At 45.4% G+C, this 144,179-nt stretch overlaps 1 protein-coding gene, 1 long non-coding RNA gene and 1 pseudogene across 7 annotated transcripts; 2 read left to right on the forward strand and 1 right to left on the reverse strand.

Annotated features, from left to right (window-relative positions):
- Positions 1–9,025: 9,025 nt before the first annotated feature.
- On the reverse strand, positions 9,026–118,799 carry ATP2B4 (ATPase plasma membrane Ca2+ transporting 4). Of its 6 annotated transcripts, none has more exons than XM_033093490.1 (22): positions 118,390–118,799; positions 76,835–77,471; positions 63,945–64,142; positions 62,440–62,697; positions 61,828–61,953; positions 61,242–61,367; positions 60,051–60,086; positions 58,344–58,505; positions 49,316–49,530; positions 48,377–48,619; positions 47,552–47,793; positions 46,377–46,608; positions 45,271–45,450; positions 44,472–44,559; positions 43,710–43,816; positions 24,294–24,485; positions 23,624–23,837; positions 22,851–23,062; positions 21,761–21,868; positions 19,636–19,812; positions 16,179–16,286; positions 9,026–11,178 (listed from the first exon to the last, which is right to left on the reverse strand). In XM_033093490.1, the coding sequence occupies exons 2-22, from the start codon at positions 77,025–77,027 to the stop codon at positions 10,864–10,866; spliced, it is 3,732 nt and encodes a 1,243-aa protein (XP_032949381.1). In that variant the 5' UTR covers positions 77,028–77,471; positions 118,390–118,799; the 3' UTR covers positions 9,026–10,863. The 6 variants fall into 6 exon arrangements, with proteins under 6 accessions (XP_032949381.1, XP_032949379.1, XP_032949376.1 ...); XM_033093488.1 differs by having other exon boundaries at positions 16,106–16,286; XM_033093485.1 differs by lacking the exon at positions 16,179–16,286.
- LOC117015111 (40S ribosomal protein SA-like) lies at positions 64,544–65,412 on the forward strand (annotated as a pseudogene).
- LOC117015112 (uncharacterized) lies at positions 78,349–93,240 on the forward strand. The gene is made up of 3 exons (XR_004421671.1): positions 78,349–78,408; positions 88,854–88,942; positions 91,356–93,240. It is a non-coding gene; the product is annotated as an uncharacterized LOC117015112 (long non-coding RNA).
- Positions 118,800–144,179: the final 25,380 nt, after the last annotated feature.

Consider the following 144,179-nt stretch of genomic DNA (forward strand, 5'->3'; position numbering starts at 1 on the left):
CCACGGCATGGGGCTAGCCACGGGCTGTGTCCATAAAATAGACTAGGTCCCTGCCCTCCCCTCATGCAGTGGTCAGTCTTGGCTGGCCACCGCTTGGAAGGCACTCTGCATTCCAAGCAGACCCAGCTTTTTGTCACTTTTCTACTTGGGGCCTTTGCATGACAAGTTTCTTCATTTTAATAACAGTTTCTTATTTTCTTGTAAACTTCCAATGAAGTCGCATTTTAAGAGTTTATTTTAATTATTTCTTGCTTTGGTGCTTGAGGTAGTTTGTTACTTTATCTGGACACTTATTGTTTGAATTATTAGAAAGATCAAGTGTCATTTTTATTTTTAAAAATTATTTTAATACAAAGTGACCTAAGTGTCACCACCTCTGTGAAGCCTTCCTCTCCCAAGAACCAGATTCTTTTTTGTCTGTGTCCCCACGGCACCATGCATGATACTGCCTCTCAGTTGTTGGGATTAGTTGTTGAAATGTCTGTCTCCCCAAGTAGTCTTTGAACCCCTTCCGGGCAGGAACTGTTGTATTTACTGAATCTCTGGCATTTGGCACAGTGCGAGTAAACTGGGCTCTCGGAGTTCCCTTAGGTGCTATTGCTGCTGTGAATTTATGACCTAAGTGTATAATGGGTGAGACATTGAGGAAGAAATCAGCGGCTAGTCTTTCTTCCTGTGTGCACTCATCAGCCAAAGGAAGAAGTCCTGCTCTCCCTGTTCTCTGCAGGAAGAGAACCCTGAACTCTTGGGTTGGGTCTCCTTTGCCCAAGGAAAGGGTTAACAGCGGCTTTTGTATTTCTGGGTCAAAACACCCAAATTACCCCATGTGAAAGACAATTTCAGCCAGGCTTTGTTTTTGAAGGTTTATTTGCTGAGACAACCAGGCAGAATTACAGTGGGGGGCCTTAATGGTGGCAATCCCCACCCTCCCTGTTCATTTGCTGGTATCCTGGATGCCTTCTCCAGTCCAGACAAGTCTGAAACAGAGAACAAAGGCAGCAAATACCTTCCTTTCAAGTTAAAGTTGTGAGACAGCAGGGTTAGGATAAAGAGATTTAGAAACTGTAGAAATGTTTCTCTAACTTGTCTGCTCCTTGTCCCCACTCCACCCAAGGCCCTTGGGAAGGAGGAGAATTTGAAAGCAAGAAGTGTGACCAGACAAGGGGATAGTTTCTGTTCCCCACTCAAGTTAAGCCTTAGTAGAGGAGGTGGGTTGGCACTGCTGACAAGGTAAGAGAGCCCTTTCTTTAAGCCTGAAAGGAGGGCAGACCTTGCCTACTTGGTCCTTCTGGAGTTCACCATTTATGAGCCTCACCTTGATTCTCTGTAGCTGCAGAGCCAGAGCAGAGATGGCTGTGAGGCATGTCTGACGAGCAAATGTCTGCTGACAGCCCAAGGCATCCCTTAGCCCACAGGTGCCCCTCCACCAGCCCACACATGCAGAGAGTTTCTGACCCCCGGGCCCTGACTGGAAGGAGGTGAACCCTCAGCAGAGGGAGCAGGGTGGGTAGTCATGTTAGGAATGTAATGAGGGCATAACGCATCTCAGAGGAGGCGGCAGGACAGAGGACCTGGGAACCAGACAGCCATATGACAGCAGGACTGAGAGGCTAGAGCAGGGAAGGCCTATAGAGCAGGTCAAGATGGTTTTCTGTTTCCTTCTTGTGGAGTGAATAGAATATAATTTCAATCATTTCATTAACCAGGGCATTGTGAACAAGCTAAGGTGGCAAGCAATATATCTTAATTTTTTTTACAAGCATTTTATTTTCATGATTTTTGCATCATAGGACAAGAGCATGATAGTAGGGCTTGGATTTACCTGTATCCTAAAGGATACCTGTATCCTAAAGGTATGAGGCTAGGCCCACATGTGGCATGTGTGGTAGCTAAAGCTGCATTGTTCTTTCATTTTTCCCTACATTGAGGTCACACAACAGCCAGCATGATTCCCTTAAACTGTGAGGTAGATCATCATTTCAGTCCTCAGTTCAAACCCTCCAATGAATTCCCATTTCATCAAGCCAACCTTATAATGGCTTGCAGGTTCTGCCCCCACTTCCAACCCTCCATCTCTGAATTTATCTCCTATGCTTTTCCACTTAGTCAGTCAGTTCCAACCCCTGGCTTCCTTGTATGTCCTCAAACAAATCAAGACCTCCTGCCTCAGGGCTTTTGAAGTTGCTGTGCCCTATGTTGGGAATCTTTTTCCTCCACATATTGATATAGCTCACTCTCTTACTCCCTTCACACGTCTTCACAAATGTCTCTGTCAGAGAGGACTTCCCTGACCACTCTACAAAAGAGCAACTCTCGTGCCCTGTGCTTCCTATTTCACTTGTACACTTTACCTTTCTCCTGGTCCTTGTTGACATTCGACATGCTATATATTTACTTGTGTATTTTTCTCTCTCTTCCACAAGACTGAGTTCAAAGAGGGCAGGACTTTGTTTTGTTCCCTGTTGTATCCCCAGTGCATACAACAGTGCATGGACAATAAACCCTTATTAAATGAATCAATGAAGCAACATCCAAGGGGAGGAGACAAGAACATAAAACATGACTAAGAGAGACCTCGCACAGATCTTGGCAAGTGCTAGCTAGTTCAGCACTACATTAGATTTGATTTAGGAAAGAAATAAAACAGATTTATTATACTTGCAGGGCTGTGGAGCAATTTGTCTTTGTTGCATGTGTAAGTGGCTGAGCCTAAGTGAAGCCTGCCTACACATGTCATGCTATGCCTGTGATAATGCTGCATTCCAGGGGAGTTAAAGCAATGAAAGAGAAATGCCATTTAGACAGTCTCCAATGGTTATAGACAGCAATTTTAGACACTAGATCAAGATTGGGGAATGTTAGAGCTGGAGAAACCTTAGGTCACACAGTAAATTAGTGGCAGATTCAGGATTATAACACAGGTCTTCTAATTCGCAGGCCAGCTCTTTTCACCAAAGCTCAAATGAGCCATCTTGCTTCTCTTCTCCAATTTTATGCCATTCCAGTGGGTTAGATCTCTGGATTCCACATCCAATTCCAAAGCAGAATCAGCAAGATAATAATCTCAGCCGGCTGGACTATAATCGCTGAATTGTACACTGTATTATTTGTACATACATTGAGAATTATAATGGGAGACAATGGAGATAGGATCCAAGTTAGGCTTCTTTGTTTATTTAATCACACAACTTGTTACATTGTCACCCAAGCTTAGATCATTTCAGCACTGATTATTTGGTTTCTTAATTAGAATCAGCATTTCAGAGATGGCTAGTTCACAGTGATTTCAAGTTATTATTATTTTTTAAAACTATAGTAAACCTGGAAGCCAAATACTTTTTTGTGAAGCCACTTTTGTTGAACACCTGTGGGCTCTGAATCACCTCTGAGGAACTACCTTTCAGACCTTCAAAGTGTAATCTGAAAAACGTCAATGTAGTTCAACTGTCTCCTTGTAGAGATAGACAGTCAAGCTGGCCAAGGAGCAGAGTTGGGCTCAGAACACGTCTCCTGCCTCCTGGGTTGCCACACATCACGATCTTTCTCTCTAAATTTTCATTTTTAAATCCTCCACCAAAAAATGAGAAAATCCTTCAAACCCTTCTCTCTTACTTGATTAGCACCAGTTATAGTTCAAAGGTTTGGTAGGGAAGATGCAGGAATTCTTGACCCAGAAGGGTTCTGGATCACCATGGGGGTGTTTGTTCTCCCTCTTACATGTGACTGAGGGCAATCACTGGTTCCTACCGTGTTTCCCCGAAAATAAGACCTAGCTGGACAATCAGCTGTAATGCGTCTTTTGGAGCAAACACTAATATAAGACCCAGTCTTAATGTTTGCTCCAAAAGACGCATGAGAGCTGAGTATTTGGCTAGGTCTTGTTTTTGGGGAAACACAGTAGCTTTTCCCTCCCCAGTCTCACTGTCTCTTTCAAGTAAGTTTTCATGTATATTTGCTTTAAATAAGGCCAACACAGGAAGATCTGGAGCTATAAAACACAAATCAGTCTTTAATGTAGTATTCCTGGGTCCAGCACAACAGGAAAACCTAATCAACATTGCTTTGTTTGGAGGATGGTCTGCGTGGCCTCTATTATAGGAGAGAAACCAAGTGGTGCCTGAGCCTGAACGCAGCGACTGGGTCTATCTGAGCAGAGATGGATGCAGCTGGCTGAGTGTGACGGCACCACCCTCTCAGACAGTTCTATTTCCCCGTTTAGATTTCATGAGCAGAAGTCAAACTTCTAATTGTTACGTGGTTTCCCAAGTATGTGGATCATTTAAATTCTCATTATAAGTAAGTGTGATGTGGCATTCTGGTTTCCTCAGAAGACAGCAGTTGGAGGCCACTTCAAAGACACTGCTCCCTTCTACGATGTGTGTGTTTTCTGAGGACAGTGAGGTGTCTCTGAAACAAGTTTCAAGAGAAGTAAAGACTTGTGATTAGTTCCACATCCGGAGATGGACAAGTCCAGAATCCAGATGCCACTACCTTTCAAGGCCCAAAGTATTACAGTCTATGAATCTAGCAGGTTATTACCTCTTGTGGCTTAGGTTCATGTTGGGGACAGCTGGATGTTAATGACACCACACAGAAAGACAGTGACATGTTTGCATGTTTTATTTACAAGGTTTCAAAATTATGTGCTGGTAAAGGACATGCTATTTTCATCCTTCTTCCTTCTCACAGTGACATGAAGACCATGCCCTAACAGACTCCGGTCAAAGGCTGGGAACCAGCTACTGGTACCCAGTCTTTGGATTTGCAACAGAGTAAGTCAGGGAGTTGCCTGGTTGTGTGTGTACTCGGGAGGGAACTAGCCATCTTGGAGAGTTTCCAACAAACCCAGTGACTGCAGGGAGACGATGTGGTGGCTGAAAAGGGGGAGACTCACAAACCATTATTAAATATGGAGGGCAAATAAATTATTTTTTTCAAGAACTGAGGGTAGGGGGCAGCCGGATGGCTCAGTTGGTTAGAGTGCGAGCTCTGAACAACAGGGTTGCCGGTTCGATTCCCGCATGGGCCGGTGAGCTGCACTCTTCACAACTAGATTGAAGACAACAAGCTGCCACTGAGCTTCTAGTGGGGCGGCCACATGGCTCGGTTGGAGCGTGAGCTCTCAACAAGGTTGCTGGTTCAATTCCCGCATAGGATGGTGGGCTACGCCCCTTGCAACTAAAGATTGAAAACGGCGACTGGACTTGGAGCTGAGCTGCGCCCTCCACAACTAGACTGAAGGACAAAGACTTGGAGCTGATGGACCCTGGAGAAACACACTCTTCCCCAATTGAAAAAAAAAAAAAAAAGAATTGAGGGCAGGGAAAAAGATGGAAGAGCTCTTTTTCTATATGGAAACTCAGGCCCAAGGAGCTGAGCTAGCTTTATACTCTGTTAAACTGATATCTCAGGATACATTGGTCTCTGCCAGAAAGCTACTTTGGAGCTCATTGTTCTCCATGCCTTACTGCACACTAGGGCTAGGAGGTGTGGCTCCTTAAGATGCTGTTTGGCATAGCAGAGAGGCACAGATCTGGAGTGCAACAAAGACAAGGTGAGAGTAAGAAAAGGGAAGCATAGGGCCAAGCTTTAGAAAGGATTCTAGGGGTGTGTGTGTGCATATGTGTGTGTGTGTGTGTGTGTGTGTGTGTGTGTGTGTGTGTGTGTTGCATCCCTTTTTAGCAAGGTAACTGGGAGGGAACATACAATGGAAAAAAAAAGACTTGTTTTGTGAATGACTTCTGTTAGCAAATAAGACCCAGGTCTTATTATTCATTTATTTCTTACTTACTTTTTCTCTGCAGCGTTTTAAAGAAATGAAGTGGGCAATGCGGCTGCATATGGAGAGCAGCCTGGGACAGAGGCAAGAGAAGTGGGGATAAGACCTCTCACTACAGAAGTCTTGTACAACTTGAGCTTCTCCCCCTTCCCAACCAGCCTACTCAAACAGCCAGGAGAGTGGGGCTGTCCTTCAGCATTGCACTGTTCCTGTAGGACCCTGGGGAGCCAACAAGGTCCTTCCCTTCTATGGAAGACAGCAGGGAACTTGATTGTACTCCTAGATGAGAGTTTCAGGAGAGTTCTGAGTTCTGAGATACGAAAACTCAACCTAAATTACCTGTTAGGAAGCTGTTTTGACCTGAAATTGGGGCCTAATATCAGTCATGCTAGAGACTCAATGAATGGAACAATTAAAAAAAAACTAAAAAAAAAAAAAAACAACTAGGAAAGCAGAGGCTGGAGAACCCCAGATGGAAGGTAGGGGAAAGTGCTAATATAAGGGAAACAAATTTTCCCAAAAGGCATTTCATTAAAAATAAATAAATAAAAGGAAAAAAGAAAAGATTGTCAATCCCACCCCTCTTTCTTATCCTTCCAAATTCATCCTTGTTTAAAAGCTTCAGCTTCATAGTTCCCTGATTGTACATTCTAACAAAAGCAGGCAGAGCAAAGCTTGTACTACAAGAGAACGAAACTGGCAACCGGGGCCACGAGTCACTGAGGGAAGCATTGGCAGAGAAGTATGACAGGAGCCAGTAACAAGCCGAGTTTTGGGCTCGCACAGATGGGGTTCTCAACATGGCTCTGACAGATCCTTTCTCAACTTCAACCAGTGACATTACCCAAAAGTGGAGACACATTGAGGACAGCACAGTTATAAGTGGGCATGGGTTTTTATTCTCAGTGCACAGCAGTATTGGTTTCTGCTCATCAGCAACAAGCTTTACTGGTTCCAAAAAAATTATCCTTTTTTTCTGCCTTTAAGAACTATTCTTCCTGTCTCAGAGGACAACATATTTGAATCTCAGATTTGCCGGTTTATAGCATTTTTTCCCTAAGAACCATAAATACATGCAAAACATTGTACAGAGAACTTAAATAATATCAAAATGCAAATACAGATTGGGTGCACTGTTAAGCCGAACTGCAATATGGCAAAACACACTGGGGTATGCATTGCTTGGATATCAACATCGGCTTATTTGTCATGCAGACCACAATGGTCAATCTTTTGTTTTGTTTTTCTTTTTTATACAAAAATACCAGTGCTTGCTATACTAGCTACTGAAAAAAAAGAAGAAACTCAAAATTCCTATCTGCATGCTGATTTGAAAAGAACAATGTAGATAGATTTGTTGGCACAATATATATGGCATATTCACATATGGCATATATACATATGGCAGAAAAAACGTGAACCAAAGGCCAGTTCAGTCATGGGAAGATCACCTCCCTCCATCTCTTCAAATTAAGAGGAAGGGGAACAGCAGGTCTAACAGCAGGGCTCGGAAGGCAAAGGACTGGCACTGAGCTCAACGGAAGGGTGTCTGATCTATTCTGAGGAAGGGGCTGGAACAGCTTCAGAATAGCAGGCATTTACAAATGCCTCACCCCTACCATTGCAGTGAAGTGGTCCCTTGTTATGAAGTAAGGAAGTGTGTATACTTTGTGATAGTATCATCGGCTGCTTCAATCACTAGGCAAGGAAAGCAGAAAAGAAAGGAAGCTCTGCATTTGGGGGTTTTAGGGCACATGTGAGCTTGCCAGCCCCTCTGGGTTTCCAGCAGTGAGGTAATCACTCAGATTTGTTCCTCTCTGATGCTCAAGGGGAACAAGAAACCCAAGCCTTAAAGAACTCACAAGTGCCAGAGGGATTTATAGGTGGTCTCTCTAACATCTTTAGGGATATGATTCATTTCAGAGGGCAGAGGGTACCTACGGGAAGAACCTAGCCCCAAGACTGTCAGCCAGGGCCAGAACCAGCCTCTGTTTTTTCCACTTAGAGCTCTATCCCCCATCTTATATGCTGCATGAAACCTTTCTAGGGGAGGGGAAGAAGTCCCAAATTAAATCTGTGCACAAAAACTCACTAATGGAAAACTCTAGGGGTGACAGGAGGTAAAAGAATCATAAAGAATGCAAATCCCAAATCAGCGTATCCTTGCAGCCCAAGAGATGATCATGTCTTGGATATCACTCTGCCAGCTATTCATCAAGAAATAAAATCCAACCAAGACCCCTGGCCTTCATGACTAGTTACTAGAGAACCTGGCACATATCTCCCTGGGGGCGCACACTCATTTTCTGCTGCCATCCCTTCTGCTGGACGCTTTTCTTCCCATCCACAGTCTACTGCCTGCTTTTCTAGATTTATCAAGATAGGAATCTAGAATCATATTTTCCCTTTCTCCCCATCAGACCTTTTTCGAATCCAAAGCACCATTTTGGGGGTAAGCTTTATTAACTTATGCCATATTCATTCACTGCCAGTTGGATCATTGAAACCAAATAGAAAAAAACCTATATAAAAAATATGCACATAAACACTTAAACTTACTCAATTCCCTAACAACAAAATTTATATTAAAAAAGTCTAGAACCCAGCAAATTCCGCCCCCCACCCCCCAAGTATAAAGATGGCTGTTTGGAGAAAGGAATTACGGTGCATTGGTTTGAAAACCAATTACAAATACTAAGTCATCTGTCATGTCAAATAGCTGGTTAGTGCTCCCTCTACACAATTTCATGATAGCACTTTATTTTAAATCTTTTAAACAAAATACATATGGCTGACTCAAAAAATACCAGTTTCTGATCTAAAGAAAACTATGTTTTTTTGCATAATATTCTATATTTTCTCTCCTACTATGGAAACTAGAATACATAAAAAACCATGGACTTTAAACAAGTAGACACAATCTCTCAGGAGTAACCTGTTAGGCCCCATGAGAGTCTTTTGGGAGAAGGAATGGTAAAATAGCCTCCGAAGTTTGTTATTGGCTTGTTTTTTTTAACTGATCTGAGGTAATAAAAGACTTGACAGCGCTAAATCTTCTAATGTACTTAACAAATATACATGTGAACACCTAACACCTCACGTGAGCTGTTTTTCCTCTATGAGTGTTTAAGACAGAGAAAAGATCACTGACGCATACAACCTTTACAAAACCAAAATCAAATTTGGTAGATTCTGTAGTAATGGGGATGTGTAGGGGGTATTTTCTTTACTCTTCCTACCATGGACAGCTCAGGTGAAAGGGTGAGGGAGGAGGCATCTAGAAGAAAAGGCTGGAGAGGATAGGTCCGGGTCTCCTCACTCTCACAAATAGACATTTGGCAGTTCATAAGAGCCTCAAGCCCCATCTCCCTACTCCCATCGCTCTGCAGAGAGGGTGGCAGGCTTCATTTATCCAATGGGAGCAGGGAATTGGCAGACATGAGTGAACCCCTGCACAGAAGAGTTTAAGTCAACATCAGCAGGGATAAAGATGGAGCTGCTGAAAACGTGGCTCCACCTTGTCCCATTAAAGAACACTTAAAAAAATCTCCTATTGAAGTTCCCAGCTCCTAAGAGGCAGGTAAAATGGAATGCTTTGGGCAGTGTTCAGGGAAAGAAGGCACAGGGTTTTACTGTGCAGCGGGCGAACATGTTCTGGAGAAGGACTTGAGTGAGGCATGTGAGAGAGAGGAAGAGAGGGAGGAAAGCTTTTCAGGGGAGGTCTTTTGTTACTTTCAGTCAGCAAAATGTCACTGGAGGCTCCCACTTTGGAAACATATTTTCAAAATCAGAATATCTGAGAAAGGTTCAGACCTTTTCAGAGACTGGACAAGTCAGGGGACACAGCGAAAAGTAGAATTACACAACTGAAGGGAATGTCAAAGCTTGAGCCACCGAAGCTCAAGGTTTCTGGTTTTTCAGATTCTGCTAGAATGGCCCTTTGGCCTCTCCCAAGGCTTCTCAACACTCACTCCTCCTACACTCAGGTTCTGCCCTGGGAGAGCCTTGGCAGATGGCTTTGAAAACAGTAGTGGTCACCCCAAAGGGGACTTCACAAGAGTCGGCTTCGATGGTCTGTCTTGTCCTTGACCTGGCAGCTTCTGGTCCTCAATATCCAAGTCCATTTAGGAGGCAGGGTCATTCTCAATTCATTCTTTTGTCACCACTTTAGGATTAGGAGAAAGTTCAGGCTTATGGTAAACACTACACACCACACATATGCAAGCTTCATGGTCAAGGTTGATCTTCCTGGCACTTAGAAACCACACAAATGTGACAAGATGGCAGTTTAGAAGTAGATAACCTGACAACAGCAGGAACACATTCTTACCTGCTTTCAGTTACTTCAAAAGGACCCTGTTATCAAAAAAAGCCTATCTGCCTCTAGAACTAAGTCAAGGATTCCACTGGGGCCAGAAGGGAGAATGGTCAAAGTTGACTCAGGTCATCCAGGTCCTTTTCACTTTCTTAATCATCGCAACTTTAAGACAAAAAAAAAAAAGAATGAAGGTAAGGAAGACAATGGTCAGAGGACCTTAGGGAGGTTGGACTGGGAGGGTAGGAAGAGCTAGAGGGCTACGTTTTCAAAATGGGAAACTGCTTTAAAAACAATCACTCTGCAGGCTAATTCCCTACATTCCATTCCTGCCTCCACACATTTCACTTGAAAACATTTGTTTCTCTGAACCCTCAACTGGGCTTATAAATGGCATAGACTCATAGGGTAAAATAAAAAAAATAGTCAAGAGATGGCAACATATGTATGAATACTGGGGAAGAATTTGAGTTGGGGTGGATGCCAAGAGGATCATATCATTTCTTTAAAAATGACAACTGTTACATCCAAGAAGTAGATTCTACCATTCGCTACCTGCCTGGGGTTTGACTGGGTCTTGCTACAAATCCCAACTCAAGTTTAAGTCAAAATCCTTGTAAGTCTATTCTCCTACTTCCTCTTGTTCAGGTAGGGCTCACACATATTTGGGAGCAACTGACATGACAGTGAAAAACCCCATCATCATCTTATAGATGGGAGAGATGAACAGGAAATAGGGAAAGCAGGAATGGGAGTCAAAGAATGAAGTTCAAACTGATGTCTCCAGGCTGTGTAGAGGGCTGTCCAGGTGGGAGGCAACAATTTGCACCTGGCTGGAATCCACTGCATTGTTGTTTTTGTTGGCGTACGGAGTGACCTCGCCATCCAACAGGAGCACCCTAGTCCCACACTTAGAAAACTTTTCAAGATTTTCCTCCTCTTGCTCATCCAGGAGTGGTGTACGTGGCAGCTCCTCATCTATGGCGAATTCAGGGTGGGTCATGAAGTTGTGGATGGAGTTTTGGTTCTTGGGTTTCTGGATGCTTTCATGGAGGGAACTATGGAATGCTTTGACCACTTTGATCTATACCAGGGGAAGGAAAAGAAGGATGAGAAAATACGGAGATGAGAATTGGCCAGTAAAACAAGAAATTGGTGGTTTGAGGAGAGAAACAAAACCTAAGCTACAAGACATTACTGATCAATAACAAAAAGCATACATATAAGAAGAGATCATGGAACACTAAAAACATTTATGTGGCTCAAATTTCAAGCATTGGGGTGGGGTGGGGTGAGTAATGGCAAACATCTAGGATGTTTCAAAAGCTGCATTAAAAAAAGTAGAAAACCCAAAGCAAAGTTAGCATTCCCAAACAATCCACTCTTAAAATGAAATGGAAAACAAAAAGATTCATTAGTTCTTTTGAATGGAGGGCAAGAACATTGGAACTAGGTGCAAATTAACAGCCAAATTTAAAAGATGATTCAGACATGTGGATTTCTGTGTTGAGACCAAACATCTTGTGAATTTGGAATGGATAAATTACACATTGTAGTTATCTGTTTAAAACCCTCAAAGAGCCAAACACATACCAATCTGCACACAATACGCTTTCGGTGATAAGTGACCATGAATACAGTGCAGCAAGGCAGACAAACCAGTCTTCATAGGTGTCAGCAGCATGCAAGAAATTAACCCATAAACTCCAATTAAATAATTACTCTTTTATCAAGAAACATGTATGTATATATTTATATCCCACAACTTCCATACTGTTCCTTCCTTCTGTCCTTTCCTTGGAAGATGTGGATGAAATACAGGTATCAAAGGTATCAAAAGGCGCCTTCCTCCTGACTACTGAGAGAAGACGTGGCTCTCACAACTCAGATGTATGTCCGTGTCTCTCATACTTGGCAACTATGCCCAGTCATTCAGTTTTCTCCAGCTGTTTCTAAATTGTGATGAAAAGCATGATCTTATGTGGAGAAAGGAAGGAGGGGACCAGGAGAGAAACCATCCAATCCAGGGGGCAGTGCTACAAATAAGTGACTTTTCTGATGGGGTGGATGAAAAAGATGGAGGAAAGGAAACAATTTGTAGTTTTACTGGGCAAAATCTTTGTTCTACTACTGTACAGAAAGGGAGGGATTCAGTCAATTTAGAGAAAGAGAAAAAAATTGATCTTAATTGATCCCTGTGACCAGCCTTTGTCTTATCCAGAGGCACCCACCCTTTGGCAACCTGCTTTTCTGAATTGCAGATCTATTTGAGGGATGGTTTAGAACCTGCATTAGTAGGATTGGGGTAGGGGGAGAAGGCTGGATCCCAAGGTTGGAGAGGCCAGAGGAAGAGAAAGCATTCATAGGATTTTTTGTTGCTGGGAGGAGGCTCATCCTAGTCTTATCCAAAAATTCTTCCTTTGGAAAAAGAATGGGAGAAACACAGAAGAAACTGTTGACATAGGGAAGGAGATGAGATAGGGAGGAATGACGAACGTTGGGGTAGGGTACCTCTTTCATTCTTCTGCTGTTTAAGCGAAGAATATGTTCCTGGAGAAGAGGCAAGAGTGTGGGGACAGCAGAGTGCACAGAGTCAGCCAAAGCAATTGGTTGGCGCCTGTCCCGGTGCTTCCTATCACTGCAGAGAACCTTCAAAACTAATGCGCAAAGAAGTTTCACTAAAATTGTGTCTCTGCTGGCTAAGGCTTTCCTTGCCTCACTCTACGACAGCCTGGCAGACCCACCCAGAACTGAGGGTGCTCAGAGCTTAGAAGGCAAAGGATTCTTTGCCACTCAATAGAATCAGCTCAACAAGAAGAATCAAGGAACGTGGGCACACATTCACCAGGCTTAACAGAAAGTAAGGACCTACTTGTCCATCCTTCTATTATTTTCATTTACCATCTAATGGGTGAATTTTAACTGTTATGTATGTATGTTTAACTCTTTGCTCCAGATCTAAGTGATATGAGATGGAATAGAGGCTCCATCTGATCTTTAGGAGGTCCAAAGTTTTTACTGATCTACGTCAAAGTGAGAGCAAGGCAATTTGGTTTAAATAAACCCAAACCCAATGCCTTCTCCCTTGGCCCTGGTGAAGAAATGGGTTCAAAGCTATACCACCCTCTGTAGGAGTGATAACATAGCCCATAGTTTTCACCTGCGATTGAGATCTCAAAATTTCTAACAGGTGCTGCAGGAGAACAGGTACCTTTATACCACCAGTTGATCATTGTTAACATCAGTGATTTTCAAACTTCCTGTTCCTTTTTTTTTTTTTAAGCAATTGAATACTTTATTAAAATAATTATATGTGAAGTCTAATGTAGAAAACAGATTTTAAAAAACTGGGGTTGGAGTGAGCATCTAGAGCCCTGTTTGCTGGCTTTTGCTCTCACCTGTTGGGGTGGTCATAACACTGTTGCAGGTAAACAATAAGGGAGACAAAAGTAAATTGGGGATGGGTAGATAGAAAATTTCTTTGGGGGCGCAAGGAAGAGTCATCCGGCTAGACTGCGGGACTTCTGGAATCTAAAGGGAAACCAGTCACCTGCAAGGGAAGCTCAAGTGAAGAGGAATCAGAGAGCTAAGGAGTACCATCTAGTGGCCTAGTGGGTGGAGAGAAGGATGAGTGGGTAGAGGGCACAAGGCTGTGCCAGAACGCTCCCAACACTGACCTCAGAGAAGGTATACCACATGCTGATGAACAACCGCACAGATACACCATGATCAATGCACCCCAATTGGCGGCCTCTTCCATTCCTGATGCATGCTGTCTTGTGCGTGAGCAGCAGATGGGGAACAAGACATAGCTAGTGAAGAGGGTGCTGTGCAAGCTTTAGGCACTCTCCACTCAGCCAATCAACCCTTCCTTCCCTGGTCATCATCTCTCTCAAAACCCCTGGGAAATGTCTCTTCTGTGGCCCCTGTCCTACAGGTGAAGTGGCTGATTGAAGCGCGACTCTTTCTCATAACTCAGGAGCCCCAACCAGGCTAGACCTTAGGTTAGGTGTGAGTGCTAAGAGCCACTACACACTCTCCAGAACTTAATGAATGGGCAGATGAAGACTCCATTTCCTCAGCTGGTAGTTTTCTGCTCCATTTTCAGACACTAGGGGAAGAAAAGAGATTCAGGCTTTCCTATAGAGGGAAATCTTAGGGATGTGTCTACAGAAGGTTAGATAAGTAACTGAATTCATTTGGAGATCTGGAATGGGACAGGAGGTTTTAAAATGCATGCCTATAACTTCTAGGATCTCCAAGGAAAAAGTCACAGCTGGAGAAAGAGCAGATGTGGCCTGCCTCTCCTGACTTTTTCCCTAGTCTTTGATGGTTTGCAGCATACCCTCCACCAGCAACTCTACAAGAGCTTAATAGGCTCTGTCTTCTGTTTAGTCTCCTTCTACCTTCAAATTGTTGTGATAGCTGACACTAATCCTACCTAACAGAGAGGCATGATTTAAAAAGAACAGAAACTAGTTAGAGGACATGGCAAAGCCAGAAGAAAATGGAAATAAGAAAGGAATATGGAAGGAACAGAGCGAGAGTCTCTTGGATATTTGCAAGGTAAGACTTGTTTAGAGTTGTGACTACCTTTAGGCTTAAAGAAATATGTATCTATATAACACTTCACTCCACCCCACCCCCATATCTCATTTGAGAACATTTATAGTTGGTTAAAAAGACAATAAATAATCTAAGTCTGGTCAACCTCACAGCTCACAATCATGTGAACCAGACAGTGCAACTGTTCTTTCTTCATACCCCATCCCAGGGTTGGGGCGGGGGGGGCGGTTGGGAGGAAGGGAGAAACAAATAGATGTTTGAAGCCCACAATATACTTAATACAGAGAGACTCCTTTCCCATTAAATACTAAAATAGCAGTATCAGCAAAGAGACTTTTCTGTCCTCTCTGTGTCCCATTTGCGGAAGGTAAATTGACCAGGAATATGAAGGCATAAGCATGAGCAAGAATCCAATAATCTATCAAAGGGAACACCAGATCTTAGGTTGAATGTAAACAACATTCCAGTGGACAGGCGGGCTGAAAAAGGGGTTCCTAAAACTCTATGCACAAAATAAGATATGATGGGTTTGCTATAGGTAAGACAATGATTTTCAAACTTCCTGCTTCTATTTTTCTATTCTATTCCTAGAGGAAAGGAGAAGAAAAAAAAAGTTGCTCTTCAGAAATTCCTAAAAAAAAAATAAATAAAGTTTAACAGGTGAAGAAAAATAAGTTATTTTGAACTTTTCATCTATTTCTCCCAACCAGATGTGAATTAATTGATTCTTAAACCAGAGTTTGGTTTAAAGTCCCTGAAAAGTAAAACAATGCAGCTGCTCAGCCCGGAACTGAACACCTTTGTTTCTTCACATTCAGCTATAACTTTTATGCCAATACTGCCAGCTAACAATAGAGTGGTCGCCAAAAGAACTATTATTAGCAGCCAAGTTCAATAATGGCTCAATTATGACAGAGCTACTCGTAAAAAAACCCATAGGAGCAATAGCTCCCCTCATACCTTTTCTCAGGAGATCTCAAACTTGCCCCCAAATGAAGAGTTCCTGTATTTTCATTTGGCCTAACCTTACACCTAAACTTAGGCGATAGAGTTTAGACTCAAAGGAGCAGAAGGAGAGGAGAGAAACAACACAACATATCCAAACAAAGCAAAAAACAAAAACAAAACAAAGCAGGACAAAAAAACTCAAGGAAGAAGCAAGAAATGCAGAGGAACAATCAGAAAACAGGACTGTTGTCTTTAAAATGGTTATATTTAATAACTTTTCAGTATTTAAAATAAATAAGTAAATAAAAAAAAGAAATAAAATAAAATAAAAGAGCACACAGCCTGGTTTGGGAGTGGGATTTTGGTCCCACTTTTCTTCCCTTAAGTCAAAGATCAAAGGGAAAAACAAAAAGGAAGATAACCATGGTTGGTTAAAGTGGATGCCACGTGCTCTCTTGTGGTCATAAAATCATGCATCATAATAGACTATCACTCACTGCCCAGAGTAGGAGATGAAACAGCAGCAGCAACAGAAGTGGTGGGGGAAGATTTGACTGGTGCAACTGTTACATAGGATGAGCTAGGAACATGTTTTACATCAAGGTGTTGACCCATGGTCTGTCGCTTTAGGACTCCCTTAAAAGAGGCTCCCGTCTGGAATGTGTTAATTACGTCGATCTGCAAAGAATCAGAGAGTGAAACAGCTTTGCTCCACAGTCAGAGAGGTGAAGAAAAAGGAAGGGAGGGTCTTGGAGGGTTAGGGAAGGGGGATGGAAGGAGCTGGGCAAAGGGGACAGGAGACAGAAAGCTAGAGAGAGAGATGCCCTCACACACAAAGCAATGGTCACACTTCACTTAAGGAACAATTTGCCATGGAGTCCAAATACCCAGCCAGAATCCAGTCTGCTCTTCCCTTTTAGCTGATGAAGGACATTTTAGGTATACTGGTGACCAAAAGTATCTAAAATTTAAAGGGACTTCTACACCCCATGACTGCTCACAGATAGTGGCAGCTTATTCTTTGTTTTGACCTATACTGTTAAAAAATAAAGCATATAATTTAAGATAGAAGGCAAAGTATATATTACTGAATTTTGAGGCTCAGGAACCTCTAACCCAATTAAACTGACTACTTATTTTTACAGATTTTCCAGGAAAATAACTCATGTATTTAAAGAAAAAATAGAGGCATGTAGTAGGTGACATACATAGGTGGCCATAGTGGAAAGGCTCCTGACCATGAGTTGCTGGGCTCACCCTGTTCTGGGTTTCTTCTCTGAGACACCCTTTCCTTGGGCTGAAGTGGACAGGGCTTGAGAATGGAGCTCAGGAATCTAATGGCCAGGCTCTTCAGGAAGAATGCCACTAACTGCATTAATGTATTGGAGATCCGGAAAAGTCTGGCAGAAATGCTGACAATAATTCAGCATTTAGAATGAGGGAGGGGCAGAAAGAGTTGTTGGTAGTTGGTGGGTGGTGAGCAGCTGCAAGTCTATCCCTACACAGTGGTCTCTGGTCTCCAGGGTGCCACTCCTCTGAGACAGAGGAAATTCATGCTATTTGTTTTCCAACAGTGGTCTGAGTCTGGGGCCTCGGTCAAACCCACCATCCTTGTCCCTGACCCCAAAGGAACAAGGAACAAATCAAAAGGAATTCCTTTACCCTTTAGCATCTGGCAGAACTGTCTTAAAAATGCCCACATGCTTAGAACCAAGGGCTAATCTCCCAGGAATGCAGGAAAGGTGCTGATTCCACTCATCTGACTTCATTTCCCCAGGAGAGAAGGTGGAAAAACAGGCACCTTGTGAGTCAGACAGTTATTCTTATTGTAAAGCTTCCTGAGAAGCCATGACCTGTTTAGGACTAGTTTCTGGATTCTGAGCTAAAACACCCCCCCCTTCATCACATTATACAGTTTTCAGTTCCAGGGGACAGAGGTGCCTGATCCAGTAGGAGGAAAGGGTTTCCACGTGGGGAGCGTTCAGCTTCATGGAAGAAGGGGCTATAGAGACATCTTTGCTCGTATTTATTAGGGTTACAAGATATCTCAACCTCCATAATGAAGTTGGATCCCAGGTTTACCTTCCCAAGATTCTAGCCCTTGTTTCTGAAACTTATGCTTTCTAATGCTTTTTAGCTCTCCCCAAACTAAAGAGACCAAGATGGGACAATAGCTTGGCAACACCTCCCACCCCTAAGTGTTGCAGTGAGAATAACAACAAAGATCAACACAGATGGCAGGAGATTTTGTTAGAGTCCTGCTGAGGCTGAAGAGTTGTGCCAGGAGAGAGCGTCAAGTGTCCGGATGAAGGCTGGCATAGCCAGCCTCATTTGCTTCTAGTTAGGTGCACATTACCATGGCATGAATTTGGTCCTTGTGGCATCTTTAACAGGTTGCCTTTGCTGCCTAAGTTCAGGATTTAATGCTATTCTGGCCTAACTGCCTCATACTCCAATAGGGAAAGGTAGTATTCCTAAAGGTATGTAGGCAGTGAAACTAAACAGAGAGGTATACAGTCGAGAGTAGAAATTGGTAGTGGAGGGCGGAAGGAAGATCCATAAATCTCAAGCCCCCAGGAGAGAAGACGGACCAGGAACCAGGAGACACTGGAATGGGGGAATCCTGGCTAGGAAAGAAATCACATAGTAGGAGAGGAGGCAGAGGATCCTGAAGGGAAGAAAAGCAGACAGGTCATTTTGAAAAGAGCAGACCTAAAGGAAAGCACCAGGGCCTCAGTGATAGGAGCCAAAGGTGCCAGGATTCCAGGCACATGAGGCCCTTATTCTGGGCACATGGGCTCAGCAGCCTGGAGAGCTGGTGGGGCAATGGTGGGAACTCTGGAGGTCCTGAGGCAGTAGTTGCAGGTCCTGTGGAAATTCCCCTCTCTGGTACGAGGAACTCAAGAGACGGGAAAGGAGTCCCAGTGTTTTCCTACTTGGCCCCTCTTTCCCAATTCCATCTGTTGTCTTGCCTATGGCACAAGTTCCCAGCAGGTATTTACTTTAGAATATTCATTGCACCTCTCTTCTCCATGCACTAAAGAGCGGAGGTGGACTTGACTAGGGAACTTTCTAAACATCTGCAAGGTTAATTTTAGAGTGCAACTTATTTCCGGGATCTTCAGCCAATCAGTAGAGTGGAAGAGACCTGGTATCTAGAGAGCACCTGGGAAAGTTGGAATTTAGTTTCTTGAGATGGGAAATCTCAGGACTATCACAATAGCGGTATATGGGGCAAGAACAGGGGAAGTGATGGGATGCATAGACCAGCCCATTCGGCCAGGAGAAGGTAGGTACAGGTACATGGAAAGTGGTAAAAAAAGTTTCTGTAGGGTTATAGGCAGGGGACTTAAGAGCAGCAGCAGCAACTTCTCTTCCATTTGAGAAATTGCAAGAAAGGAAAAAATTGAAGAAATTATAGCTTCTTCCTTTTTGGGAAGTAAGTCTGAATCCTGCAAAAGATACTCAGGCATTGAGAGACTATTGCCATTTATACACACTTAGCCATCAGATTCCCCAGCATGTCCTTAAATTTCAATTGGGAAAGATATGAGGGTGAGTTTCTTTTACAAAGGTCCCTCCAGACAACATGTACATCACTCTGACAGCAGTTAGAGTAGTTGAGGATGTACACTAAGTGTCAGCTGCCCAACTCCTTCCTTCTGAAGGTAAGGTAAGACTCTGAGCTTTTCCCACCCTGGGTTAGGTCTAGTGCTTGCGAGAGACTTCATGCAGGAAGCTTGCCCAACCTGATGGAAGGTGGGAAAGTGGACTTGAGAACCAACCCAAAGCTAAAGGATTATTCTAACAGTTAGTGTCCCACGCTCTAGACCTTATGACTACTTTCCCCTCAAATAAGCCCATGGAGCTATCTCTGCCCATCTGCCCTGAAGCTAGCGATCTGGGGCTGCCCACTAGTAGCGGGTCTTGTAAGGGAAGAGACGAGGGCTACTTGATACCCTCCCAACACCTCCCAAGATGGAGAGATTTCTTCTGCCAGTGTGAGGCTAGGCCACTATCAGAATACCTGAGTCTGGATACGGTTCAGGCCCCGGAACCAGAGGATCTGGCCTCGGCGCAGCTCCATCTCTGCATGGTCAATCTCATCCAGCCCCTCTGCATCCTTGGTGATCTCCTCTTTGGTGATGCCATGCCCAGCCTCCTTTAGGAACTTCAGGGATTGTGTAGGAATCGTGGAAATTACCTGAGACCAGGTGAAGCAAAAGGGGAGACACCAGAATTGGGGTGAGGAACAGTCATTCAACTTACATGGGTCAGACCCTGGGGTATGTGACTCTTGGCCTTCTTTCCACTGGGAAAACAGAGGGAGAAGCACCAGTCCATTCAAACAGCATTCACCAAGTGCCTGCCAGCTGTCAGGACCTCCGGAAGGTTTTCTGTATTTGTGGATGTCCAAAGGAGAACTTATGTTCTAAAATTTGACCAACCATCTGCCTAGTTATATACTTCATTCTCCTCCTTCTGTTTCAGTTTTTCCTCTCCATTTTGCCATGTGTCTTTTCAGAAAAGTAGAACTATGTATGATGTATGGTACATAGTAGGAAGGGACAGAGACTAGGACCTGGGAGAAAACAAGTCTGGGGACAGGATGGTCACATTGCATGTGCATGAGTGAAGGGTAGAGAGGATATTGGAAAAGAATGAGTCCTTTCTTAGTTACCACATGCAAAGTAATTCTTGTATTATAAAACTATAGTCAAAGGTTACTAAAAGTCTTCTTGGGCTTAGGGTGAGGAAGTATATGGACAGGCCATGGAAGAAGGGACATATGAGTATTACCAGAAGCCACAGAGCAGTAGGTTGGGCTTGTAATTCAAAATAAATCATTTGGTAAGCTTAGTTCCTGTCAATGAATTCTCCTTTAAAACATGAGGGGTAGACACGGCTCAGGTGGGAAAGGGGATGTGGGCAGTCCAACGTGGACCCAAGTGTTTCGAAATAGGAAGAATGTCAAAGTTCTGTTTTCAGATGTTGGAAGGAGCTGCTATGATATAGAAGGAAGATTGTTATCTGGCATCAAGGTCACACAGTCACGTGTGAGACTAGATTCAGATGAGAGTTTCAAATAGTAGTGAAACAACTGAGCTTCACCCGAGTATAAACTGCGTTAGGGACCCCAATGGTAAATGAACTTCAGCAAATGGAACAGGGTGGAGGTACTGGGGTTAGGAAATGGGATGGAGCTCAATCAGGATGGCATCTAGGAGGTATGAAAGAAACAGCTAGCAGGTCTCGGGGGGGGGAATTCCTCCCTGCAGCCCCAGGGAGGAATCTTTGGGGCCAGTTAAAGCAAAGCCTCTATTACCTAGGTAGCTGGGCACCATTCAGTAGAGACTTGAGGTTTACAAAGTAGAGGGACAGCCCAGGCCAGAGCTGAGGATGAGGAGGACTTACAAAGTGGTATTAGGGAAGGACTGAAACTGTCACCAGACTTGATGATATTATTATAACATAAGCAGTTAGCATTTATGGAGTACTTACAGGGTACTAAACGTTGTTCTAAGTCATTTCTGTATAGTAACTGATTTTCTGATTAACAATAACCCTGTTATCCTACGTTGAGGAAACTGAGGCTTAGAGTGGTTAAAAAACATGCTCAAAGTTCAACTTGTAAAAAGGAGAGCTGGGATTCAAACCCAGGCAGCCAATCCCACATGCAGCTCTGAGCTACATGCTACACTGCTTGTCTAAAGACCTTGTGAGTCTGGATTTTATTTTAGGTAAAAGTCAAGCATTCTACCCAGATAAAGCCATGGAGAGAAACACAAGAGGTGGGGGAGCCTTAAACTATGTCAGCACAGTAGCCAGAGCCAGACTGCAGTTTCACTAGAATATGCTTTACAAAGACATATGCTTTGTAAACTCTTCTACTTCTAAGACGTTTACTATTTTTTTGTTTTTAAGCAAAATTCCATTGAAAATTTCCACTCCCACCTCAGAGAAACTAAGGGATTGCCTGTCTCCAGGCCTGGTTAGAGAAGAGATCTGAAGCCTCTGAAGTGGTGGGCACTGATCTTTCCACTTTGGGATCCTACCAGATGGAAAGAACTTGAAAATTTGGAGATTGGGGAGGGAAGCAGAAGAGGTATGAAGGCTGTGTGAATGCACAGGGAAGGCGGGCTAGTACTTACCTGGCCCCACAGCAGTTCTCCAACACCAATGAAAAGACACCAAAACCACTGGGACAGGGTGAGCCTCGTACAACTGAAGGGTTTACCCCCAAATTCCACGATGAGAATCTAGAACAGAGAAGGGGCAGCCCACCATCAGGGAGGTGAGTAACAGATAGTAGCCCTCCAGTCAACGCCATCAGAGCCAGGTAACCCTGTTTCCAGGATCCTTGCGGTACAAGTCTTGATCTGCTTGTTGGGAAAGGAGAAAGAAGAAATCCAGAAATGAAGACACACACAAATAGTCTTTACAGAGCACTCTGATAGGGAGACAGACACAGCTACTATGAAAATTATTAATGTGGGAGCAGGGAGAGCTGGAGGGGGAGCTGGAGGCTTCTTGTGACTAAAGCCAGTGATGACAAAGAGAAGGCACAGTGATGGAGAAAAGGAACTGAGGATGGGGCAAATAAGGAAGGGACCCTGTTGAGGGGTGAGGCAGGAGCTTTTTTGTTATATGGTGAGCTCTTAATCTCTTGTATCTGCAGATGTTTAAGTATATCTCTGACTAGGGCAAGAAGGAAAGGCCCAATCCTCTTACCTCTAGGACAGCCATGCTCTTGACCCCAGTTCCCACAGGAGGAGCCCAAGCCAGGTTTATTTGTCAACTACATGTGCACCATCCCATCACTTCTTTCTCTGTTAGCTGCGCAGTGTTTTCAACCAAAAGCCCCATCAGAACAAAGGGGCAGGGTAGGGAGTGGGCCCACGTAGCACGTGCATGCACATTTCATGTATGCTGGCATGCGAAGTGGGTAGAACAGTGTGACACTCCTCTTGGTCACATTGTGAATATTTCTGGGTTTTAGAAAGATAATGAAAGGATTCTACAAGTCATATTTTATTTGCTACCAACATGCTGCCTTGCACTGGAGTACTTGACATAGCGGGCTCCAATTCTCGAGCAACATGCAAATGAAAGCCAATGGGGAACCCCAAAGTGTTCACCTCCCAGCCTGAATCTCCATTACTCCCTCACTCCTTTTCCTGGGTACTTCTGGCTCCCAGCTTCTGGTCCCGGCTTCACCCCAGACCTCCTATGCCAACTCACCTGGCTGATGAATGTGCCTAAGACCACAGAACAGAAGATGAGGTTACGGAAGATGCCTGCAAAAACGTTCCTCTCTCCGTGGATCTTGCGCGAGTTGATTTCATTGAAGAGCTGCATCAGCACAAACGTGTTGAAAATGATGGTGTAGTGCTGGCTGGGTGGGGAATGTAGAGGTGCTTTCCTCCCACTGTCGATGTCAAAGAATTTCTCACCTGGTGGGGGGAGGGAAAGCATTAGAGGGTAAGGATGGTCTCAACGAGGGCTCAGGTTGGGTCAGAACATGCTGGTGTGGCCATACCGGCTGCTGATGGCTGGTGTCCACTCTAATGTCAGTATCTGAGCTATGCTAGTTAGCAAATATTTTTAACGTTAGCCCTGGTCTCCACATATCTGACCCTCTCAGTTTGCTCTGTTGGTATCTGCCTTCTTCTAGTGCAGCATGGTGGTAAAACTATGTGCACTAGAGTCTGGCAGACATAGGTTTGAAATTTAGTGCCACTATTATGGGACCTCAGCTTTAGTTTTATAATCTATAAAAAAGGTATAATGAAGCTCCCCTTGGGAAATTCTTAAAAGAAGTACATAAACCAGCACAATGCGCCCTATTGAGCTAGTTGTGGTGGGAAAAGAGGATGCAGTCAGTAAGTGAAGTTGCGGTTACTCCTCGTCTGTGCGCAGCTGCTCCCCTGCTGCTTTTTTTCCTTGAGTCATTCCCGCCCCATCACCATCCAGCATCCCACTACCGCCTCACTCCCAACCCCACCGCAGCTCACCAGCAAAGACAAGGAAAAAGATGACTGTGAGCTGATAGACTGCATGGCCCAAGATGTTCTTCATCATAGTCCGTGAGATCAGAGGCTTATTTCGGCCATAAGGGCGACGCTTCAACAGACAATCTGTAGGAGGCTCTGTGGCCAGGGCCAGTGAGGCAAACGTATCCATGATGAGATTAACCCACAGCATCTGCACAGCTTTCAATGGGGAATCCTAGTGGGAAGAAGAACCAGTCCTTTTAGCACCCTCATGTCTGTCCTTGAGATCGCCTAGCTCCCCCTATCCACCTAGACTTCAGGTCCGGCCACTTATCAGCTGAGTGACCTCGAAAACATTACTTAGCTTCTTTAAGCCTTGGGTACCTCACCTGTAAGATGAGGATAATACATACTCTGCAAGGTTGTTTTTGAAGAATAGAGGTAATACACGTACGTGATCATCACAGTTGCTGACATGTAAGTGCTAAGTTAAGCAGATAAATTATCATCACCCCACATGAGCAGATGGAGAGAGTGGACCTAGGCAGAGCTACAACCTGCCCCAACACCACTGGGGAAACTGTCCTTACTCTTCAGTAGACATACTATACGGTATCCCATTCCTCACGTTCCTTAGCCCCTGCCTCATTCCTCCCATTTCAGCCACTACACAAACACACACTCCCTTCACCTGAGTGATGCAGGCTCCAGTGAAGGCCACAATCACGGCTACTACATTGACAGTAAGTTGGAACTGCAAGAACTTGGAAATGCTGTCATAGACATTTCGTCCCCACATCACTGCCTTCACGATGCTGGTAAAGTTGTCATCTGTTAGGATGATGTCTGATGCCTCCTTTGCCACATCTGTGCCTGCAATACCCTAAGTTAAGAAAGGGGAAGGAAAACTGAGGAACCGGATAAAGCAGAGTTTATCTATTAATACATTCTGAACCCAGACTCCATTTCCTGACCTCCAAGAAGTCTCAGAACTAGGCCTAACACTAGTGGGCACACTAGTCATACAAATACTAAAGAGTAAATAAAGCAGAGTATTTTGAGTTCTCTTCTCTCCCAAAGAAAATGAAGGGAAAATGTGTCACTGTCAATATACAGCAAAGAGCTCTGGGGCCTGATGCCACCACCTTACTCCTGAACCCAGACTGCAAATTATAGTTATCTTTCATATTCCTTTCTCTCTTTCCTCCTACTCCCCCACCTTAGAAACCAATTAAAAGTCCTACCTATTCCACCTCCAAATCCTCACATTTCTTTTGCTGCTGCCAGTATCTCATTTAAGTCCCCGTCTGCCCCACACCTTTAAGTCACCCTACATTTTTCTTCTAGGAGTAGTAGTCTGGCAGCACAGTTCAGATGTCCTGTCCTTGTTCAAAATCCTGCCACTGGGGAACCACTAAAGGTTTCTGAATAGACATACCAGGGGTTGAAAGCTGTGCTTTAGAAAGTGAACTTTCTAGTCTGGCAGTCAAAGCCCTCAATAAGTGAACCGTGCTGTGTTTTCCAACCTGCTCTTACATAATTCTTCTGCTGAAAACCCACTGGTTTACTCACAATTCCCTGAATCTGTCATTCACTTTTAGAGTATACTTCTACTTACACCATTTTCCCAAGTCTGGAATACCCTCTTTTCCCATCTATTTAAATCCCACCTATCTTTAACGTCCCCTTTACTCTGCAAAGCTGTCCCTAACATCCTCAGCCCATACTTCAATTCCATGTCTTCAGACTCCTGTAACCCCCAGAGGAGTTTATTTATTAATTTGACTCACACTGGTAGATTATTTGTTCTCTTTCCCTGGCAGTATTATTTTTCCTATCCAGATTGCAACAAATGAGTATCTGTTAGATAGACTATACAATTCAGTCTCCCCATCAAAAAGTTCTCTAACACAGCCACACAATGCTGTACCATGCACTATAAAAAGAGAAGGAAAAGAAAGAAGGAATATCTCTTTGTACTTGATACCATGGAATAATCTCCAAGTGAAAAAAAGCAAGGTGGAAAAAAGAGTGATATATATGTATATATGAACAGAAAGTACTATAGGTAAGTATCCCTTCTCTTAGAGTGTGGGATATAAACATATTACTCATTTAATTATTTTTTAAAGAAGCAAACAGAAAGATAAACCAAAAAATTAAAGAAATAAGTTACCTGTGGGGCTAAGAGGGAGACAACAGGGTAGAGGCGATAGGAGTAGAAGCTAGATTTCTATGAAAAGACTTTGCTTTCTATATTTGACTTTAGAATTATATAACTACTTTGTACAAGTATAAAACAAAATGAAGTTTAAAAAGAAATCTCGGGCTGGTCCAGTGGCTCAGGTGGTTGGAGTGCCGTGCTCCTAACGCCTAACGCCGAAGGCCGCCAGTTCGATTCCCACATGGGCCAGTGAGCTGCGCCCTCTACAGCTTAGATTGTGAACAACAGCTCTCCCTGGAGGCAGTCGGAGGTTGGCGTGAGCAGCCGGAGGTTAGCGTAAGCTGCCGTGGGCTACCCTGTGCTGCCATGAGCAGCCGGGGGCCAGCGTGAGTGGCAAGCAGCCATCGTGAGTGGCTGGCAGCTGGTGAGAGCTGCTGTAAGCAGCTGACCGACTGCCTCGTGACCGATTTCCTCAGCCAGGGCCGGAGAGCATGGCTCACAATACCAGCATGGGTCAGGGAGCTGTGTCCTGCACAACTAGACTGAGAAACAATGGCTTGAATGGAGTGGAAGGTTGAGGGGGAGGCGGAAGAAAGGGGGAAAAAAAAGAAATCTCTAAAATGGAAAGCAACATGATAAATGAACTGTTGTAACCAGTTGGTAGCACAACCACATAAAGGGAAAATGTCCCAAATGACTTTAAAAAACACAGTAACTTGATGGTACATTCTTTTTTTTTTTTTTTTTACTTCTTTTTAAATTTTTATTAGTTTCAGGTGTACAAAACAATGTAACAGTTAAACATTTATCATTTATATCCCTCACACAGTGATTTAACCCATATACTACCCTTCTGACATCACATTACATTTCTTTTTTTTTTTTTATTATTATTATTTTTTTTATTTTTAATTTATTGGGGTGACAATTGTTAGTAGAATTACATAGATTTCAGTTGTGCAATTCTGTATCACATCATCCATAAATCACACTGTGTGTTCACCACCCAGAGTCAGCTCCCCTTCCATCACCATACATTTGATCCCCCTCACCCTCATCCCCCACCCCCCAACACCCTTACGCTCTGGTAACCACCAAATTACGTTCCCCAGATTAATTTTCAAACCCCGTGGCCATCCTGTGGTCACTGACTGCCCTCCAATCCCCTCACCCTCCCCCCCACCCCCCACCCCCCCCGCCCATCTAGCAACCCTCAGTTTTTCCTCATTGTCTCCCAAACTGTTTCTGATTAGTTCATTCACTTATTCTTTTCTTTAGAATCCGCAAATAAGTGAGATCATATGGTACTTATCTTTCTCTGTCTGACTTATTTCACTTAACATAATGTTCTCTAGATCTATCCATGTTGTTGCAAATGGTAAGATTTCTTTCTTCTTTATGGCTGCATAATACTCCATTGTATAAATGTACCACAGTTTCTTAATCCAGTCATCTACCGATGGGCATTTTGGTTGTTTCCATGTCTTAGCTATTGTGTATAGTGCTGCAATAAACATGGGAGTGCATAGGGATTTTTGAATTGAAGTTCTGGATTTCTCCAGATAGATACCTAGGAGTGGAATTACTGGATCATAAGGCAGTTCCATTTTCAGAATTTTGAGATACCTCCATACTGTTTTCCATAGCGGCTGCACCAGTCTGCAATCCACCAACAGTGCACAAGCGTTCCCTTTTCTCCACATCCGCGCCAGCACTTGTTGTTTGTTGATTTATTGATGATAGCCATTCTGACTGGGGTGAGGTGGTATCTCATTGTGGTTTTTATTTGCATTTCTCTGATGGTTAGTGAGGTTGAGCATTTCTTCATATGTCTGTTTGCCATCTGTATGTCCTTTTCAGAAAAATGTCTCTTCAAGTCCTCTGCCCATTTTTTAATTGGATCGTTTGTTTTTTTGGAGTTGGGTTGAGTAAGTTTTCCATAGATTTGTGATATTAATCCCTTATCAGATATATCATTGGCAAATATCTTTTCCCATTCAGTAGGATCCCTTCTTGTTTTATTGATGGTTTCCTTTGCTGTGAAAAAACTTTTTAGTTTGATATAATCCCACATGTTTATTTTTTCTCTTAGTTCCCTCGCGCGAGGGTGTATATCAGTAAAAATCTTACTCCGGGTAATGTCTGAGAAGTTTCTTCCTATATTTTCTTCTAGGTATTTTATGGTTTCAGACCTTACATTTAAGTCTTTAAGCCATTTTGAATTTATTTTTGTATATGGTGTAAGGAGGTGGTCCAACTTCATTTTTTTGCATGTGTCTGTCCAGGTTTCCCAGCACCATTTATTGAATAGACTGTCATTACTCCATCGTACATTCTTGCTTCCATTGTCGTAGATTAAATGGCCATATAGGCGTGGATTTATTTCTGGACTCTCTATTCTGTTCCATTGATCTATGTGTCTGTTTTTATGCCAGTACCATGCTGTTTTGATTACTGTAGCCTTGTAGTATAATTTGAAGTCAGGTATTGTTATACCTCCCACTTTGTTCTTATTTCTCAAGATTGCCTTTGCTATTCGGGGTCTTTTATGGTCCCATATAAATTTTAGGATTATATGTTCTATTTCTGTGAAAAACGACATTGGCAGTTTGATAGGAATTGCATTGAATATGTATATTGCCTTAGGCAGTATGGACATTTTAACTATATTAATTCTTCCTATCCATGAACATGATATGTGTTTCCATCTATTTATATCTTCCTTCATTCCTTTCATCAGCGTCTTATAATTTTCTGAGTATAGATCTTTTACTTCTTTGGTTAAATTTATTCCCAGGTATTTTATAGTCTTTGGAGCGATTGTAAATGGGATTGTTTTTTTAATTTCTCCTTCTGATGTTTTATTATTGGTATATACAAATGCAACTGATTTCTGAATATTAATTTTGTATCCTGCCACTTTACTAAATTCATCTATCAGCTCTAATAGCTTCTTGGTGGAGTCTTTAGGGTTCTCTATATATAGTATCATATCATCTGCATACAATGATAACTTTACTTCCTCCTTACCAATCTGGATGCCTTTTATTTCTTTTTCTTGTCTGATTGCTGTGGCAAGAACTTCCAGAACTATGTTGAATAGAAGCGGAGATAGTGGGCATCCTTGCCTTGTTCCTGATCTTAGGGGGAATGATTTTAGCTTTTCCCCATTGAGTATGATGTTAGCTGTGGGTTTGTCATATATGGCCTTTATTATGTTGAGATAAGATCCCTCTATTCCCACTTTCTTAAGGGTTTTTATCATAAATGGCTGTTGGATTTTATCAAATGCTTTTTCTGCATCTATTGATATGATCATGTGATTTTTATTTTTCATTTTGTTAATGTGGTGTATCACATTAATAGATTTGCGGATGTTGAACCACCCCTGCATACCAGGGATGAATCCCACTTGATCGTGGTGAATGATCTTTTTAATGTATTGCTGAATTCTGTTTGCTAATATTTTGTTGAGGATTTTTGCATCTATGTTCATTAAAGATATCGGCCTGTAGTTTTCTTTTTTTGTGGTGTCTTTGTCTGATTTTGGGATCAGGGTGATAGTGGCTTCGTAAAAAGTGTTTGGGAGTCTTCCCTCCTTCTGGATTTTTTGGAAGAGCTTGAGGAGAATTGGTGATAATTCTTTTTTGAATGCTTTGTAAAATTCACCTGTTAAGCCATCTGGTCCAGGGCTTTTGTTTGTTGGGAGACTGTTGATTACTGATTCAATTTCCGTGGTGGTAATCAGTCTATTCAGGTTTTCTGTTTCTTCTTGAGTTAGCCTTGGAAGGTTGTACGCCTCTAGAAAATTGTCCATTTCTTCCAAATTGTCAAATTTGTTGGCATATAGTTGCTCATAGTAACTTCTTAAAACTCTTTGTATTTCTGCAGTGTCCGTTGTCACTTCTCCTCTTTCGTTTCTGATTTTATTAATTTGGGTCCTCTCTCTCTTTTTTTTAATGAGTCTGGCTAAAGGTTTGTCGATTTTGTTTATCTTCTCTAAGAACCAACTCTTGGATTCATTGATCTTTTGTATTGTTTTTCTGGTTTCTATTTCATTTATTTCTGCTCTGATCTTTATTATCTCCTTCCTTGTGTTCCCTTTGGGCTTATTTTGCTGTTCTTTTTCCAAATCCCTTAAATGTGAAGATAAACTGTTGATTAGTGATGTTTCTTGTTTCTTTAGGTAGGCCTGCAAAGCTATGAATTTCCCTCTTAGGACTGCTTTCGCGGCATCCCATAGACTTTGGGTCGTCGTGTTTTCATTTTCATTTATCTCGAGATATCTTTTGATTTCTTCCTTGATCTCCTGCTTGACCCATTCATTATTTAGTAATAAGTTATTCAGCCTCCATGAATTGGTGTGTCTTCCAGTTTTTTTCCTGTAGTTCATTTCTAATTTCATAGCATTGTGATCAGAGAAGACAATTGGTATGATTTCAATTTTCTTAAATTTATCAAGACTTGTTTTGTGGCCTAACATATGATCTATCTTGGAAAATGTTTCATGTGCGCTTGAGAAGAAGGTGTATTTTGCAGCATTGGGGTGAAATGTTCTGAAAATATCGATTAAATCCAAGTGGTCCAATGTATCATTTAAGGTTGTTGTTTCCATATTGATTTTCTGTCTGGAAGACCTGTCCCTTGTGGTCAGAGGTGTGTTGAAGTCCCCGACTATAATAGTGTTACTGTTGATCTCTGCCTTTATGTCAGTCAGTACCTGTTTTATATATTTAGGTGCTCCTATGTTGGGTGCATAGATGTTTACTAGGGTTATGTCCTCTTGTCGGATCGATCCTTTTATTATTATATAGTGCCCATCTTTATCTTTTAGTATGTTCTTCATTTTAAAGTCTATTTTGTCAGAAATAAGTATGGCAACGCCAGCTTTTTTCTCGTTTCCATTTGCATGAAATATCTTACTCCAACCCTTCACTTTCAGCCTGTGTGTGTCTTTTGTTCTGAGGTGAGTCTCTTGTATACAGCATATACAAGGGTCTTGCTGTCTTATCCAGTCAGCCACCCTATGTCTCTTGATTGGAGCATTTAATCCATTTACATTTAAAGTGATTATTGATAGGTACATAGATATTGCCATTTTTAAATTTGTAGTTAGGTTGTTTTGATCTTTCTTCTATTTACAGAAGTCCTTTTAGTATTTCTTGCAATGCTGGCTTGGTGGTAATAAATTCCTTTAGCTTATTTTTTTCTGGAAAGCTCTTTATCTCTCCATCAACTTTAAATGATAGCCTTGCTGGATAAAGCAATCTAGGTTGTAGGCCTTTGTTTTCCATCACTTTAAGTATCTCCTGCCACTCCCTCCTGGCCTTCAATGTTTCTGTAGAAAAATCATTTGATAGTCTTATGGGAGTTCCCTTGTATGTAACCCTCCGTCTTTCTCTTGCTGCTTTTAGGATTCTCTCTTTGTCTTTAAGCTTTGCCATTTTGACTATAATGTGTCTTGGTGTGGACCTGTTTGGGTTAATCCTGGTTGGAACTCTCTGCACTTCCTGGACTTGTATGTTGGTTTCCTTCATCAGGTTGGGGAAGTTTTCAGACATTATTACTTCAAATATGTTCTCAATCCCTTGCTTGCTCTCTTCACCTTCTGGTATTCCTATGATGCGCATGTTGTTGCGCTTGATGTTATCCCAGAGGTCTCTTAGGCCATCTTCATTGTTTTTTATTCTTTTTTCTTTTTGTTGTTCCGTTTGGGTGATCTCTGCTACCTTGTCTTCTAAGTCGCTGATTCGATCCTCTGCTTCATCTAGCCTGCTGGTAATTCCTTCAAGTGAGTTCTTAATTTCGGTAATTGTGTTCTTTAGTTCCAACTGGTTTTTCGTTATGATTTCTACATCCTTCTTTATGTTTTCTCTAAGCTCGTTTGTTATGATTTCTACATCCTTCTTTATGTCTTCTCTAAGCTCCTTAAACATTCTTATCACCAGTATTCTGAACTCTGTCTCTGAGAGGTTGGTTACGTCTGCTTCATTTGGTTCCAGTTGTGGAAGCTTCTTCTGTTCTTTTATTTGGGACGTGTATCTTTGTTTCCCCATTCTGGCTGACTGTGTTTATTTTGATATATTAGGTAGATCCCGTAGAGTTCTTAGTTCTTGCTAGGTTATCTTATGTAATATGTGTCCTTTATATTTGACTCGCACCACGTCGTCCTCCTCTGCGTGTGCTCCAAAGGTGAGTCTTGTGTTGTGTACACTGTCCCGTTCAAGAAGATCTTTAATTGCTTCCCGCTAATGAGCAGGTGGGGTCAACTCCTGGGCTGACCTGCCGTGAGACTTGGCTCTGCCCCCCGCAGGGCACTCTGCTGCGTGAGGGTTGACCACCCCAATGTGATTTGGCCTCTATGGGCTCCAGAGCCTGCCGAGAACCCCCTCTAGGTGTGTGACCTGCAGGTCAAACCCGGCTGCACTCCGATTTGGTCTGGAGTTGGCCCCCGGATATGCCGAGTCCCGTGCCACCCAAGCTGGGCCCCGGCAGGGAAGTCCCAGAACAAGGCAAATCACCAAGCACAGCAGCAACGACAACAGCAAAGAGAGAAAAAAAAAAAAAAAAAAAAAACAGCCGATAACCCCCGCTCGACACAGGCAAAGATATCAAAGATACAAGACAAAGCAAAACAAAACCAAGCAAAGCAAAACAAAGCAAAACAAAAAGCAGCGACCGTCTCGGCCTGAGCCCACCAAGCAATGACCAGGTTGTCCTCTGCTGTACCAAAGAGCCCCCTGCTTATTGCGCATGCAGAGCCGGTCACCTGGTGCTCAGAGAGACTTTGGGACTGCAGACTTAAAAGCGTGGGCCTGAGGGGTCTGGATGATAGTCTCCACAAAGTCAGTGCAGCTTCTGCCCTTGTCCGCACGTATGCACACCGAGAGGAGCACCACCAGTCCTTTGTCCAGAGCTCCAGAGTCCTAGGGCACTCCTTCAGTGTGTGTGTATGGGTGCTGGCGGGAGATTTCTGATCTGCTGACCGTGCCTCACAAGCTGGGCCCCGGCAGGGCAGTTTCAGAACAAAGCAAATCACCAAGCACAACAGCAACAACAACAACAAAGAAAAATATCAAATACGTTCACATGCAAAACCACCTGATAACCCCACTCGACAGAGGCAAAGATATCAAAGATATAAAGACAAAGCAAAACAAGACAAAACAAAGCAATACAGAAAGCAGCGACAGTCTCGGCCTAAGCCCACCAAGCAATGTCCAGGTTGTTCTCTGCTGTACCAAGGAGCCCCCTGCTTATTGCGCAGGCAGAGCCGGTCACCTGGTGCCCAGAGAGACTTTGGGACTGCAGACTTAAAAGCGTGGGCCTGAGGGGTCTGGGTGATAGTTTTTACAATGTCAGTGCAGTTTCTGCCCTTGCCTGCACAAATGCACACTGAGAGTGGCACCACCAGATACGTGACCAAAACTCTTGAGTCTTAAGGCAGATGGTACATTCTTAGTAGGATATACCTATGCGATAAAAAGTAGTATAAGAAAAATATGTAACTGTTTTTGTAGAGTAATTGTATTATTGCTGCTATTTTGAAACTACTACATATATCTTAGGATAAAAAAGTAATAATTATGTTAATGCCCTTAAAAATCAAAATTTTTAGCTTAAGAGATATAAATATAAAATCAGGGGAGTTAAATAAAATTAAGAAGTTAGAGTTCTATAATTCTAAATTTGAATTGGAAATGCCAATGTGAATTCATGAAGTATTTTACTTTAAAGCACAAGAGAGACATTATTTCCTAGCTTTTTCCACTGAAAAGGCCTAGAAGCCTCAGTGGTAAGGAACATCCTGATAATCAGATTGTATTCTCTAAATATCATTTCTCACTAAAATGAAGCAGGACTCCTTTGAGAAATAGACGATTCCAGATCTAGGACAAGAAATACGCATGACAACTCTGGAACATCTTGTCATATAAGAAACCAACGAAGCTATTAGAGTCAGCTGGGGTTGTATCACAAGAAGTCAGCAGGGTTGAAGAGGCTCATGACGGGCGAATATGAACATCACAACAATAATATGGGCAATGGATAGAAACACAGCAAGTACGCTTAAATTCAAGAGTTCATAATGATGTTTTTTAAAATAAACAATTTGTTGATTACCTTTAGGGGATCCTAAAAAGTCAACTCATTATTCGAATATTTTGAAAACTAGTAAATAAAGGAAAAGAATCAAGCATTTAATCTGCCTTTCATGTAGGAACTGAACTTCAGAGTAACCAAAGAGTCAATGAGGGAACATACATTTCTTTTTATAGAATATTCAAGTTAATAGGTAAAAAAAACCCAGAACATCATCATTTTGTATCCCCTAATGAAAGATGGGATCTAGAATGTGATTGCTTCTAAAACTAATTATTATAATTCTAGTTTATAGGAAATACAAGGAACAAAAGAACATGTTAAAGAACATTACAAGGATATAATCAACAAAATCCATGCTGTGAGGTACTCTGTGTAGACAAACAACCTGGTTCCTTCAAGACTAAATATTAATACCTAGGAAAAAAAGATGGAAGGGGATTGTGCAGAAAAGAGTCTCAAAGGTCTGAGACTGCTATCTTTTAAAGGCCTGTTTATGGAAGCCGGTTGGCTCAGTTGGTTGGAGCGCAGTGCTCATAACATGAGGGTTGCCGGATCGATTCCCACATGGGCCAGTGACCTGTGCCCTCCACAGCTAGACTGAAAACAACGACTTGACTTGGAGCTGATGGGTCCTGGAAAAACATACTGTTCCTCAATAAAAAACAAAACAAAACAAAACACAAACCGCCTGTTTACAAAGTCGGCCCTTGGCTGGCATGTGGGAACTTGGCTCAGAACACTCCCAGCCAACAACTAGCTGAAAACTAATTAGTGATTCACTGTGCCTAGACTGTGTTCTACTGAACACCTGCTTTCCTTCTGGGAGTCTGGAATACATGCTAGGGTACGTGCTAGGCAGAAGGTGCCTATATGAATAAAAACCCTGGGCTGAGTCTCTGATGGGCTTCCCTGGCAGAAACATCACACATGTTGCTGCATTTTCATGGCTGGGGGAAGAGTATGCTGTGTGACCCCTCATGGCGGGAGAGAGCATAAAGAAGCCTGCATGTGGATCCCTCCAAACTCTGCCTGTGACTTTCCTCCTTACTATATCAATGTACTAAATCTTAGCCATGAGTACAGCTATATGCAGAGTCCTTCTTGTGAACCCACAAATGTCAAGGGCAGCATTGGAGACTTAACACAGGGATCCTATGAGATCAGTGGCTCTCAAACTCTAGAATGTGTCAGAATCACCAAGGGCCTGTTAAAACATAGATTGTTGGCTTCCAACTCCATGCTTTTTGATTCAGTAGATCTGGGGTGGGGCCTGAGAATGGGCATATTCAAGTTATTAGGTAAAATGGTTTCCAGGTACAATTGGAAGGAGGAACACACTTTAAAAACTACTGCTATAGCGCTGGCCCGGTGGCTCAGGTGGTTGGAGCACCACACTCCTAATGCAGACGTCACCAATTCGATTCCCACATGGGCCAGTGAGTTGCGCCCTCTACAGCTAAGATTGTGAACAACAGCTCTCCCTGGAGCTGGGCTGCCATCAGCAGAACGGCTGTGGGCTGTCATGGGCTGCCATAGGCTGCTGTGGGCTGCCATGAGCGGCCCCAGCATGAGTGGCCAGCAGACATCGTGAGAGGCTGGCAGCCAGCAACAGCTGCCGTGAGCTGCTGTGAGCAGCCGACCAACAACTGGCGACCGACTGCCTCAGCCGGGAGGAGCGCAAGGCTCATAATACCAGCATGGGCCAGGGAGCTGTGTCCTACACAACTAGACTGAGAAACAACGGCTTGAACTGGAATGTGTGGGGCGGGGGCGGGAGGAAGGCGGAAGAAGGGGGAAAAAAACCCCAAAAAACAAAGAAAGTACTGCTATAGATTAAGAGATTTAAGAGCTATATCAATAACAATTGAAATGTATGGATCTTATTTGGACAAATGAACTATAAAAACGTTTATGAAGCAATTGGGGAAGTGAGAACTGACTAGCTATCTGATGACAGTAATGAATCAATTTTTTCATGATAATGGTATTATCATTCTTTTAGATATATTTTATTAATACATACTTATCTTTTTATTGTTGTTGGTACTACCTTTTTTTTTAAATTTATTGGGGTGACAACTGTTAGTAAAATTACATAGATTTCAGGTGTACAATTCTGTATTACATCATCTATAAATCACATTGTGTGTTCACCACCCGGAGTCAGTTCTCCTTCCATCACCATATATTGGATCCCCCTTACCCTCATCTCCCACCCCCCACCACCTTTACCCTCTGGTAACCACTAAACTATTGTCTGTGTCTATGAGTTCTTGTTTCTCATTTGTTTGTCTTGTTCTTTTGTTGTTTTTCGTTTATAAACCACATATCAGTGAAATCATAAGGTTCTCTGCTTTTTCTTTCTGACTTATTTCGCTTAGCATTATACTCTCAAGATCCATCCATGTTGTCACAAATGTTCCTATATCATCTTTTGTTACCGCCGAATAATATTCCATTGTGTATATATACCACTACTTCTTTATCCATTCATCTGTTGAAGGACATTTTGGTTGTTTCCATGTCTTGGTCACCATAAACAAAGCTGCAATGAACATTGGAGCACACGTATCTTTATCTGTAGATGTTTTCAGATTTTTTGGGTAGATACCCAGGAGAGGGATTGCTGGGTCATATGGTAATTCTATTCGTGATTTTTTGAGGAACCTCCACACTGCCTTCCATAACGGCTGCACCAGTCTGCATTCCCACCAACAGTGTATGAGGGTTCCTTTTTCTCCACAGCCTCTCCAACACTTGTTACTATTTGTCTTGTTGATGATAGCCATTCTGACTGGGGTGAGGTGATATCTCATTGTGGTTTTTATTTGCATTTCTCTGATGATTAGTGATGTTGAGCATTTTTTCATATGTCTATTTGCCATTTGTATGTCCTCTTTGGAGAAATATCTCTTCAGGTCCTCTGCCCATTTTTCAATTGGGTTGTTTGTTTTTCTGTGGTTGAGTTTCATGAGTTCCTTGTATATTTTGGATATTAGCCCCTTATCGGAGGCACTGTTTGCAAAAATCTTCTCCCATTCAGTTGGTTGCCTCTTTATTTTGTCAATGGTTTCTTTTGCTGTGTAGAAGCTTTTAAGTTTCATATAGTCCCATTCGTTTATTTTAGCTTTTATTTCCATTGCCTTAGGAGTCAAATTCATAAAATGCTCTTTGAACCCAAGGTCCATAAGTTTAGTACCTATGTTTTCTTCTATGCAATTTACTGTGTCAGGTCTTATGCTTAAGTTTTTGATCCATTTTGAATTAATTTTGGTACATGGTGACAGATAGCAGTCCAGTTTCATTCTTTTGCACGTGGCTTTCCAATTCTCCCAGCACCATTTATTGAAGAGGCTGTCTTTCCTCCATTGTATGTTTTTAGCTTGTTTGTCAAAAATTATCTGTCCATATTTATGTGGTTTTATTTCTGGGTTCTCAGTTCTATTCCATTGGTCTATGCGTCTGTTTTTCTGCCAATACCATGCTGTTTTGATTATTGTTGCCCTGTAGTACAAGCTAAAGTCAGGGAGTGTGATACCTCCAGTACTGTTCTTTTTTCTTAAAATTGCTTTGGCTATTCGGGGTCTTTTGTGGTTCCAAACAAATCTGATGCTTTTTTGTTCTATTTCTTTAAAAAATGCCATTGGGATTTTGAGGGGATTGCATTAAATCTGTATATTGCTTTGGGTAACATGGCCGTTTTTAACTATGTTGATTCTTCCAATCCATGAGCACGGAATGTCTTTCCATTTCTTTGGGTCTTCTTCAATTTCTTTCAAAAATGTCTTATAATTTTTAGCATATAGGTCCTTCACATTCTTGGTTAAGTTTATTCCTAGGTATTTTATTCTTTTTGCTGCAATTGCAAAAGGAATTGTTTTTTGTATTTCTTTTTCTGAGATTTCATTGTTAGTATATACGAATGCAATGGACTTTTGTACGTTGATTTTGTAGCCAGCAACTTTACTGTATTTGTTGATTGTTTCTAATAGCTTTTTGGTGGAGTCTTTAGGGTTTTCTATATATAGCATCATGTCATCTGCAAAGAGTGATAATTTAACTTCTTCATTCCCAATGTGGATGCCTTTTATTTCTTTCTCTTGCCTGATCGCTCTGGCAAGGACTTCCAACACTATGTTGAAAAGCAGAGGTGATAGTGGACAGCCCTGTCGTGTTCCTGAACGTACAGCAAAGGGCTTCAGTTTTTCACCATTAATTATGAGATTAGCTGAGGGCTTGTCATATATGGCCTTTATTATGTTAAGGTATTTTCCTTCTATACCAATTTTATTAAGTGTTTTAATCTTAATAAAGTGTTAGCAAAACACTTAATCAAGTGTTTTAAATGGATGTTGTGTCTTGTCAAATGCTTTTTCTGCATCAATTGATATAATCATATGATTTTTGTCCTTTATTTTGTTTATGTGATATATCACATTGATGGATTTGTGGATGTTGAACCATCCTTGTGCCCTGGGGATGAACCCCACTTGGTCGTGATGAATGATCTTTTTAATGCATTGCTGTATTCGATTTGCTAGAATTTTTTTAGGATTTTTGCATCTGTATTCACCAGAGATATTGGTCTGTAGTTTTCCTTTTTTGGGTTGTCCTTACCAGGTTTTGGTATCAGGGTAATGTTGGCCTCATAAAATGAGTTAGGGAGTATTGTCTCTTCTTCGATTTTTTGGAATAGTTTGAGCAGGATTGGTATTAGATCCTCTTTGAATTCACTGGTAGAATTCACTAGTGAAGCTATCTGGTCCCGGACTTTTGTTTTTGGGAAGGTTTTGGATGACTGATTCAATTTCATTATTGGTGATCGGTCTGTTTAGATTTTCTAGTTCTTCATGGTTCAGCCTTGGAAGGCTATATGTTTCTAAGAACTTGTCCATTTCTTCTAGGTTATTGAATTTGGTGGCATATAGTCCATAGTATTCTTGGATGATCCTTTGTATTTCTGTGGTGTCCGTGATAACTTCCCCTTTTTCATTTCTGATTTTGTTAATTTGTGTCTTCTCTCTTTTTATCTTAGTGAGTCTAGCCAAGGGTTTGTCAATTTTGTTAATCTTTTCAAAGAACCAGCTCTTTGTCACATTAATTTTTTTCTATTGTCTTTTTGTTCTCTATTTCATTTAGTTCTGCTCTGTTTTTTGTTATTTTCTTTCTTCTGCTGACCTTGGGGTTCATTTGTTCTTCTTTTTCTAGTTCTTTAAGGTGTAACATGAGGTTATCTATTTGGGATTTTTCCTGTTTCTTGAGATAGGCCTGTAAGGATATAAATTTCCCTCTTAAAACTGCTTTCGCTGCATCCCAAAAACTTTGGTAGGATATATTTTCATTGTCATTTGTTTCTATGTATCTTTTGATCTCTCCTCTAATTTCTTCTTTGACCCAGTTGTTCTTTAAAAGTATGTTGTTTAATCTCCATGTATTTGTGTTTTTTCCTGCTTTCTTTTTGCAGTTGATATCCAATTTCAAAGCCTTGTGATCAGAGAATATGCTTGCTATGATTTCCATCTTCTTAAATTTGCTGAGGCTGATTTTATGTCCCAATATATGGTCTATCCTTGAGAATGTTCCATGCACACTAGAAAAGAATGTATAGTCTGATGTTTTAGGATGAAGTGCTCTATATATGTCAATTATGTCCATTTCACCTAATGTGTCATTTAGGGCTGCTATTTCGTTATTTATTTTCTGTTTGGATGATCTATCCATAGCTGTCAGTGATGTATTTAGGTCCCCTAGTATAATTGTGTTTTGGTCAATTTCTCCCTTTAGTTCTGTTAGTAGTTGCTTTGTATATTTCGGCGCTCCCTGATTGGGGGCATAAATATTGATGACTGTTATGTCTTCTTGTTGTATAGTCCCCTTTACCATTATGAAATGTCCATCTTTGTCTCTTGTTATTTTTTTCACCCTGAAATCTGTTTCATCTGATACCATTATGGCTACACCTGATTTTCTCTGGGTACCATTTGCTTGGAGTGTTAATTTCCACCCTTTGAGTCTATGCTTGTTCTTGTAGCTGAGATGTGTCTCTTGGAGACAGCATATGGTTGGGTTTAGTTTTTTGATCCAATCTGTTACTCTGTGCCTTTTTATTGGTGAGTTCAGTCCATTTACATTTAAAGTGATTATTGATACGTGAGGATTTCCTGTCATTCTATCTTTAGTTTTCTGGTAAGGCTGTGTCTCCATGATTTCTTTGCCTTTTTGTTGTTGTCTATTATTTCTGTATGGTGGTATTCTATGATGTTTCCCTCTGTTTCTTCTTTTATTACAGTATATATTTCAGTCTTGGATTTTTCTTGAGTGGTTACCCTTAAGTTTAAGTAAAAGAAAGTTTGATATTTAGAGTATTCCATTTTCTTTAGCATGCTTACTTTCTCCATTCCCATATTCCGGTTCAGGCCTTTACTCTCCCCCTTTTTATGTTTTGGTTGCCACAAATTGTCCCTGTTGATGGTGGTCGAATAACCTCCTTTAGTATTTCTTATAGTGAAGGTCGTGTATTAGAAAATTCCCTCAGCTTCTGTATGTCTGGAAAGGTCTTTATTCCTCCTTCATATCTAAAGGATATCTTTGCTGGATACATTATTCTTGGCTCATAATTTCTCTCTTTCAATAGTTTGAATATTTGGTTCCACTCGCTCCTGGCTTGTAGAGTTTCTGCTGAAAAATCTGATGATAATCTAATGGGCTTTCCTTTGTAGGTTACCGTCTTCTTTTCCCTGGCTGCTTTGAGAATTCTTTCTTTGTCGTTCGTTTTAGACAGCTTCAATACAATGTGCCTTGGAGAAGGCCTGTTGGGATTGAGGTAATTAAGTGTTCTATTTGCTTCTTGGATTCGAGGATCCAGTTCTGTCCACAAGTTTGGGAAGTTCTCATCAATAATTTGAATATATTCTCTGTTCCCTTCTCTCTTTCTTCTTCTTCTGGTATGCCCATTATTCTTATATTGCTCTTTCTGATGGAGTCAGAAAGTTCTTGTAGAGTCCTTTCATTTCTTTTAAGTCTCGAGTCTCTTTCTTCTTCCATCTGTGTGATTTCCACGTTTTTGTCTTCGATGTCACTGATTCTTTCCTCCATCTGGTCAAGTCTACTACCTAAGCTGGTTATTTCATTCTTAATTTCTTCTATTGAATTCTTAATCTCCAGAAATTCTATTTGGTTCTTTTTCAAAATTTCAATCTCTTTTGTAAAATGCTCATGTTTTTCTTTGATTGTGTTTCTGAGTTCATTAAACTGCCTTTCTGCATCTTTTTCTTGCATCTCGTTGAGTTTTTTCAGAACTGCAATCTTGAATTCTCTGTCGTTTAAGTCACATATTTCCATATCTTTAAGTTCCTTTTCTGGAGACTTTTCACTTTCTTTCTGAGCTGTCTTGTTGCCTTGGTTATTCATGGCAATTACTGATTTATTATTTCTCTTCCTAGACATCTACAGGAGAGGCCTCTGCAACAGGTTGATAGGAAGAGGTCTTTCTTTTGTTTTCTAGTACTTGTTGGTAGAATGTTTTATTTTCTCTCCGACTGCAGCCTTTTATTTCTCTCACATGGTAGTGCTATGTTTTCTCTGTACTATTCCAGCCTCTCACACAATAGGGGGATTCCCTGGGAGACGGGCTTCTCCTCTGTTAATAGTTTGCTTGGGTCACAGGACGCAGTGTCCGTGTGGGTATGCGGAGAGCTTTTGAAGTTCCAAAGCTCTTCCTGCACCAGATTCAGAGCCCGTGTGTTTCAGCAGTTCTGTTTCCTCCTGCAGGGATCCGCCCAGATAGGTGGGGCCAGGCGCTGGGTGAGTTGTGAGAGGTGGCCCAGAGCAATGGCGGCCACCACCACAGCTGGTCCTGCTTCCACAGCTCCCTCCCCTCTGCCAGAACTAGTTGGGCTGTGAGTCCATGTCTGTGGACCACAGTTCTCAGAACTGCAAATATTCTGTTCTTTTGATCTGACACTGCTACTGCTCCACTTCTAGCACCGGGCAGGTGGGGGCGGGGAGAGCTCTGGGAGGGTCGGGAGGGGGCAGCCAGTCTCAGTGCCTAAGGCTTCCGTTCTCTGCTCGGCAGTGAGGGCTTAAACCAGCATTTTCAGCCTTCTTCCCTCAGTCTTTGCTCTGAGGTCTCTGCCGTGAGCTTGGGTTCGGCTGTGTTATATGGTGTCCCCTTAGCCCTGTGGGCCATAAGTGGAGCCCTAGCAGTCCTAGTTCTTCCCTCTCCCGCAGCTGCGGTAGTTCCGGGATGCAGCGAGCTCAGAGCACTGAGCTAGGTCTGTGTCCTGCGCCCACCCACGCGGCTCCGTCTCTGCACTTCTCCCTTCCCTCCTCCCCCACTCGCGCAATTCGTCCACCTTTCGGTGAATTCAGTAGTGGGTCTCTTCGTCTTGCCTGTCTGCTGTGCAGGGAGTCCTTTGTGGAGTTATTGTTGTTTGATTAGTTGTAAATTCCAGCGGAGCTTTCCAGAGGCTCACCTCACGCCGCCATTTTCATTATGTTATTTGATACATACTTATCTTTCAGGGACTTTTTTGGGCGATGAAATGACATGTCTTGGTTTGCTTCAGAATAATTCAGCTGACGATAGGGGAAGTGCAGGGGGCAGTTTCAGTGAAACAAGATTGACCAAGTGTTGATAACTGATGTTGGGTGACAGGTACATGGGGGTTAATTAAACTATTCTCTCTACGTGTGTGTGTGTGTGTGTGTGTGTGTATTTAATTTTATATTAAATATATAAATATATATTTAATTTTATTGGGGAATATTGGGGGACAGTGTGTTTCTCTAAGGCCCATCAGCTCCAAGGCATTGTCCTTCAATCTAGTTGTGGAGGGCACAGCTCAGCTCCAAGTCCAGTCGTAGTTTTCAGTCTCTAGTTGCAGGGGGTGCAGCCCACTATCCCATATAGGAATTGAACCAACAATCTTGTTGTTGAGAGCTCACGCTCTAACCAACTGAGCCACCCGGCTGCCCCTCTGAAAGCTCAGTGGCAGCTGGTCTTCAATCTAGTTGTGGAGGGCGCACTGGCCCATGTGGGAATCAAATTGGCAGCCCTGTTGTTCAGAGCTCACTCTCTAATCAATTGAGCCATCCAGCTGCCCCTAATTTTATATATTCTTGAAATTTCCTAGAATAAAAACTTTTTGTTGTTGTTGTTAAAGAGAGCACCTTAAAGCCAGATTACTTCTTGAATCTCCCAGTGCTTAAAAATCACCATCAGTTTAATATATAGGAAGACTTACAGTCATTAACCACTTGAGTATGAGTCATTAACTACAGTCATTAACTACTTTGCAATCTGGGAACTTCTAAATGTCCCTGAACATCAGAATCAAAACATGTGACTATTAAGAAAACCCAAGTATTTCTGGGACCCACCCCAGACATCACTGAATCAAGATATCCAACTGTGGAACACTGGAGTATATGACTTAAGTGAACTTTCCAAGTGATTCTGATGCTCCCAGCCTCACAAGTGAAAAGCAGAGTGATGAACAATGCTGCTGGCCAGAATACATGTTCCATATGGAACATGAATTTTCTATGGTGTGCCTACATAGACACTATCACCATGTTCAAGGGCAAGTTTAAGTTGGCTTTGCTTTCTTAGGTAATGATACTTCCTGATTTCCCTCCCTGTGTCATCTATTCATCATACTTGATGTCGCTCCCCCGCCCCATTATATCTATTATTATTGGCTACGTAGGTAGGAGGAGAGATGGAGTCCAAGAAGAGAGCACAAAGTTGGTGTCAAAGTACAACAAACCCATCCTGGTTTCTCGATGGAGAAAGCAGTTTGCAGTCAGATAGAGACACTGTGCAGAGCAGCTTACCATGGCAAAACCAACATCTGCTTTCTTCAGAGCTGGCCCATCATTTGTGCCATCACCAGTGACAGCAACAACCTGTCGCTGTTCTCCAACAGTGCTGTCAATGATGCCTGGGAAAAAGAGACATACCTCAATCAGTCCACATAGTCCATCTGAGGCCATTTGGCCAGCCCTGTTCCCCACTAAAGGTGCTTTTTTGGTCTTCTTCCCTTGTCCCTGCTATCACCTACCTTCCTACTTTCTTCTTTCCTTCTTTTTTCCCTATGCTGGAAGTTCTATACTATCACCGAAGAGCAGTAAATTGTTTCATGGGTAGCACGCTGAGCTAAGAAAGTCTGTCCTTATCAGACACCCTGTCGGATGCCCTAAGGAAACGATTATAGGGTGGAAAAAGCACTGAATGATTTGAAGGCAGAGACCTGGGGTCATACTGTACCACTTCCACTTACCAGCTGGGCAGTTTGGTTATTTGTCTTCTCAGTCTCAAATTTCCTTATTTGCAAAATGATAATAGTTTAACCTGCCATACCTAGTGCATAGTATTAATAGCAAAGATATGATGTTTAGAAACAACTTTATTATAAGTCTTATACTCACAAGGGGCTCAGCTGTTTGCTAAACTGTATGTTCTCCCAGTGAGGTGGAGAGCTCTCCTGGGAACTCCCTATTCAGGACAGGAGAGCTGCTTTGGCTGATGGTTCGTATCTGTCCCCACCCTGGCCTGCCTTCCTCTACCCCAGGCACATACTCAGGAGCTGACCGTACCTTTCACCAGTGTATGCTTGTCAGTCGGGGAAGATCGCGCCAGGACTCGAAGCTTAGGCCAGATTTTGTCCAGCTTTTCTTGCTCTACCTGTCAACACCAGACCACACTTGGGTCAGTGAAGCTCAGAACAGCCATCTAGGAACATTTTATTCCTCCACACTCTGAGATGCTGAGATATCTGGTACTCCAAGGCCCAGTGGGTTGAGTTAGCCTGGCCTGCACTGGAGATGAAGCAGAGGATTCATTCTCCAAGGGCAGAGTCATTGATGGTGACCATTCAGGCCCTGCTTGTCTTCTTTCTCCTCCCAATTCCCTACCTGGCAGCCTATCCCCTATTTTTTAGACCCTTGACAGGAGGTGAATCAGGGTTAGTTAGCTGTTGGCTCAGGTGGCTAAAGTGGTGCTTCTGAGGTCTTAGGTTTGGTTTCTACGTAGATCAGGAAGCTTTGGTCTGCTCCACACTCAGACCACGTCCTTTTACAAATCTGTGCCACTGTTAGTCACAGGGCAGTGACACAGGAGGGATGAAGTAGAGGGAAATTGGTACAAAATCATCCCTTGACCGAAAAAAACGGAAAGACATGAAGAGTTAGTGACACTGTCTAGCTTGTGAATGAACATCATGAGAAGAAACTCTCAATTTTATCATCTGAGCAGCTTTGGTGGAAGGCACATTTCACTATGAATAGATTTTAGTTTAAAATCACCCACTTTCTCCCATGCATCTCAGATGCCTTACACTAGAACCAGCCCTTCCCTTGCCAAATGAGGTCCCAGTTCCTCCCACCCAGGACCCACCTCGCCCTTCTCATTGCGGATGAGTCGGTTGAATTCCTTGCCTTCCAAGCACAAGAAATCATCCCCAGGTGTCAAAATGCCACATTTGGTGGCAATGGCCCGGGCTGTGTTGATGTTGTCTCCTGTCACCATTCTGACAGTAATACCAGCTCGTTTGCATTTGGCAATAGCTTCTGGTACCTGTGGAGAGTGAGGCAAGAGGAGGAGGAGGTAGGGCTGATGATGCTGATAAGCTGCTCCTGTTCAGCTGTCCCTTCATTGTGTACAGGAGAAGCATCTTAGAAGCAGTGCCATGGGGCACAGGTTAAGTCTGGTCATTTTTACATTGCCTGGTGCCACCTCACTTCTGTCCTACCCATAATTCTCACAGTGGAATTTGCCTCATTGTACCATGAGTTGAAGGGGAAATTGGCTTCAGGAACCAGCTGTAAAAGCTGACCCTCCTGATTACAATCTAGACTACTTGGCTGGGCATGTATGGCCTTTTGAGATTTGGCCACTGCTTTCCTTTCTAGCAGAAATTTCTTACCCCTCTCCACCATCCCTGGCCTATGCTCCAACCATATCAATTCTTTGTAGTTTCCCAAACGTATGACACCCTTTCACGCCTCTGGGCTTTGACAATTGATAGCTCATCTGTCTGAATTTCTTAGAAGCAGAAACTTTCAATACCCTATAGTCAAGAATAGTGTTCAGCTATTCTAGGGGAGCTCAACAAAAATGTGTTGATTGAAAGAAAAGTGGCTAGAAATAAAGCTGGTGTCCCGGTTAAGTCAGTCTCCTGACTATTCTTAATAACCACATGATAAGCCCAGTGAAACCTATGTTTCTCACCCACACAGCATTAACCATAGGAACGCCACCTTCTATCAGTTCAGGACTCTGCAGCAGTTCTGTGAAGCCAGGAGCACAGACACAGCTATCCTTTTAAGTGAGAAGCAGTTAGGTAACTTGTGTGGGTCACAACTAGAAACAGAACCAGTACCCTCATTCCCGTGACTCCTGGTGGGTTCCCAGTAGGTCACACTGGGCCTGCACATGGGCCAGGGGCCACTGGAAGACTCCCATTCATGTGTTCTTGCCCCTTCTCCAAGTGAAAGCCTCACCTCTGGGCGCACGGGGTCCTCAATGCCCACCACTGTAATACAGGTCAGTTCAGTGAGGATTTCATTCTCATTGTCCCATGGGGGCTCCACGTCATTGAAATCTCGGTAAGCTAAGCAGATAGTCCGGAGTCCCTCACAGGCCATGGGCTCAATGACAGTGCGCACCATCTCATCTCGGTCCTTGTTCTTGAATGGCACTGCTTCCCCTTTCTTGTCCAGGATTCGATTACACCTGGGGAGGGGAACAGTCAGACAGCAGCATCCCCCTTCGCAACCAGTGTGACTCTACAGTCTTTTATAGACATTCTGGCAACTCTGCATTACTTCTAAAGACACTGTTCCATGGCCAGAAATCCCTATTCATTACCCAGCTGGGTCCCTTTTTCTAAGGGACCTGGAGATGGTTAAGGTCTAGATAAGCAGAGCATGTGATTCTCCCATGTCATCTATTCCTATTCACATGTGATCACCTCCTCTTTTGAACTTCTCAAAGGTAGAGGAGACTTTTTTAGTCCCCGGTATCTAGAATAGTGCTCAGTGAATAGGATGTGCTCAACAAGAATGTGTTCATTGACAGCAGGTGGATAAAGCCAAGTTGGGGTACGGGCTAATTCAGTTACTGACCCACGTAGGTCAATTGTTAATGACTTGTGCTCAGTCTAGCCACTTTGATTAAGATATGCAACTTCCTTGTAATTACAATTGAGAAGGAAAAGGGAACATAAAACTAACATTTCTAGTACTTGCTACATGAAGCTGTTTTACATACATTGGATCATATAATTATAGTAACCCCATGACATGGGTAAGTATTACTATCCGTTTTCAGATTAGGAAATGGAAGCTTGGATGGCCTAAATTTGAATTCTGGCTGTGCCACTATTAGCTGTATCACCTTGAGTAAGTTACTTAACTTCCCTGTACCTCTGTTTTCTCATCTGTAAAAAAGAAATGAGAATCATATCTATTTCACTGAATTGTGAAGATTAAATAAAATAAGCCCCCCAAATCACTTAAAAACAATGCTTGGCCTAAGTAAATTCTCAGATACTAAGTTACATGTCACCACCTAAAGGAGGATCGTGCATCATTCAGTGGGTTCAGCGTGGGGCGTGGCACCTAGACCTTCCCGAGGAAGGATCTGGAAGGGAAGAAGGCGGGGAAGGAATGCTCACTTGCGCAAGATGATCTCGGAGGCGCCCTTGCTGTACATGCGGAAGCCGCCACCGGGCTTCTCGATGACTGTGCTCATGGACTTGCGCACTGAATTGAAGGTGTAGACCTTGTAGAGCTTCTCCTCGGGTACCTCACTGCGCACCGCGTGGTAGTCCTGCTTCAGGTCCGTGACAAAGCCCAGCAGTGCACACTCCGTCTTGTTGCCCACCTGACGTGGCAGGCCTCCCTCCTTTTCCGGAGGCTGGGAGAAAAAGATAAAAGGCGCTATTGAATAAGATGCCTCAACCAAGGAGAGAACTCAGGAAAGAAAGAGTTCCCCTGAAAACTTTCGCAAATCTATGCAGAGCCCAAGGTGGGGGGCGGGTCGGCATTTTTTTTTTCCCAGGGCAGACAGCGGTCAATCCTGAGTGGTCCCTGAGACACCCAGGGCTTAGGGTTTTCTGTTTGTTTTTTTTTTGCTGGTCTTATTGTTGGTGCTGGTGTGTGGGTCTTATTCTAACACTCTCCCTGAGTTTCTGGAAAATGAGTACCTTACTCCTGATGAGTCCAATTTTACTATCAGCGTGAGGTCTGTCTCCCTGGAGATTTTGCCTTTACATGGCAATTGAAGGGCATTTCACAGCCATAGATTCCTACCTGCCACCCCCAATCTACTCCCATTTATTATTCCTTGGTCTCACCTAAACATGTTCACTGAAGAGTGGAAAATGTGATGTGGGATGTCAATACAGGCAGAATGAACAAGAGAAAATGATCTGTCTCAGGGAAAGTTTATGTTCCCTCCAACCACCCATTCTAAGTGTCCAGGCAAAGGAAGAGCTTACCAGGATCTTGGAGGTATAGGCACTGTTGATAGAAATGCCATTGACAATAAGGTCCAGGACCTTGGGCACGAGGGCATCAGGGCTTGGGAGCTGATGGTAACGGGTGTCTCCGATATAAGCTTGTACCACAGTCATGCGATTCATGGTCAACGTGCCTGTCTTGTCAGAGCAAATGGCTGTGGCATTGCCCATTGTCTCACAAGCATCTAGGTGCCGTACTAGGTTATTGTCTTTCATCATTTTCTACAGAGGACAAGAGAAAAGACTTGAGAGAAGACTTGAGAGGGGACCAACTGAGCTCCCCCAAATATAGGTCAAAAGCCATTTCCTAGCCTACATCTCTCCACATTTCATTCTCTTGTCCCACACAAAGATGCAGGATACTATTTTATTTTATTTTTAATTTTTATTGGGGAACAGTGTGTTTCTCCAGGACCTATCAGCTCTAAGTCAAGTCATCATTTTCAATCTAGTTGTGGAGGGTATAGCTCACTGGCCCATGTGGGAATCGAACCGGTGACCTTGACGTTATGAGCAATGCACTCTAACCAGCTGAGCCAACTGGCTGCCCACCGACAGCTCAGCTCCAAGTCAAGCCATTGTTTTTTCAATCTAGTTGTGGAGGGAGCAGCTCACTGGCCCATGTGGTAATTGAACCGGTGACCTTGGTGTTACGAGCACTGTGCTCTAACCAGCTGAGCCAACCGGCCACCCGCAGGATACTATTCTTGTGAATCCTCTTTAAATTCTACTGTGTCACTTAAACACTGATGTACCTGATCATGACAGTCCTTCCACAGTGCCAGGGACTTGTGCTCTTCTGAGGTACCACCCAGAGTTTACAGGGGATAGATGGCCTCTCTTTTTATTAAAGGCTATGTGGCACTCTCCCCTTTCATCTCTGTCCTAAAGGAAGAGGCAGTATCATTCCAATCTCACCTTCACAGAGTAGGCCAGTGAAATGGTGACAGCCAGTGGCAGCCCTTCGGGCACAGCTACCACCAGTACAGTGATGCCGATGATGAAGAACTTGACAAAGTACTGGATGTAGATGGGGGTGCACTCAGCTAGCCACGGTCTGCGCTTTATCACGAAGTTGTCAATCACAAAGTACAGAATCAGGATGAGAACGGTGATAGCAGACATGATCAGACCTGACAGGAAACAAGTCACATGAACTCCAGCTCGAGGGCATTCCTAAGGCCCCAGACAGGGACATATCAGCATAAGTTGTAGCCTTTGCTACCAATTTTTAAAACCGCTTCCAGGAAGTCATACTACATAAAATCCCGACCCATTCTTTGTTGCTTGTGCATGATGGTGTAGGGGAAAAGACAGGTTTCACTTTCCAGAGACACAGGTTCTAGTCTCAGCACTGCACTAACCTGATTCGTGGATTTAGACTAGTCTTTGACTCTCTCTGGGTCTGTTTTCTTATTCTTACATAAGGCAGCTGGTCTAGTTTCCAAAATAGCATTCTATGATTCTATTTCAGACCTACCCTCTTCCTATGATTCACAATGTAGTAACCATATTTGACTGTTTTCCTAGTAGTTTATCAATGTGGACTTCTGCAGTAACCTGCGAATGCCGGGCAATCCACAACTGGTTTACAGCCATGTCCCTATGGTGTTAGCACATCACCTATAAGACCAATCCTTAGAACAGTGCCTCCCAACCTTTGTTCTGATGTGGCATAGATAAAAGTGACAAATAATAGCACATATTTATATAGTGCTTACACTATGGGCCAGGCAAGCATTTCACATAAACTAACTCATTTAATCCTCCTAACAACCCTATGAGGTAAGTTACTATTATAATCACTTTTTTCTGAGGAAACTAAGGCACAGAGGTTTTTGGTGTGACATACTGGTGGGGCACCAACCATCCTGGTTTGCCTGAGACTGAGCAGTTTCCTAGCACATGGGACTTTCAGTGCTAAAACCAAGACAGTCCCGAGCAAACTGTGACAGTTGGTCATCCTACACACTGAGGTAAATGGGAGAATCTGCTCAAGGTCTGAAAACAACTGGCCTAGGGGCTCCAATTGCCCTGAAATCAGTATCTGGGCACAGTGGTACCTATATCTGTAGCACAGTATCTGGGAAAAGCTCTGCCTTAAACCATAGTCGGGTTTGGGTCTTCACTTTTCCTGAGGGTCTGATGACTTAGAGGGATCCATGAAAGGCTAGAGGTGATCAATGAATATCAATGAAAGCATATTCTTTTGCACTTTGCTTCATCAGGCTCAGGGCTAAGGTGAGGCAAGCAAGGTGCCTAGGGTACAAAATTGAAGGGGCCATCACTCTCAGGGTGGTACAAGGCACCCCATTTGCCTCACCCTAGTCCTGGCCTAACTTATGTAAAATATGTAAAATAATATGACAGAGATGAGTGGCCAGCCATCAGGAAGCTTGTCCTTCCTATAGAGCAAAGCAGGGATTAAGAGGACAATAGGAGGAGTTAGGTGGAATGTGTTTAATGTTTAAAACCTGTGTGTGCCAGTTTCAAGAACTTGATTCCACACTTGCAATTCATCTCATCCATATATAGTTTATATTCTAGAGATTTCACAGTAGTCCAGATTAGCTGGGTAATAGAATCAAATGAATAGGCTAGACTAACACTGTCCAATGTGGTAGCCACTAGCCACATGTAGTTATTGACCAATCGAAATCAGGCTAATGTGAACTGAGAAACTAAATGTTTAATTGTGTTTAATTTTAATTAATTTAAACTGAAACAGCTAAATATGGTTAGTGGCTACGGTAGTGGACAACACAGATTCTAGCTACTCAGTGTGTGCTTAGTGGGTCAGTGGCATGGCCTCACCTGGGGATTTTCAGAAATGCAGACTTTCAGGCTCTGCCCTAGATCTCCCGAATCAGGTACTGCACTTTAAGAAGGCCTCAGGTAAACTGTACACACATTGATGTACTGGCTAGACTACGATTGTGGTAAACAGAGGGGAGGGGGCAGAGGGGAGGGGGTTGGGGGTCAAGAAGTAAATAGGCAGTGGTATAAGACGGTACCTGGAGGGGTATGTCCAACAAAAGAGCAATCTTCCTTTTGTTCCCTCCTCCAACCCCCCTGCCCCTCCTCACCACAAGAAGTAGAAGAGAGAGAACGCAGTAGCAAGTGATGGAGAAGCCACCTCCTCTCACAGTACACAAGAATGCCTTTAGTGACCTTTCCTCTGAAAAGAGCCTCTGTGGTCACTCTCTTCCTTTTCCCTCCAGTCCTTATTTTGAATTTATGGCTCTTTGCCTAGCCTGATTGTCATGCAGGGTCTCAGCTCCCGCTCCCCGCATAAGAACACAGGACATGGTGAGGCCAAAAAGGAACACCCATGGAGCCATAGATACGGGAGTCATACCACTATATTCTCGCTGGTGGCTGGGTTGGAGACACAGGAAGCAGGAGCCACACGATCTGCAGCCTGCCATCCGCTTCTCTGCCAACCCACCTCACTTGCTAATTGCAATCCAATCCGCCATGCTAACTGCAATCCGTGCTTGCTAGCTTAGCCACGGCAGTTATATCAGTGGCTAATGGCTAACCGGTAACAGCTGATGGCCAACTAGTCACAGCTGATAGCCATCTACTACCCGAGCCAGCACCTCTCTATGTGAGGCTGAGAGCCTGGAAACTGCTCTCTGGGGCTCTGTCCCCTCTCTGATGCTACTACTCTGCTAGGGAACTACCTCTAACAAACTGCTCGCCTTCTCTACCCTTACAGAATTTACAAGCCCATACATGTGACAGGTGTGGGAACACAGTCCCAGAGAGCAGTTTCCAGGCTCTCGGCCTCACGTGGAAAGGTGCTGGCTCGGGTAGTAGATGGCCGTCAACTGTGATTGGATGGCCGTCAGCTGTAACCAGTGAGCCATTAGCCACTGATATAACTGCCGCGGCTGCGCGAGTTGGTGAGTCGAGAGTGAGTCGTTCAGTTGGCAGGCAGAGAAGCAGACAGCAGGTTGCAGGTCGTGTGATTCCAGCCTCCAGTGAGACTATAGTGGCATGACTCCCCTACCTATGGCTCCATGGATGTTCCTTTTTGGCCTAGACATACGCTGCGTTCTTATGTGGGGAACGGGAACAGAGACCCTGCAGGCCGCCCCGCACGACAAATGGCGGAGCGAGCAGGGTATTGTGCCGGCCAAAACTCTCTGAAGGATGGTGGAGCAGTTTGTGTGTGTGAAAACTCAGTCTTGGGAAGCTCATGAGGAGCAGCGCCAGAGACGGGGAGCGCAATCTGCCTGGGAGAGACTTGACCCCTCCGTGAATTGGTGGTCCTCTCGTGCCTCCGGTTGGCATGCCACCCTGTTGGCCATAGCAGGCATTACCAGCTTTTTGGTGGGCTGCTGCTGTAGGCTCCGAGAGTTGCAGACATCTTACACCGAGGCCTCCACCCAATCGGACGCGTGGCGCGGCGAGCAAGATTTCGGCCAGGTAGGAATGGCGTCTGACGCTGGGCAGGAGGACAGGTGGCCCCCACACAGTGTATGGTGCCCGGTGGCCACTGCTCTCAGGAGTTGGACCACCAAGGAGGGGTGGGAGGACATGGATGGCTCTCCAGCCAGCGTGGAGAGGGCCCTGCAGGCTCTGGCTGAGCGGTTGCCAGAGGAGGAGAAGGCTACAGCCGGCTGCGTGGGCTGGATGTTCCTCATAGCCTTGAGTCTCAACACGGAAAATGCGCTTCATGAAATGACCCAGGTGCCCTGTTTGGAAGCGCTGGAAGCTCGGGTCTGCCTGTTCGAAGAGGGGCCCCACAGTGGAGACTCTGAGGCAGAGGCTGAGGAAGTGAGTGGAGACAGTGTAGCTCCCAACCCCCAAGCCCCGCCAATCTTGAAGCAAAGAGTAAAATGTGAGCAACCTTTGGGCCCCAGGGGTGTTGCTGCAGACAACCCAGCTGTGACTGAGTTCACAACCTACACCCCTTACACTCCCACTGAGTTGCAGGAGCTGGGGAGGCGGTACAAACAGAGCCCTGGAGAGCCAGTCTCGGCTTGGCTATTACGTTTATGGGATGAGGGAGCAGACAACATTCTCTGCTCCCCAGGCGAGATGGAAAAGCTAGGCTTTGTGACAGTGCATCCGTCCCTGTGACAAAGGTTGCAGAACTGCCATAGGTTGGCCCACGACCAGGGCAACCATTCTCTAATGGAGTGGCCCACTGCTGCGGTACGCGCAGTATGGGGACAGGCTGGCAAGCTGCCGGACACTGTGAGTCAATGGCAGTCATATACGGAACTTACACAGATCATCCGTGAAATGGGTATGACACATGCTATTTTCAACCCTAATATGCAGGGGCCAGATGATGAGCTTTTTACAGCCAGCAGGAGAGATCTGGTTTTGGATACTGCACCTGCGAGTGCTTTTGGATCCTTGGTTGCCATTCTTACGTCCTATGTTGGGCGACAGATCCATGAAGTTACAATTGTCATGGCCACCCTAGGGGATGTTGAAAGCCGGAGGCAAAGGAAGTTAAGACAGGAGGTCCGAGCAGTTGAGACCTGGAAGCCCAAATCAAAAGTAAAGGGGCGAGGTCGCGGGCCTCAGAGAATAACACGCGCACAGATGTGGCGTGATCTTGTGGCAGCAGGGGTTGATCGGGAGAAAATAGACTGACAACCCAATGCACTCTTGGTGGAACTTTGGAAACAGTTGCGTCCGGAACAGCAATTCCGTAGAAGCCTAAAGGAGAAGTCTGGGAAAGCGCGACCCGTGTCCCCCCAGGACTTCATGAGGCCGCTTGAGGCCGACTCCTTTCAGCTTGATTAGGGGTGGGGCCAAGGTACCAGGTCAGAGGGGACGAGCAGGGACCGGAGGCCCCATGTAGAACTGTCCATACATTGGTCCCCTTCTAATGTGCAGAGGGTTTTGGCCCTAGTTGACACTGGCGCAGACTGCAGTCTTGTTTATGGGAACCCAGAACTGTTCCCTGGACCAGCAATCTGCTTTGATGGCTACGGGGAAAAGACTGTGACTGTGAAAACCATTTCCTTACCACTGGGTATAGGAAGGCTTCCCCCTCATACCTACAAGGTTTATGTCTCCCCCGTTCCGGAGTATATTCTAGGGGTGGACGTGCTACATGGACTCAGCTTACAGACGTCGGTAGGAGAGTTCTGTCTCCGGATCCGGGTGGTGAAAGCAGTGACACGCGGGTGTGCTCACCACCATCCTCAAGTGTTGACACAGCCCTGGCGTGTGGTTACAGTGCGACAGTACCGCCTGACAGGAGGGCAGGAGGAGATTGGTCGTACGATATTGGAATTGGAGAAGGCACATATTGTGAGGCCAACGCACAGTCCCTTTAACTCCCCAGTATGGCCTGTCAAGAAGCCAGATGGGACCTGGCGAATGACTGTGGACTATAGGGAGTTAAATAAGGTGACACCACCCTTGCACGCTGCAGTGCCTTCAATACACAATTCGATGGATCGTCGTCTGACTGTCCACCTGGGAACGTATCACTATGTAGTTGACTTGGCCAATGCTTTTTTCTCCATTTAATTGCACCCGAGTGTCAAGAGCAGTTTGCTTTTACTTGGGATGGGCGGCAGTGGACTTTTCAAGTCCTTCCGCAAGGATACTTGCACAGCCCCACTATCTGCCACGGGCTTGTGGCCTAGGATTTGGCACAGTGGGATCTCCTGTCCTCTGTGGCCTTGTTTCATTATGTCAATGATATTTTATTAACATCTGAGTCTCTTTCAGATTTAGAGCAAGCAGCTCCGTCTCTTTTCCGTCACCTGAAGTCACGTGGCTGGGCGGTGAATGAGGAAAAGGTCCAAGGCCCTGGCTTATCCGTCAAGTTTTTGGGTGTTGTGTGGTCGGGTAAGACAAAGGTCATACCCGAGGCAATTACTGACAAAATACAAGCATTTCCTCGGCCGACCAAGGTCTCCCAACTGCAGACATATTTGGGTCTGCTAGGATATTGGCGGGCGTTTGTACCCCATTTAGCACAAATGGCAAGGCCCTTGTATAACATGATAAAAAAGGGGGCCTCGGGATTGGACAGAGGCTATAGAGCAAGACTTTGATGCCATGAAACGGGCAGTGCAGTAGGCACAGGCTCTGCAAGTGGTAGAGCCTGGCCGTCCATTTGAATTTGATGTTGACGTAACCCAAAAGGGGTACGGTTGGGGCCTCTGGCAATGGCAGGAGCGTCTCTGGTTGCCAGTGGGAGTTTGGTCGCAATTGTGGAAAGGAGAGGAAGTCCGCTACTCTCTAATAGAGAAACAGCTGGCTGCTATGTACGCAGCCCTAGTGGCCACAGAAGCCATCACAGGAATGGCACGGGTGTTGGTTCGAACAACCTATCCCGTCCAGGGGTGGGTCCGTATGTGAATCCAGGGACCCAAAACGGGGATGGCACAGACCACCACCCTCGCCAAGTGGGGTGCCTACTTGGAGCAACGTAGCACCCTTAGTTCAAGCCCTTTGAGCACAGAGCTACAACAGGTCCTGGGTGGGGCCTGTGGAGCTTGTAGCCCAGGCTGAGCCGTGTGCTCTGCCTAGAGGGGAGGACTTGGAGCCCTCGCCCTATAAAGAAGGACAGTCCCCAGTACCTGAGGATGCCTGGTTTACTGATGGTTCTAGCCGAGGGGCTGCAGCTGTTTGGACGGCTATTGGTGTGCAGCCCAAAACAGACACCATTTGGTTTGATACTGGGGTGGGCCAGAGTAGCCAGTGGGCTGAGCTACGGGCTGTGTGGATGGTAATCAGCCACGAGCCCGGGCCCCTAGTTATTTGTACTGACAGCTGGGCGGTGTTCCGGGGCCTAACGCTGTGGCTCCCTACGTGGAAACACCAAAACTGGTTGGTAGGACACCATCCACTGTGGGGTCAAGCCATGTGGCAGGACCTTTGGGACCTAGGGCAGAGAAAAGAGGTGACCCTAATGCATGTCACAGGTCACTCCCCCTTAGTGTCCCCAGGTAATGATGAAGCAGATGCCCTAGCACGGGTCCGATAGTTAGAACGGGCTCCTGCCACTGATGTAGCCCATTGGCTGCATAGGAAATTGCAGCACGCCGGAAGCCGAACCATGTGGCAGGTGAGCAGATGCTGGGGTCTGCCTTTGAAATGGCAGGAGATAGCAGATGCCTGTTATGACTGTGCCGTCTGTGCCCAGGACAACCCCCAAAGGCGGAGGCTCCCCTGGGAGACACAGCAGATTACGCGAGGGAGGATGCCCCTCACTCGCTGGCAAGTGGATTACATTGGACCCCTGCCTAAGGCCCGCAATGCGATATACGCATTTACAGCAGTGGACACTGCTACGGGATTGATGTTTGCTTGGCCGTGTCCAGCTGCGGATCAGCGGCATACAGTGGTCGTTCTTACACGGCTGTGCGCCCTCTATGGGCGCCCCCAAGTCATTGAAAGTGACAGGGGTACCCATTTTACGGGGCAAGAAGTGCAGCGCTGGGCTGCCAGGATGGACGTGCAATGGTTGTTTCATGCTCCGTATAACCCACAAGCAGCTGGCATGATTGAACGCTATAACGGCCTTTTGAAGCAAGGTCTCCGGGTGTCAAAACACCCTCCCACGATGCGTGACTGGGCCTCGCGTTTATGGGATGTCCTGAGAGTCCTGAATGAGAGACCACGGAAGGGAGGGCCCGCACCAGTGGAAGCTCTGCTACATCGAACGGCCGCTCCCATTCAATTACAAGTTACCACCAGTGAGACTCTGTTAAAGCCAGGCTATGGCAGAAATGGAAACATTTTGCTGCCAGCACCCACATGCTTGAAAGCAGGGGAACGACAGCAATGGACTTGGCCCTGGCAGGTCAAAAGCCCCCATTGTCGATGGTTGGGCCTGATTACCCCATGGTGGTCCGGTTTAACTCATGATTTGCAAGTGACGCCAGGGATGATGGCTGCGTGGCCACCGCAAGTGACTGTAGTATACGGAGGTCCCGATACCAGGATGATTTTGCGGGGAACCTATGTGCTCTCACTTTGGCCTATTATGGGGTCCCCTGTTCTTTTACATGTTGAAACTACGCAAGGGACCCCAAGCACTGCCATAAAGGTCTGGTACCACAAACCAGGAAAGGTGCCAGTGGCAGCAACCCTCCTTTCCCAGGACAAAAAACTAGCGTGTGTCCTCCCAGATGGAAGGGATTTGCCATTGTTGGTTCCTAAGACTGCTGTTTCTTTTCGTCCATAGGTGCCTGTAGGCTAATATGACACAGGGACCCTCGCAGAAGATGCTTGTCACGTAAATTGTGAGGCGAGACCCTGTAGGGGTGGAGTGTGGGGACCGAGTCCCAGAGAGCAATTTCTAGGCTCTCGGCCTCACGTGGAAAGGTGCTGGCTCGGGTAGTAGATGGCCGTCAGCTGTAGCTAATTGACCCTCAGCTGGTACCAGTTAGCCAATTAGCCAGTGATATAACTGCCATGGCTGTGCGGGTTGGTGAGTCGAGAGAGAGTCGGTTGGTTGGCAGGCAGAGAAGCAGACAGCAGGTTGCAGGTCGTGTGACTCCAGCCTCCACTGAGACTATAGTGGTATGACTCCCGTACCTATGGCTCCGTGGGTGTTCCTTTTTGCCCTACCCATATCCTGCGTTCTTATGTGGGGGGCGGGACCAGATACCCCGCAGGCCGCCCCGCACGACAGGTAAGCAGTTATTAAAGTCTCCCTTCTTGCTAATGTAAATCTCCCATGTTTTGATACAAGTTCTTTACTTCCCATTTGTTTGGATGAAAGAGACCCAAGAGCCTTTAAGCCTTACACAGGGAGAAACATTTGTCTCTGAAAGCCTACGGAGTAGCCAAAGAGTGGCAGAAGCAGGGGACACGGCTACCTACACTACGCTAGCCACTCGGAAGTTTTAGCTTCTTCTGACAGACCTGGGTGGAGTGGAGAGAAGAATCAAAACAGCGAGGATCCGGAACAACGTCAATAAACCACAGCGACAGAAGGCTCTGCCCTACTTACCAGCTTTCCCAATCTGAACAGCCAACCGCGTCAGCTTGCCCTGCAGCACTGACTTCTCCTTCTTAGGCAGCTTGGCCACTTTTTTCTCCTTTTCTTCATTGTCGATCCCCTCCTGGCTGTTGAGTGGCTGGATTTCCAGGGCCACTCCATCCTGAGTCTTTGCTAGGGTGTACACACAAATAGGACAGGTGAACAAGCTAGGTAGTAGCACTGAGCAACAGGCAGGTGGAAATCAGAAAACCTGTCTTCTTCCTGTATACACCCTGGACCCCTGACATGAGTCCTGACCACCCTCACCCCATGCCAGACAGGGTGCTTGCTTTTGACCCTCTATTACGGCCTGTGGAATGATATTCTAACAACTGGAGATGAAACAGGGGTGCTTTTAGGGTATGAATTTCCTCTGCAGTGGCATCTTCCTGGCACCACCTCAAAGTCCCAAGCCAGGTTTATTCCAGCAAGAGGATCACTCATGCTACTAAGAGCTATGACCAACAAACATCCTTTCTGTGACTCAGTGCTTACAATAGTGAATCTTTATTGCAGAAAGGGACTGAAAGGGAAGGCTGACCGATGTTTCCAGAGCATAAGGGTCCTAGTTTGCTCTGTTCAAAAGTTCATGTATCTCTACGTATAGACTGCCAGGGAAGAAACACAGACCCCACAAAGGGTGCTCTCCAGTTCCTTCTTATGTCAGTTGAACAGGGGAAGGAAACCCCTTGCTCCCCTGCCTGACAAAGGTAGGGAAGGCCAGAGTGGGACCTGGGATTAGTTTTCTGGGGGAGAGGGAAGAAGCTGGTGTGGGGAACCTCCTGGAATAAGAGAGAGCAGGGATAAAGGCATATAAATCCACTTTGCATTAAAAAGACGAGTTAAAGAGACCTGAAATTAAAGAATTAGTTCTGTGGAGCCCTGGTTCTCCGATATGATGACTTTATTTTTAAAGACTACTATGATGTGGGTGACAGAGGAAACAAATCTCTAGACTCTGTCTCAAGAGAATAATTCTCGCTGGCTCCCACCACCCTCTCACTTCACTCTTGCAGAACTTGGCCCCTTTGCTTAGGGTGCCCTTCCTGAGATACTGTCTCTGCTCTCAGACTCACAAACAAGACAGAGACGGATGTCAGCACAGTCACCAAAAAAGAAACACACATCAGATCAGGAGGAAGAAAACAGACTGTGGAGAGAACAAAGAAAGAGGTGAGGAGGGAGGCATGGAGAAAAGCCTCTCTCTAAGCACCCCGAGACTAGCAGAGAAGGATTCCAGACCAGAAGAGGACACCAATGAGGAAGCTGGCAAGAGGAGGGTGCAGGGACTGCCCACCCAACGCCCTCCATCATAGGACCCTGAAGTCTTCCAACCCAGAAACTAATGACCGTTGATGTTTAAATCAGGCTGAGGGCAATGAGGCAAAGAATTCAACAACCTGGGAAAAGCAGATCAATCCTACACACTCCCCAAGAGAAACCTTGACATGAGATTCCCTGAGCCAACAGCAGGGGGTGCTGTTGTCCCATATTGGATTGGGACTGGGACCTTGAGACCACCCTCAAATCTCTGCACCTTCCTCAGTATGAGATATCTGGGCCACAGCAGCAGATAATAGATTTATGGCGAGGAAAAGGGAGACGGCAGATGGCCTGGAAAGGTCTGGTTTGAGTGTAGTCAGGTAGAGATGGTAAATGAGTGGGTGGACAGGTTACCTTTGTTGCGATTTTCAGGGACTCCTTGTTTTTTACCTGTTTGAACAAGAAAGAAAAAAGTGGGGTGGAAACCCAAAGTGACTATTAAGAGATCAGATATCCAATTTGTTGGTCCTGCTTAGAGCCCAAAAGGGCGACAGGAAAGGGCTTGAGTTGCAGGGAAGGGAATGTGAAGGAAGCTCAAATCTCTGCTTACATCCCTTCTCTTTAGGGGCTCTCATGAAACCGTGGGATATGGAGCACACCACTCACGCAGGTGAGTGCACACACCTACACCGAGCGGCTTCCTCCTAGAGCACGGTTACTACTGGGAGGGTGCTCCTGGCCTCAGTCATAGCATTTGGAGAAATGGCATGAGGTGTTAGGAAATGAGAAGTTTGAACTGTTTCTGACTGATGGCAGGGATCCTGCATGGTGTCTCCATGTCAATTCACCAGCACCAGGCAAGCTTCCTCCTTATTCATCTGTAGGTAGCTGCAGAAACGAACAGCATAGTATTGGAGGGAGTGTGTTTTATTTCCTTTTCATAAACTACCGTCCACTAAACAGCCCAAGATGGTCCTCCATCTAAGCATTAGAGTCCTTCTGCCCTTCAAGGGAAGGAGCAGTGCTTACGAAAAGATGTAGACTTGGTTTCACTATCTTTCTCTCATTCACCTCCTGTTTCTTCTTCCCTCAGGAACAAGTGAATGGCAAGGACAGAACTAACTTCAGAGTAGACGTTACCTCTGTTTGCCCATTCTCCTAGCTCTGTCTCTCTTCCACTGACAGCCCATGGTTTCAGCAGGAATCCAGTTTCACCTGCTGGCCAGTTTCTTAGCCCTCATGGTTCATTTAATCCCTCGTGTTTGAGGAAGAAAGGGACAGGGGTTGGAGGACTACACAGAGGGCATTTGGGGCCAGAGTGCCTAGCTACCTCATTTGGGGTGGGCTTTATAACTCACCTCTTTACAACCACCAATAGGCACGGGAATCAAGGCTCAAATGCAACCTGATTTGGGAGCCAAGAGCCAGGATCAGGATTTCATCAGAGCACCCTGGAGAGGCAGGGTTGACATCTTTATCTCGGCAAGGGGTTTGGATACCTGCAGTCTTCATCCAGCAGATTCTTTCATCCAGATCTGCTCCCTTGCTTCCTAGTTTATCCATAGGGATGGGAGGGAAGATAATCTCATTCTGAATGCCCTTTACCTTTCTTCTTCTTCCCCTCTTCTTCTCCCTCACTGGCCCCCAAGAGGGTAAAGATGATTCCAGTCTGGGAGTTGACACCCACAGCAGTCACTACCATCCGGCCAGAACCTTCCATGACATGGGTCCCTGTATGAGAAAGGAGAAGATGGGAAGGGTGTTGTTTTTTTACACCTACCGATGTGAAATACAGACGTAGAAGAAAGCAACCCCTCTTTGTCCTCCATGGATAATGATATACTCAGCAGATAGTAGAAAAAGGTCAAGAGCTGGGACCATTTAAAATAGACCAAGCAAATTGGGGGATAAGGAGGTAAGTATGTCTGCTTTAAGGTAAGGCTCCTTCCACCACCATCTACCCCAACAAGCAGAGCCCTTCCAAGGCCCCTACAGCACTTGCTTTATATAGAACTTCTTTTAGGTTACCGGATATACTTATATTCAACACACTAATATGCCACTGCCCGATTTGAATGCAGGGGAAGGAGATGGGGCAGGGCCAGAAGAGGCAGCAGGATCTGGATCAGGTCTCTGTGGCCTGGCTGTCTGTGGGAGGTAGAATGGGAACTGGGGTGGCCACAGGCAGTACCTGAAAGCAACATGGGGTCTCTTTCCACAGACTTCTTGACATGATCCGATTCCCCAGTCAGAGAGCTCTCGTCAATCTTGAGATCATTTCCCTGGATCAGGATCCCATCTGCTGGTAGCAGGTCACCTAGTGCACAGAGGGGAAGGGGCAACAGGGAAAGAGGGAAGGTTAAGAGCCTGGCAGAGGGTGGGGTTCACCTAACTCCATCTCAGGGCTGCCCCCATGGGTCTTACACAAAAGCAATGGCCCAGGGTGTATCTGGAGAACCTTTGAAAGACAGCTTCAGCTCTCACAGGCTGGAACAAGATTCCTTTCCAGGTATGATAAATTCAAACAATTACTGATTCCCAAACATCTTCCCATGGCCTGAATATTATATACTTTTAAACTGAAGACACACAGGGTACAGGTTGATAATCTTTTGGAAGAGTTTCAGTTACTTCTTTCTTTGAGTTTTCTTCCTACAACCTCCTTAAATGCTAACCTAGAAGCTAACATGATTTTGGGTCCTATCTTTTTGGGTCCCCAAGCAATTCCTAGTCCCCTTATGCCAAAGAACCTGGCCCTCAAATAGGGCAGGTGGCATGGATGCGAGAAACATGGAGCTCTCACCATATTTGATTTGGGCGATATCACCCACTACGATCTCAGCCACGGGGAGCTGGATGATGTGACCATTTCGGATGACGGAGAATTTCTGTTCCTTTTCAATGCGGTTCTGCAGCCCCCGGAACTGCTTCTCTTTGCTCCAATCATTGAAGGCTGTCACTAGCACCACGATGATCACTGAGAATAGAATGGCTGCCCCCTCAATCCATCCGGCTTCTGACTCCCCTTCATCTTCTGGGCTACTTACAGGTAGACCACATTCTAACCCAGGGAAAAGAGAGAAAGAAAGGATCACGTAGGGGCTTTTGTTGACATTAAAAGGTAGTGCTCCTGCCTGATGGCAGGGATCCTGCATGGTGTCTCCATGTCAATTCACCAGTACCAGGCAAGCTTCCTCCTTATTCATCTGTAGGTAGCTGCAGAAACGAACAGCATAGTATTGGAGGGAGTGTGTTTTATTTCCTTTTCATAAACTACCGTCCACTAAACAGCCCAAGATGGTCCTCCATCTAAGCATTAGAGTCCTTCTGCCCTTCAAGAGAAGGAGCAGTGCTTACGAAAAGATGTAGACTTGGTTTCACTATCTTTCTCTCATTCACCTCCTGTTTCTTCTTCCCTCAGGAACAAGTGAATGACAAGGACAGAACTAACTTCAGAGTAGACGTTACGTCTGTTTGCCCATTCTCCTAGCTCTGTCTCTCTTCCACTGACAGCCCATGGTTTCAGCAGGAATCCAGTTTCACCTGCTGGCCAGTTTCTTAGCCCTCATGGTTCATTTAATCCCTCGTGTTTGAGGAAGAAAGGGACAGGGGTTGGAGGACTACACAGAGGGCATTTGGGGCCAGAGTGCCTAGCTACCTCATTTGGGGTGGGCTTTATAACTCACCTCTTTACAACCACCAATAGGCACGGGAATCAAGGCTCAAATGCAACTACCCCATTAAAAGGTAGTGCTTCTGCAATCCCCCAGAATAGAAAGTCAGGGAAAGAGAATAATAAAAAATAAAACTCTTGGGTGGAAGACCTATGCTCTGAGGATACTGGAGGACAGCAGGATCGGGCATCATTTTATCACCATAAAATTATTTATGGTAACCCAAAAGAAGCAAATGACTAAATAGCACAAAACACGTCAATGCAAATTATAGGCAAGGCACATGTAAAGAACTTACTCCCAACATGGTCAGGCTCCCACTGCTGTATCCCAAAATGCCAATAATATTGCTGGGGGGCACTTCGAGAAGCAGGGCTTTGTTGGTTGGGTAAGGGTAGAGGATTTGTGATATTCTGAATAAGAATTTGATGGGAGATGGGGGAAAAGACCCTGGAATCAGAATGGGTTGGAAGAATAGCTTATTAGCTACTTGTTGGTTTTCTTTGGAGAACTCACACTGGATAATGGGGGAAAACTTTTAAGCTATAATCTGTCAACCACAAACAGTAAGTGCTCTTCGGTGATTATGGAAAGAACCAGATCTGAGTTATGCCGGGCTGTTTAAGACACTCACGTTCATTTTCTTCACCAGGGGGGCGATAGAAGGACAGGACCAAGGAGATGATGGCTGCGATCTCCAGGATGATGAGGGTGACATCTTGAAGGGCTTCCCACACTAATTCTAAGAAGGTCTTGGGCTTCTTGGGAGGGATTAAGTTCTGTCCAAATACTTGCTTACGTTTCTCCAGATCTGCGGGGTTCCCAGATAGACCTGAAAAGGAGATAGGAATGGGATGAATGAGTGAGAAAAAAGGGGAAGAGATGAATGATAGAAGAAGGCAGTGAAAAGACCCCATGCTTCCTGATCTACCCAACCATGATATCCACTTAGTGTGACTAACCACCCCAATTTGCCCAGGACTCAGGGGCTGTGAAACTTTTAGTCTAAAAATGGGCAAACTGAGACAAGCTGGTCACAGGGTCCACTCACTCCTCTTAGTCTTTGGGGTAAGCTAACCTAGGCGTAAAACTTCATTTCCTCCTCATTGAGTATGTCCTAGGCTCCAGTTGTAAGAACACAAACATTAAAATGTTTCCTGGGACTCACACAGAACTTCTCTCAGGGTAGCACTGTTTTCAGTTCCCACAAGTAACTTAAAGGAATCTTTCACAATGTCCGGAGCCCTTGATGTCCTGCAAATGAGGGAGGAGGATGTCCTCAAATTTCTTGCAGCAGGAACCCACTTAGGTGGCACCAACCTAGACTTCCAAGTAGAACAGTACATCTACAAATGGAAAAGTGATGGCCCTACATCATAGATCTGAAGAGAACCTGGGAGAAGCTTCTGCTGGCAGCATATACCATTGTAGCCACTGAAAACCTGGCTGATATCAGTGTCATGTCATCCAGGAATACTGGTTAGCGAGCTGTGCTGAAGTTTCCTGCTCCGCTGGAGCCACTCCTATCGCCGGCCGCTTCACTCCTGGGACCTTCACTAACTGGACCCCGGCAGCCTTCTGGGAGCCGAGACTCCTGGTGGTGACCGATCCCAGGGCTGACCAACACAGAGGTGTCTTATGTTAACCTGCCAACCGCTGCTCTGTGTAACAGACTCTCTGTGCTATGTGGACATTACCATCCCTTGCAGCAACAAGGGCGCTCACTCCGTGGATCTGATGTCGTGGATGCTGGCCCAGGAAGTTCTGTGCCTGCATGGCACCATCTGTGCCTGCGTGGCACACAAGCACCTGTGGGAGGTCATGCCTGACCTCTACTTGTGCAGAGACCCTCAGGAGACTGAAAAGGAAGAGCAGGCTGCTGCTGAAAAGGCTGTGACCACAGAGGAATTTCAAAGTGAAGACTGCTCCAGCTTCTGAGCTCACTGCTGCTCCGCCTGAGGTCGCAGACTGGTCTGAAGGCGAGCAGGTGCCCTCTGTGCCTACTCAGCAGTTCCCTACTGAACACAGCCTCTGAAGACTGGTTTGCAGCCCCCACTGCTCAGGCCACTGAATGGGGAGGAACAACCGCTGAGTGGTCCTAAGCTGTTCTTCCACAAACTCTTAAGCAAAATGAAAGTAAGGTTTTTGAAAAACAGTTTCTAAAAGTTTTTTTTTTTTTTAAAGTAAAATAAAAAGAAATAAAAGCAGAGTTAGCTTCCACCATTTGCTCACACACAAAAGCCAGAAAGAATAAGCTATCTGCTCAAGGTCATGCTAGGAGGCTAGGAGACATAACCCCACTAGTTGTCCTGATTTCAAGTTCCAGTGGCATTAGGAGATCAACAGAACAAGGCTCTGCGGCTCCAACTTTGGGCATCCCCTTTGAGCACACATACCCTTCATTTTCCGTCACAGAGACATAAAAACATACCACTAAGCGGTACTACTATTCTACTAAGTACTGTGTACTTAGAGCAGTACTAGGTACTAAGAGAAGTACTACCATGTTTCCCCGAAAATAAGACCTAACTAGAAAATAAGCCCTAGCATGATTTTTCAGGATGACATCCTCTGAACATAAGCCCTAATGTGTCTTTTGGAGCAAAAATTAATATAAGACCCGGTCTTATTTTCAGGGAAACACGGTACTAGTAAGGTTGAATAAAAAGAGAACAAAAAAGGTGGAGCCACAAAGTCAGATAGTACACCGTCCTTGATTATCAGCATGCTCCCACTAACACACATGCATGCTTATATAACTGCGTGAGTGTGCACACATTTTCTAGGCATATTCCCAGAGAGAAAAAGAAATTCCTAGTGCCTTCCTTATAGTTAAGCCCCTCTACTGAACCCTAAAGGATTTATACTTTAAGGGAAGGGGGGACATCCTAAAATTTCAATTATTGCCAGTTGGCATTTATCAAGTTGTTTACACACAGCAGCAAATTAGCCCAGGTCTTGGCACTTGAAGTTGTTGGCTGCACTGTTTGATGGGTTCCCCACAGGCAGGGTGTGGCAACCTTTGTTGTGAAAAAGGTCAGCAGCTGAGGAGGGTTAGAATCAGAGGACTCGGCCACTCACAGAATCAGAGGATGGAGGTTCACACAGAGCTCAGGGAAAAGCGGATGACAGGATGCTGCAAGAAGAAAATGGAGACACTGATGCCAGAAGTCTTCTCCAGACGTCAGTTACCAGGCAGTGCATCCACTGGTGGGGAGGAGGGGGTGTAGCATGAGGGCAAACATCTACTCTCCATCGCCACTGAATAAGACCCAAGAGTGTTATCTTAAATGGCAAGAGGAGAAATTGGGGTTAGATCTAAGGAAGACATTTAGACAGAAAAAGATTTTGAAAATGGGAAAATAGGTACCCAAGAGAGTGTTATTTGCAGGGTCTGAGATGACTTCCACTTCCCCACCGTGAAAACAGAACCATCAGGAGAGGTAATCGAGATACTCATCTGTCTGGGAAGGCAGATGAACCCTGCCTGGAGGTAAAATGGGGGTGAACTGGCATCCACACTCGTGGAGTTGGGGATTGGAGACCACTCTACCTGCTAGCTTTTAGGAGAGAAAAACAGGGAGCTTGGTGGGGAGGTGGTACCCAATGTTCTTACCCCTGGGCCTCTTGCCTCCTAGTGCCCAACTGCACCACCCTGGCCTAGAGCTGAGCTCTGCAGGGACAGAGTTTGGCCAAAGCACTAGAAACAAGTTGGGCTGCTTCCCAGAGGCTCCCGCCTCTACCACTCTGAGAAGCAGGTTCCCAGTAGGAAAGAAAAGCAAGGGCCTGGGAAAGGAGTGTTCCTGGGCAGGGCATCTTGCTCCCCAGGCAGGCAGAGGCAGAGTTGCCAGAGGGCAAGGCCTTGCTGGTCCTTTCTCCCCAGGGACCCTAGATAGCAAGTCAGTGCCAACTGGGGACTGCTGTGCTGGATGGCCAGGTTTGCTCGCGGGAAATAGGCGTTTTGATAATTTGTTGATCTATCTGGGATGCTTCTCAAGAAAGCAGGATTCACCATGTAAAGACAAGAAAGGCCATAAAGGTGGGTACAATGACTATGAAGGCAAACCAAGACATCTGATATAAGAGAGCATCATAAAGAACATCCCAATAGTTTATTGAAGGCCCAATAACAACAAAATTCTAGCTAAAAAAGCACCCCCTGGGTGGCCGGGTGGCTCAGTTGGTTAGAGCATGAGCTCCTAACGACAGGGTTGCTGGTTTGATTCCCACATGGGCCAGTGAGCTGCGCCCTCCACAACTAGATTGAAGACAACGAGCTGCTGCTGAACTTCCAGAGGGGCGGCTGGAAGGCTCAGTTGGTTAGAGTGTGAGCTCTCAACAACAAGGTTGGGAATTGCTGGTTCAATTCCCACTGGGATGGTGGGCTGCGCCCCCTGCAACTAAAGATTGAAAACGGCGACTGGACTTAGAGCTGAGCTGCGCCCTCCACTAGATTGAAGGACAACTACTTGGAGCTGATGGGCCCTGGAGAAACACTCTGTTCCCTAATATTCCCCAATAATAAAAAATAAAAATCATTAAGCATCACTCTTTAGGAAAAAAAAAAGCACCCCATCTGAGGGAGCCATGCCCCTCTCCGTTCTCATATTAATACCTTATAATCATCTTTGACTTCTTTCTCTCTCTCATACACTAATCCATTTAGCCAGGAAATCCTATCGCTTTATCTTCAAAATACAGAGGGTGCCAAAAAAGTGTATACACATTTTAAGGAAGGAAAAATCTATATTAAAATTGTAATACTCTATATATACCGATAACAAAAGATGAATACAAGTCATGTATATATATATTTTTTGGCACCCCCGGTATATCTCAAGTCTACTCATTCCTTCTTTTCCACTGCTACCATCCTGGTCTAAGCCACCATCATCTCCTGCATCGATTACAACTGTCTTCTAACTGGTCTCCCTGCTTCTACCCTTGCTTTCCTGCTCTCACTCTCTTCTTAACAGAGTAGCCAGAATATTTTTCAAACCCAACCCATGACACTCATCTACTCAGAATCTTCTAGTGGCTTTTACTTGGAGTGGAACTGGGCCCCGAAGACCTAGTGATGGCCTACAAGACCCCTTAGGAGCCCCCGGCCCCTCACCCCTTAACTCCTACAATTTCCCCGGTCACTGAGACTCAGCCAAGCTAGCCTTCCCACCAGTCTGAACGCACTAGACATGCTTCTATTTCAGGGCCCCTGTTCCCTTTGCTCAGAATCGTCTTCACTAGGTAGGGCTCGTTCTCTCACCTCCTTCAAGGTCTTCGTACAAATGTCACCTTCTTAGTGACGTATTTAACATTATGACATATCTGCCCCAGCAATTCTATCCCTCTTATCCTGCTCAGTTGTTCCTTCTACAGGTCTTCTCGCCTAATATATATGATGTTTTCATTTATTCTGCTTGTCATCCCCCTCCATAAGGGCAGGATTTTTGTCTTTCTTTGTTCTGTAGGTCCACAGCAGTGTCTGGCACATGGTATGCATACAGATTTATTGAATGAACTGAATGAATGAGTAATAAATAAGTTTGCTAACATTTAAGTGATTACTCTGTACCAGATGATTCACCAGGCGCACTGGTGTCTTCTCACATTCAAACATTGTAAACCCTATGTGGTAGTTACTATTAAACCCATTTTACACATAAGCAAACTAAGACCTGGAGAGGTTTTGTCATTACTTAAGCCTAGTATGTGGCAGAGGCTGTATTGCCCCACAGAAAGCAGCAGATGCCAACCTACTCGCAGCGGGGCCAGGGCATTGAGGGTGCGGCACTCAGCTGAGGCTTCAGTCTACGTCATTAATTTGCCCGGGTTTGCCTGGGGCTTCTGGGGTTTAACAATGAAGCTCTTGCCTCCTGAGAATGCCCTCAGTCCTAGGCAAACAGGGAGGCTTGGTTACCTACTTTATTCACCACAGGGCAGGCCCACATACTGCTTTCCTCTGCACTCAAGCAAATCAGTCCTGTTCTGTCTTTTTACTATCCTCAGGGATAGTGACACCACGTTTGTCAGAGTCCAACCTATAAATTTTATACTCAATAAAAAGTTCATTATGGCCTTTTTTGGACCCAAGCAAATGAAACAAGACACATTATGGGAAACCAAAAAGGTTAGGCCTTGCTTTTACCTAGACGTCATCAAAGTCACATACTTACTTCCTTTTTGCCATTTTATCTATCTGTTCCACCTTAAGTCTCTCTAAGTTCTTCAATAGCTACCTTAAGAAGCCATGTGGCTTGCCCAGTTCCCAGCATGCCCTGTGCAGGAAGGGGCAGATTGCGCTGTTAGCATAGCAGCCTTGGGAATCCTCTCTCAGATATGTGGCATGGCACAGGAAACCATGTGGGACTGGGAGCTTGGCCAATCCCCAATTTTGGGCTCTCCATTCCAATTCTTCCTGCCTCCTGAGAGGCTATCAGGGCTTGATCTCAGCAGCTATAACTGCATATTCGTACTTGTCCAGCCCAGGAAAGGGTTTTGTTTTCTGATTTCTGCAGTTGCATCTCAAATACATAGCTTCCTGGAGAGGGAAGGAGGACTTAGTGGGGAGAGAATGCTGAAATCACAGGAAAAGGATTTCCCTTAGAAATACATAAAACAGAGAGGGAGGGAAGAAGGGAGGGAGACAGAGGGAGGGAGGGAGAGAAGGAAGGAGGGAGGGAGAGAGAATCTTGTCTCCAAGAACATGAGAGAGAAAGCTCCACCCAATCAGGAGTGTTTCTGGCCCTAAGAACTAGACTGAACACATGAACTGGGAGAGGTGACAGGAATGTCAGGCTGTGAAGTCATCACCCCCACCCCATGCCGGGGAGTGACACAGCCCCTGCCCAAGCTAGCAGGAGACAAATAAGCAGCAGTGGAAAATCTGTGTCTGCTGTGAACCTGTGTCGGGACCCAGGGCTATGGAAGAGAAGCTGCAGCTCAGCCCTCAGTGGCCTGATTTCAGCAGGGAAGGGCCAGAGCCAGCCTTGCTGGGAGGCCCAGGGCTATCGCCCAGGCAGAGGCAAACCTTATCAGAACCAGTTCAGTCCCAGAAAGGGTGGGGCTAAGTTGGGCATCATGAGGGACTTCCCAGCTGTCTGAGTTATGATACCTTGCCAACGAGACAGCAGAATCTTCTCCCACACAGATAGTATAAGGGAGAGGTTTCTCTGGGTTGACTTGAAGGCAGTCCTCTCTGGTATGTGAGAAGAACAGACACCAGAATACCTTTCAAATCCTACTTTAAAAACCCTAGATTGGGGGGTGATTAGGAGGAGAAGATTCAAATCAATATAGAAACCTATAGGCTTTAGCCAGCTCCTGCTGCTAACCAAACCTTTAAGGACGAAGAATAATTTCCATACTTCACATTCTCTAGCTTAACACATCCACAGCCTGGGGACATGCTCTCTGTCTGCTGGACTTCCAGCCCCTAGAGATAAAGCAATCTCCTCCAGGTCACAGCAAAAGGATGGCAGACTTAGAGAAGAATGCCCCTTTCCTGATTTTCCTCAAAACAGCCTGCAGAGGTGGGCACTTCCTCAGAGAACGTCCCTCTGAACGTCCCTCAGAGAACGGCCTCCGCTCTATGTGTGTTTTACATATTCCAACTCCGGCACAATGAGAAAGCTCCATGAGTGCCCTCCTCAGCCCTCTGCTCGGCTACCTTCTCCCATACTGCATGCATGTGCTTCCATGCAGCTCACACTCCCCCGGCCTCACACCTCAGAGCTAAAGAAAAAGAGCGAAAGTCCCACTTCCAGGGTAGACACAACATTGACCTCAGTCAAGGAGGGAAAATCATCTTTCTTCCCACCCCCAGAAGATGGTTCAGTGCAAGGCAACAAGAAGGTTCAAATCAAAACAAAACTTGCAACAGTTTCTACTGAGCTGCCAAAGGAATGTAGCATAGAGGGCTCCAGGGCTGGGGGAAGGAGAGAAAGCAGGGAGAGTGCTCAGAAAGCAGGGAGAGTGGTTCAGAAGACTTAACCACTCTTCCCACCAAGATTTCTCTGCCCCCTGCCTGGCAGCATTATGCCAGCTAACCCAGAAGTCCAGCTCTGGGCGAGGAGGGGCTGGATAGAAAAGAATTCATAGAGCCTGGGGTTCTGCTGGGAAGAGAAGGTCCACAACGGTCAGGCACTATTGGCCTAATTCAGCCCTAGGAAGTAACTCAAACCAGACAGGGAATTCCCAGGATGCAACATGGAATTCCCTGCAGGGGCAGGATGAGGGGGGCGGGGACAAAGGGAAGGCACTGTTCACGCCTGTTTTTCTCAATCATCCAGCACATGGCTGTGGAAGCTGCTTCCCCCAGGTTTTGTGTAAATCTTTCCCACCCCTCTACCAAGTACTAAATATGTCTTCTATGAAGCTACTAGACTTGCCTGAACTACTCACATCACAACATAACTGCTTTCTGGCTGTTTGAGGTGGTCTGCCCACCTCCATCCTCTCCCCTCCTTCCAAGATAATTCTTTTGGCTTGAGTCTCTCTCACATACATACCCCACCCTTTTGTTTCCTTAACTTGTCTTCCGTTTTTTGATCACATTCAGCCCTATTTCTGGTTGTTGCTGAATGCTGTGAAGACGAGCATCTCCAAGTTTTCTCGAGTCTAACCAACTCTTGGCTACTGGAGCAACTCCTTTTACTCTAACTAGCCATGTACTTTCAAGGAGCACAAGCCAATATTAAACTAACATTATTGTGGGTCACAATTAGGCATTTTTATCAAGCATTAAAATATGTGGACCAGGGGGCTGGCCTGGTGGCTCAGGCAGTTAGAGCTCCATGCTCCTAACTCCGAAGGCTGCCGGTTCGATTCCCACGTGGGCCAGTGGGCTCTCAACCACAAGGTTGCCAGTTCAATTCCTAGAGTCCCGCAAGGGATGGTGGGCTCCGCCCCCTGCAACTAAGATTGAACACGGCACCTTGAGCTGAGCTGCCTTTGAGCTCCCGGATGGCTCAGTTGGTTGGAGTGCGTCCTCTCAACCACAAGGTTGCCAGTTCGACTCCCGCAAGGGACGGTGGGCTGCACCCCCTGCAACTAGCAACGGCAACTGGACCTGGAGCTGAACTGCGCCTTCCACAACTAAGACTGAAAGGACAACAACTTGAAGCTGAACGGCACCCTCCACAACTAAGATTAAAAGGACAACAACTTGACTTGGAAACAAGTCCTGGAAGTACACACTGTTCCCCAATAAAGTCCTGTTCCCCTTCCCCAATCAAAATCTTAAAAAAAAAAAAAAAATGTGGACCAAAAGGGGCTCTGTAATAAATCTAGCTGAAAGTAACCTCATAGGGTGATCTGATCATAAATTCCTAATTGAGCAGTCATGGCGGGTAGTCATCCTCAGGCCTATAGCTCCTGTAGTAAAAAGTTATCTTTGCCTTAAGCAAGCTCTGTCCATTGTTCTTATGCATCTAGGTTAACACATCTTTGAAATGTCTTTTTAAGAGCCCCCAGAGGGATTTCTTGAGGGATAACCACCCTCAAGAAAGAACACATTAACACAATCTTGTTAACTTTCCTGTAATCCAATTATAGCGATTTACCCCACCTAGCTTTCTCCCACCTTCATGTAACCTTCCTTATGTTCCTCCTTAACTCCAAATGTACAAAAGATTCTGCAAAACTGTCCATCTCTAGAGCATATGAGATCTGGCATGTAGTCAGCTTGGCTCAAATAAACACTTATAAAAATTCTCTACAGGTTTGGACATTCTTATGGCGACTAATACAAAAACTTAAATTATCTGTGCTTCTGAGATTCTCTGTTGCTGTCTTAGCATGAAGCAGCAGAGCAGTAAAGGACTGTGAATCAGAAAATATGAAATATTCCATTCCTGTGGGAAGACCTTAGGTAAGTAATTTAAACCTTTTGGCCTGTTGAGAGAGAGTGAGAGTGAGAGAGAGAGAGAGAGAGAGAAACAGAGAGAGAGAGAGAGAGAGAGAAAATATGAATTAAAATTAAGTTCCACCTGCCTCTAGCACTGTGTAAATCTATAATGATAAAACCATGTTAGTGTCACAAATGTTATAGACTCAAAGTTCCATAAGGCCCCTTAGTAGCTAGGGTTTAAAAAAAAAAAATCTGTCAATCTATACTACAGATGCTATCAACCCAACAGAAAATAAAGGAGAAGGGTCATTCATACTCTAGGAACCAATCATCCCAATCTTACTTCACTCTGGTTTCCAACCAACAGAATTCAAGCACCAGGTAAATTTCTTTATTTTTATTATTAGTCTGCAGGCACCTTCCACAGGCGACAAAACCATGCTAGGCTGTCAGTCACTTCAGTGTGGTCTTCTGTGAACAGGCTGGCGTTTTATAGTACCAGATAACTGGGCATCTGGATATCAATGCTCTTTTCTCAGCCTGCCCAACTAAACAGCTCAGCATCACCCTTGTCTGGGGAGACTCCTGTGTTAAAGTTCTTTGGTGTCTCCTTTTCCTACCCCTTTATTCCTCTTACACAAGGAGGTCATTGTTGGCAATGGGGAGTTAAAATTACTCATGGAAAAGTTTTTTTCTGACACTCTGATTTCCCAGCTCAAGGACCAGGACCATGGTAAGTCTTACACTGAAATAAATCAGGATACATATCTGTGATCTAAGGAAGCAGGAGAATGGCAATGGACAACTATGTCAATGGTAGAAGTACTAGGATATAGGCATGGCCAGGGTCTGTGGCAACAGAGGCACCTGCCATCAGAAGGGGAGGCTTTCAGGGCCGGCCTGGTGGCTCAGGTGGTTAGAGCTCCATGCTCCTAACTACGAAGGCTGCCGGTTCGATTCCCACATGGGCCAGTGGGCTCTCAACCACCAGGTTGCCAGTTCAATTCCTCAAGTCCCGCAAGGGATGGTGGGCTCTGCCCCCTGCAACTAAGATTGAACACGGCACCTTGAGCTGAGCTGCCGCTGAGCTCCCTGATGACCCAGTTGGTTGGAGTGCATCCTCTCAACCACAAGGTTGCCGGTTCAACTCCCGCAAGGGATGGTGGGCTGCACCCCTGCAACTAGCAACGGCAACTGGACCTGGAGCTGAGCTGCGCCCGACACAACTAAGATTGAAAGGACAACAACTTGACTTGGAAAACAGGCCTGGAAGTACACACTGTTCCCCAATAAAGTCCTGTTCCCCTTCCCCAATAAAATCTTTAAAGAAAAAAAAACAACACACACACACACACACACACACACACACACACACAAAACAGTTAAAAAAAAAAAAAAAGAAGGGGAGGCTTTCAACTGTAGGTCTGAAACCAAGACTGGGAAAGAATCTAAGACTATTAACATTTGATATCTGATGTTGAACTTAAAGTAGAACATATGTTGGCCTTTGGGAATGGAAGTTCTCTGGGAATCAGAAAGCAAACATTGGGAGCTATGAGAAAGGATTTGGAAATTTGGGAGGAAAATCTGGATCCTGCTATTAGGACCTTCCTAGGTTCCAGCTTATTTGGACTCCTGAGTTTCACTTTGTGAGAGAAACAACTGACCAAAGGGATCGATAACAGGATAGAAAGGGAAAAAGAATGATCTGTCTAAATTCTGATTGGTGCATTATCTCAGTGAAAATGCAATAGGAATAGCCTCTCTTTAAGGTCAATACTACTACAAAAGTGGTAAAGAAATCTAACTGACAATAAGTAGGCAGTGCCAAAGGGCAGTCATTTGATACCAGCCATAAGGCAAAGACTGAGCCACATGAAAGCAACTAAGCCCTGCCATCTCAACCAGATCTCTTTTTGACATCAAGAAGTGCCTGGAGGAAATGGACAGTAGTTGCAGTTACACGTGCAGTAACCTCTAGAGATATAATAACACACTGCACTCCATTGGCACTCATATTCTGGCAAATATTTTCAGACACATGGACTGCGTTTTAATCTGAGACAACTAATTTATTGAATCCCCATTATAAATGAGCACTGTATATACATTACAGTATTTAATCCCAACAACTCTACGCTAGGTATCATTTTCAAAGGAGAAACGGACTCAGGGAGGCTGAGTAAACTTGTCAGTGTTATTCAGCTAGTCAGTGGTAGAACTAGTATTTGAACTCAAAGCCTATATGACAGGAAACTGAGTTCTAGAAGCAAAGAAAACATGCAGTGCAGCTCTCTCAGATTACAAAGAAAACAAGACATGGGCAATGTACAGATATCAGATAAAAATCTCTTTTTCTCTCTCTTTTTTAAATTCTAAAGAGTCTGGACTCCAAGTCACTAACTTATAGCATTGGCTAGGGGTCAAAACTTCTTAGAATAGGCAAGAAATAGGATGGGGTCTCCAAGAAAGGCTTAGGAATAGTATACCTCAAGAGGTTGAAGGCATCTAAAGGATAAGATCTTTGTTCCATCTCATGCTCCTCAACCATGGCCTGCCTGACTGATAGGACCAAACAAGAACCTGTAACAGAGATGCTGAAACCAGGCAAAAGTGAGAAAGCAAGATTCATTTTGTTCTCTCTCCATTTTGATGAGGCAAAATTTCATATTACCATGGCTCACTGAGCAATTGGGCTGAACCAGCCCGCACTTTTAATATAGTTATTCTTAAGCTATACTCTTTTTAGTGTAGATTAAGAATAACAAATTAAAAGTGCGGGCCGGTCCAGTGGCTCAGGCTGTTGGAGCTCCGCGCTCCTAACTCCGAAGGCTGCTGGTTCAATTCCCACATGGGCCAGTGGGCTCTCAACCACAAGGTTGATGGTTTGATTCCTCGACTCCTGCAGAGGATGGTGGGCTCCGCCCCCTGCAACTAACAACGGCAACAGGACCTGGAGCTGAGCAGTGCCCTCCACAACTAAGACTGAAAGGACAACAACTTGACTTGGAAAAAAGTCCTGGAAGTACACACTGTTCCCCAATAAAGTCCTGTTCCCCTTCCCCAATAAAATCTAAAAAAAAAAAAAAAAATAAGTGCATCAGGCCGGGTTGAAAAAGTCATCAATAATTCCCTGAAAGGAAACAGAGTGAGTAGTCAATGATTTGGCGGGTACAGCTATATGACTTACCGCCCATTTTTAATTGTATATGTTAGAAAATTGCTACATTGGATAGATTGACTTATTCACTTTTTTTGTGCCCATGTTGCCCAACTGCACTGTGAAATCAGTGTGGGAAAGAATCACATCTAAACCCTTTTGCAATCAAAGACTGATACAGAATAAGGGATTGGATGATTATTTACTGATAAAAGTGTCTCTAACATAAATGTTTCCAAAATAGTGATAAATATCCTCCTTTCTGTACATTGATACAGAAAAAGGAGGAGAAAATGACCTTCAGAGAATAATACCATAGGCCCTAAACATCATGTCTGGGGAATAAAAATGGCTATGACCTCATCTCCTTTTAGTGCTTCAGATACCATACTTTTCCCACCAGACAGATATACCATTTGAGGGCTCCAGAAATATGCCTTCTCTAGAAGCTAAGAAATCAATATTTTTTAACACTAGCCACCTTCTTCCAATTCCCCACTCCTGATATGGCCTTTACCTTCCACAGGGTTGGTTTTCAGTCTACTGCAGAGATTCACTACACCTCCAAAGTGGACATTGATCTGGTTCATTGCATCAGTCGAACGCAGCTCCATGAGCTTCCTCAGGTCCATTACTGTGCAGCCAAAGTCCCCTTCATGGCTCTCAACCATTGAGTTGGCTGGAAAGGCATGTTCTCTTGGGTTCGTCATTTTGACTGCTGCTACCAATCCCCTCAACCAGAGAAAATGTGGAGTTTCCCTTCAACTGATCAGGGTCTCTTGCTTCTCGGCCTCACTTCTGGCTTCTCTGGGAGCCCAGTTAGGAAACTGATTGACTATATCTGTACAATAAGCTTCACAGCCTCTAGCCCCAATCCTTTTTCCTGTATGAAGCTTGGCAGTGAGAAGAGGAAGAGGATGGGGGAACTGAGTAGAAGCAGGACCACGTGTCACGATGATTGGTGTCCCCAGGTGGTAATGGAAGTGGTTGTCCAGGGTAGGTAGGTTCCTAGCTTAGACCAACTTGCCCAGATGGAGGTGTAAACAGGATGTGCATGTTACCATGGAGGCAACCTTAGCAACAACCAGCAACTGCAGTGGTAAAGAGGCAGCAGGAGGAGGAGGGCTCCCTGGATACCAATGACAACTGGATCTCTGAAATAAAGATTCAAAGATAGACAAAAAGAAACAATTAGAGCAGCCATGGTAATTCAGCACCTGCAAAGGCAAGAGATACTCATTTTAGCACAAAGGTTTAGATAATAGCTGATGCCTTCGCTGAACTGATAGCTGAGGCCTCAGCTTAGTGAACTAACTCAGGAGAACCTCCTTCTTCCTCGGGAGGACCCAGCAGCCTGCAAAGTCCAAGGTAGAAAACTAATTTTAGATACACTCCAGTCTTCATATCTTCTCTCTCCCAGACCAAGCAATACAAATCCCACAACTTCAGAAACTTGAATTAAAAGGTTATGACCTCTAACGGCTCTAATGTTCTCCCTGTCTATTATTTGTGGGACCTGTTACAGAATCCTTTCATCTGACCACCCTTCTATGAGGTGAGAGATCAGAAAAGAAATCCAGACACGAGTGATCTGGAGGGTGGCCTGCCAGTCTGCCACCCTCCCCCATGCCCCTATCCTTCCCTATTCCCAACACAATTTATGAAACAAGAGGACAACCTGATGGAAGATGCCCAAGTCCTCTAAGGCTCTTTAGATATTCAGCCTCCAGCTGTATAGAAATTCTGCAGCTTGCTGCAATTGTCAACAGGTCAGATACTGAAGTTCAGGTGTTGGAGCTAAGCCTCATCCTTCTCCAAAAAGGTTTTGTGGAGGGAAGGGGAGAATGAAATGCTCTGGCAGTTGTCGAAACAGGGTGGAACCTTTTTACATAAGGGGTCAGAGGACCTCTGAGGAGGAAAGATAGTGAGTTTGAAGCCTATGAACATTCAAGTTTCTCTGGGGTGGCAGGGATAAGACAGCTTTCCATTCAGATAGAGCCTAGGGCCACAACACGGTCAGCAGGGAAACAAGTCAGCCTCTGCATGACTCTCTGCAGAGGATCTCAAATCAGCTTTCCTCTCCTCAGAAAGGTATGTGTTACCTCTCATACATGCAGAAAGAGGTGGAGGGGTGGAGTTATGTGTAGATGAGGATATGGAGGACTGAAAGTGGGAAGGAGGTTCCGTGTTTCCCCGGAAGTAAGACCTAGCCAGACCAACAGCTCTAATGCGTCTTTTGGAGCACACATTAATATAAGACCCGGTTTTATTTTACTATAATATTCTATTAATGTTTACTCCAAAAGACACGTTAGAGCTGATGGTCCGGCTGGGTCTTATTTTCTGGGTAACACGGTTTATCCTGAGCCCTGTTCTCAGCTTCAGAGAGGGGCCGCCGTGTGTCATGCAGGAACCATTGCCACACATCAGCCATTTAAATGTGAAAGGGCTCTTCCTGAGTGCAGCACCAGAACATGGGAGGCTCAGCCCTGGTTAAACAGTGCCCGCTGACTTGAGTTAGGTTACCAGGGTTAGGCGAGGAGCTCTGGTCAACCTATCTTTAATAAATTGGTGATATCCTCACTTGTAGAAGGTGAACAAAGAAGCACAGAACCATTTGATAAGGACTTGACTCTTTTATCAATTACTTTTCCAAAAATCTTAAGTGGCCAAAGTTCCTGCTGATTCCAAATCAAACCTGTTTCCCCTGGGATGGAGGTGGTTACACACTTCCTATCCAAATGTGCCCTCTGACTCCTCCTTCTACCATACATTTTTAGAGCTACTCTTACTTGCAAAGAGTTAAACAAGCAGGGTTTTGTTTTGTTGTTGTTATTGTTTTTTAATATCACACTCCATTTCTTTTTAGATGTCATCAGTGAATCCTGGGGATCAAGGAGATTTGGAAAAAACCTAATGCAATGTGTCAAACTCCCTTCATTCAGACTTGCACAGAGATAGGCAGTGCCAAAGAAATTTTCTCTCCAGTTCAGCTTCTCCTCCAAGCCGTGGGAAGGGCTATCGTAGCAACAAGCCAATTTTGACGCTTATATAGAACTTCTTAAGCTTTCGAGAGGATGTTGTAGACAGTGCTGATAGAGTGCTAAATTGGAAATAAGGAGATTTTATTCTTTCTGTCTCTACCCATTACAAAGTTTGTCCCATGAAGGCAGAGATTTTCGTTCGTCTTATTTACTGTTCTATCCCCAGTGCCTTGAGGAGAACCTGCACTTGGTGGGCATTCAGGTAAATTTTTTGTTGAATAACCAATAACAGATTCAGAACCAGATTTACCATCCTCCCAGGCACCCTTTGGGCAAGTCACTGAGCCTTCTTAGAGCTCAGTTCCTCCCATCTTTACCTGGGAAAAGAATCAGCCTTACCTTTTCACACCATCCTAAAAAGTGATATAGGAATGGGATTATAGATCAAAATAATGCTTGGAAATCTTAGAAGAAAGATGCCCAGTGTCCAGTATAAGACACTCAAGCGATGGGAGAAAATTTAATTTGATCTTAATGAACTTTGTTATCTAGCCCTTTAAGCAGGAGGGCAATTTCTTCATGTGTCCCTCCATCTTTCCTTGCCAGAAGAAGAATGGAAAAATCCCAAGGCAGCTTCATTAGTAATAACCATTAGCTAAGTTATAACCACTAGGCTATATGGCCTTGGACCTCTAGAGCAGAAGGGACAGTCTAAGCCAGAATTCCTTACTTTGAACCTCTCCTCAAGGTATCAAAGAGGAGAGCTCCTTCCACTCACATAGGCAACCAATGAGAAAAGGCCATTTAAGATTGGGCACTGGAAAGAAATAAGGTTTGTCTATTTCAGGTTGCTCTAGAGACATGTACTCAAGAGGTCAATCACTCAGCTGCTGGCACAAAGTCAAAGGGGCAGTGCCCAAATGGGGCCCAGTTTATTTCTCCATGAAAGTTCTTCTGGGATGTGAAGGTATAGTAGGTGCCCATATTTCTCTTTGAGCTCTGAGCTCTTAGAATATGAGCTCACTGCAACTGCTGAGTTTGCCTAGGCCAGGGGTGTCCAAACTGCTGCCCGCGGGCCAACTGCGGCTCGCAATCCATTGTTAATTGGCCCGCAGCAAATTCCAAAAATATATTTAGTTTACTTAAATAAACCAGGTGAGGCAATACGTACTTCACCTCGAGTGAGTGGCCCGACTCTTTGTGTATTTTACCGCATATGGCCCTTGGTGAAAAACGTTGAAAAAAGTTTGGGCACCCCTGGCCTAGCCCCTAACCTTATTAGGCAACTGGCAAAGAACAATCTGTAAGTGCTCCCACTGCTTCAGCCTCAGACACTACGCTCAGATGCCTGGGAGACACCACCTCTTACAGGTTAGGATTAATCATTTGTCTCTGGGCATTCTCACTCATCATGTCTAGCATTTTGCAAGGCAAAGGGATAATAGGATGGAAGAGTAAACTTTCTCATCACTTCCTGCAGGGGCAAGAAATCATATTACTTTATATGATCAGTAGAGCAGACTCTTATTCCCTGCCCTGCCCTCTTCAGTGGGCTGAGAGCCTGTGCTCAGGAGCGAGGTAGTGGCACTCAGAGATGCTCTGGTTAGAGTGCCAACATCACTGCCATGCAGGCCGACGGGTAAAGAAGGGAAGACCCGTGGGGGTGGGAGCAGGCTGGTCCCACCTTAGAATGCACCAAACTGAAATACGAACCCTGCTTCAGCCCCCCCAAAAAACCTGTTCTCTTTTCTCTGATCCTCTCTCCCTCATCCCAAATGAGGCTCTATTTCTCTCTATTTTCAAGAGTGAAGCAAGGGAGGGAAATAATATTTGTTGAGCACCAACAATGAGCCAGGTACCATACTAGGCACTTTATGTGAAAATAAGAGAGAAATCATATATATGTGTATGTGTATACACACACACACACACACACACACACACACACACATTATATAGTGCCTAGCACATAGTGGCTGATATATAGTGGTTGGTCCATACACTGTAGCTACTATCTCCATGACATATATTGTTTCACTATATCCTCACCAATAACCCTATAAGGAGGGTACCTCATTTCATAGCAGGGAAATATAGATTCAGAGAGCCAAGATGTGTGCCCTAGTCTGAATTAAAAGCCACCCTGTCTTAATTACTAGAACACTTTTTTTAAGAAAATGGAAACAACGTTATGGATGTACTTCCTAAAGCTTGATGAAAAAGTCCATAAAAATCTATCTGTCCCTCGCCCGTGACCCCTAAAAGCTATGACACAGGTCTGGAAAACACCTCCTTATCTCTTTGAACTTTCTGGGCAGGTGTGGAGATAGATGAAGGGCTTATCAGGGGCAGAAAGGCACCACTCATCCCCTCTTGAACCCCCAGCCAGAATGCACTTGGCTCTGAATTGGCATGATTCCAAGCATATACAATTCCCACTGAAGATCCTGGGAGTGAGGATGAGGGCTTCCTCCACTCTGTAATCTCACACCCTCGGCCTTGCAACCCATAGTGACTTGGGAGAGGCACAGAGAGATCCTGCTTTGGATTCTCTCTCATTTCTCCAGCAGAGGCATTTCCTGTGGCATTACTACAGCGTCTCAAGCTTTACTCCTTCTCTCAGGCACTCCTGTCTTCTCAGAGGACCACGCCCTGTCAAGAAAGCTGGCAAGCACTTCAATATGCAGGTTGCCTAGCCCAAAACACCCCTGACCGGCCCTTCTCTCTGAAGGTCTAAACTACACATACAGACTGCTCTGCTCCCTTGTCATTACAGGCCTCTTATTTCTATGACCCAGATTCTTCCCCACCCTCTCCAGTTCCCACCATTCAGGTCTGGTAGCCATTCTCATCATGGTCCCAGATTTTCCTTCCCTCCCCATGCATGCCTGCCCTAATTTCTCGTGTAAAGCCTGCTGGCTCGCAGAAACAGACCTGAGCATATACCTTCCCCTTCAGTCTACTGAAGCTCTTTGGAGGCACATGGGAAGGTCAGACACAGAACATGTTGGGTAAAGTTCAGGTGGTGGGTGGCACTGCCTGTCATCATCAGCAACTGCCAGGCCCATGCCAGGAAGTCAAGTGAGGGCTGGGACACAAAAACCAGGCCTCTGCACTGACCACAGGATGGCACACTGTGGCCTGTGGGCCTGGGCCTGGAACCTGATGCTAATTCTCAGCCCTTCGTGAAGAAGAAAACATCACTTCCTGGCTAAGAGGTGGTACACACACACACACACACACACACACACACACGGCTCCTTTGCTTACCCTCCCCCTATGCAAGTCTGCTACCATGAGAACATCTACAATTCAACAGCAAAAATATAGTGCTAAAATCAAAGCATCTGTCTGGAGAAAACGTGTCACCCTTGACCCCTGGGTCTCAGGTACCCAGAATTCATCCCTTTTCCCCAGAGCTGTCTAGTACTTCTTGGCCAAACTAAGTCTATGCGTACCCAGGACCCTGTCATCTACTCCCAAAGAAACTCTCACACAGGTCCAGAAGGAACATTGTAGTGACAGGGAGCTGAAGGCCACCCGGGATCCCCCCTCCCATTGATAGATGGTAAAATACCGTTGTTTCCCCAAAAATAAGACCTAGTCAGACAATCAGCTCTAATGCGTCTTTTGGAGCAAAAATTAATATAGGACCCGGTATTATATTATATTATATTACATTATATTATATTATATTATATTATAATATATTATATTAAAGACCCGGTCTTATAGTAAAATAAGACCGGTTCTTATATTGATTTTTGCTCTAAAAGACACATTAGAGCTGATTGTCCGACTAGGTCTTATTTTCAGGGAAACACAGTATGCGAGCTAGATAACAGGGGATATTACGTGACAGTTAGAAACACAGATCAGATGTACACAAGGCAATATTGGTGATCTTAAAAACAGTGCTTACAGACAAGTTTAGTGGTTGCTAGAGGGTAAAGGGGGAGGGGGTGGTAGAAGAGGGTAAAGGGTGTCAAACATATGGAGAACTGACTCTGGGTGCTGAGCACACAATGTGATATATAGATGATGTAGTATAGAAATGTACACTTGAAACCTATGAGATTTGACTAACCATTGTTACCGCAATAAATTTAATTTAAAAAAAAAACAGTGCTTGGTGTAGGGGTAAAGGTGCTGTAACAGCTTTTGCACAAATTAAAAACATATGCGTCTAAAGCAATTCTATACATTTTAAGAGACATATTTAAACAAAAAGATACATAGTATCACATTAGAATGCTGGTTATAGGCAAGGAAGGGAACAGATGTGGATACGGGGAATCACTGAGAATAGCAAGGGCCTTGCATGGACCAATGATAATAACGGGCCATAGTATGATCAACTCAGTGCTCTGCACGTGAGGTCCAAATAAATGAAACATACCATGATGCTGAAACCTGTCAGACCTGGAAGAGCTGTATTGTCTAAGATGTGTTACGACAATGATACAAAATTTACCAGTTCTGGCCAGACATCTTCATGGGGCAGAGAGAAGACAGGGCCCATAGATAGCACAAACATTCGCACAAGAATGATACCAAAAATTGACCCAAGGTTGCCAGTCTGTTCTTGATCATCTGACCTGTTGATTCAGCCCATGTCAGAGACCCTAGAAACCATCAAGACGAAGACAGGAAGCTTCGTGGCATGGATGAGGAAACTGAAGCAAGAATGTGCCTGAGAAGGCAATGTCACCCACAGCCAACTCCATGCAAAAATAGCACCAATATATCAAGATGAAAAAGGGCAGTCTCTAGGCCCCAGAGCCATGTTCCCTCTTCCAAATAATCTGAGTCATAATAGCCCAGGTCACCTCTGTGGCCTCCTGTGACTCAAGGGTATGGTGGAGCATTCACAGCAAGTTACAGCTAAAAAAAAAATGTAGAGGATAAAACAGCAACTACTTCAGTTGTTTAAGGAGGACAAGAGCTGATTTCAGATGGGAGTGACAGTGCCATCTAGAAGGCCTGTTATTTAATGAAATCCCTCCCATTCGATCGTGAGAAATGCTCAGGATATGAGTTAGCAAAGGTATCTGCCGCTCACGTGAAGTAAGGTGCAGCTCCTTGGAACTAGGCCAGCAGAAAGGAGGCAGGCTCTGGGCAGTAACATTCAAATATCCAGTATGTGCATTCTCTTGGGCGACATGGATTGCCTTTCTTGGGGCTGCTGTAGTTTTTCCACATTTTGGTTCCAAGGGAACAAAAGGGCTTTTTAGCAGCTGGACTGGATCCTACGTTATTTTTAGAAACAAATTTCAGCAGAATCATGCCATGCTCATGAAGAGGGAGAGGAAGGTCACTCTCCCTTGGCTACTGGGTCAGGATCCTGTTGCTCCCAGGCTTCAGGTTCTACTGGAGCTCTCAGGGTTGAGGAGAAAGCTGCTAGGCCTCAGACTGAGGAAGCTACATTTCATCCGCCAAAAGGGGGTGCCATGGGCACCAGACCTCTCCCCAAGGGCCCAGCAAGAGAGGAAGCAAAATAACATTCCTATGTGACCCAGACAGTAATCAGAGGACCACACACTGGACATCACGCCTGGCCAACACTCCATCACCTCCCCCCACTCCATGACAGTCCACCTGTACAGAGTAGAGAGCCATCTCCTGGCCTTGCCTATTCCAGCCTTCTCTCAGTCCAACTGTTTCCTGGAAGTCCCAGGCAAATGGGCAAGGGCCCCATGCTGAGAAGATAGCATTTATCAGTAAAGAGAGCTGGGAGAACTCCCTAATAACCTTCCTCACTGCCCGAGTTCCACTCTTTCTTGTTCACTCATTGTACATACAGGAGCCACTAAGTCAGCCTGGGGTTTGAGAAAGTGGACTGATCACACTCCCTGGCACTTGCGTTGTGCTTTAGAGCAGTGGTTCTCAAACCTGAGTGAGAATCAGGATCACAGGACAGCTGCTTAAAACTATTGCTGGGCCCACTCCTAGAGTTTCTGATTCAAGAGTTCTGGGGTGGGGCCTGGGAACCCGCACTTCTAACAAGTTCCCTAACGAGGGGATTCTGACGCTGCTGGTCTGGGGACCACAATTCCTAATGTTGCAGAGGTTATGAAGCCTCTCTGCAAACAAGGTCACGACAACCTCCAACAACACCCGGCTAACATATTTGAGGGTCGTGACTGGGGACCAGTCCTAACACTGCCCCAGACGTAAGCTGACAGGGGAGACACAGGAGGATTTTGTCACATATCTCCTCCCACCTCTCCTCCCGCTCTTCCAGGATGCTCTGTTTCCATTTCCAACGACTTCAGAGCAGGCTCCTTTCCGAGAGAACCCTGATTTTCCCAAGGAAAGCACCTCTCCTGTGAGGTCTTGAGGTAACAGACTGGAGAGGACTTCCCTGGACAGGCTGCAGCAGAACCCAGATTTATTCAGACAGTTAAAACAAGCTACCTTGTCAGGGCCAGTGGGATACCCAGATCCCTTTTCGGTTCAGGGAAAGCTGAGCACCCTCTGTACTCCAGTTTCCTCCATGAGCAGGAGCTGAGAGACAAGGGAAAAAACAACAGAGCAAAAAACACCTACCACCAGCTCTGACTCCCCAAGTCTTACCACCCCCTGGCACATCTGGACTCCAGGCTGCCTATTCCCTGCCACCATGCCCCCAAGGCCCAGCAGAAGGGATGGCCCATGGCCCCCCCACAACACCTTTGGGGGGCACCTGCCCACTGCTCTCAGGAGGCACAAGGCAGCGGCAAGGGCGTGGCTGGTGGGGCAGCAGCAGCTGCTGTTTTCCAGGCCGGTGACAAGCTGCTGTAAACACTTGTTTTAGGTTGCTATGGCAAAGTGAATGTGCAGCCTGGCCACAGGGCAGCTATTTATGTGCCTGTAATGGCAGACTGGTCTGTTTTTTATTATTTTACTTTTAAAGTTTTCCTTTTTCCAGCCCCCTAAAACAGCTTAAAAAATAAAAATGCAAAGATCCACCACAACTTTCTCAGGAACGAAAAGAATAGAGCCAGAAAATAAAGCATAGGACTTGAGCCAGCAAGGGGAAGATTAAAGTGAGGAGTACGGGTTAGTTCCTTTAAAGAAGGGAAGGTGGAGCTTCTTGTACACACTTGTCTGCCTCAGCTCTTCAAGGAGAAAGGCCAAAACTCGGTGTTCTCACCTCTGCATGACGTCCATTATTGACAGGAGACAAGGCACTTGGTCTTCTTCCTTCCTGTCAAAGCCAGGCTCCAGCCAGCAGCACTCCTCCCCCTGCCCACCTCCCACTACTCCCTACCAGCCCCTATTGGCTGACAATGTCATCGGGATGAAGATACTGAGGATCCCACTAGGGGTCATGGGAAGAGAGCCTCAAAGCAGCAGCAGCCCCAACCCCACCATGGGTGCAGTGCCACCCAGCATGGAGCCTTGCCTCTCCTGGCTAGAGGGCTGAAGGGAATGACCTCAAGAGGTGCCTCAGAAGGGACACATGTTTTTATTCCACGTGTACAGAGAACTTTCATTCTGTTCTCAGTTCTTCGGGAGATCTTGGGAGAAGAGATACTCCTGCACAACAAGATTTAAAGTTTTAGTTAGGGTGGTGAGGACCCCTAGCCAGCACCAAGAAATCAGCATTCAATGTGGGGATGCTGAAGGATGATCGAAAGTGAGGTAGATTCCTCCTGGGACACATGTCTCCAGGGCACAAGGTGCCTGAAAAAGGTTTTTGGCAGCAGAGATAGGGAGTGGTCAGAGATCAGCTACAGAGTCACACACACAACTAAGCTGAAAATGTATACTGACTTTGATGAATCAGCTATAGGTGGCCAATCACTAAATGATGTCCAAGTAAGAGAAAGCGTCACCTTAGAAACAGTTGGTTGGAATCCAAAAGATGGTGCAGGGTTTTATCGTGCCTCTCCCTCCACCTTATTCCAGCTCCTTTGGATCGGTATGCCCTTATGAGGAGGACCCCCCACACCCACCCCACATACACACACACTGCCATGGGCACATTAATCAGACCAAATGAAAGCTAGGGCAGTGTTAAGAAGAGCAAATCCCACAGACTGTTCCGATTCCTTTCATCTCAGATTATGCCTGAAGGCCTCCCAGATGCCACCATGGCTCAGAAAGGATATTGATGAGAACAAACCCTATGGGGAGGAGAGAGGGCAGGAGAAGGCGGAAGCTGCTGCTGATTCCATTAGGGGAGCACCCTGCTGCCCCAGGAGTGGTCAAAGTCCTAACAGCTCTGGTTAGCTGACAAAGTCTTGCTGAGAAAATCAGAACTTGGGACAGAAATCAGTCTTGGCAGCACCTTGAGGTCAAAAGAGCAGAGCACACATGGTTTGTAAGGCTATCAAACCAACCGTCATCAGCATCCCATTGTTCTTATAGGGTAGGCAGAGAGCAGGGAGGAGGTGAGGAAAGGGCCCAACATGGGGCACCGTCCTGGACAGCTGGGAGTAGGCTGACAGAAAAGAACCCCGGCTGAGCTAGTGTCCTAGACACGAGTACTTCTGTTCCTGAATCTCAGGGTATTCACTCAAGCTGAGTGGCCATTACTTGGGAATAGACAAAAAGACACAGAAAAGCAGACACGTCTCAGAGTGCCCAAGGTAGAGTCAGCTTCCAAAAATCATGGACTAGAAAGAACATCTATTCACAAAAGGGCTCAGATCCATGGTGATGGACACAGGACCTATTGTTGAAAGAGACAAAGGGTGGGAGACAAAGGTGACTCAGCCCCAGCTGGTCATTGTTGATGGATGTCTCAGGGGAGAGAAAGTAGAAGGTACTGTGTATTCTTCTTCCAAGTGAGCAGAAAGGTTGTACCATGTCTCTATCCCAAACTCTGCCCCAGTACCTGACGTAACACGCAGAGTTAATGAATGAGCCACCCTTCTCGGCCAGAGAACGAGTTATCTTTAAGTCCCCAGAACCGCTCCTTCAGCACTTGGCCCCTCTCCCCCTCCTTCCTCTTGGGGCCCTGGAATTGGTAGACTGAATGGATTGGAAGTATATCTCCCTTGTTCTCTGGAACATAGTCATAGGGCTTTTCTGGTGCAGGCAGAAGGAAGACTCGCCATCATTGCAGAAATCATCCACTCTCTAGGGAGAGGCAAAGGGAAACAAAGCATTTAAGTTCTCCTAACACCCATTCGATTCTAAACTCCCACACATTGCATTTTAAACACCACTGCAGAGCCTCTAAGGAAAGACAGGGGAGAACTATGGTGATGGTGGTGGTGGGGAGGTTTGTAGGAAGTGGCAAAAAAGGATGTTTTCTGGATTACTTCTGAAGGACTGAGCTGCCAGAAATCATGGGGAAAATATCTAGTACCAAACTCTACCTCCTCATTTTTCTCTATATACCTCATTCCCAAGCTTTTCACTTTGTTTTTTCACATCTACGTATATCCCTTTCCTGGTCTCTTTCCTTGTCTCTCTCTCTTCCTCCCTCCTTCTATCCTATCGTGTCTATCTATCCATCCATCCATTCATCCACCTCTCTCCATTTTTCTCTCACCCGCATACCTACCTAACAGCCTCAATCTCAAAATTTCTCTTATTCTCTCTTTTCCACATCTCCAGGGACAGACTACTTGGATGGAATTCCATTCTCCTTACCCATCTAGTCCACATGGGCTCAAATAGTGGAAAGAATATGGACATGATGAGAAGTAAGTCGGGCACTTGTGGGGCTGCCATGGCTAGCACCAATACAGGGCCATTCAGTGTCACTGGTATCATAAATGAGGGGTCAAAGGAACACAAGAAGAATTCTATGAGCCAATCTGTACTCTCCCAAATCCACCTGGAGCTTGCCTGGCTAAGTCAAATATGTAGAATCTAATTATGCTTGAAGCAGAGGCAAATTGCTAACACTGAGGGCTCAGAAGCAAAGAGCCCTAACAGAGATGGGGGAAGAGGAAGGATATGAGACTTTCTTACAGATTAAAAACTAGTCAGGGAAGGCCAGTTTGCTCAGTGGTTAGAGCGTGGTGCTCGTGCCACCAAGGTCGCCGGTTTGATTTCCACATGGGCCAGTGAGAGGCAGCAGCTTGGGCTTGGAGCTGAGCCGCCGGTGGGTGGCCAGCTGGCTCAGTTGTTGGAGCACGGTGCTCATAGCACTGGAGTCGCTGGTTCGATTCCCACATGGGCCAGTGAGCTGTGCCCTCCACAACTAGATTGAAGAAACAATGACTTGACATCCTGGAAGGGCACACTGTTCCCCAATATTTCCCAATTAAAAAAAAAAACACAAAAAACTAAAGTCAGGATTTATTATAGTATGTTCAGCCACGTTTCCAATCCAGCATAAATACGGAAGTGGCCTGATGGAGGAAGGGGCTGAGAGACTGGATAAATGTAAAAGGGTTACAATCTGACTCTGGGTCCTTCCAAACCCCCACGGAAGTTGAAAGTTCAGCAACCGAGCACGATAAGGTAACCCTACCCAACTACAAGTTGCAAGGTGGCCCCACTGTTGCACCTCAATTCTACTCTGAGCCTGTAAAGCTTGGGTAGGGAGTAGGCATAGGGAGGCTAAAATCCCAACTCCTTGGTGACGTGGCTGCCTTCTTATATCCTTCCCCACTACTATGCAAGGATTCAAGGATTCACAGAGTCGCAAAAGGCATCCTAACCAAGCATAGCCAGACTTTTGTAGGCATCTCACACTATTTACCCCTACCAAAGTTTGCGGGAGTACTCTTTTCCCAGTTTGTCCAGTCTCACACACCCTGGCCAGCTGTTACAAATTAGTAAGCTCTCCATCACCAGAGAACAAGCCTTTTCAGAATGGGGGAGGTGTCAGTGCCCTCCCTGCAGGGTTTCAGCCACTGAGCCCTCCCCTCTGCAAGCAGTCAAGTCCAAAGAGAAGCCAAGGACACACCAGCCTGCTCTCCCCTCCCTCCTCCAATAGCCAGATCAAGAAGGAGGACTCCTTCCTTGGGGAAGTCCCACAGCAGTGAGGCTATGGAAACTTTGCCGTCTAAGGCTGTGGAATTCTTCTGTCGGGCTCCTGCAGTTAATCATCCCAGCTGCCTGGATTCCCAACTTGGGGCTTTAAAACGTAGCACCAGAGCAAGAAGAACAAACATGTTGAGGACAAGAAAAAGAAAACAGTTGGTGTAAGCTGAAAGATAACCACCTCCAACACCAGTTTTCTGAGTAATTGAACGTGAGAAGGGGAAAGGAGAAAAGAACACAAGAAAATAAGTGTAGTCCACATTCCAGAATACTCTTCCAGATTCGCAGCTAATGTGACTACATTCATACTCCAGATCCTAGAACATTGCTCCCATTCTTAACCCATTTGTAAAAGGATCATTTAGGGGTTGGTTGGTTTGAAACATTCTCCTTTTAGTTAACCTGAAAAATCAGAGGTACTTGTTCCCCTTTGGAAAAAAGTGCTAGCAAGCTCACAGCTGAGAGTCCGGGGCTCTGGAACATTAACTTCCAAGATGGCAGAAGTAGCCTCTTAGGCCAGGTTGCCATAGTTTCCAAGACAACAAACAGAGGTTTGGCCTTAAAGTGGGGTGGGAGGGTGAACAGCCTTTTTCTTCCTGTGGGAACAGTTTCAAGAGCCAAGACAGGAGGGGGATTCGGTAAAAAGAAGAAAAGATTACAGAAGGTTACAGGGGAAAGAAAATAGTCTTGACAGTTCCCATTCTTCCTGGGGAGGCCAGGATGGAAGGCCCCATTTATAGGATGAAAAGGTACCACTCAGGGGGTGAGATAAACCTAGGAAGTAAATAGGAAGATGAGCAACCTCCCTCTATCAGATGCTCAGCCAACACAACGTAGGAAGCAGAGAGAACAGGGGCTAAATTGAACGGCTTTGGGAACGGCAAGGACCTCCAAAGGTTCTGAGTTTTGCAAGCAAGAGGGCAGGTGAGATAACTATCCTCAGAAGTGATGTGTAAAGGTGCTGTTCCCCAGAACTGAGGTCTGCCCCACTGCCTACTCCCTACACTGGAATCAGCGTATCACCTTCCCAGGTCCCCTGGTCAGGACTCTTTAACTCTCGTTCTAAAGGAGCCAGATGGGCAGAACAGTATCAAGTGCCAAAATGCTACCATGTCCTCCCAGCAGGAGCTGTCCGCTGAACGGGACCATCTGGCCAAGGAGTTCCCTTTCACACTCCTGGGGCAGCTCTCTGCATTGTAGAAGAACCCCCTGGATGCCTCCTCCACCACCACTTCCCGAACTGGTGCCAGCTTGGCTCCCACTGGAGAGATGGAAAGGAGCTGCTCAGGACTCTGCTACAACCAGAAGCAGCGACTATGGCACCACGGTAGGTTAAGTACCACATACACCCTGCTACCATCTCAAAGCAGACAGGGGTCAGGGATCAACTGATCACAAGCTCGGAGGCAGGGCAGGCCTAATCACTATTTCATCACTAGTAATTGCATGAGCCAGTAAGTTCCTGGCCTTTTCAGGGAGCAGATCCCCTGCTTTTCCTACCAGCTGTATCAAACATCTCATAACATCCCAGAATCAAAGCCATGCAGGGAACTTTGGGGAAAGTCTAATACAATTTTACATTGTATTACATTTTACAGTGAAGTCTCTATGGGTCAAACACTGTACTGGACACTGGGACAAAAAGGTACACTATAGATTGGAAAGCAGGATACAGGCAGACATAGATGATGGAAAGTGAAATGAAGAGCGAGATCACCCATGTGCATCTGACATGACACTTCCAGGGTCCGTCCCGCAGGCCAGTTGCAGCCATTAGGCTGCTGCAGGAGAACTCACTCAAAACATGGGCCTCTCCACAATGGGCTCAGGCCCACAATTTGAACATGGGCACCAGGTAAGAAGGTTGTTAGCAGATGAAACACCCGAAGTGTTTTTGCTGGATAGGCCATGCACCCATGGGCTGTACTCATTGCAAGGGAGCATATTTCTAATGTCTTTATAAGCTACCTTATGGGCTAGCAGCTGCACTTAACAGTCAACCTGGTACATTGCTGTGAGTTACAGCCCCTAAGAAAGATCTCAGGAAGAAAACCAGAACTGAATCCGGTTTGATAAGGGGATGCACCAGAAGGGCGGAAGATGCCACAGCAGCCAAGCCCGTGGGCCCAGGCTCCCATGGACCTCTGCCTGGGAGCCAGATTGCCCAGAGTTGGCCAGGTTCTTACCCGGCACACAGCTCACAGCTTTTCCCAAATAGCACTAGGCTGCCTTCCTCTCAGCACATCCTCCTCTAAAAAAATGGAGATAACGAGAGTAAACAACCTCAAATGGAAGTTGAGAGGAATACTACTTCTTTTGTGTGTACGAAGGCCCAGGGCCCTTGGATGAAGATCAACTGCATTAAGAAGCTATTGAACAATGTAGGTAAACCGAGGCTGCTCCTCATCAGAGGCTCCCAGTGCCTCTGGCCCCCTTGTTCCTATACTTTCCAGGCCTGGGCTCTATGTACCAGGAAGAGGTTGGTACTGCCATGTGCAGACTTCTCCAGAATCTCCAACTTTTGCAGCTATACCTGGGGAATCGGTCCGCCTGAGGTTCCCTGATAAGCGGCATTGGCAAGAAAGAAAGGAAGAAAAGTTCATGAGAGTCAAAGCAGGTTGTGGTAAGAACTCATATCCGGGTAATGCCACACAATTTCAAAGCACTTTGACATGTCATCTTTGGGACAGCCTTTTAAGACAGACAGGACTGATGATTATTCCTTCTGCAGATTTTATAACCCATGGTCTTAAAGGTGACATGACTCAATTAAGGCTATGCAACCACAGGAAGAGTCAAGAAGCAGATAAGACATACTACATGCTCCAGGATCCTATAAAGAAAGTGGAGAGAAACAGGAATAAGACAGCAAGAGAGCGGCTTGTATAAAATAGAGAATTTTTAGGCCCAACTCAGGACTTCAGAGCTGGGGAATCCTGTCCTGGTGAGCTCAGAGGATTGATATGGGATCTCCTTCTTCCTCCCAGAGGCAACTGTGACCTACACTGAGGGTGTGTGTGATGTTTGTGTGTGTCATCCTCTTAGGCTGTGGACACCTTGAGGGTACAGACTGTGGCCAAGACAGAGGCTGTGCAGTTACTGGTGCATTGGGGCGGGAGGGGGAGGGGCGGGTAAAAGAAGCAGAGAAAACAAAAAAGGATGGAGGAAGATTCAAAGAAAGGAAGAAAGAGTTTTCCTCTCTAGGATCTCTTAGACAGTCTAAATAAAGAAGACAGGACACTGCCGTATTAGGAAGCCCTACGATTACAATGGAGTAGTACAGAAATACTAAAGTGCGTCAAAGCCAAGCAGGAAACCAGAAATAACAGAGTTGACAAGGAGAAGAAATACACAAAACAAAACAAACAAAAAGTCAGAACTATAAATAAGGAAAACAAAAACTGCTCTAATCTCTAGACCTTTTGCCTATAGTATTGAAACCAGAGCACCCCTGGGCAATTATAGGCTCTGTCCCCAGAAAGGCAGGCAAAGGCAAGGTTGGAGTCTCAGACAATCCCTTCTCTCCTTTCCAACTAGCACTTCCAGGTCTAGGTGGTGTCACCTGTTGAGAAGAGAGACCTCTGGAAGGGTGACATCTCAGAAGAGGCTTCAGGGCATAGTTTATAAACAGCATACTGGGCTGCAACTCCTAACTACCCAGGACGGTGACTCTCTTCAGTTTCCTGCTTCAAAGAAAGAGTAGGTTGTTCTGTCCATATCACTGCAAATTTTGATATGCCCAAAGACGTTTGATTAAAGAGAGCATCCATCAACAGGTGAATGGATAAACAAAACGTGGCATATCCATACAAGAAAATATTATTATTTAGTCTTAAAAGGAATAAAATTCTGATATATGCCTCAGGATGGGTGAAACTTGAAAACATTATGCTAAACGAAAGAAGCCAGACACAAAAGGACAAATATTGTATGACTCTACTGATATGAAGTGCCTACTCTAGGCACAAATTTATAAGACACAGGAAGTAGAGTAGAAGTTGTCAGGGACTAGGTGGAGAAGGATACGGGTGGGGATATTGTTTAATGGGTGCAGAGTTTCTATTTGGGATGACAAGAAAAATCTGTAAATGAATAGCAGTAATGGTAGCACAATAATGTGAATGTAATTAATGCCACTGAATTATACATTTATCACCATAAGAAATATTTTAAAAACAACAACAACAGGAAAGCTAATGGAATACGGCTGGTACAGATAGGTGAAAAGGGTAGAGAAGGGAAGAACAGAACTAAATTCAGTACTGTGAGCCCAGCTATCAGTCACCTACTCAGAACCATCTTGGTATTGGAGGTGGTGGCCCAGTGACATAGTCACTTATTCCAGACAGTGGCCTCTGACATGCCCAGGGCTGGAAGTCCACAGAAGGCTTGGCACAAAATCAAACAACTAAACAGGTGACCTGGCAAGGCTGAGTGACAAGGCCAAGGGGAGGGGAACCAGACTGGACTTGTGAAGATTATGCTCTGTATGTATGGGGGTGGTGGAAGTGGAAGCGCATTGAGGGTGATAGACAGGTCATCTTTCCAAGGAGCAGGGAAAAAGTCAGCTTTCGTCTACCCACTCTCCCAAAGTCACCCCATCATCAGCTCAAAGCACATAGGCATCTGCTTAGAGCAGGTGCCACTAAGACCTTCCTGATCCATGATGGAAATACAGCATCTCCACTCTTTTTGAGCACCTCATATATTATTTCATTCGATCCTCCCAACAAACTTGGGAAATGGGTAATACTGCCCCCGACAAAAATGGTTAAATACCTTGTCTAGGGCCACACACACAGTAAGAAGTGGAGCCAGAATTCAAACCAGAATTTGGTAAAGGCCACACTCATTCCACAAGATTGTCAGGAAGGTGCTCTCCAGAAATGAGAACTGTTTCTCAGGGGCCACTCACCTCTTAAAGTGATCAACAGCACAGGCCCTGTGGGCAGACAGACCCAAGTCTCAGATCCACCATCACTACCGGGTTGACCTTGGAAAAGCTAGTCAATGTCTCTGTTCTTCAGCTTTGGCACTGATAAAATGGGCATAATAATAGTACCCCACTTAAAATACTTCGGAAGATTTTGAGACAATTAATCCACGCAAAGGCACATGGTGCTGCCACATGGTAAGCAATCAATATAATTATTGTGGTTATTATTTAATGCTATCAATCAGCCCATTTTACCTTTAGGGTCTGGAGCCACTGGGGACCTGCTCACCAGTCACAATGTGAGTGGGGAAATTCTACCGTTATTTCCCTTGCTTCTGCATAAGGAAGAAATGAACATCCCAAGGTTGGAAGGGACTGACGGTCATTTAGACTAATCTCTTTTCTAATATTAGAAACTATTTCTTCTTACTGTTCTGTAAGAGCCTACTCATTAGCTCTTACTCTTTCTTATACAGACATACCTCATTTTATTGCGCTTTGTTTTGTTGGGCCCCACAGAGGTTGTGTTTTTAACAAATTGAAAGCAAGACCCCTCACCAGCAAAGAGTGTGGCTCGCTTTATTGCGGTCTGTGCTTTATTGTGGTGGTCCGGAACCAAACCCGCAATATTCCCAAGGTATGCCTGTATTAAACTGGGACCTAATGTCTAATCTCCACCACCAAAGTGATTGGCAGGCAGTCTCTCAATCTTACAACCACCTTTGGTGACAGCGATTTTTATCCCCTTTAAACAGTTGAAGAGAATGAGGCCCAAAGTCCTAGAGTTAACTAGTGGTCAAGCGGGGCCATGAACCCAGGTCTGCCTGACTCCAAAGCTCACATTCTCAGCTATTACATAATACTTCCGCCTTACAGAAGAGACGGCAGGTCTATCCTCTGGTAGTAGGGAAAGTAGCTTTGGTTGAATTCCAAGTACTTGGACTGGAATCCACGCTCTGACTTTGAGAAAGTTCCCCACCAATAACATTTACCATTTAGTGAGTGTCTAGCATTTAATGAGCATTATTACATGTCAAGTACTCTTTGACTTATTTTTACAGATAAGAAAACTGAGGTGCATATTATGCTCAATACCACAAAGTTTCTAAGTAGATGAGACTAGTTTCATATCACGCTATCTCTCAGTTTGCTCATCCTTAGACAGGAATTGATACTACCATTTAAGTCACTCTTCAATAAATGAGTGCCTACTAAGTTCTAGAACTTGTTTTAAATACAAAGGTACATCAATAATGAAACTATAATTTTTATGCCTACTTTATGCCTGGCACTCTTCCCTATGTTACATGAAATTATTAACATTAATGATTCAAAATGACTAACATGGTAGCAACTCAATAAGTGGTAATAGTTACTATTTTCTTCTGTATCACAGCCTTAAAATTTTTTAACTGCCACATTTCCTATCATCTTCATTCATGTTTTTTATTTTCTTTTCTTTCTTTCCATTTTCTTCCTTTCCACTACTTTGGAAGTTACATTATTTTAGTGCTAGCCTAGAAATATTAACATGTATATTTAACTTAAAAATTGCTGATAATAAAATCCTTTAACCTCTTCCCAAACAATATTAGGACCTTAGATCACTTAAACTCCAATTACTCACCTTTCAATTTATATGCTATTGTTACTACCGTGTTTCCCCGAAAATAAGACCTAGTCGGACAATCAGCTCTACTGCATCTCTTGCAGCAAAAATTAATATAAGACCCGGTCTTATTTTACTATAAGACCCGGTCTTATCTAACATAATATAATATAAGACTGGGTCTTATATTGATTTTTGCTCCAAAAGATGCATTAGAGCTGATTGCCTGGCTAGGTCTAATTTTCAGGGAAACACGGTAGGGATTTTAATTAGAGCTTTATTTTATCTGTCAGTTAGACATTGCTGTCTTTATTTTCTTTGCTATTAATATTTAGATTTAGCGCCATGTTTACAATTTCCTTTGCTCATGATTCCTTCTTGAATCTTAGACCTTCCTTGTAGGCAATGTTTCTTCTTCTTGAACTATTTCCTTTAGAAGTTGTTTTATTGAAAGGCCTATTGGTAGAAACATCTGTTTTTGTTCATTTGCACAGGGCTTTAATTTTGCCCTCATTCCTGTAAGATGTTCACTGATGATAGGATTCTGTATTAACAGTTATTATCTCTGCCCTTTGAAAATATTATTCCACTATCTTCTTGCTTTTAGGTGGCCGGTTAGCTCAGTTGGTTAGAGTGTGGTGCTAATAACACCAAGATTGCCGGTTCGATCCCCACATGGGCCACTGTGAGCTGCGCCCTCCATAAAAAAAAAAAAAAAGAGTAGCTTCTTGCTTTTATTGTTGAGGTTCAGAAATCAGTTGTCAGTCTGTCATTCCCTTGAAGGCAATTTTTTTTACCTTTTGAGTTGACTTTAAAATCATTTATCCTTGGTGTTCTATAGTTTCATTATGATGTATCTAGGGGTGAAGTTTATCCCTCTTGGGATTCATTAGGACTCATAAATATAATTGTATTTCATCAATTCTGGACCATTGCTTCTTCAATATTGTCATACTCCTATTCTCTCTATCATCTCTTTCTGGAACACTAGTTAAATGAATATTGGGATCTTTCTACTCTATTCCAGGGGTGGGAAAATTATAACACATGGGCCAAATGTGGCCTGCTGCCTGTTTTGTAGATAATAGTTTTATTAGCACCCAGCTGCACCCGTGTATTTATTTATTGCCTTCAGCTGCTTTCACACTAAAACAGCAGAGGTGAGTATTTATGACAGAGACCATGTGGGTCATAAAGGCTAAAATATTTACTATCTGTTCCCTTACAGAAAAATTTTGCCAACCCCTACTCTATTTTCTATGCCTCTCTACCTCTTCCACATTTTCCATTTTCATCTCTTCTATTTTCTATATAATTTCTCCAGAAATATCTTCCAATTCACTAATTTTATCTCCAGCTATAATATACTATTTTAACCTTTTCATTGACGTTTTAATTTCCTTTACTGTGTCTTGACATTCCTAGAAGTTCTCTTTGGATATCTCAGACATCTGAGAGCTATCCAAAGAGAACTCAATCTGGTCAATTGAGTTTCATTTCCCTTCATCATTCTCTTAATACCCTCTTATTTCTTTTAACACATTAAATAAATTTTTTAAATTTCTATATACAATTACTCCAACATCTGCAATTTTTTGGGGTGTGATCTCTGAAATGTTATTTCTGCTGCTCATCTTCATTGGTAATCAGGGAAATGCAAATCAAAACCACTAAGAGATACTATTTACACATTCAGTTGGCAAAAATTAAAAAGTCTGTCAATATCAAGTATTTGAGAGGGCATGGATCAACAGCATCTCTTACACTTCACTGATAGGGTCAAAACTACTACAAATGTATTGGAAAAGAACCTGTCATTATCTTGTAATTTTGAATATTCATATACCAAAACCTAGCAATTCCCTTCTGAGATCTTTACTCTGGAGAGACTTACACATGCACACCAGGAGACATGGACTGGAATGTTTGTGGCCATACTCCTCAAAATGGTGAAAAAGGGTGCTATCTTCACCAATGGAATATTATATAGCAGTGAAAATAAACAAACAGGGATAAATCTTAGTATTATAATATTGAACGAAAAAAGCAAGTCTCAGAAGACTTGACATAGTATATATATTTAATACAGACTATAAGGCAAAACTAAATAATATATTTGTTTAGGCATATATATGTTTATCAAGAGAATGGTAAACGCAGAATTCAGGATAGTGATTATGATGGGTGATGAGGTGGGAGGATAGGATAGAAAGGACACAGGTGGATGTAAGTTATGGTAGTGATCTCGTTTTTTGGCTTGGGTGGTGGGCTCAAGTGGCTTCGTTAGGTTATTAAAATATGTAAATAACCTATATAAATAAGCTACAAAAGAGACATGCATAAACTAATGAAGAAAATGTATCATGAAGCATGAATTTTGATTCATCCAACTTTGTGCACCTGAGAAATAAAAGAAAAAAGAAGAGATAAAACTAGACATGAGAGAGAAAGGGGAAAAGAAAGAAAATAGATTTCTACTATTTCTGCCAGGAACACTTTTTAATCTGCATGATCAAAGACAGCCATGGATCTGCCAAAAGTTAGCAAGACTCTTTCAGATGAGAACTTCTATCAACTTCATGGTCAAAAATTATCATTTAACGACAGGCAATATACTGAATTGACTATATTAGCCTAATAAGAAAATACCAACCTACTTAGAAATTCTTATTTTGGGGGGTGAGGCAGAGGGGGAGGTGGGAGTAAAGGGAAGCAGGGCAGATGGACCGAGATGCATCATTCCTCTAGGAACCAGGGGGCCAGAAGCTAGGAGGGGCAGCGGCCTGGTCTTTGGGCGGGGAGAGACAGAAGACAGGGATCGCATTTCCCAATGGAGGGAGACTCAGGATGTTAGCAACCTAATGCACATGCCTGAGCGCTCCCTTCCTCTAGGGCCCAGAGCAAAAGAGCTTGGGGAGAACCCAAACCCCTTCCCGCCGCGACTTCCTGGGTCCTAAGGCCCACACCAGCTCCACGCATACTCAGGGCTTCAGAGGTCCCGCCCCCGGTCTCAGCGGACCCGGGGCCTCTCTGGCGGGGCTGGGCTTTGCACTGGCGGCCCGGGTCGGGAGCAGCCTAAGGCTGTTCTTCCGGGCCTCGCCTGCCTCCAGCCCCGCCTCGGAGCTCTGCGCGCGCCTCGCCGAGCCGTGGTTCCCGACCTGCAGGCGCAGCTCAACTCCCAGCGCGGCGGTGAAGCAGCTGGGGCAACAAATCCTCAGCCCTTTCTAAGGCTGGCTCCGCACCGAAGCCAACAAAGGCGGTGGCTCCACCCCGGCCAGCCAGCGATTGCTCACTGAGGAGCAGTGACTCAGTCGGCCCAGCGGGCCAAACAGCCCCTCCCTGCCCCAGGACCCTAGTCTTCCTCCGCGCCACACCCTGGGGAGGAATCTTCACCCTTTGTCTACTGCAAGCCTCCGGGAACCCGCCCAGTTCTCACCCCGCCCTTCACCCGGCCTCCCTAAACACTCCATGAGCAAAACTCTGGGGTTTCAGTGCTCAGCGACTGCTCGGAAGTTTCCTCCAGAGCTCCTTGTCCATGAGCTGCCATGACCGCTGGGAACAGGGCCTCGTCCCGCACTTTACCCGACATGCATGCTTCATAAATGTAGACGATCAGTATATGCACGATGTCGGAAACCAGGAACAAAAACTGGGGTGATTCTGGGATGTTAGCATGAAAGACACTTCACATCCGGTGGAATCTGAGATGCTTTCACACAGGATGTTACAGTACATACAAAGTGAATCTCATTAGTCCTCACTCAGTTTCGTTGGGATTAGGGTGTGGTAAACTGGAGGGCACCCTGCTGTACATGTGGGGAACCTGAGCTCTAAAGTAGAGAGTGTGACCTGGTCAGGGTGTAAGTGCAGATGATGTGGTTTCCTTGGTGTCAATTTTTCTGGTCTGTAAAATGGAGGGCATTGAGTTATGGCCCCATCTAGTTCTGATACAATAGGATTTTGGGACTACTAGTCTTCATCAAACCCTGGCTCTACATCTACAGCATGGAAAGATCCCATCCTACCCAACAAAGAGGGCTATAATTTTACATGAGCTGGAGAAATGGCCTTCCAAACCTCAGAGGAGTCAGGTGAGTGAGCAGGGGCTTTCCTATTCAAGAATCTTCATATATAATCTCTGTTGTGTCTCCTCACTCGCGGGCCGTGAAAGAATTCACGAAGTCAGGTAGAAATATAGAAGGAAGATTTGTTAAAGAGAAGGGTCGGCTGGGCAGAGTCTGCTGAAAACTACTGCAAACTACTGTGTCGAATCTTTGTTTTGTCTCAAGTTTTATATTTTCTAACCACGATGCAAATTGCTTTGGACTGTAGTTGGGGGTAGGGGAAGGTGAAGTTAAGCCAGTTGTGAAACCTTTGCATATATCATGTAGATTTAAGTCGGAGCCAGGAGTGGATCCCATACAAAGGCAAAACCTCTCCCAAATTGCAGGGCCAGCACTGGGCGGAAGAAAATAGAAACACTGAAACTGGTCTGCATGTATAGAAAATGTATAGGAAACAGAATCATTAAGAGGCAAAGAAAGAAAAGAAAGCTTTCAAAAAGTCCCAAGCTAAATTATACTTGTTAAATCAAATTATACCAGAGATCCAAATCTCAAAATAGAAGATATACAGTGCCACAATTACAATCCCTCTGTCTTAACCACCTCTATGTATTTGTAGACACTCTATGGTGTACAGAGCATTTTCACATCCATTATCCCATGTGATTCTTGTAAAAACCCTGAAAGGTATTCAAGATTATGTTATCTGGTATCTTAAGCAGTGGAAAGGCTGAAGTTTAACAGTTAAGTGACATGTGCAATGATTATACCGTTCTCTTCCTGTGTTGTCGCAGGAGCTTCTAGGGTAACCAATGTAATAATATAGAATCCTCTATTTTCATAATGGAAACCCAAAGCATGTCCCTCCACTTTTTTCATCTACCTCCCTAAGACGGCCTAGGAAGGAAGAAGGTGCAGGTATGAAACCTCCGTGTGGGCCAGGGGCCAGACCGAGCAGAGTGGTGGAAGGTTTCCCCATAGTCACACAATGAGGTGATACCAGCTTGTGGATGAACCCAAGACTTCATGTCCTAGCCCACGAACCTGCACTGAACATGTGCCAACATTCTTTAGACAAGCCTGTATCTGACATGGAAGCTACCAGGACTTACTCTCAAATTTATGAGAGCTGGTTGGTGCAACCTCCAAGAGGCTGGCACCTCAGGATGTCATTCCAAAGGGTGTCGAGTCGACTACCACAACCACAGGGACACTGTCCCTGTCAACCCTGTCATACTCGTATACACTAGGCAGTTTTTGCCCCCAGACTTACATTTACTAATTATCTTACCGGTGGTGACAGCCTCCTGTTCTTCCTAATTCCTTTCTCTCTGCCCCTCTCTGCTCTTTTCTTGGATGATTTTTTAAAAGTATCTTTTCCTAAAAAATATAGCTGCAGATAAAATATACTCAGCCTTTACATACACATTTCAGAGAATGAAAGCACCTTCTCTCCAACCAGAGGCCAGTGTGAGAGTACAGACCCAGCAGGAGGAGTCAGCCTCTCTGACCTTAATAAATAATTCTGCTCACAGGTTTATAGGGGGCTTGATTTACGGTGTCCCATATCTTCCAGAAAGACTGGCCCTTAGCTGAGCCTGTGTAAAAAGCCACTTTGCATTTTTAACTCACTTCAAACACAATTGGCCTGTACCTTCTTGTGGGATCCAGACACACAGAGGGAGGGAAGGGACTTCTCAAAGGCAATGCAAGGGCTTTAAGCTCTCTGCCCTCTCTGATCTCTTCATCCCACGTTCAGACGCTGGCACCCCACCCTAGCTGGCTTCAGACTGTATGCTTTCAAGGCAAAGGCTGTGGGTATCAGTATCATTATTTCCCTTCTAAAATCATGATGACCTTTTACCTCTGGTTGCCTGCTGTTATTGGATTCCGTGACCATGTTTGGGACTGACTTTTGGCCAATTCATTATGATGTAGGAAAATGCTCATGATATACTATTGGATATGAAAAAATTTGAATCAAAAACTCAATATCCAACAAGTGCCCTATTTTGTTAAAGTATATACTCACCCACATATGTAAAAGAATAAAAGAAAATACACCAAAATGTTGACAGTTATCTCTGGACTTATGGAAATCTTATTTTTTCCTTTATACTTTTCTGATTTTTCCAAACTTTCTAGAATCTTATATGGAAGGAGTACAGAGCTCAGACTCTGGAATTTGAGAGACATGCTTTGAATTCCACACCCCCACTTAGTAGCTATGGGACCTTGGGTAAAACATTTTCTCTCTCTGAGCCTCAGTTTCTTCTCTGGAAAAGATTTCCTTACAGAGTTGTCTTGAGGAGGAAATGAGGTCATGCAATTTCAGCATTTGGCATGGTGCCTGATATATAGTAAATGTGCAGTAAATGTTACATATTTTTATGCATTGCTTTATATTTAGGGAACAAAGTAAATATCCTTAAAAACCTAAAGACCCACTTTGCTCAAAATCCACCATTTGAATTAAAGGACTCTGGGAAAACACCAAAAGCCCTCCTGAACATGTCGGGTCTCTAAAAGTGACTGGGACAAGAATCATCATAATATCAATATCTACATGAAAAGGGAAATATTACAAGGGAGGGAAGGGTAGCAAGTGACGAGCGATGACTGAGTGATGCAAGCCCAATGAAAAAAAATATATAGATGCTTTTAGAAGAAAAAAACACAGAGGACTAGATCAGACCACAGAATAATTGATTAAACTACAAATAACAAGCTTAAGAAAAGTAGAAAGAAAAGATTCTGTGATGGGGTAAGCAAGGATGTTCTGCCTGGTTAGGGTATTATAGACAGAGTTCCTCAGGGCTCAGACAGGACGACTAAGGAGCTGAGTGAGAAACAGCCCTGACTTTAAGTGGGCATAAGTTAGCTCCCAGTGAGACATCGGACTTTGGGAGCAACCCATCCCGAGAGCTCTGAAGTGCAGGTGTTTACAGCAACAGGTGTCATGAGGTGAGCTGAGTAAGATAACAGGATAATGTGCACTACACCCATCTGAATATAGCTGTGGCCCTGGATCAGCTCACACACTGTACTTAAGCAGCATGGCCTTCCAACAGTCCAACTTGTTTTGTGCCAAAGACCCTGGTGGAGGTTGGACAAGAGAAAGAAGTGAAAGGGGAATTATCACCATTGCCAAGCTTCAATAATGGAACCCCAGCCCTCTTCCCCACCTCCAAGTGGTTATACAGAGGAGTTATACAGAGTTATACAAAGTTATACAGAAGGGGCCCCAGGGAGCCTCCCAAACTCCCAACATGGTCCGAGGAGGAGGAGACAGGTGAAGAGGGGATGTCTTCATCAGCCAAGGGCTCAAGAGTTCTGGAGGCCAAATCTCTAAGCAGCCTCCTGTGGCACTGACCACTGTGTCTTTTCACAATCCAGGAAGTTTTCACAGCTTCCCAGGAAGATTCCCCCAGTCTCTGCCACTTAAGACCAGCTGAGCAAGAGAGCTGCTTCCCAGGGCATTCACCCCACCCTAAGTGCCCTTGCCTCCACCCTTAGAAGTTTTATTTTTCCCATTTTTTCTTTGCAAATTCAAATGCCTACCAGAACCAGGCAGGCACAAAAATGAACAAAGCAGGCTGAGTGTTACGCGACAAGGAGAGGAGGAGACTGGCACACTTGTCTGAATGGAGCAGCAGTTACTCAGCTCCTACTAAGCATTGCCATGGAAAAAAGGTCGGCCAATATTGCCAGAGCTTCTGGTTTTTTAGAAAAATCAGGAAATTCAGATTTCTGTGTGAAATCTTCTTACATTAAAATTTTGGTAAACAACTATAATCTGCAGAGTTTGGGGGTAGGAGGAAACAGAAAATTTGAGAGTTGAAATGTTTTTGAAGTACATTTAGGTCAAAGTATTCACTTTACGTGAACAAACTGAAGCCCAGAAAGGTTCATGTCCCCCAACTTCTAATCTAGAATTCATTCCTTTAGGCTACCCTTCCTGTCATTAGGAGGCCTTTGCAATTATTCAGACATGAGATGATGAAATGCTGAACAGGAATGGTGACCCTGGGAAGGAAGAAGATAAACTTTGCTATGCTCTTGACTCTAGTCTAAAAAAAGATATTTCTTTATTGTTATTCATTCATCCATCCAACGTTTACAGATGGTGAGTCTATGAACGAAGGACTGTGCTAAACACTAGGTATGCAGAAATGACAAAGGTACCACTTCTCCTTTTAAGCAGCTCACAGGCTGTGAGTGGATGGGCCGATGCTACAGCCAGAACCTACCTGTTGACGCATCTGTCAACCACACTGCCTTAGGCCTGCTCACATGAGCCCTCAGCTAATAGTTACATCCTCACTTTCTCTAAAGCATCTCCCATCACTGGGTGTCATTCCTGAGAAACTGAGAGGGGGTCAGAGCACTTCTCCTACTCCAAGAAAGCCTAGAGCACTTAAGTGACCCATCAGAAGCTGGAGCAAGAACAGGGACCCAATGCAGCCACTCAATACCAAGCCCCTTTCAGCTCAGGGAACGTAAGTTCCAGTTCATGCTTTACCTTCGTCAAGCTGCCACTTCATACCAGCTGAAGTTTCTGTGTGGGTGTGTGCTGGGGAGAGAGGAGATCCCAGACCAGGACTCTCCTGTCTATTTATCAAGTGGCCTGCTCAATTCCAGTGGCAGCTGACGGTTTAGCTGGGTGACCAAATAGTGATGGCATCCTTGGGCCACAGCTTCTACAATCAAGTAGAGCATTGTCACCCAGTGTGGCTCTCCCCGTCAACATGAAACTCCCCACTAGTGGCTCTTAAAACATCTACTCCTGGGGTGGCATGTAGGGCAGGAGCAAACAAGGTGAGGTGGTGAGGCCTGGCCCACGTCTGCCACTCTGCCTTATTTTGCCATGACTCTTGATATGCAAATATCAAACACAATCCCAGAACTGGCCCCAGGAAGGTAACCTGTCATGTGGAAATGATGGAGGCCCCCCTCAGCCTCTGCAGGCCCTTTGGTGGAGAGTTATAGCAGGCTGAGACCTCTGGGCCTTTCTGTATAGACAAGAGGATAATGGACTATAACCCTTTTATAAATGTATAAAGATTGACAGGGAATAAGTGGGCAGGCTCGTACCAGCGTCTGAGAAGGAAGAGAGAAATGGAAGAATGGAAGAGGAAAAGTTAAAGTTCAATGAACACCTACTATGACCATACCCTTGAAACATGTATCACTCTTCATTCATGTGCTATCTCCGTTTTCCAGGGAAAACTGAGTCTGAGAGATTAAATAACTTGTGTCCATGGTCACACAGCTGGCCAGACAGACTTGAACCCAGTTCTACTGACTCCCCCAAATCTGTGATCTTACAGAACACCATGTTGCTGGGATTAGGAAGGCTGACTAGGGTGACTTAGGCCACACCACTGCTATAGAGAAAGGCACTGGAAGGGATTCAGGACTTGATAAACTCTGACCCCTGGGGCAGAAAACCCACTGGAAATTAGTATTCTTTTTTCCAGTGCTAGACGACATTTCTTTATCCCAATAAATGGATATTCTGGTGTTAGGGAGCTCTCCTTTCAGCTGCTCCCCTCACAGGGCTGAGTATCAGATGTACAGACAGGAAACACACAAGGATCTAGGGCCATACCTTCCTTTATATTCCTCCCCATTGAAGTACTGTTCCTAATGTCCCTGATCAAAGTCAATTGTGGGAATTGAGTAGGGGTCAGAGGCACACCTAGAGGGTTACCCCAACATATTTCACGAGCTCTTTCTCCAAGGCCTAGACTATTACTCTTTCCCCTCTGACCATGGGAAGCCCAGGAGTACAGAAGATACCAAAGCAAAATCCATTCGGAAATGTTTTATTGAACGCTTACTATGTGTCAGGTACTATTATAGGTGCCTGGGCTACATCAATGAACAAAAAGACTAGGTTCCTTGCTCTTGTGGACTGTACATTCCAGCAAAATGAAGTGAAAAGATGATTGGGTTTTTTTGTTTGTTTTGAGGTAGTACTAGTTAGTAGAAAGGCAATGGTGTTAGACAAGCCTGGGTCAAAACCAACCCTAATCATCCAGATGACCTCTGGGCAAGCTACTTAACTCACTGAATGGTAGGTTTCGTATTTGTATTAGGTTCATGCAAAAGTAATTGCTGTTTAAAAGGTTAAAAATAACTGCAAAAACTGCAATCGCTTTTGCACCAACCTAATAAAATGGAAACAATAACATGTTGTAGGGATGTAAGGATTAAAGATAATATATATATAATATGCCTGGCATAGAGCAGGGTTCAAAATGATAAACAATGTTTCCAAGCCCACCCAAACCCGCAGATTCTGGGACAACTCACATGGTCTCTTATTTAGGGGCTGCAACCAGAGCATCATCTCCACAATGTCCTAGAGGTAGTCTGGTGGGGTGAAGAGCATACTTGGATTTGAATCCACTTACAGCCAAGGAATTTCCCCTCTAGAAACATGTGTTCCTACCCCTACCCATAGGCCCTATTGAAGGTATAGGCTCAGGTGGTCATGTCTGATTGGTCCCTATTCCCCTCCAGCAGGCCAGACAATTAGCAGGGGTGGATATGGGACCTAAGCTGGAATCAGCATCTAATGGCATTTGGACTGAGAGACTCTGGAGGAGTAAGCAGGAAGGCCACACAGATTTGGAGACTGAGGCTGCTGCTCGGTCAACCACCATGGGTCCTGCACACGTGGATGAGGGAGCAGAGTGTTTGCGGCTCCAGGGAGGAGGCACAGTCCACACACAGGTTACACTTCCCACCACGAAGTTCTGTGATATTTCTCTGTAACCTTCTAGTAAAGCCTTCTTTTACTTTTGCTTCCTTGAATGGGTTTCTGTTCTTGCAACAAGATGATCTCTAAGACAAATCCTGTACCTGTCTCAGAAGGTGATTGTTGTGACATAATATGAAAGCAGCTGGCATTTAGTTGACATTCAATAAATGCTATTGAATCTCTCTCTGTACTTATCAACCAGCAATAGAAAGAGGAAATCCATATATGGGCTGGACTAGGGTTGGACCTCAGCCTTCTGTTTTATGAATATCTTTATTCACCTGTAAAATGAAGACAATACTAGTACCAACTTTATTGTTTGCTGGGAATATTAAATGAGAAAAGTTTAATACCTAGCACATAATTAATGCATGTTAGCTCAGACTATTACTTCTACTGTTGTTATTATTATTTAAGATGCAACAAGTCTTATTTTAGGTCTTGATCTAGGCTAGAAGGGAAGACACAGTAAGAGCAGAATCTGGAGCAAATAGTGAGAGAAGAGAGAAACGTGCTGGAGAGTGAGGTCACAGAAATGGGCAGTGGAGAGAAGGGACTGACCTCAGAAGGGGCACATAGGTCTAGCATTTTAGCATTCATACAAAGCTGTCACCTACCATAGCTCATTTGTCCATCACGACACTCACTATAGGGTAGATAAGGAAAGGTCATATACACACTTTACAGATGGGAAAATTGAGGCTCAATAAAGGTGTGTGCAATATGTACCAACCAAATCTCAATGCGCTCTTTTATCCTGTATCACTACACTGCCTCTGGAAAGTAGGATAAAGGGGCTGAATTAACAAATAAGGATTGGACGAGAAACTGGAGGGTTTCTTTTCATTCTGAGGTTCCATTCAGATTCCTTCTGGGCATTCCAAGAAACTCAGAGGCCCCAGAATGTAAGCACAGGGTTGCAAAGTCAGATGACACAGGGATGCCAGCCCAAGGATAGGATATATACCAGTTTGGAAGAACACACAGCTTCAGCACCAGGCCCAGGAGAAGCTTTCCTCTGGCAAAGGACAAGGGCAAGTCCTTCACCATCAGGGCACAGTCTCTTTGGTAACACAGGCTGCCCTGCAGTGGTCTCCAAAGGCCCTCCCAGCTCAATGCTGTATGGAGTCCAGGCCTTTGCTGCCTGAAGTCAGGGGTGAAAAGTGTTCTCCAGGGACACAAATGCAAGTTCTCTGGAACACTGCCACAATCAAGGCTTGCTGTTTGCCCCCAGGTTCAGGACACTTGTTCTGGAGCTGAAAGTGGGCAATTCTTGTTCACTCCCTGCCTCCTGGACATTGCTTCTCCCCAAATCCCAACATAGTGCCTGGCATACAGTTTGTATCCACTTCAATGCTTGTTGAATGAACAAATGAACAAGAGAATCAATGACAGATTGGCTCTGGCAATAAAATTGGCCTGTGCTGTCACATTACAGCAGCCCCACCCCACTGACTCTTAGCCCCCAAATCAGAGCTCCTAGTCAGCTATCAAGGAAGAAGAGTTGGTTAGAGTGCTTCCCCTCCACACTTCCTCTGACCTTCCAGAGTGGCCACCCTGAGACAAGGTCAGAGCCAGGGATGCCCAGGCAGGATGAAGGCTCCACCCACCCTTTTCCAGGACTTCTGCTCCATCTCAATTACCCTGTTTCTCCCAGCTCAGAGCCTCCTATCTGGGAAGGGCTGGGGAAGGACCAAGAGAAGAGAGACAGTTCCATTAGGAGCTGCACAGCAATGAGGGTGGTGCCAACAGTGCTTCTCCTTTGCATTTTCTCTAGTGCTAATGACCTTAATTGTTAATAATAGCAGCAACAATAACAATCATGGCACAGCACTTTTGTGGTTCCTAGCATCTTTCTTCCAAAGTGCTTCTAGCAAGTGACCTCACCATGCCACATATCATCCTTGTAGGGGCTACAATGGTTCTCCCTGTTAAATGGGTAGAGAAATTGGGGACTGAGAAGGTTTGACATTGATCTGGGTCACACAGAGATGCACTGATGGGGTCAGGGGCCCACTCACAGTCCTAGTAAAGAGAATGGGGCTCCAGCTTTGACTCAGCCTCAAACTAGTCTGGTGTCCTTGGGCAAGTCTGTAGGTTTCAGTTTTTTTCACTTGGAAAGGGGGAAATTGGACCATTTCTCCAACGCTATCTCAAATGCTCTGGCTCAGTAAAATGATCTAACCCCCTGCCCAAAGCTTATTAACTGACCTCCCTTGTACCAAGGTCAGAAAGCCCCTAGAAGTTAGGATTCCAGCTGTGCCTGTCCTAGCATCCTAACAGATGTCCTATGAGTGTTCCCCACAAAGAACACTATAGTAGACAGCAGGGAGGAAACATCAAGAAATCATCCTAATGGTCCATGAACACCAGGAGAGCAGGCAGGCAGCAAGATGCTGCTGAGGCCAGATGCCATCCTGCCTGTGACACCAGTGCTGGCTCAGATGAAGGCTGGAGGTGATCCAGCAGTAGGTTGGTGGGCAGGGGTGGAGAGGAGACAGCCTCCCTCACCTGCCAGAGTATCTCACTCTCCATGATGCTCAGTGTTCTCAGCCAGATGCAGCAACACAGCCCTTCCTCCCAACCTGCCTCCCCTCCCCACCCTCTCTTCCATCAAATCTGTCCTCTCTCTTCATTCATATCCTGTTTGGCAATCACCTCCTCCAAGGGTAATTTTCAGGTGAGCCCTGCCAAATTCTGGTCTCCACATTCCCACTAACACCCCAGTTAGCTCCCAGAATCACTAGGTCATGTGTCCCTGTGCCAGATGTGGCTTCAAGTGTATATCCTTGCTCTTGTCTGCCACTAGATAGGGAGAAGAATTGGGTGGGTATTTCCTATTGCCTCCTTCCTTAGTTTCCTCTAGCCTCAGCTCCGGAATAGTGGACTATACATGGACAGCACTCTCCTCTCTACCCATGGGCAGCTGTGCTGTCTAATTACCAGAAAGGCTAAAGCTGGGATCTCTACCAGAGTCTGGACAAGCGCTCAGGCAATGTGTCTACCTCAAGGGCCAAAAGTCTGGACTGAGAGGGAGGGCAGACTGGCCTAGCAGCTGGTGGCTTTACCCAAATTTCTCCAAACCCAACCCACAGTTCAGATGAAAACCTCATCTCTCCATCTCACAGCACTGACTGTAGTCCCTGGTTTCCAATGTCTAAATATATTAATATTAGGTTGAACTATGTTAAATTGTCTTTTATAGGTCAAAAGTGGTTGCACACTGGCAACTTCATATGGTTGGACCTAGTAACTCTTTGGGGGATTACGTTCCCTAGGAGTTCCCAACTCCCTGAAGGCTTGGACCTCTGTATCTCTAGCTAATCTTTCCTAATTTTTGGCTTAGGACATTGCAGAGTCATGGCCTTGGAAAGTGTTGAGTAGGTACTTCTTAATTGAACTTCCAGACTTGTGAGATGGGAAATCTTAGAACATGTCCTACCCCCCCAAACCTCAATGGTGGTTGTCCACGTGGCAGACCCTTTTAAGTTTCCTCACCTCTTGTCATCCTGAGTAGAAGTATGGAATTTAGCTACAAGCTGTACATTGAGTTAGACTCTGTGATAAAAAGAGTTTGGGCGTTGAGAGTTTTGCCTCTTTGTAGAAAAGGAGTCTTGAATCAGAAATGCTTGTTTGTCCAAGCTTCTCTGCATTTCACAGTGGGGAAATGAAGGCTCAGGGATATCACCTGCCTAGGTCGAGGTCACACAGCAGCCCAGATCACCAGTTTTCTGGCTTCCAGTCCCGTGCTCTTCTGGCAGGCCTCGCAGCACAGTACAAATTCCTCCCTGTCTGCCCCTTACAATTTTCTGGCTCCCACTCTTTCAGGCTACCTAGCAAGACAGAAGAGGAATTGACTAAAGGATCAATAGCCTTCTCCTACATGAAAAGAGCCTGAGTCACGCTAGACTTGGCCCTAGGGTTTCCAGGGAGAGGAGAGAGAGAGAGATGAGCGGTCCTAGAAATCTGATCTCTTTCCAGAGCTAGGACCAGGCTGGGAAGGTGGGGGTGGGCAGCATGGTGATTTGGGTCACTGACAGTGCAGCTGGTCTGCAATCCCTGCCAAGGTGGGTGGGGGAGGGGTAAAAGGCCTTGCTTAGTCCGGGCTTGAAAGCTCAGGGCAGGCATAGCCAGCTTCTCTCTGAATCACCTAATTATACAATTCAGAAGGGATATCTCTCGGCTCTTGGTAGATTCCTCATGAGACCCTTCCTAAAAGGTATGTGGATGATTCTGGAAGCCCTCTGTCCCTAGGCTTCCTCAGCTGACCATGGCAGGGCATGGGAGTGGGGAATGCCTGCTACCACCTGATTTGGGGGGGTGGGGCAGCCAGCTGGCCCACCCATTATGCCCAGCTGCTTCCTGCCTGGTGTTGGCAGCAGTGAGAATGAGAAGGAAGACTCCTTGAAGGAAGTCACATTGTCAGATCCCTTAAGTATCCTAGGTGGGGACTAGGGAGCTTCGCTGGTCAGGAGTTTGGGAGATAAGTGAAAGGAGTCCAGGAATCTAGGAGTCCTTCTGGGCATTGACTTCTCTCATATGCACATACATACTTTTTTTTGCTGAACCGTTTGAAAATCACTTGCAGACACTTTGTCCCTAAATACTTTTGCTAAGATTAAGGATATTCTCCTACAAAACCATCATCATTATCATTACCACATCTTAAAAAGTTAATTATAATTACATATCACCTACTATCTATGTTAAAAATTTCCCAATTGTCCCAGGATGTCTTTTATGGTCTGGTTTTTTTTTTTTTTTTTTTTTTTTGGACCCAAGATCCAACTAAGGTTTATGCAGTGCATTTGGCTGTGTCTCTTTAGTTTCTTTAAAAGACTAGTTTCTAACTCCCTGCCCTCCTCCCAGCACACAATTTTTGTGTTTTTATGATATTCAGTCTTCTGAAGTCCCAGTTGTCGTGTACAATGGCTCACATTCTAGATTTGTCTTTTGTCTCCTCATGATTAGATTCAGGATAACATTTTGACAAGAACATAGGTGATGTGGTTGAAATTCTTAGAGCACATCCGGAGGAACTAACACCAGGTGGTCCCACGCATGCTATCTCCTCACTTGGTTAAGGTGAACAGTGCTGACTCTCCCAGTTGCAAAGACAGGTTTTTCATTTTGTAAGGAGTAAGTAATAATTCGTGCGGATTACAATGAGACCAACCTTTCACCCAATGGTTTTAGCATCCATTAGCCCAGCCTGAATCAGCTATTCTGTTGGGGGCTGCAAATTGGTAAATTTAGCTCTGTCATTACTTCTACATTTCATTAGCTGGCATCCTTCTGTTAAGAGTTCTCCCTCCTTGCTCCATTTTAACTGTCAGAATGGACTCGTGGAATCTTTTATTCAGTGTCTTACAATCTATTACAGTTATTCTTTTAGATGCTCAGTATGTCCCAAATTTGCCCAGTGGGAGCTCCTTTAAGCCAACTCCTGTATCCTTTTGCCATGAGCATGCTCTGGCATTACATGACTCACTTGTATTTTCCCAGTCCCAGATGTGGAATCAGCCATATATCCAAGAACTGCTTTCTTTTAGTGAGAAGTAGTACTTACAAATGGAAAAACGAGCGCGACATGTGTTCATTTTGCTACTGTATAGCACGAGATGTGTTCATTGCTACTGTGTAGCACTGCTTCTAGACTCTTCCAGTGGACAGAGGAGATACATAAAGAATCACAGGGTTCTCCCTCACCTTTCCCCATTCTATATTTTTGTCTCTCTTCTTTCATAGTGAAACGCCCTGACTTCCAGAAATATCAACATAGTTACTCATTTGATCTTTCCCTACAAAAAACAATTTCCAATTTGTGACACCTATACCATGACCAATAACACACCTAACAAAGTAAAGTTCAAGGTTGTTTTTGCAATTCTTTTTATCCTTAGAATATACATTCCTTTATGGATATGGAGTCAGGAAATTAAATTAAAAAGTTACTTGAATTAATTCCTTTCTTTGCAAAGTAATAAAATTGATATACAGTTAGGTTCATTGTTTCTGTTGTGGTCAGCTTTAGGGTTTTTTTCTTTCTTTTGGATCTAATTTAATTTGTAAAATATGTATGTGGTTCAAAAATCAAAACTGTCTGGAAAGGTATAATCAATAAAATTTCACTCTCATTCTTGTGTCTTCTACCCTGTTTCCACCCACCCCCTATAGGTAAATGTTTTAATTAATTTCTGGTTTATCCTCCGTGTGTGTGTGTGTGTGTGTGTTTTCACAAAAAATATTCTTATTTCTCCTGCTTTCTCAATCCAAAGGTGGTATACTACATACACTCTTTTGCATTGTACTTTTTTCATTTAATAACATATCCTAAAAATGACATTGTATCGGTTCACAGGTCTCCCACTCATTGTTTTTGGCTACATAGAACTCCATTATGTGGATGTGCTGTTGTTTATTCAACCAGTCTATTAAGGATAGGCATTGAGTAGTTTCCAATGATTTCCTTTCCTGTTACAAATATGCCTCAGAGAATTGCCTTGTGTGTATGTCTTTTTGTATTTGTGAATGTGCATTTTTTGGGATAAATTCCTAGAAATAGGACTGCTGGGTAAATGCATATGTTATTTTTTTTTAGATACTGCTAACTTCCCCTCCATAGGGGTTGTACTGGTTTGCACGCCTGGCATTGATTTTGCAATCTAAGTGGATCTTGTTATGAGGTGTTTGTTCTGAGTTGAGTTTCCCCAGCCTACCAAAGAGTTCTTAACCTCCCACCAATAACACACTACCCCAAGCTCTCTCTGCCCTAGTGATCTTGTAGGAAGGCAAGAATAAAGGGGTCTCACTGATTCCATTCCAGTTCATCTTCCTGAATTGTCCCGGAGATTTCTGTACTCCACTTCGGGAACCAGAGCAGAGGGAAGTGATGAGGCTGAAGACTTCACTTCAGCCAGAGAGGAATAGAGTGAGGAGAGGCAAAAGAGAGCAGGGACACCTAAGTTCCCAACTCCCTTTTCTCTCCTTTGGCCTTTCCACTACCCCTCCCAACACAAATTGCCTCCAATAGCTCCTCCCCTGACTGGGAGCCTTTGGTTCTGGTTCTAACTAGATCCTGCCAGGTTTCCCTCCTCAACCCACATTCATGTGGGCTGAACACAGAGGACTGGCACAGCGTGGAGGCAGAAGTCGAAAGTCCCTGTCATTTCTGTTTTAACATGTGCAGAGGAAATAAGTCAGTGGAACAAGAATGGCTCATACAAAGGAAAAGAGGAAAGAGGAGACAAAGAGAAATGCTGGGAAAGGAAGCTGAGTACAAAACATTCCACACAAGCCTCTTGGACTCCAGCCCCAGAGCCCTCTTTGCTATGACCCATTCTACAGAAAGGGAAAAAATGAGTGGGAAAAGGATACCATCCCAGTTTGAGGGGGCCCAGGTGTTCTGCTTGTGGCCCAGAGGTCTTGTCTTTCTTATCCCTCCCTCCTTCTCACACCTACCCATCAAATATCAATTGGGGATGACAGAAATCAATGCATGTCTGAGGAGCAGGGAACTGAGCTGGTGACGGAGTCTGCCTAAGGGCTAGGCTTGGGAGAAGAGGTCAGAGGGAAGGAAGAATTCCTCCAGGAAAGACAGTGAGGCCCAGGACAGAGCATTCCTCTTCTAGATCAAATCAAACACCTGGGTTAATCTAAGCTAAACACGTTTCTTAAGATCCAGAGGACCAAGAATGAACATCTTCCTTTCTATCTTCAAAGTTGGGTGGATCTGTAAAGCCCTAGACAGGCAGGGCTTATTCACGTCTTTGGGTGCTGGGTCCAAGGCCAGGAGCATAGAAAAAGAGAGAAAAGGGCCCGAGGGGTGGGCGTGGGGTGGGGGTTACTGAAAAAAAAAAAGCTAAGTTTTTGAATAAGAGGCAGTGCCCTGTGGAATGTTGAATTGCTGACAGGTGGTAGCTGGGTTAGTGCTGGGCTGAGCAGTGCCCAGTTCCTCTTCCTATCAAGCCCCTCCAATCACTGAGAGTGGGGGAGCGTAAAGCTCCCCATACCCTTGCCCAGGGACTTCACCCCCCTCCCCCACACTACCTTACTTCTTCCAGCATTCACACCTTAGGCAAACTCTTAACTGCTCTACTTTTGCCCCTCACCGTGCCCTCCCATTTAAATGTCAGACTTTCTTCTGACATCCAAAGACTATACAAATCTGACAAATCTGACTCAGCCACTCCCTTCCACTATTATTGTGGGAGCATTAGCCCAGATGAGGTTGATTCCCAGGCTCCCCCCAAAATGCCACTTCCTTCTTTCAACAAACATTGTCCAAGCACCTTTTAGTTTCTCAGGTACTGTGTTAAGTACGGGAGCCGCCGGGGCTACCAGAGCTGCGTTCTTTCGGCTTGACCTTGAATTCAGCCCGGGACGCGGAGGTGGACAATCGAAGGGAAAAGGACTGTGGCCCTCTCCTGCGTTCAGAGCACCTTCTGCACAGAGCCCTCGGACCAAGGAAGAGCCGGGAGTGGAGCTGAGGCGCTAGGGGAGGGGCGGCGGCGCGTGCCAGCACAGAGACACCGGGAGAGCGGCCGCGGGTTCGCTGCGTTCCGGATACCGACCCCACAGCTTACCGCCACCGGAGCAGGCGCATGGGTGCACGCTAAATTGGGAACTCTCCCCGAACCTACCAGAATCTAGTCCTAGTCAGAGCACTGAAAATTGGAAGGTCGGCTGCAGGAATGGTGCACGCCCCCAGAGGGAATGGGGCGCGGGGAGGGTCCGGGGAGCGGCGTGATTTAAGGGGTGTACTTCCGCAAGATGGTGGCAGGGAGGATGGGGCTCCCGTGCAAGTGCCAAGAAATGGATTCTCCCCCTCTCCTTCCGACAGAACAAGGGCAGGATCCTATCTTGGGTCCCCTAGCCCCTGGGGAAGGCCTCATTCTCTTCTTGATTAGAATACAGGGAGGGAGGGAAGAGCTGTCTAGCCTTAGGGTGCAGTCAGGTCAACCGTCCAACACCTCAAAATGAAAACAGGTTCCTGTTGCTTCCCCAGCCCCCATTTAAGCTCTCCTCCAAGTCATTTACTTCCTTCTTTCCAGTTTCTAAGCTCTCTCTTTTACCACCCCCTCCAACCAAACTGACTGGGGCAAAGGGCAGGTGCTTCCTCTCCCCCTGGATTGAACCCTACAGATGTGTCAGCTTCAGGTCCAGGACAACCTCCCAGAGCTAGCTCTCCACGTCCCCCTACCCCGCCCCCCCAGCCTAGCTGCTCACTAACCATCAGAGCCATCACCTCTTCCTGCCCTCCTCCTCATAAACCTTCCTCCAGCCCGTCTCTCCTGACCCCAGGACCCTCTCCAAGGCCTCTCCCAGCCTAGGAGAACCCTGGTCTTTTCCCTTCTTCCTTGTGAAGAGGGCCCCAGCTGAGGGGGGCTGGAGGGGGACCTCCACACAGGAAGGTCTGAAGGAACAGCTCTGGGGAGGGGCTCAAGGAGCGAGGGGAGGATCTTAAGAGAGGAGGATCTCCACCCAGAGGAGGAGGTGGCGCTGTAGCATGGGATTTTACTTCCCCTCCCCCTAGCGGCGTCAGTTGAGGGCCCGCCTATTTTTTCATCTGACATTCCCCTTACCAGGCCAGCCCGCGCAGACTTCGCCTCTGCAAGTTATTGTAAGTCCATGAGGAATGCCCAGGAGAAAGATGTCTCTGGCCAGCAGGTGCCTCCCAGGTTGTGGTTGGCCCCTCCCGCATCCTCCATACCCAGCAAGAGAGAGCCCTGGTCCTTCTGTGATGGAGGAGTGTGCGAGGCTGGACTCGTCCGGGAGAGGATGCCAGCCAGCTTCCTCCACCCCAAGAGCGAGCCAAGTATGTGAGTGAACATACGTGTGAAGGGAGGCTAGGAGGAACAATACAGCCTTAATTTCTACCTGTTCAGCCCCAAGACGTTCTGGGACACTCCCAAAGATGCCTGCAACCAACCCCAACCGCCAAACACTCACCCCTACAGTCAACAGCCTTGAAATTGCAAACTTTCCAACTTCACTCCTTCTCCTTTCTCACAGAGATACATGGGGCGGTGCCCTCAGATACACTCATACAGTTGGTTCTTGACGCTCCACTCACACTCAAACAACAGCAGTACAGGGAACTCCCAGCTTTTTCCACAGCTAATTATAGACGTGAAAGTCTGAGGATGTTTTGCAAGTGGCAGAGAGAAACTGCTGAGGTTTCTGTATAAAGCAAAAAAATTTAATTTGTGTACTCCTCTTCCTCACCGCCCAACTTCTAGCTCCACCCAACCCCCAGTGAGCCCCTCTCCTAGTCTTCACTGCAGCCCCTCCTTCTTGTTGAAGATTTCCTACTTGGTTCTTTCCCCCCCCCCCCGTCTCTCTTTGGGGCTTTCGAGAAAGGGAACAGACGCGGAAAATATTTTTGCAACAGTTTTCCATTTGGCATCTCATTCCCAAGCCAAGGGGGAGGGGAAAAGCAGGAAAGGAAGAGGGGTGCATTTTGGGTGTGAAAAAGAGTCCCTCCATTCCCCTACCCCCACGGCCCAGGAATAACAAAAACTAGGAAAAGAAAAAGAAGTCATTTGTTTGATTATACGGTTTTTCAAAACTGAGTCTAGGAAAGGAATACAGTATTTGACAAATCTGTGCGCCCGCGCGCGCCCGCGCGCGCGCGCGGACACACACACACACACACACACACACAGTCGCAAGAAATATGCCAGGAAGAGTAAATTCGGGAGTTTTAGAAGCCATTGAGAGGAAAGAAAGAAACAAAGTTTGTAAATCGCGAGTCAATTCATTCTCTGCAAGCCTACCTCTTTTTCTAGCAAAGATCCAGGCTTCTCCAAGCAAGACGCTCCCTCCGGGTTTCCATGGACAGGGTAGGGTAGGGGTGACCACCACTGGTCTCCCCAGTGTGGCAGTCACGCTAGAGAATCTGGCTTTAATCTCCTGCCTTTTCAGCCACCGCCAGGGAGTGGGCAGGGTCTCCTCCCCCCGGTCCTCCCAGTAGGAAGGACCTCTCAGGTTCCTGGAAGAAAATAATGCAGGGGAGCTGGGAGGGTGTCTAAGATCTGGCTTTCTTCGGAAGGATGGTTACCCAGGAAGTTCGTGTCTTCCCCCTCAACCCCCAGCTTTGGATGGTCTCAACAGCGGAGCTTTCTTAAGAAAACGCTTGTCATGGCAACAGCTCGAGCCAATTCGACCAGACTGTAGCTCACCACCTCTCCCCAGCAGTGCGGGAGGAGAAAGGGGAGGAGCAAGAGGTGGAAGGGAGGTGGGACTTGGCGAGAGGCCAGACTAGCTCTCCACTGTTAAGGTGGCCCGATTGCAATCTATGGCTTCTTCCTGGTTCGTCTTAAGGGGGAATGGAGAAAGGAAGGGGAGGAATCCTTTCTTCTCTCGGAGTTTCCTCCCCGCCCTTGCTCTCACTTGTTGAAAGTAGGGTGGGGGATGGAGGTGGGGAGTGGATGTGGGTGGCGGTATTTAACCGTTGCTGGGTGGAGGGAAAAAAGGAAGCTTCTGCCGGCGGTTGGCTTCCTGCAGCTCTTTTTGGGCCTCTCAGCCTCTTACTCACTTAGACCCAGGACCCAGAAACCCAAAAACCCAAGGTGTCTGGGGAAACTTGTATCATCCACTTTCACCCTCTCGCCCCTGTCTGAATAGGGAGCTCACTGGAGAAGCATAAGGAATTGCTTGGGTTACACACACACCTACACGGTTTTGCTTATACACACACCTTAGTACAGTCTTCACCCATATTTCACACACACCATTCTTGGTCACGTTTTGCTCCCTCTTGCCTCTGTACCCCACAGAGGCACATCCCCAGCACATGATAACAGCTGCTTACTTTTGAGTCCTACTATGCATGGGCTATGGCACCAAGAGCTTTGTTATATGGTTTCCTTTCTAATGCTCATGGCAATCTTGAAAGGTACTTATTATTATCCTCATTTCAGAGTTGAGGAAGTTGAGGATCAGTGACTCGCCCAAGGTTACACATCTGGTTAATAACAGAGCCAGAAACAAAACCAAGTCAGAGTCTCCTGTACTTTCCTGTGCTTGTGTCATACTCTGGCATGCATTTCCATTTTAATTTGCACACACTCAGATACCATGCACATTTATACACAGCCTATAAACTGTTAATCATACCCCTGCAGCCACACACCCACCAGCATTGTGCAACAGTGCCACCCATAGATTTTTGCCTACAACTTTATGGCTTTCAAGTACAAACATGTACCATAATTGGTTCACACACCATGTCTTCATTGACTGAGCTATTCCCACACCTACCTCAGCACACACACTCGGTCATATACATACGCTTATGGAAACCGGGTTAGAATTGTAAACTACGCTGTGAAGAAGGTGACCCACCACAACTTCAGGGGTTTGGGAAGAGACCTCTTTGACTCACCCATTCTAACCTGACTCCTCACCCCACAGGGTCCTCCTTTGCCCCAGGACGAAGACCCTCATGCACACTGAGAAACAGAATTGTGAATTAGCCCCTGGGCTCTGGTTTCCCTCTGCCCATTAGCGTCCTTCCCGAATTCCTAACATTTGGGTCCTTGCTTTCCTCTTTTTACTTTCCTATCCTACTATTTCTCAACAACTCATCCACATCCTATTTCTGAGCGAGGGAAAGTTAAACAGACAAAAGTGAAGAAATTTTTTAAGAGTGGTTGGGCTTGGCTCAGAACTCAGAGTTCCCCATGTGGCGCTAGAGATTGCCTGCTGCCATCTAACTTGGGAACCAGATCCAAGATAAGCCCCTGCCTGTCCTTGTGCCCCTTCTCCCCAGCCCAGCCCAGCTGATGGAAGGTTACAAGGGAGGGGAGGGGAGTTTAGGGTTACCTTCTATGGAAGCCATCCATGGATTGTTCTCCAGCAGTCTTTTCTTCCTTGGAATTGAAGGTCTCATACTAGGAGGACACCAAAGGTGAGATTTTTTTTCTACTCCCTGCCCCTCTCCAAACATCTCTGGTCCTCCCCACCCCACTCCCCAGTTCTTTAGTGGAAGAACTGATGGCAGGGATAGAGATGGTACCTTGTTAGAGTTTGGAAGGTCCTACCAAAATGTAGCTTCAGGAGCCCAGATCAATTGTTAGTGAAGACAGAGAATGAATGGAAAGGAATCAACTGGACAGGGCTTCAGATTTGATGGCTTGTTAAACTCTGTGCTAGATTACAACAATTTGACATTTCAGCTCCTAATGAGTGTCAGTTGCATCTTTATCGTGAGAAAGCCAGTCTCTGACATGGTGTTTTAAATGTATTAAAGTATATTTTCAGCTTGACTGCAGTGACTACGTGGGGAGCCATTGCCTAACTGTTCAGTAAACTGGTCTTAGGGGAATAACAATTTAGGCCATATGTGTGGTCCCATTAAAGGAGAAGTCTGCTTTGGCTGCTGGCACGTGGAGCTGGAAATGATGCCTAGTTAGTATTTGAAAGGCAAGATCCTCTTCTCAAACTCCTTGGTTCTAGGGAGGCAGACTCTGCAGGGGAGGTGCTGCCAAAGAGGCTCTGATGTCTCTGCCCCACCTCTGGCTGGTTGGGATTCAGGGCAGGCCAGGAGTTTGACTTGCATGATAGCCTGTAGGTAGCTCCTCCCTTCTCTCAGAACCCAGTGTTCCCCCATTCCCAGTGGGGGTTTGTGGGATGAGAGAAGAGGCACCCCCACCCCATTCCAACCCCTAGGCTCCATATAGACAGGAGAGAAGGATGTGAGAGGTGGGTCAAGGTGGTAACTCCAGGGGCGGCTGCAGCCTGACGACTAGCTGAGCCCACCACCAAAGCTTGCCTTTCCTGGAAATCCAGAAGCTTCAGTGCCTTGCTCCTTCTAGCAGCAGGCTTGAGGTCTAAATGGATAAAAATAAATCTACCCATAAAAATAACCACTGAATGTGGGAAAGTGGAGTTGTGCCCCTTTCCCCAACCATGGCAAGAGGGAGGGCACAGCCTCCGCCATCAAAGTTCTTGATTGGGCTGTTGGATATGGCTGGCTGCCCAAGCAGCTTAGTAGCCCCATTGCCTTCTTATACCTGCTGTCTTCTTGACTTCACAGTTTCTCTGCTTCTTTAGCTCTATCCTGGCTCCTCTTTCCTGGGTGTCATGAACTCCCTTCAGCAGGTCAGTCTCGGCATTGTTTTCATCACTGTGCACCCTGTCCCCACCCATCTCTCACTTGAAGAAAATGCAGTCAGCTTTGACTCTCCCTTAAGTGCGTAACAGAATATGCTCCTCTGGCCTCCTGAGAGCTCCACTTTGAGTTCCCCAAACCACCCTTGCCATTTCCCCCCACCTCCTTTGAATACAAACTGCATCTCTCCCCAATTTTGTCTGTCTAGAATAGCAACTCTCTACCCATACCCAGATCTAGTGCTTTTTAAAGATGGTCTTTCTCCTCACTCTTAAGATAGGAACTGTCATTTTATTTGAGGTCCCACCCCTAAATGATCCAAACTGAGCTAATTACATCCTTTCCTGGGATTTTTAAACTTAAAATCAAAGAGTATCCTTCCGGCAGTAAACACTGTGAGGAATGAGACTCTGGAAATATCAGCGGCCATGTTCTCTGTCATATAGAAGAAGCTTGCCAGTAGGAAAGAGTAAAGCTAACATGTGGAGAGAGGCAGAGAAGAAAGCTGAAGGGTGAGTCCTGTCAGCATTTGAGCCAACTGTACCTCATATCTTACTGTACCCTTGCTGTTTCTACAATGAGTTAGTTATATGACTCATTATGCATGCATAAGCTAGATTAAATTGTGTGGGTTTTTTTTTTCACTTGTCCTAAATAATATAGAAATGTAATATAGAAGAGGATATAGAAACCCTTTGAGTTGGTACCTACCATTTAGGTACACTCATTTTGTTACCGGAGAGTGGGCCCTTTTCGGCACAATGTCCAGGTTCTTGGCATCTCAAGCAAAGAATTGAATGAGATACCGAGACAAAGTAGTGAAAAAGAAATTTATCAGAAGAAAAAGTACACTTCAAAGAGGTAGAAGTGAGCCTGAGCAGAAAGCAGTGGCTCAAGGCCATTATTAGAAGAGAAAGTACACTCCAAAGAGTTTGGACCCGGGCCCCAGAGCAAAACCAAGGCTCAAAAGGTGCTGACTGGCAAGGTGTAGTGCAGGGGATCCTGCCGACTTCTCCATGTGTCGTGCAGGGTGTCAGGCGGGGTCTCTGGTCCCACTCCCCACATAAGAACGCAGGACATGGTGAGGCCAAAAAGGAACACCCACGGAGCCATAGGTAGGGGAGTCACACCACTATACTCTCACTGGCGGCTGGGTTGGAGACACAGGAACCAGGAGCAACACAGTTCTCAACCCTCACTGTGCCTCTTGCAGACTCAGCCACTGTCTTCTTGCTAGCTCCCCCCTTTTTTTTTTTTTTGCTACTAGCGTAGCCATGGCAGTTATATTCATGGCTAATGGCTCACTGGTTACAGCTGACGGCCAACTAGCCACAGCTGCTGGCCATTTGATCACAGTCGATGGCCATTTACTACCTGAGCCAGCACCTTTCTATGTGAGGCCGAGAGCCTGGAAATTGCTTTTTGGGGTCTGTCCCCACACAAGGACTTGGAGTTTTTTCCCCTTTTTTCTCTAGAATGGGCTGTTTTTTTCTGGGTGTGGGACCACTTGATTGACACCTATGATTGACAAGAGGCTATTACCTCATCTTTTTAGACTGCACATGTTCCTTCCCAGAATTCAGTCTGTTATAATGATATTAACGAACTTCCAGGCATCTATATGATATTATAACGACGGTATAATGAGGCCCAGGTGAAATGAAAGTCGTTGTGGCCTTTACTGTGTAGGTGTGAGTGGTCGGTTTAATCTAGTTGGGTATTTTGTACCCATTTGTTCCTCATCGGGGTAGATAATTACAATGAAAAGAAGAAGTTGTGGGCTGAGTGGGGAGGTCTTTTGGATGGTCGCATGCTGTGGGTTATGCTGGAATGCAGAGACCCGATGCCTATCTCTAACTGCCTGCCTTATTTTCTCTTTGAGAGACATGATCCCCATAAAATCTCAACAGTGGGAAGCTGAGGCACAGAAGCTCTTTTCTTCTGTATCTGCTTCCCGCTGGAAAGGGACGTAGAGCTGTCCCTACCTATTATGGGATTCATGGAACTCTCCCCCTATCTGATCTTAGATGAGAGAAAGTGGTCTCGAAATCCACCTGGAGGACCTGGTTGACTCTTTTGGTTGGGACTGGCAATTTTGCTGGGGTATCCTTTGTATCCCCAAGACCCCTGAATGAGGAAAAATAGATTTTAACTAATAAATCCGTTAGCTCTATAGAGCCTGTGGCCATTCAGCCAGTCATTCAGGTGTTAATTGTCCAGGAGTCAGGCCCGGAACGGGTAGGAGAGAACATTAGGCTTCAATGATTTCAATCAACAAGTAGGAATCACAAGTTTTAGGGTCATTGTCTAAAGCAGAGGGAGGAGGTTTCTATGATTCAGGTTGAAAACAATCTATTATTTATGATTAAGAAACTAATGGAGTTAAAACACTAAAGAAAGAAAACTTAGAGTTTCTGTAGTGAGAAGCCCTTTCATTTGGCCTGTATCAATTTCAGTGAATTTTATTCATTGCTGAATACTTACTATTCAATTCAGTACACATTTCTTGAATGTATAGGGTTTCAACATCTACTGGGCCCAGAACAGGTATACAAAGATAATAAAGCTTATAGTTTAGGGGCCGGCCCGGTGGCTCAGGCGGTTGGAGCTCCGTGCTCCTAACAGTGAAGGCTGCCCGTTCGATTCCCACATGGGCCATAGACTCTCAACCACAAGGTTGCTGGTGCGACTCCCACAAGGGATTGTGGGCTGCGCCCCCTGCAACTAATAACGGCAACTGGACCTGGAGCTGAATTTCGCCCTCCACAACAAAGATTGAAAGGACAACAACTTGACTTGGAAAAAGTCCTGGAAGTACACACTGTTCCCCAATAAAGTCCTGTTCCCTTTCCCCAATAAAATCTTAAAAAAATAAAAAAGTAAGTAAAACTTATAGTTTAGTGGAGGAAAAAGATATATTCATAGTATAAATAACCATAGAAGGGGTTATAGCTATTCTTTTAAACATATTTATTGAGTGCTTACTATGAGCGTATTAGTAAGTATTAAAAGATGAAGAATAGAAATCCCAGGAGTGATTTCTTCTGACAGTAGAAGTCTCTAGAAAGGGGATCAAATTGGAGATACCTGGAAAATCTTGAAGAGTAAGCTTTTGTGGGGATAGAGCCAGGAGTGAAGTTTCCAGGCTCTTGCCTCACGTGGAAAGGTGCTCACTCAGGTAGTAAAGGCCATCACCTGTGATCGGATGGCCATCAGCTGTGGCTAGTTGGCCATCAGCTGTAACCAGTGAGCCATTGGCCACTAATATAACTGTCGTGGCTACGCTAGCAGAAAATGGGAGCTAGCAAGAAGATGGTGGCTGGCAAGTGCGGATTGCGGATTGCAGAGAGGTGCGGATTGCAGTTAACAAGTGAGGTTGGTTGGCAGAGAGAAGTGGACGGCAGGTTGAGGATAGTGTGGCTCCTGTTTCCTGTGTCTCCAACCCAGCTGCCAGCGAGACTATAGTGGTATGACTCCCCTATCTATGGCTCCATTGGTGTTCCTTTTTGGCCTCACCATGTCCTGTGTTCTTATGTGGGGAGCGGAACCAGAGGCCCTGCATGACACCCTTCATGACAGCTTTAAACTGTTTTGGACAGGGAATGAGAGGATGGAACAGTGAGCATAATGAAGGGATCATAGAAAAATAGAATGAAGGCTGGGGAAATGGGATAGGACTGAACTCTCAAGGGCCCTGAGTGCCTTCATTAGATCTGTAGTTAGCAAACTGGCTGTGGCAGCAGTGTATAGGGTAGATTGGAAACCTAGGTGGCAGGTGGGGAAAATCTGTGCCTAGTGCAAGGCAAGGCAACTTTATAGTTATATATGTGTGGACGAAAGAGGGGCTTTGTAATAAATCTAACTAAAAGTAACCTCACAGGTTGATCTGATCATAAATTTCCTGGGCAGGTAATGGTGGGTAGTCACGCCCCAGACCTATAATCCCCTAGTAAAATGTTATCTTTGCCTTAAGCAAGCCCTGTCCATTGTTTTTGTGCACCTAGTTTAATACACCCTTGAAATGCCTCTTTTTCAGATCTCTCAGAATGGTAACCACCCTCAAGAGAGAACATAATCTTGTTAACTATTTTGTAATCCAATCATAGAGATTTCACTGCCTTACTTTCTCCCATCTTCATGTAATTTTCCTTATGTTCTCTCCTTAATTCCAAATATATAAAAGAAACCGCAAACTGTCATTTTGGAAGCATTTTTTTTCAACCCGTTGAGATCTTCCTTCCAGGTGTGTCCTCTCTTTGGCTCAGATAAACACTAATACATGCTTATAAAATTTTCCTACAGGTTTGGACATTTTTACCTCACATATGACATAGTCTCTGTCTTCTAGAAACCTCTATCTAGTTGTGGAGACATGTAAACCAGATAACAAAACAAAGTGTGTGATTAAATCTAAAACTTGAAACCAGATAAAAAATCCAACGAAAGTCTAGTGAAGGGGAAGCTGAAGATGGGCTGAAGCTTTTGAGGAAGGCTCCTTAGAGTTGATGGGACTCTGTCTAGACTTTGAAATTCTTCCAAGTGTCTCTATGTTCTCATTCCCCTGAAGAGTAGGTCTGGTGATGACTGAAGGCAGAATGGACAAGAGATATTTTATCCAAACAACATCTGCCCTCAAGACCTTTGTCTGTCCTTATCATACATAATCCAGGGCAAGGCTACTGATGGAGTGGAAGCTGGATCTAAGAAGTTAGAGCTTGGTAAACTAATTTAGCTGCAGGCTGGCCCACAAGAGTACCTGCTAAGGGGCTGGGGGTAAAAGTGTTAAGCGGAGATACAGGACAGAAATCTGAAATTGGCCTGGACCAAGATGAGAGAAGATAAAAGAAGGCTGCAACTAGATAAAAACAGATACCCAAGGTTCACCCTCCCAGACAAGCTCATCTACAATCAAACAACTAACTCTCAAGTCTGTGGTGAGCATTGCTTCAGGAACAACATAGAGAGGACTGTGCTCCTGGAAGACAATAGAGACTTCAACTGGGAGGGTCAAAGGAAGATAAGGATGGATGGTTCTGGCTGTATTAGTATGAGATAAGCAGATCACAGCAGCTGTCTTGGCAATAATGGTAGCAGCAAGCCCAGCAATTTTCCATTGCTGGTCCCTCCACAGGAGGCCTGGCTTCCGGCTCACGTCCTTGCTGAGCGTGGGTGGTCATCTTTACCTCAACAAGCAACAATTTCATTTTTCCCACTTCCTGTGATTCTGTGGAGAGGACTGGATGGGACAGCCTTTACTGAGATCATTAGGAAGCATGTCAGAATCTGCAAGAGTGTGATACAGAATTAAAGTAAAAGATGCTTTCTTTGTTGGCTTGGAGGAGCTGGTCTCTGAGAATCACTGGTCTGGCACAACAGAGATCTTTGGCTCACCTTTGGTTTGTTGGATTTTTGGTGTTTTGTTGTGTTGCTGTTTTCATGCTCTGACAATAATGAGGCTTAGTGGGGGTGCCAAGTTCCATTCTACTCTTCTATCTCAGACAGACCTCCTATTAGAGGAGGTTAGGGAGAGAAGGCATCTGAGCTGGACAGTGGGAGTTTGTTTTTATAGGTAAACCCTGTGTACTGGGCCATAGGCTCCTGTAGAAAGGGGTTGTCTTTTCCTCATCTTTGCATTCCTGGTAACTTAGCACAATAAGGATGTCTGGGGCACACTGTTAGATGGAGTGCAGAATCTGATGTGGAAAAGCAGACCCAGAAGAGGTGAGACCAGAAGCACTTTTGGCCCCAGGTCCTTTGATGATGTGCAGGATCCGTTTGATTTACTGGGGAGCATATCTTGCTGTTTCAATTTCATTCTGGTTCAATTATTTTGGAAACTGCAGTGGTTTGCTTTTAATTTCACTTTGAACTCCTTAGTTAAGGAGTCAGGTTTATTTGCGTAAACTGAAGTTTGATTTGTGATTTGTTTTTCTAACAAAATATTTGTTATTTGTTCCAGTGTACAGCAAATCAGTGCCATTTAAAAATCATTTTTGGTTAGTAGTTGTGCTCAATAGAGCTGACGAAGTGAATGTGGAAAGAAGCAAACAAGTGATGACTTTCAAATTTAATTTTCAATCCTAGTTCAGCAATTCCTTAAGTGCTTGTTAAGTTTCAAATAAGATCAAAGAAAAGCCAATTGGAAGGATCCTTCCTGGCCCCCATGTCAAACAGGAAGAATTTCCAACCTGTTCCATCTAACAGGTCTTTTGTTCCAGAGCCTTTAATAAGGCTCTTTTCATAAGGCTTTTTTTTCACAAAGATTATTCAATTTGATCTTTGTAATAGTCCTATATGGGAGGAAGAATAGGATGTGAGTTATTTATTATTCACATTTTACAGTTGGGGAAGCTGAAACTCAGATAGGTTGACTGAATCGCTTGAGATCGCATGTCAGGAATATAACAGAGGTCTTCTGAAAGCTGGCCCATGGCTCTTGTCCCCTCTCTTGAGTAGACAGGCTTTCTCACCTCAGGCCAGTTCTTTAGGCTTTAGGATGTATAGCAGTGGGGAGTACTGAGGAGAGAGCAGCCTTAGGTGGGAGGGGCTGTGGGAAGGGAGGATAGCATTGGAACCTACCTCTCTTCCAGAATTGAATTCTAGCCCTTCTGACTCTCAAGCTGACATTGGATCTTAGATTCCAAAAATTCTCCTGCGCTCACCTTCTCACCTGAAAAGGACCACAGGAGGTGGGCCTCACAGAAACAGAGAGTGGAATTTAGTTTGCAGGGAAAGCTCAGGCTGTTTCCTTTCGTTCAGTCTCTTCCATTATTTAAGCAGCTCCTTAGCCCCATCTTCATGACTCCTTCCAAACACATAGTGAGTGAACTGAAGGCTTTGCACTGAGGCCTGGGCCAATGCTCAGGTTGAACACTTACCTTTCTGTCATCCATCCAACTAATATTTATTGAGTCCCGCTATATGCCAAATAATGAGCAAGCCATTTTACTTGCATGATCTCCTTTCACTCTGGCAGTCCTAAGAAGTAGGTGTTCTTACAGTAATTTCATGGGAAATGAAACTCAGAGCAGATCACCAGTATGTTGAAGAGCTTGACCAGCGCTACTCAGTCTGACTCTGGGCCCTCTGTGCTACTTGAACAGACATATGAGAGTGCGCGGTATCCAGACTCAACCCAGAGTGACCAGGCAGGGAGGAAAGAAAGAGATTTTAAATGTCTGGCTACTCTGTGTGTCCATCTCAGCTTAACAGCTTCCAGAAGACAGAAATTGAGGATGGTCAATTTCTGTGTCCACCAAAAAAGCTCTTAGTTAAGGGAGGAGCAGGATGGAAGAGGGTAACATTTAACCTGGGAAGTAGGGGGTGGGGGACAGCGGGGAGAGGAGAGTAGGCAAATGGCGCACAGATCCAAAAATGAAGGGAAGGGTCAGGAGAGCTGGAGTGATGAATGTTTTACAAAAAATGCTTACTACAGGACTGTCTGCCCTACTCTGCTCCTGACCCCTGGGGTCTTAACCTAACTTCAAGGGAAGGAGGCACCCTGTGCTCCTGGGAAGGCATTCAGTCCATTCTTCTGCCTTGAAGCAGACCTGCATAGGGTACCACAGGTAGAGAGCCCTCTCCTTCAAAATCCCCTTGAGGAGACTCTGCTGCCTCCTCAGGTCATACATTCCTGCTTTTGTCTATTAGAAGTGAGTAAATTCTTCAGAAGTCCTAACCTGGGCCCTTCTTATGGCAGATTCGGGTGGACACTCACCAGAAACAGAATAAGGACAATAGCTAAGATAGGTGGCATTTTTCTGAGTCTTCCCCAGCACCCACTCCACACTGACTGGTGTGGCCTGAACTTCTACCTTAGAGACACCTCTGTCTCTGGAACTGAGAGGGTGCCTGCCAGAGCTGAAGAGAGGAATTGCTTCAACTGGTTGCTCCAATCTGGCTTCATTCATCTTCTTAGTTTTTTTCTGGGATTCGGTGGTGGGGCAGGCAAAGCTTCATTGCCTGGAGAGGTGTGGCTTATCTGACCAGTACTAGTGGCTGCAGATATTATTCTTTTTTTGGTTTGCAAAGTGCCTTTTGCGAAGTGCTCAACTTCTGTGGGCTCCCACATCTGCAGCTTGGGAGCATGGAAGTGGAGGCATGGGTTGCCTTTCTTGTGGTGGAGTGAAACTGGTTAATTAGTTTGAGGGCCAAGGGCAGCACCTTGAGCCAAGATCTTTGGGATAAGTTAGAAATATAGAACCAGATTCTGAAACTATGTGCTCCTTTGACAAGAGGGGACCTCCAGAGGTCATCTGGTCCTTCCCACCACATTCCAGGAAGCATCCAAACAGTATCTGATTCTGGATCAAGAGAAAAAGATGATTCTACACTCTTGTCTGTTGGGCCACCACTTCCAATCTCTGCGAGGACCAGACCTCCATTCCTGTACTTTCCATTGAACACGGAGACTGCAACAGCCTCGATGGTGCATCCCCACTGAACCACCTGCTTCCAGGACTGTAGGGCATCATTCACCACAAGAGGTCTTCATCCACAAATTGTCATTACCCTGGAATCACAGGCATTGGACTGTTAACTTCTATATGGTAATTACCCCAGTGCACTCAGTGTGATATCATCTCAGTGGAGAATCAGCCCTACACTAACCAACTTGCTAGGCTTCTTGCATGATAAAGGTTAAGGAACAGTAGTCACAGATTAACTGTTACCTAAGTCTACTTGCTCAGCAGCCCCCTAAGACTCAGCTCAAATGTCACCTCCTCTGAGAAGCCTTCCCTGAGTCCCCTCTCCCAAACTCAGTTTAGGTGCCTCTTTGGGCTTCCCAAGTGAAGGCAAAGTTATCTTACTCATTTTTGTATTTCTAGCAGCTGGCATGGTGCCTGGCATAATAGGTACCCAATAATTATTATAGCAAGAATGAATCAACAGTTGAGTGAATACATGAATAAATGTAAACTAATAGAATTCCAGAGGCAAGTAGGCCAAGATATCTGTTACCTAGAGGTCTTAAGAAGGAGCAACATACCATCTTCCTGGTCTGGATTACTGTTGGGTTTTGCCAGGCCTAGAAACATGGCTGTTAGTCTCTGACTCCCTTGGAGGCAAAGAAGTGAAGAGTAGTGTCAATGACTCCCTCTAGGAACTCAAACTCTCTTCCCTCATCTGTTTTTGAGGCTGCCTGTGGCAGAACAAATGCTGAAGTGCTCAAAACCCTCTGAAACGGGAAATCTAGGGTAGAGTCAATACTCTCCATGGATCATATACTTTTGAAATCCCAGATAAAGGTTTTAGTTATGTTATTGTATTTGAGCCTATGACCACTTGAGAGGTTAGTTATCATTATCCTCATTTTATAGAAGAGGGAACTGAAGGTCAGAGAGCTTCAGTAACTTACCCAAGGTCACACAGTTGATATGTAGCACTACTAGTTTTCAAACCTTGTTTTCTCACTCTAAAGCCCATGTGTTTTCTTCCAAAGCCTGGGGTCCATGGGTCCTGGACCTTGGACTTTCCTCCATCACTAGCACCTGCCTCCACTTGCCTTCTCATAACATTTAGTCAGATGTTTAGAATTCACAAAATAGTTTATTACTAGGTTTGGCATCTTGGTGGATAAACTCAACCCTAATGAGCCTATTGACAGGTCTGCTGTCTCCAACAACCAGGACAGCTTGGCATGGTCTTGCTTAAACACCAGCTTCCATAGCTACATTTCCAGTTCCCTCTCTTAGGTTCCCATTCCTTCCGTCTTAGTCCATAGCCAGGGGTATTTCTCTCACCTTCTCCTGTCACAGAGGAAATAAAACTTCCTCTCGGCGGCAAAGTTACCTTGTCTTTCATCACAATTCTCAATCTGAAGTTATCAGGTCCGCTGAATTGTGAAAACAAGAATTTTCCAAGTGGTTTCTGCCTCTTGGACACCCCGGTGAAACGAAATTTTTGCTAAGCAGTCTTCATTTTTTCTTGAACTCAAAATTTTCCTAAGTGCCTTGGAGGTAGTTCAAGTCAAATGTATTGACCTGTGTCAGACTCTGTTTTAAGACTGAAGAGACCAAGGCAGAGAAGACTGACTGGCTCTTGGAGGCCAGAAGTTTGTCTGTGGTTCCTCAAGTCATCCATCTGTTTAAATGTTTCCCCTAGCCCTGACACATACTTTGATGGTTAATTGGATGTCTTCATAGTAAGAAACCTGACCCATTGATTCAAGATCGGGTCTGTAGTAGTCATATGTTGCTTTGTCTACTTCTGGTAACAGTACTTTGATTTTTCTTAGAAAAATCTCTGCTCTCTAAGATCTTGCAGTTTGAGAACAGTTGACCCCACCCCTGGTTCCAGGAGTGGGCATGTAACCCAAGCTAGGCAAAGCAACTCAATTATGGGACTTTGGTCAAATTCCCTTCCAGTGGAATTGAAGTTGGTTGGGTTTACCCTTGGAGCTGCTGGGGGCCATCTTGCCAATACTGCCTGAGAGTAGAGCCAAAGTAGAAAGTCCAGCTACATGTGGAGAGAAATCAGTCTTGACCACATCCTGAAAGCTCTGTATGCAGCCAGGCCTGATATACTCATGTATTCAGCTCAAGCCAGGTGTATCTGGGTTTTTTAAAATTGCAATGGGAAAAATCCTGACCAATATTGGATCCGAGGCCCATGTTCATTTAAAAACAAACCAAAAAAAATTTGCTCCTTCCAACTAGCCCCAGGGAACAGGAGTGAATTTCTCTTCCTCCTATATCTCCTGTTATATGTTGGCCTTTTTAAACTTCACTTCTACTTCAAAGTTGTCCCCGGAGCTTGGTTTAGTCTGATTTTATCAGTATCAGCATGTTATCTTGCGTCCATAATGGAGGAAGGGCAAGCCTCTAGACAGTATTGTCTTGATAGGGTAGGTGAGGCCGTAGAGGGACCCAGAAGCAAAGCAGTGTGCCTTAGGAGCCCTCAGTTGGGTGAGGGGGAGGGACAGGCTACATTATATCCCAGGAATAGCTCTAAGGACATTATGTGGCTAAGACTGAGTGCGGGAGTAGCAGTTGGTTAAGTGTAAATCCCGAGTTGTTCACACTGTGCCTTCTGATTCCTATGACTGAGGTAACTAAGTTTTTTGCCTCAAAACCCTGGTATATGTGGACTCCTTGCTCCTATCCTTTTGTATCCAAGGTTCCACCATTCAGAGAATCAGCTGGGGGTGACTTTACCCACAAGAGCAAAGGGACCTGGAATTCAGTAGGTATTCATATCAAATCTAAAGTTCATACTTTAGACAGGTCATACCGTTAGGGGATTTCTCTTGCTACAAGACACTATTGTAAGGCGGTAGACTAACAGAACCCCAGTCTTCGATGTATTGCTGACAGATTTCTCAGTTTTTCCTTCTGTTTGCTCCCTCCATCTTTCCTGGTGCTGGGGGCTTCTGACCAGCCCAGTGTTTGAATTGCCATTGTGAGAAGCAGGACTTGTATTAATCAGCTCCACAATATTTTTCCCCTCTGGCCTCCTCTTCATCTGGAGATTCTGTGCTTAGATGAAAAAAGAACATCCTAACTAGCAAACGCCTGAGGCAGGGAAGCTGAAGAATGTTCCAACCTGGGACTAATGAGGCAGCTGTGCCCCCGAGGCTCCTGTGTCCCTTCTGACAGCCTTTTCCAATCAGAATGGGAACCAGTGCCTTTCTAGCTTGGTCATGGCCCAGTCCACACGTGCCTCCCCAGGTTGGTGCTGCCTTGGCTGGGATCCTTCTGCATTTGAACTGCTCTTGATGGCCACCATCTCTCATGTACTCCAGACAATTGGCTGTCCCCTGGATTACCTGCAGCTGTGCTCTATCAGGTTGATTAGAAACCCAGCACTATCTACTTTCACATTAGCACAGAGACACAGTTTACTTGGACTGTATTCCTAGCCTGCCTGAGGTTTTCCCCAGCTTCACCTGTCTTAGTCTGGCTCCATCTGGTTATTCTCTTTCCGACAGGCCCAAGTCACCTTGATCTAGATCATGGAAAGCAGTAAGGTGATATGGAAAAGGCTCATGGGCCTCCTCTGCAGGACATCTGGCTAATGTGGTAGGGGGCTCATTCATGCCTGCTCATCCCATCCCTGATAGACCAGTAATGGAGCAGCAGCATGGGTGGCCTGGACTCTGAGAGCCATCTATATCCTAGACCCTAAGCCCTGATATCATTATCTTAGTGCTTTATGCTCAGCTCATCTACTCATTCAAAATAGCTTTAGCATCAATATGTGTTTAGCTGAGTTGTAGCTGCAGGAAGAGCGATGAAAATCTACCGGGTTATTGGGTGTGAAGACTTACACTCATGAAGAATTAACCAACAACATAATAAAAGAAGATGTGAATGATGTGAGAATGTCCCAGAGTGGTCGGTGATTTGTTGTTGAGTGGATCAACAGGGCAGTGCTGTGGGGATTGAGAGGATGGAGAGATGACTGGGTGCTGGGGTTGTCGGTAAAGTCCATCAGTAGTAGTTCATGCAGATTTGGATGCTTTCAAGGATCTAGACCAGGAGTAAGGGCTGACATTGAGGCCCAGAGATCCTTTCCTGGAAGAATATCAGCACTGAGATCAGTCTAATTGAAGCCAAAGTTTCTTGTCAGGGGCAGCAAAAGATGAGAAGAATATGTGACCCTTCTTTCTCCAACTTTGGGGGAAATCAAGAACTCTGCTATCAAACAAATAACATTTATTGCTAAAACCTTTTACCCAGATTGGGACTGGCCCGGTGACTCAGGTGGTTGGAACTCCATGCTCCTAATGCTGAAGGCTGCCAGTTTGATTCCCACATGGGCCAGTGGGCTCTCAACCACAAGGTTGCCAGTTTGGTTCGACTCCGGCAAGGGATGGTGGCCTCTGCCCCCTGCAACTAAGATTGAACACAGCACCTTGAGCTGAGCCACCGCTGAGCTCCCGGATGGCTCAGTTGGTTGGAGTGGGGGCTCTCAACCACAAGGTTGCTGGTTCGATTCCTCAACTCCTGCAAGGGATGATGGGCTGTGCCCCCTGCAACTAACAACGGCAACTGGAATTGGAGCTGAGCTGCACCCTCTAAAACTACAATTGAAAGGACAACTTGACTTGGAAAAAGTCCTGGAAGTATACACTGTTCCCCAATAAAGTCCTGTTCCCCTTCCCCAATAAAATCTTAAAAAGTAATAATAAAACCTTTTACACAGATTAACTTATTTAATTACCAAAACAATGCCACATAATTGGCATTATTATTATTCCCCATTTTTAAAGATAAGGAAGCTGAGGCTCAGAGAGTTTAAGGCCCCAGAGCTATGTCAGGATCTGAACTTGTGGGTCTTCAAAACACTTGCTTTTCTCACCATGTCATGCTGCCTACCGCACCCCACACACCCCTGACCCCTCTTTCCTGTGGGTCCTGGTGACTCATACTTTTTCTTGGCAGACATTGTGATTTTTAATAATGTGGTAAATGAAGTCATCTCGATGTTTTTGCTGCTGCTGCTTTTGCCATGCCACTGTCCCCATGTCCTTGTTCCTCACAGCTGCTGGAGCAAGAGCTCTGCAGCTAGTGCTGCCTGTTGTTTTGGTTTTATAGTCTCTTTTTAAAAAGAATGTGGACTGGGTTCTCCAAGGACTGAACTAAAGTCACTTAAGAGATATGCTCAGTTACCTAAAAAAGTCTTTCTTGAGCATCAAGGACCCGTGTCCTTATCTCAATGTGAGTGCTCTGCCTTCTCAGGACTCCCCATGCTCACAGTACGGGGGGCAGACTTCATCTTCCCTTTTTGTTTGAAGCCTTAAGTCTGATCATCAATCTCAAAGCTTCTTTCTCAGTGCCCTCCTGGACCTTAGAAATAATGACGTACTTGTTATCAGTGTCAGTCTCCCAGAATTCCCAGGTGGCTGTGCAATTAGGCACACACTGTGCCTCTTGCTGGAGGAGATGTGAAAGGAAGGAACACCAAGCAAAGTGTAAGGAGGCTACTGTAATGAATAACTTCTACAAGCTAGGCACAGTGCCTTACATATATTTTAAAGTTTAACCATAGTAGTAGATATCAGTACTATTGGCCTCATTTTGCAGTTGAGAAAACTGACACTCATAGAGGGCAGAGCCAGGATTCCTCCGATTCTGAAGTGTCCTATTGTATCCACCTTGAACTTTACCCTTTAGGCAATAGAGAATCACTGATGGTGCCAAGGAACTGAGGCTAATGTAGTATTTGAGGAAGATTAAACTGACAGCAGTGACTGGGATGGATGGGAGAGAAGCAAGGATGGCGTGAGCTCAAACGGGCAGTTGCCAGAGATGTTGAGAAGCAGAAATCGGCAGCCTTAGGCAGCCAAGTAGAACCAGACATGAGGAAGAAGCCCTTCCTTCTTTCTGGCCACTTAGGGTCCCACTCGGTGTTAGTGGCCTGTGAGACCCAGCTGTCGTTTCTGCTCAGGAGCAGAGGCGCACGTGTGGTGAGATGGTCCTTTGCTCTGCTCCTTGGCAGGACTCGGCTATGTTGGCTGCTCTTCCTGGGCAAGGCCCACGCCTTTGAAAGGACTGTTTATCCAGCCCAGGAGAGTGCTTCATGTGTGCTCAATAAACAGTACTTGGCGGGGGTGAGCTCAAAGAGTCTCTAAACAGAGAGTGAGCAATCACTGTCTATGAGCAACTCCTCTCCTGGGCCGACACAGGCAAATGGGTCTAATGGGTCCTCCCTTACTGACGGGCAACCGAGGCCGAGAGGTTATGTGGCTTTCCCAAAGTCGCCTGGAGAGCCAGAGGGCAGAGTTAGGATTCAGTCTGGACTCTGACCAGGAGTCCTGCTGTTTTCCCAGCTCTTCTCTCTTTAGAGTCTGACAAACAAGAGAAACTATTGATAAGCCTTCACAAGAGTGTGGCAGTCTACAATTTACAAAACTGTTTCCCATCCATTATCTCATTTGATCCTCACAACAACCGGGTATTATTGTATTCATTTTACAGATGAAGAAACTGAGGCTCAAAGAATTTAAGGCTGTGGTCATTCCACTGTGAGTGATAGAGCTGGAATTCAAAATGAGGCTCTCTGACTCCCAGGTGCATAGTTCTTTCTAGGAGGCCATGTGAATAAGGAAGCAAACAAAAAATTGAACAGCAAACAGGAGAAATAGTGGGTTTGGGGAAGGGTGGCTAATGCAGCTTAGATGGTGCTGGAGATCTTCACGTCAAACATAATAAAAACTTATGGGCAGCAAAGATTGTTCACTACAGGCACAAACTGCCTGGGGAAATAATTTTATCTGCTGAGGAAGTGAGCACAGTTCTTCCTAGCATTAGATGAAGGAAGAGATGACTTCTAGAAAGTCTCCCCACTTCCTACCTGTGGATCTGGTGAAGAGAAAGAAGCAAGAGAATGAGGGAAAACAGATGTCAGCACTTTTTTTTTAGGTGCCCAATAAATTAGATGATTGGATGGATGGATGGATGGATGGACGGATGGATGAGACTTAGGGAAACTACACATCCAGTCAGGCAACACGCCCCCATGCATGGTGTCATGCAGGGTGTCAGGCGGGGTCTCTGGTCCCGCTCCCCACATAAGAACACAGGACATGGTGAGGCCAAAAAGGAACACCCACGGAGCCATAGATAGAGGAGTCATACCACTATACTCTTGCTGGCGGCATCCGCCTCTCTGCAATCCTCAATCCACAATCCGCCCTTGCTAGCCCCCATTTTCTGCTAGCATAGCCACGGCAGTTATATTAGTGGCCAATGGCTCACTGGTTACAGCTGACGGCCAGACAGCCACAGCTGATGGCCATTTACTACCTGAGCCAGCACCTTTCCACGTGAGGCCGAGAGCCTGGAAACTGCACACCTGGCCCTGTCCCCACACCTGGTCCTATTTACAACTCCTGAACAGCTCTTCTTGTTCCCCTGCCCTTTAGCCCATCCACATCATCTCATGTTATAAATGATATTCCCAGCCCAGGAGAAAGACATAGGGGTAGCATTGAGAGAGACATTTTTCCAGAAAGGTAGAGGAAAGGGTAGAATGGAATATCTCTCTCCACCTGTCCCCTGTTTGACCTTAAGTCTCTGAAGCCCTGCTCTGGACTAAGTACAAACTCTGGGGTTCTAAGCCCAGAGGAACAGCCATCTTCCCACCGGGTGGTATATATGGTTTTGTGGTTTGGGCTTAGAAATGTGAAGAACCTTGTGGGGACAGAGTCCCAGAGAGCAGCTTCCAGGCTCTTGGCCTCACATGGAAAGGTGCTGGCTCGGGTAGTAGATGGCCGTCAGCTATGGTTAACTGACCATCAGCTGTAGCCAGTTAGCCAATTAGCCACTGATATAACTGCTGCGGCTGCGCTGGTTGGAGAGTTGAGAGTCGAGTCGAGTCGAGTTGGTTGGTGGGCAGGCAGAGAAGTGGACGGCAGTTTGCAGGTCGTGTGACTCCAGCCTCCAGTGAGACTATAGTGCCACCAGTGAGATTATAGTGGTGTGACTCCCCTACCTATGGCTCTGTGGGTGTTCCTTTTTGGCCTAGCCACATCCAGCATTCTTATGTGGGGAGCGGGAGCAGAGGCCCTGCAGGCCACCTCGCATGACAAATGGCACAGAGAGCAGAGTCTCCCGCATGACAAACCTAGAAGAGTCCAAGAAGCCAAGAACTCTCCTGACTCAAATTCCCTTCATTCTGCTGTTCTTTGTCCACATTTCAAAGAAACATTGCAATGGGGCCTGTGGGGACAGAGCCAGGAGTGCAGTTTCCAGGCTCTCGGCCTCACATGGAAAGGTGCTCACTCAGGTAGTAAATGGCCATCAACTGTGATTGGGTGGCCATCAACTGTGGCTAGTTGGCCGTCAGCTGTAACCATTGGCCACTAATATAACTGCCGTGGCTACGCTAGCAGCATGTGGGGGGCTAGCAAGAAGATGGTGGCTGAGCTAGCAAGAGCGGATTGCAGTTAGCACGGCAGATTGCAGTTAGCAGGGCGGATTGCAGCTAGCAAGTGGGCTTGGTTGGTTGACAGAGAAGCAGACAGTGGGTTGCAGGTCATGTGGATTCTGTTTCCTGTGTCTCCAACCCAGCTGCCAGGGAGACTATAGTGGTATGACTCCCCTATCTATGGCTCCGTGGGTGTTCCTTTTTGGCCTCATCATATCCTGTGTTTTTATGTGTGGAGTGGGAGCTGAGACCCCGCATGACACCCTGCATGACAGGGCCCCTCTGAAGCCAGAGACGGAAAAGGCCAAAGGGTTGGAGATAGTGCATATAGGGCTGTGTCTTTGCTGCCTTCTCAGACTCAACTACCACTTACCACCAGTTGAACCAGTAACTGGTCTGAAGGCTGCACAGTGGTCTTATCATACAGAACTCATGGGCCTGGGCATACTGACCCTGGGATCCGGTTCTAACTGTCACTGAGTATGCCTGGTATATAACACAGTACCTGCACATAGTAGGCACTCACTAAATATCTGATTAAAGTGTGAGTAAATTAACGAAATAATCAGCTATGACCTTTCTGGATCTTAGTTTCCACATTTGTAAAAGGGGATTATAATACTAGCCCCGTCTCTCACTCCAAGCCATCCTCCAATCCTTAAGAGCAGATGCATGGATAGATGTAAATGGTGTTTATATAACATAATGTTCTGGATCCACATTTGGGACTACACAGTTGACATTTGAATGACCTCCCTTCTCATGCCCCTGTGCACCTGCTATATGTCAACCAGAACTGCTGCTCAGCCCACCCCTCTCGTACTCCACACCTCTCCAGATCCTCGCTATCCTTTCCCTTAAAACGTGACTGTCCCATGTCCCATACCTTCAGAGATCTGTGTTCTGTGTTAATATACCAGTAATACTATTTACTCTTTTTGAACACCTACTATGTGTCAAGCATTTAGGATGTTGACACAAGAATGTCCAAACCTATAGAAAATTTTATAAGAGTTTATTTGAGCCAAACCGAGGACATGCCAGAAGCAAGATCTCAAAATGCTCTGGAGAATGGCAGTTGGGCAGTTCTTTTTATGCATTTGGAATCAAAGTAGGGAATATAAGGAAAATTACATGAAATCCATTTGTACTAGATTAAAGAGGCAGAGGAAGCAAGACAGGGACATCTCTATGATTGGATAAAAATTAAAATGAAGATATACTTCTTTCACATTGGTGGGTACAAGATAGTCAATATTTAACATTTACAGAAATAGGGATGGTATATAGGTAACAAGATCGTGTGCTCCCTTGTTACCCTTGAGGGTGGTTACACCCCCAGTATTCTGAAAAAGAGGATTATTCTGGCATTTCAAAGGTGTGTTAACCTAGATGCACAAGAATAATGAACAGGGCTTACTCAAGGCCAAGATAAACCTTTTACTAAAGAAGTTATAGGCCTGGGGCGGGACTACTCACCATGACCTGCCCAGTTAAGAATTTATGATCAGATCACTCTGTGACCTTACTTTAGGTCACTGAACTTGTCAGATTTATTACAGAGTCCCTTTTTTTGTGCACATAATCTCCTTTACCTCTCACAACAATCCTTCGTGGGACTCAGAAGTGAAGCAACCTGCTCAAGGTGATGTACCACTAAGTAGTAGAACCAGGATTCCAACCAGGTCTCTGATCCTGCAGCTGGGGCTCCTGGTGGTTTATGGCCTACTGGGGTGGGTCATGTGGGGGAAGAGGGAGCATTCACTACAGTGAAAGGAGTGCAACAGTTAGAAATGAAAGATCTGAGTCCAAGTTCAAGCTCTACCACTTGTTAAACTGGGTTTCTCAAGCAAGTTACATCAACATTCTAGTTCTCTATCCTGATCTCATAATCGTGAGGATGAAAAGCTGTAGTGTGTTGAAACCATGCAGTTAAATGGAAAGCATTCCTCAGATGTTGGATATGATTCTATAAGAGGAGTTCTAGAGGGGCTGATTGTTTTAACATAAAGATCTGGCTATTGTGGTGGGGATTACAGACACCACAGCAGGCTGGTGAGATGCTTTGGGGAAAGGGCTCTTTCAAAGTTCCTCAGGTCACATTACGAAGAACCACTGGCTCCATCTATAGTTAGGAAGGGCTCTGTCCTCGGGCTCCCGGAGGCCCTAATCCATGACACAGTCCTGGCTTGCCTGGTCTCCTGGGCCCCAGAGCCACCTTCTGAAATAACTTGCAGTTCAGTTATCTTTTGAAGAGCTTGCCTACCTCTGGGAGAACAGTCCAGTGTATACTGGAGGTCTCCTCCGTGCCTGCTGCCTAAGGAAAGGAAACAGCTTCAGTTATAAACTCATCCCAGCTGAGCCTCTTATGGAAACATTGCCAGACCCTTCAAGACTAGACGCCAGCTCCAGTTCCATTCTAAACCCCTAGCTCTGAGCTAAATATAGTCACAGGAGGGAAGGTGATGTGGATTTGGGGGAAGGAGAGAAGCCAGAGGAAGCTGGGAGAATGGGAGAGGGAGAGAAGAGGGAGAAAGAAAGGAGGCAGCGATGGTGTGAGGGAGAGAGAAATGAAGAAATGGGGAGAAAATACAGAGGCACAGAAATGAGTTTTGGGGAAAGAGACAAAAAACAGCAAGCAGGGGAGACAGAGAGAGCAATCAAGTGTCACTGGAATGGCAGTAACTCTCAGCAGTCCTGTTGGTGGTGAAAGGTGCTAGCTTGGTGAAGCACAGGGTGACAACAGAGGTGCACCCGGTTGGGCCCAGGTCTGGCCACCTGCTGAATGCCCTTGATAATTGTTTATCTGCTGCAGTGACGATTAGAACAGAGACAGCAATGCTTCTCCAGACTCCTGCCCACCTCCCCACATCTTCATGAGGAGCCAGGCCTGGTTTTAGCTGAACCCCATAGCAGTATTTAAGGTAGCCTAGGGTCCCAGCCAGTCTGCCTTGGCCTTGGTTAGGAGGTGGGGCAGTGGTATGTCCTTCGGGTAAGTAGCTGTAGGCTTGAGGATGGCCTGGCTGAGTGAGGGTAGGATTGTGGTTTACTGTAGCGAGAAGGTGCAGCCTCAGAGACTCGGGAGGAATCTGATCCCACAGTTTCAAGCACCAGCTGCCAAGGCCATGGAGGTAAAGCAGGTTGACGCACTGATGTAGAACAAAGTCAGGAAGGTCGGACCCAGCTGAGCTGAACCAGATTCGGCTGGCACTGTGACCTGGCTAGACTGGTAGGGCATGGGGTATCCAGAGGTGAGCTGTCCTGGGAGGAGAGATGGGACTGCTGAAGGCCCAACACAGGTGAGGAGAAGCAGGAATTGGGGAACTGTTAAAAAATTTGGGGAAATTCACTGCATTTTGGTCTCAAACCTAAAACTATGCTAATAGCATAAGCAACTAGATTTGCTTTTGCAACAATTACTTTTGGGTCCACAGCTCTGTCCACTGGGGTGTGGCGATGAGGGTCTGATCAAGGCCCCTGCTCTGTGGGGTGAAAGGTGACCTTGGGGCAGCTTGGGTGTGCTTTGCTGCTCTCAGCCCACAGCACTTAGTAGCTGCTCAGCAAACATTCGTAGGTGGCCATATGGGGCCTGATGACTGAAAGCCTCAGGGGAAGCAGGAGACCAGGACTCCCTCCTCTTTCTCACCCCATTTTATTTTTCTCCCAGATCCTGGGAAGGAGAAATGGGCCAGGAAAGAAGAAAAAAGAGGCGTGTTCTCTTGCTGGCTGGCAAGAGCACAGGAGGAAATAGATAAATGAGCCTGTCTCCTTTCTCCCAGGCTCCTCGAGAGAAGAACAGTTCCTGTCCCCATGGGAAAATAAGCCATTATTTATGAGCTTGTCTGTAGGGGGCTCAGCGGGGATCTCCGTCTTTGTTCCCTTCCCCCCAGCTGGGGGAAGGGAGGAGAGGAGCTGGTGGTGCCTGAAGCCTTGTGCTTTCTTAAAGGCACAGGCGCTGGAAGGCCTGTATCCAGCCCACACTGCGGCCCTTGGCAGCTTCCAGTGCAAAGATGAGGGGTGGAAAGCTGAGACCTCCTGCAAGGAGAACCTGCTGATGGCCAAGGATGAGACACCTCCCCCTCCGCCCCACCCCCCACTTGCTTAAGGGAAGGAAGGAGCTTGGGGTTTTCTACACCCGGTGTCTTCATGGACAGCTTCTCTGGGCTCTGCTAGTACTGGCCGCAAACAGAGCCAGTAAGACAGATGGAAGTTCACCTGAGCAGTTGGCACAAACCAAGGATTAGGCTGGGAATTTGAGGAATGGGTGGAGGCCTGGTACAAGAGGAGGTGGGAAATAAACACTTCTGTACCCCAGGCTTGGGGATAGGACACACCGCATAAACAGCACCACCTCTCTCCTGACTGGAGACAGAAAAACAGGGTTCAACGCCCCAAACAAAAAAGGGAGCGAATGAGAGGCCAAGAAAGAGAATGTGGTGGTTAGAGGAGCTAGAATGGGAAAGGAAGGGAGAAGAGAAAATAAAGAATGGCTAAATGGTGGAAATTTAGGATAATGGTGGGGACACAAGGTATATAAAAGCAAAGAAAAGGAAAGCAAGAGGTGAGGTTGGAGAGCCAGAGAGACAGGCTGATGGGAGAGGCGGAGTGAGGGCAACAAAGCTACTGCAAGACAGGAAAAGAGACAGACCAAGGAGAAAGGAAAAAGGTAGGGGCACAGAGGAACAATGGGGGAGACAAGAAAGAGAAGGCAGGTGAGGAGAGAAGTGGGAAAGAAAAAGTGGGGAGAGGAGGAAACCCATGCCCCCCAGCTCTAAGGAGTGGGAGGCTCAGGCCCCAAGGCTATCAGGGGAGGAAAGAGTGTAGGTTGGATGGCCAGGGGAGGGAGAACAGTTACCAGCAAAGGAGGGATTGCTGCCTTTTCCCCTCTTTCATTTCAATCACTGTCAATAATACATTCCCAAGAAGCTGCCTTTGACAGCAATTAAAAAAGTATTTATGCTCCCAGAGAAATCAAAATACTTTCCTCCCACCTTCCTATACTCTCTGGGCAACAGTCCCTCGCGATGATCTCCCTGTTGGTGTGCAGCCCAAACTGGGGACAAGCGAGGGAGGGGATGGCCAGGAGCCAGGGAGGATTCTCTACCCCCTCCCCAGCGGTAGAGTATCAGAACGCTTTATACCAGGCTCCGGTGTGTGGGTGGCTGTGATAGATGGGGGTGCAGAAGCTGGGGTTTTAAATATGGCACAGTCAGAAACTTTTCCTGATTACCAAACCTCAGCAAGCTGGAGAGGGAGGCTGGCCGCCTCTTCAGCCTGCTGGCTGGAGGTGACCCTTGCCTCTCTTTGCTCAAGTACAAAGAATCTGGGAGGTTGAGCCGTGAGGGCTACTTTCCTGAACTGATTGCAAGTCAGCAAATTTTTACCAAGCATCTGCTTTGCGCCAGGACCACTGATGGCAGTGAGGGGGTCTCAGAAATGAGTAAAAGGGTCTCTGTCTTGCAGGGACAAGGGACACATGGAACTATACAAAGAACTGGGATAGCAGGCAGATAGAGCATCCTGTATCGCTAGAGGCATGGATGGAGAGGGAGAGAGGGACAGGTAAGTGGGAGAAGCACT

This window comes from Rhinolophus ferrumequinum, chromosome 22 (assembly GCF_004115265.2).
Source record: "Rhinolophus ferrumequinum isolate MPI-CBG mRhiFer1 chromosome 22, mRhiFer1_v1.p, whole genome shotgun sequence".
NCBI classification, from domain to species: Eukaryota; Metazoa; Chordata; class Mammalia; order Chiroptera; family Rhinolophidae; genus Rhinolophus; species Rhinolophus ferrumequinum.

Excerpts from the sequence above, each read along its gene's own strand:
- ATP2B4 (XM_033093490.1), bottom strand. The coding sequence starts at position 77,027 with ATGACGAACCCAAGAGAACATGCCTTTCCAGCCAACTCAATGGTTGAG. Across the intron at positions 44,560-45,270 it reads TCCGCAATGAGAAGGGCGAG|GTAGAGCAAGAAAAGCTGGA; the intron begins GTGGGTCCTGGG and ends TGGTGTTGACAG. Across the intron at positions 23,838-24,293 it reads CTGGAGCCTGCATCACTCAG|GATTCCCCATTGAAAGCTGT; the intron begins GTGAAGGGAGTG and ends TCTTCCCACTAG.